The sequence below is a fragment of the Anolis sagrei genome, chromosome Y, assembly GCF_037176765.1.
Source record: "Anolis sagrei isolate rAnoSag1 chromosome Y, rAnoSag1.mat, whole genome shotgun sequence".
Lineage (NCBI taxonomy): Eukaryota > Metazoa > Chordata > Lepidosauria > Squamata > Dactyloidae > Anolis > Anolis sagrei.
Window position 1 is genome coordinate 4,231,356 of NC_090035.1, and position 126,636 is coordinate 4,357,991.

Consider the following 126,636-nt stretch of genomic DNA (forward strand, 5'->3'; position numbering starts at 1 on the left):
GCATACATATACACAAACATAAATACATATATACACATATGCACACATATGCATATACATATGTGTGCATATATACACATACACACAAACAAATACACATACAGGCACATATGTATATATGTACATATACATACATACACAAACATAAATACATACACATACAATAAATACATATGTACACATGTGTATATGTGTATACACATATATACACATACACACAAACACAAATATATACACACATATGCACACAAATACATATATACACATATGCACACATATACGCATATACATATGTGTATATATACATATACACACAATCACAAATACATACACGTATATACATATGTATATATGTACACATACACAAACACATAAATACATACACATACAATCAATACATATATACACACATATGTACACATGTTTATATGTGTATACACATATATACACATACACACAAACACAAATATATACACACATATGCACACAAATACATAAATAAATACATATATACACATATGCACACATATATGCATATACATATCTGTGTATATATACACATACACACAAACACATAAATATATGCACACATATACACACAAATACATAAATATATATATACATATATGTACACATATACGCATATACATATGTGTGTATATATACACATACACACAAACGCAAATACACATATACACACATGCACATATACACAGATACACAAACACATAGATACACACATACAATAACTACATATATACACACACATATACACATACGGACAAATATATACAACATATGCACACATATACACATACATATATATGTATATATACACATACACACAAACACAAATACACATATACACACATTGCACATATTTATATATGTGTGTATGTACATATACACACATGTACACATGTACACATACACAAACACATAAGTAAATACAAACACATACAATAAATACATATATACACATATGCACACATATATGCACATACAAACACACATATGCACACACATATACATATATGTGTATTATACACATACACACAAACACATAAATATATACACACATGTGCACTCGTACACACACACATACACATACATATACATGTGTGTGTATATACACATATACACACAAACACCTAACTACCCAGACAATATGCCAGGCTGGGAAATGGTTCAGAAACAAAGGAAACTTTGGGCCATTTCAACACGCTTTATATGGCTGGCCTGAGAAAAGACATTTCCCTATACCCATCCTCATGCTCAGGCATTCAAGGACAATACTACAAAACTGGGATTAAGAAGCTGCCATATTTGTATCTATTCCTTTCAGTATAACTTTCATCCTTTTATATAACGAGTCTATGTTATAGACTGTACTTTTATTCTACCTTATTCTTAAATGTACCAAATATAAGAAACTGTCCAAATTGCGTAACTCAAGCCAAAGAGCCAATACTCAGGAATGCATTCTCAGCCTCAGATGATAGACTTCCTGAAGACCCTCCTTTGTTTGCCTGGAAAAACCTGTTTGTTTGCTTCCAAAAGCAGAAGGCCTGGTATGTACTTCTTTTGTTGTTTTCGAAAACCCTGCCTTTGTTTAATATAAAACTGGATTAAGTTTGTGCTGGTACGGCTGTACCAGGAGCTCCAACTTCCTTTTCTTTCTTTGAGTATTTGCATGTATTCCAAAGTTCCATGCATTTTGCAATAAGGTGGCTTCCCTTGGTTTGCAGCCACCTGCCTATCATCGTTGGGTTTTTTTACTTCCGCCCCTTTCCCCAGGGTTCAGGAAGGAAAGAGAGCCATTTTAGCTCAGTCTTACAGTTAAAAGCTTAGCTACAGGACGTGAATCAGCTCCACCTGTACGGAAGCTTCGTTTCTTACGAAATTCCAGGGGAAAACAGTTCCAAAGGACTCCAGCTGGAGAATCTACAAAGCCTTGACTGGTAGGTCTACTTGGGACCCAAGAAGCAGTTTGGAGCCGGGAGTAGAGCCCACACCAGCAAAGTTTAGAAAGTAGATTGCGCAAGGAGGGGTTAAAAAGGGTTTTCCTCTTAAAGAAAAGAAACAGTTCACGAAGCCCATTGCCTGTCCCTTGTGGACAAGATTAAGAAAGCCACCAGTTGAGTCAAAGCCTTGAAGTATTATACAAACGACAAACTGATCAGCTTTGATGTGGTATCTCTATATACCATGGTCCCGGTAGCAGACACCATGGCACTCATCAACCAGAGGTTCCCAGAAGACATCACGGCTCTGTTTCACCATTGCCTTACCACCAGTTACTTTCAGTGGGACAATGAATTCTACGAACAGAAAGATGGAGTAGCTATGGGGAGCCCTCTCAGCCTGGTCATAGCTAACTTCTACATGGAACACTTCGAAGAACAAGCCCTGGAGACAGCAACCAAAAAGCCCACGATATGGTTCAGATATGTGGATGACACCTTCACCATTTGGAGCCATGGAGAAGAAGAACTCAACAGGTTCCTGGACCATCTTAACAGCATCCACCCAAACATCCAGTTCACCATGGAAAAAGAAAATGAAGGAAGACTGCCTTTTCTAGATGTCCTAGTCATCCGCAAACCAGATCAACAATTGGGTCACACCGTCTACAGAAAACCCACACACAGAGATGGATATCTACATAAAAACTCCAACCATCACCCAAGTAAAAAAAGAAGCACCATTAAAGCCTTGGCAGACCGTGCAAAAAGAATCTGTGAAGCCCACCTCCTCCAAGATGAACTGAACCACCTCAACTGGGCTCTCCAGGCCAATGGAGACTCCACCTCAGACATCAGAAGAGCTGCAAGACAACCGAGAAGAAGCCACGAGAGTCAAGATGAAGATCCACCCAGAGGAAAAGTGTTCCTGCCAGACATCAAGGGAACCACTGACTGCATAGGGAAGCTGATGAAGAAACACAACATACAAACAATCTACAAACCCACCAAGAAAATCCAACAAATGCTACGTTCAGCAAAGGACAAGAGGGATCCTCTCACCTCTGCAGGAGTCTACCGTGTACCATGCAGCTGTGGACAAGTCTACATAGGGACCACCAAACGCAGCATCGCCCAGACACGCATCAAGGAACATGAAAGGCACTGCAGACTACTTCAACCAGAGAAGTCAGCCATAGCAGAGCACCTGATGAACCAGCCTGGACACAGCATATTATTTGAGAACACAGAAATGCTGGACCACACCAACAGCCACCATGTCAGACTACACAGAGAAGCCATTGAAATCCACAAGCATGTGGACAATTTCAACAGAAAGTAAGAGACCATGAAAATGAACAAAATCTGGCTACCAGTATTAAAAAACTCTAAAATTATACCAGCTAAACAACAGAGAGGAAAAAACCAGGCACAGATTAACACCTCCCAGCAAGAGATTTTCCCAGGCTCAGGCAGGCCTTCAAATGCTAATGAAGGAGATCAGCTAAACATTCACACCTAACTGCAGCAGGGAAGAGCTCCTTGCCCCACCCCAGCCATTCCACAGATATATAAACCCATTTTTCCTACTTCCAACAGACCTCACAACCTCTGAGGATGCTTGCCATAGATGCAGGCGAAACGTCAGGAGAAATGCCTCTAGAACATGGCTCTATAGCCCGAAAAAACCCACAAGAACCTTGAAGTATTTGTTTGACCTGTTGAAGATCTGAGAAGTATTTGATTGTTTTGTTGAAGACCTAGGCAATAATAAAGGACTTTGTTAAACTTTTCAAGCTTCTAAAGACTCTGTATAAGAAAATCCTTAGGGCCTAGGAATCTCCAAACTTCCTGAGCCAATAATCCCCTAAGAAAGGACTTGACCAAAACCCATTTGCATGGACAATAAGTAATTGGCTCTTTTGTTCTGGACCTCTGGAGACTGATAGCCAGACCATTCAGAACAATGGAGTCTCTGGACATACTAAATCACTCAACACAAAGGACATCTCCCCATCTGTGGAACTGGGGATTTGTCACCGCCTCCCCTGCTGTGTCACATCCCAATCTCCGAAACCAATCTCAGCTTCAATAATGAAATCAATATCTCAGGACAGTAAAACAAAGGACCTGGCCTTTCGGGACTAGACAAAGATGTTAATTCAAAGATCAGGACAACAACCCTGACCAGGCTTGAGAGCCTAAAGCTACCACTTGATCGCTTAGCAAACATTTGTAATCCAGTCACCTAGACATTTCTTCATTGTTTCCCTATTTCCCGCCTCCCTCCCACCTCATTGGCTGAGTGGCCAAATCAGGGCCAAGGCCCTCATTGGATCTCCTCCCGGCTCGCTGACATCACAGCCAATCACAACGAAGCTGGCTCAGGGGGTGGGCACGGGGAAAATTGAATGAAAAACTATATATTCTGTATTTACCTGCCTAGCAAACATGTCGGCTTGTTTGGCAGAGAACTGCGGTCGTCATCCGTTCCAACTGGAATTAAATAAAACCTCGGTGGCTTTCCTTCAACTTGGTGAGACTTTATTGGGAAATGTAGGGAAAATCTTTCTTGTACTCTCTGTCTCGCCAGGTGTCCCGGATCCTCTTTTTGGGTCTGGCCGGTCTCTGCCTAAGCAGGGCCTCCCAAATTCGTGTTCAGCATCAATATAATCCTGGGAGTTGTAGTTTAACAAGGTCTTCCAGCCTTCTCTGCCAAAGAGTGGCTGGTCTGGTCCCTCACCAAACTGCAGAACCCAGGAATCCATAGCATTCAGTTAAAAGTTGTGCCAAACTGCATCAATTCGACAGTGTAGATCAACTTTGTTTGTGACCAGGGACCACTTGAACAGGGAGCACTTTCCGACATTAGTACCTGTTCTGTTGTGCGCTGGGCCTGTAAAGAATTTCTTTTAGAACAGGACGTGCAACCTTTGCCCAGCGGGAAGCCAGGGGGCCCAAAGAGAAGTTCTCAGGTTTTCCACCACAAATGATCTTCAGATAGCTTGTGAAGTATAACAAAGTCCTTTATTAATGAACAATCAAACAGAAACTTCTCTTGTCTTCAGTAAAGATAAACAAATGATTCCAGGCTTTTATGCAACTGGTGGCTTCCTAAACTTGCCCACGAAGGACAGGCAACTGTCTTCAATAACTTCTTCTTTACTTTAAAGGAAAACCCCCTTTTTAACTTCTCCCAGGCTGACTGTAATCTAACCCTTACTGATGTGGGCTCCGCTACCGGGTCGAACTGCGTTTCGAAGCACCGAGTGGACCTACCAGTAAAGGCTTAGATATTCTCCAGCTGGAGTTCTTGGGTCTTTCAAACTGTTCATCCTTCCGAAATTCCTTAAAGCTTTAGGACTGCTTCCCTGGAAATCTTTGGGTGTTCTTAAGACTGTTCTCCCCCGGAAGGTCTTAAGGGTTGAAGCTTTTGTACAGGGGAAGCTTGCACACGTCCTGTACACTAGCTTTCCTTGCTGAGACTAACTAAAAATGGCTCCCTTCCCTTCTCAATTGCCCTGAGCAAGGGGCAGAACCAAAACTTAACGATGATGGACAGGTGACTTGCCCTATGACTGCAACCAAAGGAAGCCACCTTCTGCAGAGTCCCTGAAACCTAGGACTGCAAGCAAACATTTAATACAAAGCAAATAAAGTTGGAGCTCCTGGTACAGCCGTACCAGCACAGTACCAAAAGGGTTATGAATCTGTTTTTGGTCAACTTTAGGTTCAGTTTGGTTATTCGGAGTGCCGATTCAGAAAATTGTATTGAATAGACCACACCAGCTCAAGTTTCTAATACAGAACACATGCCACCCAGTAGTCGTCATCTGCTCGCCCACAGAAAACTGTATTTAATCATCTAGAGCTGATGTGGTAGTAGTAATCTTTCGTGGGTGGTCAGCCTCTCCTTTCCCAACATCTCCTTTGCCTTGGCGCTATAAGAGGGTTTCGCGAGACCGGTTGCTCTTGTTGCCGTGTGGCTTCAAGGCAATGGTGTAGAAATGGTGAGGCCGCAGAACATATTATCGTTCTTGTGAACCACTGGTGGTCCACGGACCACAGGTTGGGAACCACTGGTGTGGATACACCCAATGAGTCCACATTCTTAACCCACAAAAGCAAGAATAAACACCGACACAACTCTGTTTTTCACAGGATAAAGCTTTATTGAGACTATGCTTTAGACTAAGTGGGAGAAAGTTATTTACAAGAGACAGCTCAAGCCATGCCTTCCTAACATTTTCCGTCCTTGACATGAAAATGCCTTTTTAAAAAAAAAACCCAGACTGCTTCCATTTCAGAAAACACATCAAAGATATTTCCGAAATCCTCCACTTGTCTCTCTTCGTATTCCAAGAGATGCTTGCGACTTCCGCCTTCCTTCTTTCTCTTTCTGTGCAAGTTGTCTTTGAAAATAGATAGCTTTAAGCTGCTCTGGTCTTCACTATGCTAGCAATCTTTGCAAAAGGCAGCTGCCTGGAGAGACTTTGTCCTTCAGCCTGAAAAGAGAAAAAAGTAACTTATTTAGGAGGCAAATGGTGGAACTAGATACAGGGTGAGTGTGCAATGGACAAAGGAGTTTGGAAATTACTTTTAATAAAAGGAATACATTCCCTTGTACTGAACTAGTTTCATTATTCATATTCTACCTCTTAGTCTCAATTTTTTTTCATGCCAGGAGCGATTTGAGAAACTGCAAGTCGCTTCTGGTGTGAGAGAATTGGCCGTCTGCAAGGATGTTGCCCAGGGAACATTGCACAGATGTTTTGATGTTTTGCCATCCTTGTGGGAGGCTTCTCTCATGTCCCCACATGGGGAGCTGGAGCTGACAGAGGGAGCTCATCCATGCTCTCCCCAGATTCGAACTTCCGACATGCCGGTTTAACCCATTGCGCCACCGAGGGCTCCATCTCAACTAAGATAAACTCATCAATGGATTGCTAAAAGCAAGGACAGAAACTCAGGCACCTACCAGCTGCCACTTCGGAGGGGTGAGATCTATTCCTCGGCGGATGATTTAGAGCTGGCAGATTTGGAGACCTGGATGATCTCCACCGAAGTGAAGGCTTTGCCAGCCGAGACGCGGTGGCGGGTGCGCAGCTTGTTCAGGGCCGACTCGGCCATCCCGGCTCTCTCCTCGGCATCGTCCAGCTCGTGCACAGTCTTCCGGTACCTCGCTATGCTTTGATTGGCCTGTTCCTCCTGCAGAGAATGAACCAATGAACACCATTCACATTCTATGTTTTTTACATTTTTACTTTACATATTCGTAACAAACAATGAAACCGATCTATAAACATGTGTGTGTGTGTGTGTGTACACTAGCTGTACCTGCCACGCGTTGCTGTGACCCACCTTCCCTACCTCTTTCTTTCTTTCTCTCCTTCCTTCCTTCTCTCGTTCCTTCCTTCCCCCTTTTCTTTCCCTCCCACTTTCTCTCCTTTCTTCCTTCTCTACCTCTTTCTTTCCTTCCTTCCTTCACTCTTTGGTTCCATCCTTCCTTCTCACTTTCCTTCCTTCTTTCCTTCTCTCCTTCCTTCCCTCCTTCTCTCCTTCCTTCCTTCCTTCCTCCTTCTTTCCTTCCCTCCTCCCTTCTTTTCTTCTTTCCCTCCTTCCTTCCTTCCCCCTTTCCGTGTGTGTATACACTAGCTGTACCCGCCACGCGTTACTGTGACCCACCTTTCCTCCCTCTTTCTCTCCTTCTTTCTTTCTCTCCTTCCTTCCCTCCTTCCTTCGTTCCTTCCTTCCACCTTTTCTTTCTCTCCTGCTTTCTCTCCTTTCTTCCTTCTCTACCTCTTTCTTTCCTTCCTTCCTTTGCTCTTTGGTTCCATCCTTCCTTCTCTCTTTCCTTCCTTCGCTCCCTCTTTCTGTCCTTCTTTCCTTCTCTCCTTCCTTACTTCCTTCTTTCCTTCTTTCCCTCCCTCCCTCCTTCCTTCCTTCCCCCTTTCCGTGTGTGTATACACTAGCTGTACCCGCCACGCATTGCTGTGACCCACCTTCCCTCCCACTTTCTCTCCTTTCTTTCTTTCTTTCTTTCTTTCTCTCCTTCCTTCCCTCCCTCTTTCCTTTCTTCCTCTTTTTCTTTCCCTCCCGCTTTCTCTCCTTTCTTCCTTCTCTACATCTTTCTTTCCTTCCTTCCTTCACTCTTTGGTTCCATCCTTCCTTCTCTCTTTCCTTCCTTCGCTCTCTCTTTCTCTCCTTCTTTCCTTCTCTCCTTTTTTCCCTCCTTCTCTCCTTCCTTCCTTCCTTCTTTCCTTCCCTCCTTCCTTCTTTCCTTCTTTCCCTCCCTCCCTCCTTCCTTCCCCCTTTCCGTGTGTGTATACACTAGCTGTACCCGCCATGCATTGCTGTGACCCACCTTCCCTCCCACTTTCTCTCCTTTCTTTCTTTCTTTCTTTCTTTCTTTCTTTCTTTCCCTCCCTCCCTCCCTCCCTCCCTCCCTCCCTCCCTCCCTCCCTCCCTCCTTCCCTCCTTCTTTCCTTCCCTCCCCTTTTTCTTTCCCTTTTTCTTCCTTCTCTACCTCTTTCCTTCCTTCCTTCCTTTGCTCTTTGGCTCCAACCTTCCTTCTCTCTTTCCTTCCTTCGCTCCCTCTTTCTCTCCTTCTTTCCTTCTCTCCTTCCTTACCTCCTTCTCTTTTTTCTTTCCTTCTCTCCTTCCTTCTCTACCTTTCTTTCTTTCCTTCCTTCCTTCTCTGCTTCCTTCCTTTCCTCTTTCCTTCCTTCCCTCCTTCCTTCTTTCCTTCTTTCCCTCCCTCCTTCCTTCCCCCTTTCCCTCATTCATTCCTTCCCTCTCGACATAGGCTGGGAAAGAGTTGGGCTCAAAGGCATTGTTTGAGAGAGGTGCGTCCTTGCTTTCTGTAAGTGCCCTCGCATTGCCCTTGGATCTCCCCATCGCTCCTTCCAACTGCTGCCATCGTTGAGGGCCGCAACCTTCCGATGTGACTGTAACACCGTCACATCGGACTGTGCGCAGGGCGGGGAAGTCGCTTTTGCACATGCGCTGCATTGTCATTTAGCTTTTTTTTGTTTTTAAGTCCTTTCCACTGCTTTTTTTTGGGGGGGGGGAGAGTTATGAGTGATGGCCACTTATTGGTCTGTTAGGGGTGTAGTGTCCAAATTTCGTGTCAATTCGTCCAGTTGTTTTTGAGTTATGTTAATCCCACAAATGAACATTTTTATTTATATAGATAACCAAGACCATGGTACTTAGCATCTATTTGGTTATGCCCTCTGCTTCTCCCACCCTGCCTATTATTATTGTTATTATAGTAGAGTCTCGTTTATCCGACCTCTGCTTATCCGATGCCCCCTTTTTCCTCCAGCATTTCAATTGAAGGAGCGCTCCCTAACTCTCTTCCCATTCCCAATCAGTGAAAAAGGCAAGACGAGGAGGAGGAGAAGGGGGGAAGAAAGGGGAAAAAGAGGCAGGATGGGAAGCGGAAGCATCCTCTGTCCTTCCCTCTGTGATTTCCACGCTCCTCTTCCACATCCAAGCACTTCCTGCTGGGCCCATCTAGCCCTGGAGCATTGCCTTTCTTTAACTCCTTGAGGTCCTGTTGTTAGTATTCTCGGTGTCTAGCACCATGTTGGACAGGTAACAATAGGAAACTCCATATTATCTGACATTTTTGTTTATCTGACATTCTGTCAACCTGTTTATGTCAGATAAGCAGGACTCTACTGTATGTTTATTTATATCCCACTAGCCTAACTTCTTCCAACTCTGTTTTTCTATGATTCATAGAATCATAGAATCAAAGAGTTGGAAGAGACCTCATGGGCCATCCAGTCCAACCCCATTCTGCCAAGAAGCAGGAATATTGCATTCAAATCACCCCTGACAGATGGCCATCCAGCCTCTGCTTAAAAGCTTCCAAAGAAGGAGCCTCCACCACACTCCGGGGCAGAGAGTTCCACTGCTGAACGGCTCTCACAGTCAGGAAGTTCTTCCTAATGTTCAGATGGAATCTCCTCTCTTGTAGTTTGAAGCCATTGTTCTGTGTCCTAGTCCCCAAGGAAGCAGAAAACAAGCTTGCTCCCTCCTCCTCCCTGTGGCTTCCTCTCACATATTTATACATGGCTATCATATCTCCTCTCAGCCTTCTCTTCTTCAGGCTAAACATGCCCAGTTCCCTAAGCCGCTCCTCATAGGGCTTGTTCTCCAGACCCTTGATCATTTTAGTCGCCCTCCTCTGGACACATTCCAGCTTGTCCATATCTCTCTTGAATTGTGGTGCCCAGAATTGGACACAATATTCCAGGTGTGGTCTAACCAAAGCAGAATAGAGGGGTAGCATTACTTCCTTAGGTCTAGACACTAGGCTCCTATTGATGCAGGCCAAAATCCCATTGGCTTTTTTTGCCGCCACATCACATTGTTGGCTCATGTTTAACTTGGTGTCCACGAGGACTCCAAGATCTTTTTCACACGTACTGCTCTCGAGCCAGGCATTGTCCCCCATTCTATGAAGGATTTCAAAGGATGGTTACGTACAGCCTCCTCGATTTGCCTCTTGTAGGTCTTCAGCTTGTTCTGGAGCTTCTCCACCAGCTCCTGCATGCGCTGGTTGGTCTTGTGGTCTTCTTCTGTTTGGAAGACCAGTTCCTTCAGGCGGCGCTCGTTCTTGTGCAGGACCTTCACCGTCTCCACGTGACGCTTCTGCTCTGTATCCAGCTCCGTCTCCAGCTCCTTAATCTGATGTTGAGGAAGAAACAGAGGACAAGGTGGATAAATACTCAAGGAAGTATGATGTTGATGATGATGATGGGGATGGGCAAGGAGTTCCTCCATTAGTTAGTAATCATTTGGGGGAGAATGTGAGCAATCCTATAATCACCAACATTATATCCCAATTTCATCATATCCTATTACAGTGGTTCAAAAACTGGCAATTCTGCAGCGCACCCAAATACCTGGGAGTCACTCTGGACTGTGGTCTTACCTACAAGAAGCACTGCCTGAACATCAAGCAAAAAGTGGGTGCTAGAAACAATATCATACGAAACTTGACTGGCACAACCTGGGGATCACAACCAGATACAGTGAAGACATCTGCCCTTGCGCTGTGCTACTCTGCTGCTGAGTATGCATGCCCAGTGTGGAACACATCTCACCACACTAAAGCAGTGGATGTGGCTCTTAATGAGACAGGCCGCATTATCACGGGGTGTCTGCGCCCTACACCACTGGAGAAGTTACACTGCTTAGCCGGTATTGCACCACCTGACATTCGCCGGGAAGTAGCAGCCAATAGTGAAAGGACCAAGGCAGAGACATCTCCAGCTCATCCCCTGTTTGGGTATCAGCCAGCACGTCAACGACTTAAATCTAGAAATAGTTTTCTAAGATCTACAGAGACACTCACTGGAACACCTCAGCAAGCGAGAGTCCAAAAGTGGCAGGCCCAAACCCAGAACCTGAACCAATGGCTGATACCAAATGAGAGACTCCCCCCTGGGCACACAGAGGACTGGGCGACCTGGAAGGCGCTGAACAGACTGTGCTCTGGCACCACGAGATACAGAGCCAACCTTCAGAAATGGGGCTACAAAGTGGAATCCTTGACATGCGAGTGTGGAGAAGAGCAAACCACTGACCACCTGCTGCAATGCACCCTGAGCCCTGCCACATGCACAAGGGAGGACCTTTTTGCAGCAACACCAGAAGCACTCCAAGGGGACAGATACTGGTCAAAGGACATTTAATCAACTCTCATACTCACAAATTCTGTAATCTGCTTGTTTGCTTTGTTTCTGTTAGAAATGTAATATAATTTGACTGGTTGTTCTGACACGACAAATAAAACAAATAAATTTGAAAGGGGAATTGTTTGTTTTTTGGAAGTTAGGATAGGCAATATCATATGTTACACAATGAATTAGGGGAAAAAAACCTGAGCCTTTTGTTTTTTTATTAATTATCTCACGAGAAAATGTATAAGGATGTGGGTGAACTACAATTTGCAAAAATCTTGGGCCAACCCTCCCAAAACTCCCCCAAGATTCATACTTGGCCATGTATTCTGTGTAATTCTGTGTAATGTAACTATATCAGTGGTTCTCAACCTTCCTAATGCCGTGACCCCTGAATACAGCCCCTCATGTGGTGGTGACCCCCAACCATAATATTGGTTTCGTTGCTACTTCATAACAGTCATTTTACTACTGTTATAAATCATAATGTAAATATCTGATATGCAGGGTGTATTTTCATTCACTGGATCAAACTGGGCACAAATACCCAATGCACCCAAATGTGAATGCTAGTAGGGTTGGGGGAGGATTGATTTTGTCATTTGGGAGTTGTAGTTGCTGGGATTTATAGTTCACTTATAATCAAAGAGCATTCCGAACTCCACCAGCAATGGATTTGGACCAATCTTGGCTCCCATGACCAATGGAAAACACTGGAAGTGTTTGATGGGCATTGACCTTGAGTTTGGGAGTTGTAGTTCACCTATATCCAGAGAGCACTGTGGGCTCATGCAGTGGTGGATCTGGACCAAACTTGGCATGAATACTCAATATGCCCAAATGTGAACAGTGGTGGAGTCCGGGGAAAATAGATCTTGACATTTGGGAGTTGTAGTTGCTGGGATTTATAGTTCACTTATAATCAAAGAGTATTCTGAACTCCACCAGCAATGGATTTGAACCAATCTTGGCTCCCATGACCAATGGAAAACACTGGAAGGGTTTGATGGGCATTGACCTTGAGTTTGGGAGTTGTAGTTCACCTATATCCAGAGAGCACTGTGGACTCATGCAGTGGTGGATCTGGACCAAACTTGGCATGAATACTCAATATGCCCAAATGTGAACACTGGTGGAGTCTGGGGAAAATAGTTGTAGTTGTAGTTGCTGGGATTTATAGTTCATTGCAATCAAAGAACATTCTGAACTCTACCAACGATAGAATTGGCTCAAACTTCCCCCATGGAATCCCCATGAGAAAATACTGTGTTTTCTTATGGTCTTTGGCGACCCCTCTGACACCCCCTCACGACCCCCTCGGGGGTCCCGACCCCCAGGTTGAGAAACACTGAACTATATGAATATAATATTGTAAGTAAACTTCTGATTTGTAAAGTAATTCTTTTATTCACCTCTATCTTCTACCTTTTATTTTTCAGTGAATGGGGTTTTTTGGGGGGGGGGGCAGGGGGGACCAAAATACTGTTTGCTTACATTTGAAAATTACCTAGGGCCGGCCCTGAGTTTACCAGCTCTTAGGATTTCTGGGAGTTGAAGGCCAAAACATCTGCCATTTTTTTTGGCAGAAAAAATGAAATGCAAAGATACAGAATGGGGGACTATGATGCCTGGCTCGAGAGCAGTACGTGTGAAAAAGATCTTGGAGTCCTCGTGGACAGGAAGTTAAACATGAGCCAGGAATGTGATGTGGCGGCAAAAAAAGCCAATGGGATTTTGGCCTGCATCAATAGGAGCCTAGTGTCTAGATCTAAGGAAGTCATGCTCCCCATGCTCTATTCTGCTTTGGTTAGACCACACCTGGAATATTGTGTCCAATTCTGGGCACCACAATTCAAGAGAGATATTGACAAGCTGGAATGTGTCCAGAGGAGGGTGACTAAAATGATCAAGGGTCTGGAAAACAAGCCCTATGAGGAGCGGCTTAGGGAACTGGGCATGTTTAGCCTGAAGAAGAGAAGGATGAGAGAAGGTATGATAGCCATGTATAACTATGTGAGAGGAAGCCAGAGAGAGGAGGGAGCAGATCAAGGGTCTGGAGAACAAGCCCTATGAGGAGCGGCTTAGGGAACGAGGCATGTTTAGCCTGAAGAAGAGAAGGCTGAGAGGAGATATGATAGCCATGTATAAATATGTGAGAGGAAGCCACAGGGAGGAGGAGGGAGCAAGCTTGTTTTCTGCTTCCTTGGAGACTAGGATGCAATGGAACAATGGCTTCCAACTACAAGAGAGGAGATTCCATCTGAACATGAGGAAGAACTTTCTGACTGTGAGAGCCGTTCAGCAGTGGAACTCTCTGCCCTGGAGGGAGTGTGGTGGAGGCTCCTTCTTTGGAAGCTTTTAAGCAGAGGCTGGATGGCCATCTGTCGGGGGTGATTTGAATGCAATATTCCTGCTTCTTGGCAGAATGGGGTTGGACTGGATGGCCCAGGAGGTCTCTTCCAACTCTTTGATTCTATGATTCTATCTGGGGACCCACAGGTTGATCTGTCCTATGATATCCTGGTAGGCTGTTAGGAATTGTGGGAGTTGAAGTCCAAAACACCTGGAGGGAGGGCCAAAAGTTGACCTGTGTCTGGTCTAGAGTCCACTCTCACAATCCCACCAATCGTAGACATGATGGGACGGAAAGAATGATCTTTCTTGAGGTTTTTGAAACCCATACAGGTCATACAAGCTTCGACCTGACCCATACAAGGCTATATAGCAATGGTTCTCAACCTTCCTCATGCTGTGACCCCTTAATACAATTCCACATGTTATGGTGACCCCCAACCATTGAATTATTTTTGTTGCTACTTCACAACTGTAATTTTGCTACTGTTATGAATCGTAATGTATATAATATAATATAATATTTTCATTCACTGGACCAAATTTGGCACAAATACCCAATACACCCAAATTTGAATACTGGAGGGGTTGGGGATTGATTTTGTCATTTGGGAATTGTAGTTGCTGGGATTTATAGTTCACCTGCAAACAAAGCGCATTCTGAACTCCACCAACGATGGATTTGGGACAAACATGGCACACAAAACTCCCATGACCAACAGAAATACTGGAGGGGTTTGGTGGGCATTGACCTTGAATTTTGGAGTTGTAGTTCACCTACATCCAGAGACCATTGTGGACTCAAACTATGATGGATCTGCACTAAACTTGGCACGAATACTCAAAATGCCCAAATGTGAATGCTGGTGCAGTTTGGGGAAAATAGTCCTTGATATTTTGGGAGTTGTAGTTGCTGGGATTTATAGTTCACCTACAATCAAAGCGCATTCTGAACTCCACCAACGATGGAATTGGGACAAACATGGCACACAAAACTCCCATGACCAACAGAAATACTGGAGGGGTTTGGTGGGCATTGACCTTGAATTTTGGAGTTGTAGTTCACCTACATCCAGAGACCATTGTGGACTCAAACTATGATGGATCTGCACTAAACTTGGCACGAATACTCAAAATGCCCAAATGTGAATGCTGGTGCAGTTTGGGGAAAATAGTCCTTGATATTTTGGGAGTTGTAGTTGCTGGAATTTATAGTTCACCTACAATCAAAGCGCATTCTGAACTCCACCAACGATGGAATTGGGACAAACATGGCACACAAAACTCCCATGACCAACAGAAATACTGGAGGGGTTTGGTGGGCATTGACCTTGAATTTTGGAGTTGTAGTTCACCTACATCCAGAGACCATTGTGGACTCAAACTATGATGGATCTGCACTAAACTTGGCACGGATACTCAATATGCCCAAATGTGAATGCTGGTGGAGTTTGGGAAAAATAGTCCTTGATATTTTGGGAGTTGTAGTTGCTGGGATTTATAGTTCACCTACAATCAAAGAGCATTCTGAACCCCACCAATGATAGAATTGGCCAAACTTCCCAACTAGAACCCCCATGACCAACAGAAAGTACTGTGTTTTCCGATTGTCCTTAGTGACCCCTCTGACACTCCCTCGTGACCCCTCCAGGGGTCCCGACCCCCAGGTTGAAAACCACTGCTATATAGGTCTCAACCTGCACTTTGCATGGGACCCAACTGGGTAGACAATTGGACAGTAGTGTTTTCTTCCTTACCCTGGTCTCCAGCTTCATGATGGTGCGCTTCCCTCCTTTAAGAGCCAGTTGCTCGGCTTCTTCCATCTTGACCTGCAGGTCTTTGATGGTGACCTCTTGGTTCTTCTTAATCTTCTCCAGGTGCATGGAGTGGTCTTGCTCTTGGCGCAGCTCTTCAGCCATGCGGGTCGCCTGGGAAGAAGCACAATGGTTTTTTAACCGAAAGCAACAGACGTTGAAGCTTTGTCACACTTTACGCACATTCACAACTCACATCAGCCACGGCTTTCTTGGCGCGCTCATCTGCGGTCCGGAACTCACTGATCAACTCCTCGTGATCGTTCGTGATGCGCACGAGGTCCGATTCCAGTTTGCGCTTGATCACCAGCAGGCTTTGGTTCTGGAAGGGAAAGGATTATATTTACTGCCTTGACCTTAATGAAAAGTGCGATAGAAAGGATCCAAAGGATGCAATGGAGCCATGACAGGAAAGGAGAACATGTCACCTGAACATTAGGAAGAACTTCCTGACTGTAAGAATGAAGGAGGCATAAGTATAAGAAGAATATTAATTTGCTACACTGTTCAGCTTACATAGGAAATTGGTTTGCGGTTAAGCGCGACACCGAAGTCTTCAAGTAGAGAACAAACTGTGGTTTTGACAGCCTAACACCTTGAGAACAACAGGAAGCCATACAAAGTGCACAAAACTATGTTCTGATCTATTGAACTACTGATAGGAGGGGGACTAAGAGGAGCAGAAGTGAAGACACCTGGTAACTTTCCATGACAAAAATACTCTTGTTTACCTGACTGTATAAAAAGCTTTGCTTTTGTCAAGGAGGTGTCGTGTGCCCTACACGACTGTCCAACTCCTTCATGATCATGAAAGAATAAACCTTTGCTTTTGATCTTCCTCCTGGGACTGCCGCTTTCCTTGTGCCTCGCATGGCCTGGACCTTACATTAAGACCCAAATTAGGGTCTCTAACAAGAAGAGCTGTTCAACAGTGGAACTCTCTGCCTCAGAGTTGGACTAGATGACCCATATGGTATTTTCCAACTCTATGATTCTAGGCGACAGATCAATAATAATCTCACCTGGACGCTGAGCTCGTTGTGCCTCTCGGAGACCTCCACCAGCTCTTGCTCAATGAGTTTGCGTGAGCGCTCGCTGCCCTCCAGGCCGGTCCGCACTTCCTCCAGCTCTGTCTGCAGAAGGCTGAGGCGCCGCTCCTGCAGGTTGTACTGTTCCCGCAGCTCCTCGTGTTGCCGGGCATCCTCGTCCATCTGGATCTGGAGGTCCTGAACACAAAAAGGCAGAAATACACTGATAGTATTGAAAATCCAGGCAAGATTAATTTCTGATACTGCAGTTGATTGTTCTGGGGATGCTTTACCTAATCATAGTGTGGTTGTCAATACCCAAAGTGTTTCTTGCTCAAGTTTTAATAATACTGAATTTAACTTGGTTTTTAACTATATAACAGCTAGTTCATATAGTATTTTATGTAGTACTACTTGTACCCTCCACATGTTGATGTGGCCAACCTTCCCTCCCTCTTTCTCTCCTTTTTTCTTTCTCTTCTTCCCTTTTTTATTTCCTTCTCTCCTTCCTTCCTTCTCGTCATCTTCTCTTCTTTCCTTCCCTTTTTTCTTTCCTTCTCTCCTTCCTTCCTTCCTTCCTTCTCTTCCTCTACTCTTCCTTCCCATTTTTCTTTTCCTTCTCTCCTTCCTTCCTTCTCTTCCATTTCCTTTCCTTCCTTTTTGCCTTCCTTCCTTCCTTTCCTCTTCTCTTCCTTCTTTTTCTTTCCTTCTCTCCTTCTCTCCTTCCTTCCTTCTCTTCCTTTTCTCTTCCTTCTTTTTCTTTCCTTCTCTCCTTCCTTCCTTCTTTTCCTCTTCCCTTCCTTCCCTTTTTTCTTTCCTTCTCTCCTTCCTTCTCTTTCTCTTTCCTTCCTTTCCTTTTTTCTTTCCTTCTCTCCTTCTCTCCTTCCTTCCTTCTCTTCCTCTTCCCTTCCCTTCCCTTTTTTCTTTCCTTCTCTCATAGAATCATAGAATCATAGAATCAAAGAGTTGGAAGAGACCTCATGGGCCATCCAGTCCAACCCCCTGCCAAGAAGCAGGAATATTGCATTCAAATCACCCCTGACAGATGGCCATCCAGCCTCTGCTTAAAAGCTTCCAAAGAAGGAGCCTCCACCACTCTCCTTCCTTCTCTTTCTCTTTCCTTCCTTTCCTTTTTTTCTTTCCTTCTCTACTTCCTTCCTTCTCTTCCTCTTCCTTTCCTTTTTTCTTTCCTTCTCTTCTTCTTACCTTCTCTTCCTCTTTCCTTCCTTCCCCTCCCTTTATCTTTCCCCTTTTTCTTCTCAGATTGACTTCTCAGTCATGTAATGCTCCCTGGCTGCTATATAAAAGGTGGGCCAGGTGTACTTTCTAATCTGAGCAGCTGGGAGAGTCTGTTTTCGGAAGATCCTCTCTCGTCCTCATCTGATCTCATCCTACTCTTTCATTGAAACAGAACCAGATGTGACACCTGTCAACAGCGCTTTGCCATCCTCTCGTACAAAGTAATTCCTGGTGAAATGAAGTCCAAATTGTGCAGGACTCCTTCTTCCAAACGTGGACTCTTGAAAGAAGAGGGAGCGAAAGCAAGATATGCAAGAGAATGCAATGGTCTCCCATTCACCAGCCTTTTGCCATCTCTGTTCGAAAGTGAGACCCTATTTGGAGGCAAAACCTGGGAATATTCTCTATCTATCTACCTACCTACCTACCTACCTATCCCCTAGAATGCCTCTAGGTACTGAGAGTTGTAACCCATGGTCCAAAATACCTGTATTGATGCAAGTCTCACGCGATCAAATCTAATGCGCACCTCCATGTTCAAAACGTGTTCGGACAGGTAAATAACTCCACACACACAAGGAAGTGAGCATTATATGTGAGTAAATACGGCAATTCCTTGTCCAAGCTCTGAATAATGGTGCCACAGCTTGTTGCTGGTGCTAAACCATATTTCGTCTTCCTTGTTGAAAGCTCAACCAACCCAAGCCTTCTTGCACCGAAGGCTTATCCCAGGCGAGCCTCATTCCCCAGGTGTTGCTTTGCCTTATGACCGACTCTTTCCCTCCCTCAAGTCAACCCGCACCTTGATCTGCTGCTGGAGCTTCTTCAGCGTCTTGACAAGCTCGCTGTTGTTCTTGTTGGCATGGTCCAGCTGGATCTCCATTTCGTTGAGGTCCGTCTCCATCTTCTTCTTCAGGCGGAGCGCCTCAGCCCGGCCTTTGGCCTCCAGCTCCAGGCTGGACTGCAAAGACTCGATGGCGCGCTGGTGGTTCTTCCTACCAAAGGGAAAGAAAAGGCAGATAAATGTTTTGATTTGGATTTTCCTGACTCCTCTAATTTCCCTTTTCTTTCTCTCTCTCCCTGCGTTCTTGCAATCTCTTGGTTTTCTTTCTGCAAGGACGATACTCTCTGGTTTGCCTCCTGGACACATTCATTTGCACTGTACCTGGTGGCTTCAAATTCCTCCTCCTTCTCATGGATTCTCCTGTCAATGTCCGCTTTCACCTGAGCCAGTTCCAGCTGAATGCGGATGAGTTTGCTCTCTTCCACCTGTTGGGGCGAAAAATAAACCCCATACACGGGAGTAAGACAGAATACAAGCAAAAGGCAATGCAAACAGCAGGGGAAGTTTGGAAACATGGTGATCTTTGGACAGAAATTATTCCTCACATCACCCGAGTCCCGCGGCTGGAGACTTTTGCAAACTGTGGTCCAAACAAGACAATGTTCCCAGTTTCCCCAGTCTTCATCTCAAATGAAGGTTACCTCGAGGGAAGACTCGGCTTCTTCCAGAGCTACTTGGAGTTCATCCTTCTCGAGCTCCAGCTTCTTCTTCATCTTCTGCAGCTCGTGCACACTCCGGCCACCTTCACCCAACTGGTCAACGAGATCCTTGATCTCCTCTGAGGAAGGGGAAACGCACAGAATTATTGGAAGGGAGTGTCCAGCCCTGCGGCCAAATTGATTGGCATCATTTGATCCTGGTGGCATTATCCAATGGACCTCAGCCACCATGCGCATAGAGAGAAGTGGAAGAAAGGGAGAAAGTACTGTTATGCTTGAAGGAACAGCCTCCCTCACTCATGTTCCTTCATGAGCCATTCAGCAGTGGAACTCTCTGCCCCGAAGTGTGGTGGAGGTTCCTTCTTTGGAAGCTTTTGAACAGGGGCTGGATGGCCATCTGTCAGGGGTGATTTAAATGCAATATTCCTGCTTCTTAGCAGGGGGTTGGACTGGATGGCCCATGAGGTCTCTTCCAACTCTATGATTCTATGATTCTATCCCTACCAAGATGCGGCCAAGAACTAACTAACTCTCTCTCACACATGTTTGGATCATGAATTTGAAACTCATATCTTGTGTTCACTATGCACTGGTTTTTTCATGTCAGGAGCTGTCATGTATTATGTTCTGCAGTTGATAGTGGTTGGTGGTGGTAGGTCTACCAGCTGGTGATGGAAGGGTTAATGTAAGTCTTAGTTCTAAAGGGTTGAGTAATCTGTAAGTAAGAGTTCATGGGTGAAAGCAATTAAGAGTGGAGCTACACAAGAGATGAGCTAGCCCTGGGACTGATCTTTGGGAGAAAAGTATTTGTCTTATCTTGGTGGTAGATGCTGCTGGTTTCCCCCCAGGTTTGTGGATTTTCAGTGTCCTGACCTGTCTGCTGAACCTTTGGGATCCTGGAACCTTGAATCTCTGGACTGGCTTCTGATTATGGTATAGACTCTTGATCCCTGGACTTGCTCATTGAACTCTCGGTGTTTGACCACTGGACTGGACCTTTTGACTATGGTGTTATCTTGGACCCACAACAGTATTTGCTGACAGTTTTGTTTTATTTTCTGTGGCTGAGTGCTATCTTTATGTTTTGGACTATTAAAACAGCCAGAAAGTAAGTCCTGGTTTAATGAAAATGTTTAACACAAACTGGGAGTTTGGTTCATCTCTTCCTAAATATTGGCAGAGCACTGGCAACGTGACAGGAGAGACTTGAGAAACTGCAAGTCTCTTCTGGTGTGAGAGAATTGGCCGTCTGCAAAGACATTACCCAGGGCATGCCTGGATGTTTTTTGATGTTTTACTATCCTTGTGGGAGGCTTCTCTCATGTCCCCACATGGGGAGCTGGAGCTGACAGAGGGAGCTCATCCACAATCTCCCCAATTCGAACTTTGCGACCTGTTGCTCTTCAGTCCTGCCGGCACAAGGAGTTAACCCATTGCATCACTGGGGGCTCCACTATACACTGTTACCTTGACTTAAGAGTTTAAGTCATTCTGTGACTGAGCTCTTAACTCAAAACTATACATTCAAATAGAACAAGAAAGAAAGATCAACTTTAAAATGATAGAAGCACAAAGTTGTGGCAAGGAAGGACAAAGCAGCAAGTGAAGAGGCAGAAGCATCCTTTTCTTCTTCCTTCTGTCCTCATTCCAGCTTCCCTCCCCTCTTGCTCTCTCTCTCTCTCTCTCTCTTCAAAAAGCTAAACATACCGGGAATAAAAAAACACACAAAATCTAGTAACCCAACGTTCCTCAAATTGGACAAAGGCACGAGGCTGAAGGTGGCTCCCTTGAAGCCTTAAAGCCCATGCTTTTCAGGCTGACGCCCCCTCTGGTACTTGCTCTTAACTCAAAACACTGCTCTTATGTCAAAGCAAAACCTGGATCGAGTGGTGACTCTTAATTCTGAATGCTCTTAAGTGGTGATTCCACTTTATATCTTTATTCTGTGTGTGTGTATATATATATAATGCTTTAATATGTTTATTTTATGTAATGTTTATGATTATATCTTTTTAGCTATGCTGTAACCCACTTCAAGCCACGAGGAGGGGTGGGTAAGAAATGAAATTATCTATCTATCTATCTATCTATCTATCTATCCATCTATCTATCTATCCGTCCATCCATCCATCCATCCATCCATCCGCCTACCCACCTACCCACCTATCTATCTATCTATCTATCTATCTATCTATCTATTGGTCTGTTTCCACTGTCTATAAACTGGAACCCAAATCTCCAGAAAGCCACTGCTAAAGAAGGGGAGAGCACCAAGGAAGAACTCCAGCTATGTCTATAGGATCTACTGAAAGCATCCCCATAGCTTAAGGTTTTAGTTTAAGATGTCAAGCCTAAATCCAATGATTGGTCCCAACTACAAGTTTGGATGTACTTGCCCTGGAGGGTCTTGTTCTCCTTCTTGACGGACTCCAGGTGCTCCAGGGACTCCTCGTAGGCAGTCTTGAGCTTGAAGTTCTCCGTCATGTACATGCGGCATTCCTTCTGGGAGCTGTCCACCTCCAGCTGCAGCTCCTCGCACTTCTGCTGCCACTCCGCCAGCATCTTGTCGAAGGCTCTCTGCTTCTTGTCCAAAGCCGCACAAGCTGCATTGGCCTGGAAGGAGGAAACCAAGGAAGCCATTCATTCACACCAGGCCTGGTTTGGGTCCCAAATCCCTAAGCCCAGTAGATGCAGAGGATTGACTTTGTTCCTTCCTCCTTGACTTAAAGTCTACTGCCTAAGCCAGCCTTCCTAACACAACACCCTCCAGATGTGTTTGTTGATCAAAATGTCATGAGTTCAAAGCCAGCCCAGGTTGGAGTAAGCTCCCAACCATTTATCTAGCTTGCTGTCGACCTTTGCAGCCTGAAAGACAGTTGCATCTGTCAAGTAGGAAATTTAGGTACTGCTTAGGTAGGGAGGCTAATTTAACTCATTTACGACACCATAAAATGCTCCATCAGTGTGCAAAAGAATGAGGAAATACTCCATTGATGACACAAGTGAATGGTGAAGCAACAGCTCCCCTGATGGCTGGAATATGAAGCATACCCTCATGGAGCTGGAAAGTTAAATAGCCTCTGTGGTACCACTTTTGCGAGGAGGCTAATTGAACTAATTTACAATGCCATAAAACTCTCCAGCAGCATGCAAAAGAATGAGGAAGTACTCCATTGATATCACAAGTGGATGGTGAAGCAACAGCTCCTCTGATGGCCGGAATTCAAAGTATACCCTCATGAAGCTGGAAAGTTAGATAGCCTCTGTGGTACTGCTTATGCAGGGAAACTAATTTAACTAATTTACGACACCATAAAACTTTCCAGCAGCGTGCAAAAGAATGAGGAAGTATCCCCTTCAATGTCACAAAAGGACAGTGAAGCAACAGCTCCCCTGATGGCCAGGATTCAAAGCATACCCTCATGGAGCTGGAAAGTTAAATAGCCTCTGTGGTACTGCTTATGCGGGGAGGCTAATTTAACTAATTTACGATACCATAAAACTCTCCAACAGTGTGCAAAAGAATGAGGAAGTATCTCCTTCAATGTCACAAATGGACAGTGAAGCAATAGCTCCCCCGATAGCTGGGATTCAAAGCATACCCTCATGGAGCTGGAAAATTAAATAGCCTCTGTGGTGCTGCTTCTGCGGGGAGGCTAATTTAACTAATTTACGACACCATAAAACTCTCCAGCAGTGTGCAAAAGAATGAGAAAGTACTCTATTGATGTCACAAGTGAACAGTGAAACGACAGCTCCTCCGGTGGCTGGAATTCGAAGCATACCCTCATGGAACTGGAAAATTACATAGCATCTGTGGTACCGCTTATGCGGGGAGGCTAATTTAACTAATTTACGATGCCATAAAACTCTCCAGCAGTGTGCAAAACAATGAGGAAGTACTCCATCGATGTCACAAGTGGATGGTGAAGCAACAGCTTCCCCGGTGGCTGGAATTCAAGCTGGAAAGTTAAATAGCCTCTGTGGTACTGCTTATGCGGGGAGGCTAATTTAATTAATTTATGATGCCATAAAACACTCCAGCAGCATGAAAAAGAATGAGGAAGTACTCCACTGATGTCGCAAGTGAACGGTGAAGTGACAGCTCCTCCGGTGGCCAGAATTTGAAGCATACCCTCATGGAACTGGAAAGTTACATAGCCTCTGTGGTACCGCTTATACGGGGAGGCTAATTTAACTAATTTGCGATGCCATAAAACTCCCAAGCAGTGTGCAAAACAATGAGGAAGTACTCCATCAATGTCATAAGTGGGTGGTGAAGCAACAGCTCCCCCAGTGGTCGGAATTCAAAGCTTACCCTTACGGAGTTGGAAATTTAAATAGCCTCTGTGGTACCGCTTATGCAGGGAGACTAATTTAACTAATTTACGATGCCATAAAACTCTCCAGCAGCACGTAAAAGAATGAGGAAGTACTCCATCAATGTCACAAGTGGACGGTGAAGCAACAGCTCCCCCAGTGGCCGGAATTCAAGCTGGAAAGTTAAATAGCCTCTGTGGTACCGCTTATGCGGGGAGGCTAATTTAACTAATTTACGATGCCATAAAACTCTCCAGCAGCATGTAAAAGAATGAGGAAGTACTCCATTGATGTCACAAGTGGGTGGTGAAGCAACAGCTCCCCCGGTGGCCGGAATTCAAGCTGGAAAGTTAAATAGCCTCTGTGGTACCGCTTATGCGAGGAGGCTAATTTAACTAATTTACAACACCATAAAACTCTCCAGCAGTGTGCAAAAGAATGAGGAAGTACTCCATTGATGTCACAAGTGGGTGGTGAAGCAACTGCTCCCCCAGTGGCCAGAATTTGAAGCACACTCTCAAGAAGCTGGAAAGTTAAATAGACTCTGTGTGTTCGTTTATATATGTTGTGTGTCTATGGCATTGAATGTTTGGCGTGTATATGTGCCTTGCGATCCTCCCTGAGTCCTCTGCGGAGTGAGAAGGGCGGAATATAAATACTGTAAATAAATAAATAGATGCTTCTAGAACATGGCCATACAGCCCCAAAAACCTACAACAACCCAATAATAACTTTATTTGACCCACCTCCATCTTCCCAAAGGTACTCAGGGTGGCTTACATATGGGACCAAATGGAACACCTTGCAACTACCAATCGCAGAGGTCCAGAAGCACTGTCCTCTGAGCAAGCTCACCTTCTCAAGGTCCAGCGTGAGATCCTCCACTTCCATCTGGAGCCTCTGCTTGTTCTTCTCCATGCTGGCCACCCGGGCTTGAGCCGATTCGGCCGTTTCCTCTGCCTCCTGGAGCCGGGCGGTCAGTTTCCTCCTGCGAAGAAAGAAGGCAAGAAAGGGAAGAACAAGTCAATGGAGCTGAAGAAGGCACTGCGCTGACCATCATAACCCTCCTTCACGGATGTATGGGAACGCCATACGACGGGCACGCGTGTTATGCACGCTCACTGAACATATTTTAATGTATACACTAAGAGTTTTGTATTCCATGGAATCGCTCTGAAGAATCGAATGATGCCTCTCTAGTCATTGTTAGATCCTCCAAAGCAATTGTATGGTGTGCTTCATCCAGAAGCTCAAGACATATTTCATCTCATGTTAATATTTATTTGTTTGTTTACAGTATTGATTTTCCGCCCTTCTCACCCCGCAGGGGACTCAGGGCGCATCACAATGCACATATACATGGCAAACATTCAATGCCATTGTGACGGCGCGAGTGGCGCTACCTATGTGTAGAACTTTTAGTTGCAAGATTTAAACTGTTGTATCATACTTAATCCTGTCTTCTTACCCTGCTTATGTATAGTTGGATTGATTGGTTATTTATAGCTGTCAATCAGTATTGTTTGGCTCCACCTCTTCCTTGAGGAGGGAAGTGCTTCCCTTTTTTCATTCTGCCATCAGAGTTTCTATCAGATGAACGTGAGTAAGAGACTTGGCTCTAAAAGCCCCTGCTTAAATTACCTCTCAACACCAATTCTAAGGTTTTTTACCCTTGGGACTCATGCTTTATGTCCAGATCACCCTGGACAACATTGAGGAGACCCAAGCGCCTTCAAACCAGTTCTTTTGGCACCAGAGGAAGGTCTTGTCCCTTCAACATAGGCCATTGGACTGGGGTTGTGTTTATTCCGATATTCACAGCCATTGAGGAAAGAGGAAACAGGAAAAGCTTCTCTGCTTCAAACTCCTTGGACTTCAGAAATTGTAAAGTATATTTCCTTTGTCCCCGTTGAAACATCAAGCTTATGCCTAAGAAAGATAACTCTTTGTGATCAATAAATCTTATTTTGAGTTATCTACAGTGTTTTGGGTCTTTTGGGAGTTCCAGTTTCCTATAGGAGGGCAAGAAGCAATCCCCTGGGGAAAGATGCCACGTCCATGCCTCTTTCACTAAGAGCTATAGCCCCCAGGCGTGACGGCACAGACATAGACACACAACATATATATAGAGATACACAGATGCTATTAAACTTTCCAGCTTCATGAGGGTATGTTTCAAATTCTGGCCACCGGGGGAGCTGTCGCTTCACCGTCCACTTGTGACACTGATGGAGTACTTTCTCATTATTTCGCATGCTGCTGGAAAGTTTTATGGCGCCGTTGTTTTGTTCATTTGTTCAGTCGTTTCCGACTCTTCGTGACTTCATGGACCAGCCCACGCCAGAGCTCCCTGTCGGCCGTCACCACCCCCAGCTCCTTCAAGGTCAATCCAGTCACTTATGTGACTTTCTCATTCTTTTGCATGCTGCTAGAAAGTTTTACGGTGCCATTGTTTTGTTCATTCGTCCAGTCGTTTCCGACTCTTCGTGATTGTTTCAATTTTCAATTTTAACTTTACATTTGGCCTTCCCACAGTTGTAATTGTGTGTTGTCTTATTGTTAATTGTTGCATATTTTATTGTCTATGTTTTTATTTTTTATTGCTTGTATTGTTGTTATTATTGCTTGTATTGTTGTGTTTGGGCTCGGCCTCATGTAAGCCGCACCGAGTCCCTTGGGGAGATGGTAGCGGGGTACAAATAAAGTATTATTATTATTATTATTATTATTATTATTATTATGGCGCCATAAATTATTTAAATTAACCTCCCCACATAAGCAGTACCCAAATTTCCTACTTAACAGATGCAACTGTCTTTCGGGCTGCAAAGGTCGACAGCAAGCTAGACAAAAGGTCGAGAACTTACTCCGACCCGGGCTTACTTTGAACTCATTACCTTTTGGCCAGTAGTGATTTTTAATGAAGCTGACTCCCAACCAACTGCGCCACAACCCAGTCCAATCAGTCAATCAATCAATCAATCAATCAATCAATCAATCAGGTTCCTATTATAATATATAGGAGTCCAAAACACCTGGAAGGAGGACCCAAGTTTGGCCATGACTGGTCTGTAAAAATAAGATGAGGAACCCCTATGGTCCTCCAGATGTTAGTAGGCCCCAGATCTCATTAGCACCAGCCAGGGATGAAAGTAGGGACCTATCAACATCTGGGGGGTCATAGAGGTTCTCCATCCACTCCTATGGAACTAAGCATTATCCTCTGGACTGAAATACGTTCCTCCCGCCTGCCCGAAGCCTTGCTCACTTTGTCTCTTCCAGCTCTTCTGTCCTCTGGATGGCGTCCGTTTCGTATTTGGTGCGCCACGTGGTGACTTCGGTGTTGAGCTTGGAGACCAGGCGTTGCAACTCGGCTTTGCCGGATTGCTCTTCCTCCAATTGCTCTTTGATCAAGTCCAGGTCGTGCTTGGTGTTGGCCAAGCTGACCACAGCAGCACTTCGAGCCTGTGGATATCCAAAGCATGGTCGGTCAACCCACTTCTCATCTACAGCAACACCTTGACTTAAGGGTTCAATCCGCCTTGTAACCGAGCTCTTAACTCAAAGCAAATCCCCATTGAAATGCTATTACTCTGTTCCGCTCCCCAATAAAACCCAATTTTTGTTAAGCGCTCTTAAATAAGAAAATATATATCTAATAATGTAGCAGATCCTACCTACTTCTCATCTACAGTAACACCTTGACTTAAGAGTTCAATCCGCCTTGTGACCGAGCTCTTAACTCAAAGCACATCTAATTGAAATGCTATTACTCTGTTCCGCTCCCTAACAAAACCCAACTTTTTGTTAAGTGCTCTTAAATAAGAAAATATATAACTAATAATGTAGGAGATCCTACCCACTTCTCATCTACAGTAACACCTTGACTTAAGAGTTTAATTCTCCTTGTGACCGAGCTCTTAACTCAAAGCAAATCTAATTGAAATGCTATTACTCTGTTCCGCTCCCCAATAAAACCCCAATGGTTCATCATTCATACGGCAGCGTTGGTGAAGAGGGCCCAGCAGAGACAGGACTATCTGAGACTCTTAAGGAACCAACAACTGAATGGAAAACTGCTGGTGACTGTGCTATAGACAGTGTCCTCACCTACTACATCTGTGCATGGTTTTGTACCTGCACAGTGGCAGATAGGACGGCGCTCCAAAGGGTCACCACTTCTGCACAGAGAAGCATTGGTTGCCCTCTTTCTCCCCTCTTTGGAAGAACTTTATAGGTCCCACAACCTTAAGAAAGCTCAGAACATCCTTAAGATTCCATCTCACCTGGTATATTCTTTTAAAAAAATTATTGCCATCTGGCAGACATTACAGGGTGACAAAGACAAGGACAAACAGCCTGAAGCTTTTATCCGAGAGCTGTGGCTACGTTGAATTCCATAACTTTGCATTGATGTGGTATTGGGGACTGTGTGGTGGTGTGGGGTGCGTATGTGTGTGGACGGATGGGTGTGTTGTTTTGTGGTGTGTGCAGGGGAAGGTATGTAATTTCGTTGTGCAATACCACAATGAAAAATAAAGCTATTCTAATTCTACTCTATTCTACTCTAATTCTGCTTTTAATGCTTTGAATCATTGAACTTAATGCCTATATATATATAAACTCTGATTTTAATGCTTTGTACTCCTGGTCTGTGACCATCACAATAAAATTCATTCAATTACAAAAAAAGAAAGATCAACTTAAAAATGGTAGAAGCACAAAGCAACACAAAGTAAAGAGGCAGAAGCATCTGTTTCTTCTCCATCCTGTCCTAATTCCAGCCTCCCTCCCTCCCTCCCTCTCTCTCTCTCTTTCCCTTCAAAAAGCTAAACATACCGGGAATAAAACCACACAAAATCAACTAACCCAAAGTTCCTCAAAGCGGAAAACAGCTTAAGGCATACACAAGGCCCAGAGGCTGCTCCCTTGAATCCGTAAAGCCCTGTCATCTGGCACTCACTCATAACTCAAAATGCTGCTCGTATGTCAAAGCGCAATGAGCAACAGCTCTTAACTCAAAATTATCGTGACTTGGGACACTCTTAAGTAGAGGTTCCACTGTATTTCACTTCCTCTGTTTGAAAACGCCAGCCCCATTTCTACAAAGCGAATGCACTCTAGGCTCAGTTTAAGGGGGTGTGTGTGTGTTACATGGGCTTCACTTTGGCACCCTTACCTTTGACTCTTCGTCCAGCTGCCGCTTGAAGTCGTCCACCTGGGAGGTGAGGGAAGTCTTGATGCGGAAAATTTGGTTCAGCCGCCCCTGGCTCTCCTCGTGCTCTCGGCTCAGTTCGCTATTCTCAGCTACGGCAAGAGAGAGGAGAGTTAAAGAAATACTTGAGAGAAGACGGATTCATGGCATGGCAACCTTGAGGACGTTAACTCCCAGTGACCAGACTGGCTGGACAAGTCTGGGAATTGTAGTCCAAAGAACTCACTTCTCTGTCTTAATATTTCCTTGAAGGAAAACAAAGCACAAGACCCTTGGAAGAAAGGCAGGGAGTGGTGTTTCTTGAGAAATTTCACTACAAGTCCCATCCTCCCTGGTGATCAATTGTCTGGTTGAGGTTGACATCAGTGCAATGTGTTTATCCTAGAGCTGTGCCTATGTTGAACTCCTTGGGTTCACATAATACTGTACTTGATGCTGACTATGTTTTAAGTTGTCTCCAAAAGGAAGACAAAGAAGCCATCCTAACTTAATCAAAACCGCATCAAGCTTCAGTGCAGTCCCGTCTACACTTAGAAACTGATCTGCTTCCTAACTATTCAATAGGCATGGATAGAGTCACTCGAATAACTCATAGCTCGTAATAATTTCGTTAAAACTACCTTTTTGAAGTGATATCAAAGCTTTTTTAAAAAACGGAAGTTCCTTTGTTCTTCCGAAGCTTTTTCTGCCATTTTTGATATGACTCAGGAAGTGAGCCGGAAATGATTTTCCCCACTTCTGGTCCTTGGCCTCGGATCAAGCCAGAGAAGCCAGTTTTAAACCGGAGAAGAAAGGAATTTCCTCCGCTTGCTTTTCCCCACTTCTGGTTCCTGGCCTCGGCTCAAGCCAGAGAAGCCAGTTTTAATCCAGAGAAGAAAGGAATTTCCTCCGCTTGCTTGTCCCCACTTCTGGTCCTTGGCCTTGGCTCAAGCCAGAGAAGCCAGTTTTAAACTAGAGAAAGAAGGAATTTCCTGGCCTCAGCTCAAGCCAGAGAAGCCAGTTTTAAAGCCAGAGAAGGAAGAAATTTCCTCTGCTTGCTTTTCCCCACTTCTGGTCCCTGGCCTCAGATCAAGCCAGAGATGCCAGTTTTAAATCAGAGAAGGGAGGATTTTCCTGGCCTCAGCTCAAGCCAGAGAAGCCAGTTTTAAACCAGAGAAGCCAGTTTTAAACCAGAGAAGGAAGTAATTTCCTGGCCTCAGCTCAAGCCAGAGAAGACAGTTTTAAGCCAGAGAAGCCAGTTTTAAACCAGAGAAGGAAGTAATTTCCTGGCCTCAGCTCAAGCCAGAGAAGACAGTTTTAAGCCAGAGAAGCCAGTCTTAAACCAGAGAAGGAAGGAATTTCCTTCGCTTGCTTTCCCCCTCTTCTGGTCCCTGGCCTCAGATCAAGCCAGAGATGCCAGTTTTAAACCAGAGAAGGAAGTAATTTCCTGGCCTCAGCTCAAGCCAGAGAAGCCAGTTTTAAACCAGAGAAGCCAGTTTTAAACCAGAGAAGGAAGTAATTTCCTGGCCTCAGCTCAAGCCAGAGAAGACAGTTTTAAGCCAGAGAAGCCAGTTTTAAACCAGAGAAGGAAGTAATTTCCTGGCCTCAGCTCAAGCCAGAGAAGACAGTTTTAAGCCAGAGAAGCCAGTCTTAAACCAGAGAAGGAAGGAATTTCCTTCGCTTGCTTTCCCCCTCTTCTGGTCCCTGGCCTCAGATCAAGCCAGAGAAGCCAGTTTTAAACCAGAGAAAGGAAGGAATTTCCTGGCCTCGGATCAAGCCAGAAAAGCCAGTTTTAAACCAGAGAAGGAAGGAATTTCCTCCGCTTGCTTTTCCCCACTTATGGAGTAAAACAACTACTTTCAAAGTAAAGACCACCCAATTAAACAGGAAATAACACTTTCAAACCATTAACGAAAGGCTTCAGAAGTCTCTGAAGTTTCGAAATGTTTTGAATTTTTTTTCTGTGAAAATCGGAATTGACTTTAGAATCGCACTGCCTACATCCAAAACAAGTTTTGAACCTTTTTTTGTGGATCAATCAAGTCTACTATTCAAATTTTGTATCTGTAATAGATGATTGGTGATATTCTGTATTGGCTCCTTAGTTACAAACATGTATCTATCTAAGCAATATTGTTGGTTTAACATCCCCAACCCAGCAGAACAAAGTTGGCTGGAGGTGATGGCAGTTGTACACCAATGGATTGGGTCAAAGAAATGTCTGAATCAACGGAGAATGAACTGACCTTGGAGGCGAGAGCGGATAGCATTGATCTCGGCTTGGTTCTTCTCCAGCTCAGACAGTCGGGCATTGGCTTCGGACAGGTTGTCTTCCAGTTTGCGGACGTGAGCCTCAGCGTTTAGCTGCAAAAGGCACAGAGCAGAGATTGTGACCGAGATAATGTACCTGGTGGTTGTGTCATCTGGTGCATTCTGGGATCTGTACTCTAACTGAGTCATCTTTCCAAGGTCTGCTCCCTCCTTGCAACTGTTTATGAAAAGAACTATCATATAAATAATTTTCCAAGCTCTGTTGACTTTGTCCAATGGGATACTGAAGGAGGGACCTTGGAGTGCATTGCTACTTTATTGCTTGCATTGCCACCCAAAATCTAGGACCCGTTGAGTCTGAAGCCTCATCTCCTTACAGAGAACCTTGAGAAATCCAATTCGCACTAGACAATTATAATACTACTAGCTGTACCCTGCCACGCGTTGCTGTGGCCTATAGTAAATCTTTTCAAAGTAGAGGTAGATATCTGGACTATTATGAAAGAGAGGTCCCTACCTATTCCTTCCCCCTTTTTCTCCCCCTTTCTCTCCTTTCTTCCTTCTCTACCTCTTTCTTTCTTTCTTTCCTTCTTTCGCTCCTTGGTTTCATCCTTCTCTCTTTCCTTCATTCCCTCCCCCTTTCTTCCTTTGCCTCCTTTCTTCCCTCCATGTTTCCTTCCTTCTTTCATTTTTTATTTCCTTTTCTCCTTCCTTCTTTACCTCTTTCCTGCCTTTCCTTCCTTTTATTTTTCTTTCCTTTCTACTTTCTCTTCTTCCTTCCTTCGGTACCTCTTTCTTTCCTGCCTTCCCTCCTTCCTTTTATTTATTTATTTATTTACTTTGCTTATATACCGCAATTCTCAGCCCTTTAGGGCGACTCATTGCGGTGCCTTTCTTCCTTCCCAATGCTTACCAAACCCTTCTCGTGCTTTCTGTTGGTCATGGGAGTCCTGTGTGCCATGTTTGGTTTAATTCTGTCGTTGGTGGAGTTCAGAATGCTTTGATTATAGGTAAACTATAAATCCCAGCAGCTTCAATGGAGGGGGGTGGGAGGAGGAGGAGTGCAGGGGCGGGGCGTCGGTGGGTGTGGGCGGGGCTTTGGCAGAGGAGGGAGGGAGGTGCGGAGGGTGCGTTGGCTGTTTGGCCATGTGCGTGCGCCGAGGACTTTGCGCCATTGCGCATGCTCAGTTATTTTGTCCTTTTGTGAGTGTGTTGTTGTGTTGTTTTATATTTTGATTCGATATGTTTGTACCTTGTGGGTTGAGGTATGTGCATGGGAATTTTGGTTAATTTTCGTTGGGTGGTTTTTGAGTTTTGCTGTCCCGTTGGATGCCCCTTACAGATTTATATATATAGATGATTCCAATTTGACTGCCATAATAATAATAATAATAACAACAACAACGATAGAAACAATAATAATAATTTTATTTCTTACCAACCTGTCCTCATGGCTCAAAGTGGATAAGAAATAACATTGTTGTTGTTATGCTTATTTATAGGGTCCTAACTGACCCTATAAATAATAATAATAACAGCAATAATAATAATTTTATTTCTTATCTGCCTCTACTCGTGGCTCGAGGTGAATGAGAAATAACATTGTTGTTGTTGTTTTACATTGTTGTTGTTGTTATTCTTCTTCTTTATAGGGTCCTTAGTTGCCCTATAAATAACAATAACAATAACAAGAATAACAATTTTATTTCTTATCTGCCTCTACTCAAGGCTCAAAGTGGATAAGAAATAACATTGTTGTTTTTGTTGTTGCTGTTGTTATTCTTATTTATAGGGTTTTAACTGGCCATATAAATAAAAACAACAACAACAACAATAACAACAATTTTATTTCTTACCCAACTCTCCTCTTTGCTTGAAGTGGATAAGAAATAACGTTGTTGTTGTTGTTGTTGTTGTTGTTGTTGGTTTTATTTATAGGGTTCTAACTGGCCCTATAAACAACAACAAAAACAATTTTATTTCTTACCCACCTCTCCACGTGGCTCAAGGTGGATAAGAAATAACATTATTGTTGTTGTTATTTATAGGATCCAAACTGGCCCTATAAATAACAACAACACCAACAACAATTTTATTTCTTACCCAACTCTCCTTGTGGCTCGAGGTGGGTTATGGCATAATTAAAACACATAAATATTTTAAACATTCTATTAATATACACTTTTTTTTGTCGTGTCAGGAGCAACTTGAGAAACTACAAGTCACTTCTGGTGTGAGAGAACTGGCCGTCCGCAATGACATTGCACATTTCTATATAAGATACATATTGCCGTTAAATATGAGCAAGCTGTATTGAGGGGTGAGGTCTCCAAGCTCCTTGTAGAACAGACACAGGGCAACTTTGGCCCTCCAGATGTTTTGGACTTCAACTCCCACCATTCCTGTTAGGAATGGTGGGAGTTGAAGTCCAAAACATTTGGAGGGCCAAAGTTGGCCCATGCCTGTTCTGAAACTTCCTCCTCCTCTTTGTTTTGGTACCTTGGATTTCTGGACGGTCTCCACGCTGGCACTGAGGTCCTCGATCTCCGCCTTGAGGACCTGCTTGTCCTTCTCCAGCTTGGACTTCACCCTCTGCAGGTTCTCCAGGTGCTCCGTCATCTCGGCCATGGCATCCGTGTGCTTCTTGCGCAGGGTGGAGGCGGTGGCCTCGCTCTGCAAGGCGGCTTCTTCCAATTCCCTCCGCAGCTTCAGGAGTTCAGCCTCGCGCTTGCGGTTCTGCTCGATCTGAAAGGCGGAACACAAAATCCAAAAGCATAACATTAATCCAAAGGCGTATCCATTAACATGAAGACAGGAACCTTTCCAGGGTAAATTCTCCAAAGATACATAAGCATAAATACGTAGGAACATGAAACAGGAACCGTGACAATACGAAAGACAAGAACTGGGAATCGTAAACAGGAGACCGATCTCCTTTAGCAACGTTGTCTCCTCTGAAAAGCCTGAAACAAAACACTTAATTTAAGCCTTCCAAGAGACCTCATCACACTAGAGAATGAATCCACTTTAAATCCAGTTGCTGCCTCCTGCAGAATCCTGGGATTTGTAGTTTAGGGAGGAGCCTTTAACAGCCTCACTAAACTACAAACCCCAGAATTTTGCAAGAGGCAGAAACCAGATTTAAAGTGGATTCATTCTCTAGTGCAATGGAGTAGCATGACACTCATGACATCATGACTAACACACCTGAACCTCAAGGTCTTATCTTGGTGAAAAGGGTGTTTCAGTGCTAAGGTGTAACAGTTCGGATGAAAACTGAGTTTTTCTAAACAGTGAGCAGATGGTACAGTTACACTCTGCTGACAACTGATAAGCACTCTGCTATGTATAGGTTTATTTTGACTTTCCCTGAGGCATTCACTCCAGTACGCAGCCTATCCAGGGAGAGCGTGATTGGGAAAAACTATAAATCACGCACCTATCCCACCTCAACAATCTTCACAATGGAGATAACAACCAACTAGATGGATGGGTGGATTGAGAAAAGAACTGGGAATCATAAACAGGAGACCGATCTCCTTTAGCAGCATTGTCTCCTCTGAAAGGCCTGAAGCAAAACACTTAATTTAAGCCTTCCAAGAGACCTCATCACACTAGAGCAGTGTTTCTCAACCTTCCTAATGTTGTGACCCCTTAATACAGTTCCTCATGTTGTGGTGACCCCCAACCAAAAAAAATATTTTCATTGTTGCTTCAGAACTGTAATTTTGATACTGTTATGAATCATAATGTAAATATCTGATATGCATGATCTATTTTCATTCACTGGACCAAAATTGACACAAATACCCAATACACACAAACTTGAATAATGGTGGGGTTGGGGGAGATTGATTTTGTCATTAGGGAGTTGTAATTGCTGGGATTTAAAGTTCAGCTACAATCAAAGAGCATTCCGAACTCCACCAACTATAGAATTGAACCAAACTTGTTGCATTAGCTGGAATCCTGCATCCAGCAGCAAGTTGGATTTGGTAGCTAATGAACTCCTTTCAAATGCTATGATTGTATGATTGTCAATTTTAAAATATCCATTGTAAAACTGACCTTGAGTTTTGGAGTTGTAGTTCACCTATATCCAAAGAGCACTGTGGACTCAAACAATTATGGATCATGACCAACTTGGCACAAATATTCAATATGCCCAAATGTAAACACTGGTGGAGTTTGGGGGAAAAAATAGACCTTGACTTTTGGGAGTTGTAGTTGGTGGGATGTATAGTTCACCTACAATCAAAGAGCATTCTGAATCCCAACAATGACATAATTGGGCCAAACTTTCCACACTGAAACCCCATGACCACTAGAAAATACTTTTCCGATGGTCTTTGGTGACCCCCCTGACACCCCCTTGCGACCCCTCCAGGGGTCCCGACCCCCAGGTTGAGAAACACTGCACTAGAGAATGAATCCACTTTAAATCAGGTTGCTGCCTCCTGCAGAATCCTGGGATTTGTAGTTTAGGGAGGAGACTTTAACAGCCTCACTAAACTACAAACCCCAGAATTCTGCAAGAAGCAGAAACCAGATTTAAAGTGGATTCATTCTCTAGTGCGATGGAGTAGTAACACACCCATGACATCATGACTAACACACCTGGACCTCAAGGTCTTATCTTGGTGAAAAGTGTATTTCAGTGCTAAGGTGTAACATTTCGGATGAAAACTGAATCAGAGTTTTTCTAAACAGTGAGCAGATGGTACAGTTACACTCTGCTGACAACTGATAAGCACTCTGCTATGTATAGGTTTATTTTGACTTTCCCTGAGGCATTCACTCCAGTATGCAGCCTATCCAGGGAGAGCGTGATTGGGAAAAACTATAAATCACGCACCTATCCCACCTCAAGAGTCTTCACAATGGAGATAACAACCTACTGGATGGATGGAGAAAAGAACTGGGAATCATAAACAGGAGATCGATCTCCTTTAGCAACGTTGTCTCCTCTGAAAGGCCTGAAACAAAACACTTAATTTAAGCCTTCCAAGAGACCTCATCACACTAGAGAATGAATCCACTTTAAATCCAGATGCTGCCTCCTGCAGAATCCTGGGATTTGTAGTTTAGGGAGGATCCTTTAACAGACTCACTAAACTACAAACCCCAGAATTCTGCAAGAAGCAGAAACCAGATTTAAAGTGGATTCATTCTCTAGTGCGATGGAGTAGCAAGACACCCATGACATCATGACTAACACACCTGGACCTCAAGGTCTTATCTTGGTGGAAAGGGTGTTTCAGTGCTAAGGTGTAACAGTTCGGATGAAAACTGAATCAGAGTTTTTCTAAACAGTGAGCAGATGGTACAGTTACACTCTGCTGACAACTCATAAGCACTCTGCTATGTATTGGTTTATTTTGACTTTCCCTGAGGCATTCACTCCAGTACGCAGCCTATCCGGGGAGAGCATGATTGGGAAAAACTATAAATCACGCACCTATCCCACCTCAACAGTTTTCACAATGGAGATAACAACCTACTGGATGGGTGGATGAAGACGTACCTGAGCAGTGGTGGCCCCGCCAGCCTCTTCCAGTCGGTCAGAAAGCTCTTCCAGTTCCCGGGAGATGTCACTGCGTTGTTTCTCCACCTGAAGGAGAATGAGAAAGTAAAATATGAACACCGCCATGCCCAAACCCTATTTGTATGGTTGCACTGGTTAAGGATGATGGGAATTGTAGTGTTCCTCTAGATCAGGCATGGGCCAACTTTGGCCCTCCAGATGTTTTGGACTTCCACAATTCCTAACAGCCTACTGGAGGAGCCCAAAACACCTGGAAGGTTGAAGTTGGCTCATACTGCTATAATACTAAGCAATTTTCCCCATGTTTTAATGATAGAGCCAATTAGGAAATGACATTTATAACTTAGGAACAAAAACCTCATTACATGGTGTAATTGCCCATTCAAGCTTCCTGCACGGCTTCCTTTTGTCTCTTTAATAAAGCATAATTTGGAGCATGTTAACCCTGGCCAACACACATTTGGTTTAGCTCTGTTTCTGGGTATCTTTGGTCTGCTGATTCCAAAAATGGCAGCGTTTTTTCCCTATCAGCACTAGTTTTCGAGATCCAGGACATTTGGAATTTATTTGGAATCTACCCATAGAAAACTACAATCACAATATCTAAGGAACTAAAGTTGATGCGTCTATCCAATGCCATAATTTGAACCTGTACTGAAGATACTTCAGCGTTAGTGGTCCAAATGTCCATGAAATAGTTAATTTGTGGAACATTATGAAGCATGTGTGGACAAGGAAGATGTTGCAGTAGACTAGGAGGCTGGGCACCGAATTAATGAGCTGATAATAGTGGGGTATAAATATAGCAGACGCCATTTGTTCTGTCTCTGTCTCTTCAATCGTGACCGTGCTAACGAGTAAGTGTCATTGCAATTAATTTATTTTTCCATGTCAGGAGTAACTTGAGAAACTGCAAGTCGCTTCTGGTGTGAGAGAATTGGCCGTCTGCAAGGACGTTGCTAAGGGGACACCCAGATGTTTCGATGTTTTACCATTCTTGTGGGAGGCTACTCTGATGTTCCCGCATGAGGAGCTGGAGCTGACAGAGGGAGCTCACTCATGCTCTCCCTGCATTCTAACCTCTGACCTGTTGGTCTTCAGTCCTGCCGGCACAAGGGTTTAACCCGTTGCGCCATTGGGGGCTCCTATATTGCAATGAATGAAATGTAAATAAAGATAAGAGCCGCTTGTCGAAGCAGAAACAACTGTCTGAAGTCATTTAATTGAATGATAAGAAGCACGTTGGCCAGCAAATTGCATTGATAGGCTTAACACTAAGGGACCTTGTAGATGTTTTGTAAAGACGAGGCATTGAAAAAAGCACTTCAAAACAACAATGCAGAGAGTCTCTTCCTTGACTTACCTTCGCCCTTATAGAACGTTCAGATTCAAGCTCTTCCTCCAGTTCTTCAATTCGGGCCTGTCAAAAATACACAAGCATGTGAGCAATATTTCTGCACATGGTAGCTGCACCTATCAGTTAATGATTGATAAAGGTTTGCTCAGGATGATTAGAATTTGATTCTCCAGACCCTTGATCATTTTAGTCACCCTCTTCCTCTGGACACATTCCAGCTTGCCAATATCTCTCTTGAATTGTGGTGCCCAGAATTGGACACAATATTCCAGATGTGGTCTAACCAAAGCAGAATAGAGCATGGGGAGCAGGACTTCCCTAGATCTAGACACTATGCTCCTATTGATGCAGACCAAAATGCCATTGGCTTTTTTTGCCGCCACATCACATTTCTGGCTCATGTTTAACTTGTTGTCCACGAGGACTCCAAGATCTTTTTCACACGTCCTGCTTTCGAGCCAGGCCTCATTGTCCCCCATTCTGTATCTTTGCATTTCGTTTTTTCTGCCTAAGTGGAGTATCCTGCATTTGTCCCTGTTGAACTTCATTTTCTTAGTTTTGGCCAATCATCTCTCTAATCTGTCAAGATTGTTTTGGATTCCATTCCTGTCTTATGGAGTATTGGCTCTCCCTCCCAATTTAGTGTCGTCTGCAAACTTGATGATCCTGCCTTCTAGCCCTTCATCTAAGTCATGAATGAAGATGTTGCCCAGGACAGAACCCTGCGGCACTCCACTTGTCACTTCTTTCCAGGATGAAGAGGAAGCCTTGGGGAGAATCACCCTCTGGGTTCGTCCATTTAACCAATTCCAGATCCACCTCACCGTAGTTTTGCCTCACCCACATTGGACTAGTTTCCTTGCCAGAAGGTCATGGGGGACCTTGTCAAAGAAGGCCTTCCTGAAATCCAGACACGCTACATCCACGGCATTCCCCGCATCTACCCAGCTTGTAACTCTATCGAATCCCTGCAAGATTGTTCCAGCAACAATACAGTACGACCCTATATCCATGCAACCGGTGCCCGTGGCTTCTAGGTCTTCCGGTGTAACTCTACGGCATTCTTGGGCCAGAAGTATTTCATTTCAATAGGGGTTCCAGTTAGCCATATCCATGCAAAGTCTGGGAATATATTGCCATGGATCAATGTCTGCTTCTGGAGCTGGCCAGATGGCCTCCCAGTGTCATACATCCTTAGCCTTAGCCGTAGAAATCCACTTTATCTAATTCTGAGAATTAACCAGAGTGTCATCTTCTAGCCCGATGACCTGAGAGGGATCAGCTGCCCTTGAATGGCTAGCCAAAGAGACTTAGAGGGGAAAGGGGGTCAATGCAATGGGGCGGCCTTTCCAGCTGTCCTCCCCTCCCTTCCTTCCTACCTGATGCTCCTTGAGTTTCCTCTGCAGCGTGGAGTTCAGGGCTTGCTCATCCTCCACTTTGGAGTTGACGGAATTGATCTCCATGTCGCGCCTGCAAAACAAAGGAGCCACAATTCAGGAATTGTGGGAGCTGAAGTCCAAAACACCTGGAGGAGAGCCGAAGTTTGCCCATGCTTGTGATAGACCACACAGATCCAGAGTAGGTCCCTACAGTAACTTATGGACCCATCACCAAGACTCTACTTCTGGAAGGCAATCATACTCTGCCATGAGGGATCACCGATGATGATGGACATCTTAACACACATATCCTTACGTCTCCATGGAGGATGGGTTTCCATACACACACACTTACTTCTTCACCACTTCTTCCAAGTCGAGCTTTGCTCTTTCCATTTCGTTGAGATTGTCGATGGTCATTTTCAAGTCGCCCTCCGCTTTGCGTCGGGCCTTCTCCACCTCGGCACGGATTTTCTTCTCTTGCTCCCAGTTGTCTTCCAACTGGTTCAGAGAATCCACAGAATGGACATTATCAGATGGAAGTCAATGAAACTATGGTTAGGCTGTCCTAGTCAATCCTAACCAGAGTCACATAATCTTGACAATGGAAGTTCTAACCCAGCTCCAAGATGATGTGACTCTAGTTGGGTCATCTAGCCTAGGAAGTCAATTAAACAATAGCTTGGCCATCCTAGTTAATCCCAACCAGAGTCACATAATCTTGACAGTGGAGGTTCTAACCCATCTCCAAGATGAGGTGACTCTAGTTGGGTCATCTAGCCCAGGAAGTCAATAAAACAATAGCTTGGCCGTCCTGGTTAATCCCAACCAGAGTCACATAATCTTGGCAATGGAAGTTCTAACCTATCTCCAAGATGATGTGACTCTAGTTGGGTCATCTAGCCCAGGAAGTCAATAAAACGATAGCTTGGCCGTCCTAGTTAATCCCAACCAGAGTCACATAATCTTAGCAATGGAAGTTCTAACCTATCTCCAAGATGATGTGACTCTAGTTGGGTCATCTAGCCCAGGAAGACAATAAAACAATAGCTTGGCCGTCCTAGTTAATCCCAACCAGAGTCACATAATCTTAGCAATGGAAGTTCTAACCTATCTCCAAGATGATGTGACTCTAGTTGGGTCATCTAGCCCAGGAAGACAATAAAACAATAGCTTGGCCGTCCTAGTTAATCCCAACCAGAGTCACATAATCTTGGCAATGGAAGTTCTAACCTATCTCCAAGATGATGTGACTCTAGTCGGGTCATCTAGCCCAGGAAGTCAATAAAACAATAGCTTGGCTGTCCTGGTTAATCCCAACCAGAGTCACATCATCTTGGCAATGGAAGTTCTAGCCCATTTCCAAGATGATGTGACTCTAGTTGGGTCATCTAGCCCAGGAAGACAATAAAACAATAGCTTGGCTGTCCTGGTTTATCCCAACCAGAGTCACATAATCTTAGCAATGGAAGTTCTAACCCATCTCCAAGATGATGTGACTCTAGTTGGGTCATCTAGCCCAGGAAGTCAATAAAACAATAGCTTGGCTGTCCTGGTAAATCCCAACCAGAGTCACATAATCTTGGCAATGGAAGTTCTAACCCATCTCCAAGATGATGTGACTCTAGTTGGGTCATCTAGCCCAGGAAGTCAATAAAACAATAGCTTGGCCGTCCTAGTTAATCCCAACCAGAGTCACATAATCTTAGCAATGGAAGTTCTAACCTATCTCCAAGATGATGTGACTCTAGTTGGGTCATCTAGCCCAGGAAGTCAATAAAACGATAGCTTGGCCGTCCTAGTTAATCCCAACCAGAGTCACATAATCTTAGCAATGGAAGTTCTAACCTATCTCCAAGATGATGTGACTCTAGTTGGGTCATCTAGCCCAGGAAGACAATAAAACAATAGCTTGGCCGTCCTAGTTAATCCCAACCAGAGTCACATAATCTTAGCAATGGAAGTTCTAACCTATCTCCAAGATGATGTGACTCTAGTTGGGTCATCTAGCCCAGGAAGACAATAAAACAATAGCTTGGCCGTCCTAGTTAATCCCAACCAGAGTCACATAATCTTAGCAATGGAAGTTCTAACCTATCTCCAAGATGATGTGACTCTAGTTGGGTCATCTAGCCCAGGAAGTCAATAAAACAATAGCTTGGCCGTCCTAGTTAATCCCAACCAGAGTCACATAATCTTAGCAATGGAAGTTCTAACCTATCTCCAAGATGATGTGACTCTAGTTGGGTCATCTAGGCCAGGAAGTCAATAAAACAATAGCTTGGCCGTCCTGGTTAATCCCAACCAGAGTCACATAATCTTGGCAATGGAAGTTCTAACCTATCTCCAAGATGATGTGACTCTAGTTGGGTCATCTAGCCCAGGAAGTCAATAAAACAATAGCTTGGCTGTCCTGGTTAATCCCAACCAGAGTCACATCATCTTGGCAATGGAAGTTCTAGCCCATTTCCAAGATGATGTGACTCTAGTTGGGTCATCTAGCCCAGGAAGACAATAAAACAATAGCTTGGCTGTCCTGGTTTATCCCAACCAGAGTCACATAATCTTAGCAATGGAAGTTCTAACCCATCTCCAAGATGATGTGACTCTAGTTGGGTCATCTAGCCCAGGAAGTCAATAAAACAATAGCTTGGCTGTCCTGGTAAATCCCAACCAGAGTCACATAATCTTGGCAATGGAAGTTCTAACCCATCTCCAAGATGATGTGACTCTAGTTGGGTCATCTAGCCCAGGAAGTCAATAAAACAATAGCTTGGCCGTCCTAGTTAATCCCAACCAGAGTCACATAATCTTAGCAATGGAAGTTCTAACCTATCTCCAAGATGATGTGACTCTAGTTGGGTCATCTAGCCCAGGAAGACAATAAAACAATAGCTTGGCCGTCCTAGTTAATCCCAACCAGAGTCACATAATCTTGGCAATGGAAGTTCTAACCTATCTCCAAGATGATGTGACTCTAGTTGGGTCATCTAGCCCAGGAAGACAATAAAACAATAGCTTGGCCGTCCTAGTTAATCCCAACCAGAGTCACATAATCTTGGCAATGGAAGTTCTAACCCATCTCCAAGATGATGTGACTCTAGTTGGGTCATCTAGCCCAGGAAGTCAATAAAACAATAGCTTGGCCGTCCTAGTTAATCCCAACCAGAGTCACATAATCTTAGCAATGGAAGTTCTAACCTATCTCCAAGATGATGTGACTCTAGTTGGGTCATCTAGCCCAGGAAGACAATAAAACAATAGCTTGGCCGTCCTAGTTAATCCCAACCAGAGTCACATAATCTTGGCAATGGAAGTTCTAACCTATCTCCAAGATGATGTGACTCTAGTCGGGTCATCTAGCCCAGGAAGTCAATAAAACAATAGCTTGGCTGTCCTGGTTAATCCCAACCAGAGTCACATCATCTTGGCAATGGAAGTTCTAGCCCATTTCCAAGATGATGTGACTCTAGTTGGGTCATCTAGCCCAGGAAGACAATAAAACAATAGCTTGGCTGTCCTGGTTTATCCCAACCAGAGTCACATAATCTTAGCAATGGAAGTTCTAACCCATCTCCAAGATGATGTGACTCTAGTTGGGTCATCTAGCCCAGGAAGTCAATAAAACAATAGCTTGGCTGTCCTGGTAAATCCCAACCAGAGTCACATAATCTTGGCAATGGAAGTTCTAACCCATCTCCAAGATGATGTGACTCTAGTTGGGTCATCTAGCCCAGGAAGTCAATAAAACAATAGCTTGGCCGTCCTAGTTAATCCCAACCAGAGTCACATAATCTTAGCAATGGAAGTTCTAACCTATCTCCAAGATGATGTGACTCTAGTTGGGTCATCTAGCCCAGGAAGTCAATAAAACGATAGCTTGGCCGTCCTAGTTAATCCCAACCAGAGTCACATAATCTTAGCAATGGAAGTTCTAACCTATCTCCAAGATGATGTGACTCTAGTTGGGTCATCTAGCCCAGGAAGACAATAAAACAATAGCTTGGCCGTCCTAGTTAATCCCAACCAGAGTCACATAATCTTAGCAATGGAAGTTCTAACCTATCTCCAAGATGATGTGACTCTAGTTGGGTCATCTAGCCCAGGAAGACAATAAAACAATAGCTTGGCCGTCCTAGTTAATCCCAACCAGAGTCACATAATCTTAGCAATGGAAGTTCTAACCTATCTCCAAGATGATGTGACTCTAGTTGGGTCATCTAGCCCAGGAAGTCAATAAAACAATAGCTTGGCCGTCCTAGTTAATCCCAACCAGAGTCACATAATCTTAGCAATGGAAGTTCTAACCTATCTCCAAGATGATGTGACTCTAGTTGGGTCATCTAGCCCAGGAAGACAATAAAACAATAGCTTGGCCGTCCTAGTTAATCCCAACCAGAGTCACATAATCTTAGCAATGGAAGTTCTAACCTATCTCCAAGATGATGTGACTCTAGTTGGGTCATCTAGCCCAGGAAGACAATAAAACAATAGCTTGGCCGTCCTAGTTAATCCCAACCAGAGTCACATAATCTTAGCAATGGAAGTTCTAACCTATCTCCAAGATGATGTGACTCTAGTTGGGTCATCTAGCCCAGGAAGTCAATAAAACAATAGCTTGGCCGTCCTAGTTAATCCCAACCAGAGTCACATAATCTTAGCAATGGAAGTTCTAACCTATCTCCAAGATGATGTGACTCTAGTTGGGTCATCTAGCCCAGGAAGACAATAAAACAATAGCTTGGCCGTCCTAGTTAATCCCAACCAGAGTCACATAATCTTAGCAATGGAAGTTCTAACCTATCTCCAAGATGATGTGACTCTAGTCGGGTCATCTAGCCCAGGAAGTCAATAAAACAATAGCTTGGCCGTCCTAGTTAATCCCAACCAGAGTCACATAATCTTAGCAATGGAAGTTCTAACCTATCTCCAAGATGATGTGACTCTAGTTGGGTTATCTAGCCCAGGAAGACAATAAAACAATAGCTTGGCTGTGCTGGATAATCCCAACCAGAGTCACATCATCTTAGCAATGGAAGTTGTAACCTATCTCCAAGATGATGTGACTCTAGTTGGGTCATCTAGCCCAGGAAGTCAATAAAACGATAGCTTGACTATCTTGGTTAATCCCAACCAGAGTCACATAATCTTGGCAATGGAAGTTCTAACCCATCTCCAAGATGATGTGACTCTAGTTGGGTCATCTAGACCAATCATTCTTGAACTACGACAGCCGGAATGGGAATGGGGTATTTATTATGGTTGGGCAAGCTTTGCACCCCACTCTTGATACTGGACAACCCATCAATGGAATATTCAACAAGTCAACGAGTATATGAATGTAATGTATATCCCACCTTCCACCCTACATGGAACCCTACATGGAACCCATTCAATGACCAATCAGTACTGACCTCGTGAATCTGGGTACTCAGTTTACTGTTGGTTTTGGTGAGGTGATTCACTTTGTCTTCTTCTGCTTGAAGGTCATCCAGTGTTTTCTAAGAAGAGATAAACAACGAGAGAAATGTGTCATGGAAACAAAAGAGTTGGAAAAAATACCCAACACTGGAGTTCCTCAGAACCTTGAGAGAAAAAGGGAAGTACACTAGATAAACTAGAAGAACAGCTTGTACTTCCCCCCAGATTAAAAACATAAATTGAGGAACTTCATTTCCCAAATATATAGTTTGATAGCTGGAATTGAAGATTTGGAATGTGCAAATTTGTTCTGTCCTCCGACACGATTCAATGGTGCATCCTGGTGGAAGCACACCATAGAATCACCTGGAGGACCTAGAACATTCCTCTAGAGCAGGGGTTCTCCAACGTTTTCAGCTGCGGAGCCCTTATTGAAGCAAATGTTTCTCGTGCAACCCCAAAAAATGTTATTATATCATACTAGCCATCCCCTGCCACACGTTGCTGTAGCCCAATCTGTGTATATGTGTTTTGTGTGTGTATATATGTGTTTATGTGAGTGTATGTATTTCTATATATGTGTATATATGTGTGTTTGTGTGTATATATGCGCACCTGTGTATATGTGTGTATATACTTGTGTATTTCTGTGATTATATGTGTACATGTATATTGTGTATATGTGTGTTCTTGTGTATGTGCATATATGAGTGTATATATGTGTGTATATATTTGTGTATATGTGTGTATATGTGTGTTTGTGTGTATATATGTGCCTGTGTGTATATATGTGTGTATAGGCATATATGTGTGTATATATTTATGTATGTGTATATATGTATGTTTGTGTGTATATATGTATGTGTTTACGTGTGTATATACTTGTCTATATCTGTGTTTATATGTGTATATGTATATTGTGTGTGCTTGTGTATATGCATATATGTGTGTATATATGTGTGTATATATTTCTGCATATGTGTATGTATGTGTGTTTGTGAGTATTTATGTGCCTTGTGTATATGTGTGTATACGTGTGTATATACCTGTATTTCTGTGTTTATATGTGTGTATGTATATTGTGTATATGTGTGTGCTTGTGTATATGCATATATGTGTGTATATATTTGTGTGTATGTGTATATATGTGTGTTTGTGTGTATATATATGTGTGTATACGTGTGTATATACATCTGTATTTCTGTGTTTATATGTGTACATGTATATTGTGTATATGTGTGTTTATATTGCTGCATATGTATATGTATATATGTATATTGTGTATATGTGTGTGCTTGTGTACATGCATATATGTGTGTATATATGTGTGTAGGTATGTGTATATGTGTGCAGGTGTATATATATGTGTGTGTATATGTGTATAGTTATGTGTGCTTGCTTATATATATGTATGTGTATGTGTGTGTATGTATATATAGTTTATTTTGGGGGTTTTTTAAAGCCAGTTCTGCTGGTTATTGTGTGTGTGTGTGTTTAGGGGTGATGGACACTTGATGGACTGTTAGGTGTATTTTGTTAAAATTTTGTGTCAATTCATCCAGTGGTTTCCGAGTTATGTTTCTCCCACAAAGGAACATTACATTTATATTATATTACATTATATATTATATTTATTATATATTATATTATATTATATTATATTATATTATATTTATTATATTATATTATATTATATTATATTATATATATAATATATATAATATATACTATATTTATTATATTATATTATATTATATTATATATCAGGCATGGGCCAGGCCAGTGGCAGATGGATGGAGAGTGTTTGTGTGAACTAATTCACACACATGCACACATGTATATGTACTTTACCAAACTCTACCATGTCCAAGGCCACTCAATGGGTTCCCATGGCCAAACAGAGCCCAGTCTTGCTGGGTCTTTCTCACCTGGTGCAACTCTTCCAGCGCCCTCTTCTCCTTCTGGAGTTTGGCGACCGTGTCATCCCGGGCTTGGAGGTCACCGGTCAGGGTGCGGACCCTGTGGTCCAAAGCCTGGAAAAAAGGGAAGCGCATAGAGTCAATCAATAGGCCTATTTTCTCCTAATTCCCTGTGGGATGAACGGGAGGACAACCAAAGGAGTCCATTCTCCTGCCTTGGGACTCTCAAAGGGCAAAATGGGTGACCCATAACCAGTGTTTCCCAACCTGGAAGCAGACAGGCTTTGAAGCTACAAGGGCATTCAGTGCAAATCAAGTTGACCAATTGCCGCTGTTGCATCCCAGATCAAGAAACGAGACCATAAGATTAAATCCACCACACTGGACTGTAGGAAAAACAATCCTTGTTTATTGATGAAAAATTGGTTACAAAAGAAAGGTAAATGCAAAGTCAAAAAGCCACAATAGAAACACAGCAGTCAGTAGAATCTCTGAACTTGAGCAAAATTCCAAAAGCCACAATACAAGAACCAGGAACCTGTTAGCCTCTCGCTAAACATGAACTTGAAAACTAGAAGCCTCTGGGATTACCGGCCATGGAACACAGGAATTCAGCCAAGGCACAGCCACAGTCCCAAACGTTGCTTTATCTCAAGAGACACCCGGCAGGAGGCCCCTTAAACCAAAGAAGATATTCTTTGAAACGCCCCTTGACTTTGAAACCTGGGCCTGTCTCTCCTGTAAACGATTTGACCTTCGTAGAAACTGTGAAACATTTCTGTCTCTAACTATCAGTTCTCTTTGGTCCTCATTAAAAAACCCAAGTGGAGAGATATCACAGCTAGCTTCCAAAACATTTTCCTTCAGCTGTTCAGTTTCACTTTCTTCGCCGCTGACCTCAGCATCAACAACAGATTCCACACTGTCAGGGAGAGCTTGCTCAGTTGGAAAAACTATCAGAGAATCCGGTTCACCCAGATCAGGATCAGGCTGAACCCCAACAGCCGCATTCACACCTGCCTCAAACAGATGAGTACTTTCTCCCACTCTGTGGACATTCCACAGATATATAAACCCCATTTTCTAGTTTCCAACAGACCTCACAACCCCTGAGTATGCCTGCTATAGATGTGGGTGAAAAATTCCCCCAGGCAGGAAGCAGCCAGGCTTTGAAGCTGCAAGGCTATTCAATGCTAATCAAGCTGCCCAATTGTCACATTCACACCTGCCTCAAACAAATGAGTTCTTTCTCCCACTCTGTGGACATTCCACAGATATATAAACCCCACTTAGTTTTCCAACAGACCTCACAACCTCTGAGGATGCCTGCCATAGATGTGGGTGAAAAATTCCCCCAGGCAGAAAGCAGCCAGGGTTTGAAGCTGCAAGGCTATTCAATGCTACTTGAGCTGTCCAATTGTCACATTCACACCTGCCTCAAACAAATGAGTTCATTCTCCTACTCTGTGGACACTCCACAGATATATAAACCCCACTTGCCTAGTTTTCCAACAGACCTTACAACCTCTGAGAATGCCTGCCATAGATGTGGGCGAAACGTCAGGATAGAATGCTTCTAGAACATGGCCAGACACCCTGGAAAACTCACAGCAAACCCAGTGATTCTGGGCATGAAAGTCTTCAACAACACATTTAATTCCTCATTGTTTCCTCCCCGAATACGATTGGTTAGCTTGGCCAACCAAACATTTTCCCAAACATGTTGTCCCAACCTAGAGGACCAACCTAAAGATCAGACTGGCGCGACGTACCTGCTTCTCCTTCTCTGTCTTGGCGAGGGTGGTCTCCAGGCCTTCGAGGTCCCTCTTGAGGTCGCTCAGCTCCCCTTCCAGCTTGCGCTTCTGGGCCCCCAGCGTTGCTGCTGAGCCCTCCTCCTCCTCCAAGCGCTCCTTCATATCTGAGATCTGGCTCTCCAGGTCCATCTTGGACTTCATCATCTGGGTCAAGCGCTCCTCAGCATCCGACAAGTTCTCTTGCTCCTGGAAATGGAAGGGGGAAAAGGGTCAGCACCAACCCAGAATCATAGAGTTGGAAGACACCACATGGGCCATCTAGTCTTGCCATGGAGGAAAAGCACAATCTAAGCATCCCTGATAGGTGGCCATCCAGCCTCTGTTGCAAAGCGTCCAAGGAAGGAGCATCCACCAATCTCCGAGACAGAGAATTCCACTGATGAACAGGAAGTTCTTCCTAACTTCAGCCGTCTCTCCAGGAATTTTGGACTTCAACTCCCACATCTTGCTATGAGGACATCTTGCTATGTCTTCTAGCATAGGCATGGGCCAACTTCAGCCCTCCCTCCAGGTATTTTGGACAATTGGTCCTGTCATTTGAACCCATGGCTCTGAGTCCTAGTTTCCAGGGAAGAGAAAACAAGCCTGTTCCCTCTTCCTTAGGACATCCTTTCACATATCTATACATGGCTATCATCATATCTCCTCTCAACCTTCTCTTCTGCAGGCTAAACCCAGTTCTTTAAGACGCTCCTCAGAGAGATTCATGGTCTCCAGACCTTTGATCATTTCAGTTGCCCTCCTCTGGACACCTTCCAGCTTAGAGTCAATATCTCTTTTGAGTTCTGACCAAAGCAGAAGAGAGAGGCACAATGACTTCGCTCGATCTGGACACTAAACTCCTTTGGATGCAGCCCAAAATCCCATTGGCTTTTTGAGATGCTGCATCACACTCTTGGCTCATATTCCACTTGTTCTCCATGAAGACTCCAAGATCTTTCTCACATGGACTGTTGTTGAATCAGGCATCATCCATTCTGTATCACTGAATATCGTTTCTTCTGCCTAAGTGAAGTATCTTACATTTCTCCTTGTTGACATGCATTTTGTTAGTTTTGGCCATTCAGCTCTCTAACCTGCTGAGGTCATCTTGGATCCTGACCTTCTCTCCTGGAGTATTAGCTCTCCCTCCCAATTTGGTGTCATCTGTAAACTTGATAAAGATGCCTTCTTAAACCTTCATCCAAGTCATTAAGTACTCGGAATGCAACCATATCACTCTTTTACCTATATGACAAAATATGTCCTCTCTTGGAGTGTTTCTAGGCCCTCCAGGGAATTCTATGGAATGCTTCCACCATAAATTGATCATGGAGCCATGCTATGTCTTCTAGCATAGGCATGGGCCAACTTCGGCCCTCCCTCCAGATGTTTTAGACTTCAACTCCCACAATTTCTAACAGATGGTAGGCTGTTAGGAATTGTGGGAGTTGAAGTCCAAAACACCTGGAGGGAGGGCTGAAGTTGGCCCATGACTATGCCTATGCTAGAAGACATAGCAAGATGTTGGCCCATGCCTATGCTAGAAGACATAGCAAGATGCCCTCATAGCAAGTTGTGGGGGTTGAAGTCCAAAACACCTGGAAGGAGGGCCGAAGTTGACCCATGCCTATGCTGGAAAACATAGCAAGATGTTCTCATAGCAAGTTGTGGGAGTTGAAATCCAAAATACCTGGAGGGAGGGCCGAAGTTGTTGCATGCCCATGCCCATGCTAGAAGACATAGCAAGATGTCCTCATAGCAAGATGTGGAAGTTGAAGTCCAAAACACCTGGAGAGAGGGCTGAAGTTGGTCCATGCCCATGTCTATGCTAGAAGACATAGCAAGATGTCCTCATAGCAAGATGTGGGAGTTCAAGTCCAAAATACCTAGAGGGAGGGCCAAAGTTGGCCCATGCCCATGCCCATGCCCATGCTAGAAGACCTAGCAAGTTGGCCCATGCCTATGCTAGAAAACATAGCAAGATGTCCTCATAGCCAAATGTGGGAGCTGAAGTCCAAAATACCTGGAGGGAGGGCTGGTTGGCCCATGCCTATGCTAGAAGACATAGCAAGATGTCCTCATAGCAAGATGTGGGAGTTGAAGTCCAAAACACCTGGAGGGAGGGCTGGTTGGCCCATGCCTATGCTAGAAGACATAGCAAGATGTCCTCATAGCAAGATGTGGGATTTAAAGTCCAAAACACCTGGAGTGAGGGCTGAAGTTGGCCCATGCCCATGCTAGAAGACATAGCATGTTGGCTCATGCTCATGCCTATGCTAGAAAACATAGCAAGATGTCCTTATAGCAAGATGTGGGAGTTGAAGTCCAAAACACCTGGAGGGAGGGCTGGTTGGCTCATGCCTATGCTAGAAGACATAGCAAGATGTCCTCATAGCAAGATGTGGAATTTGAAGTCCAAAACACCTGGAGTGAGGGTCGAAGTTGGCCCATGCCTGTGCTAGAAGACATAGCAAGATGTCCTCTATGAGATGGAGTTATTGTATAGAGACTGTAGCTTGTAAGTCATGGAATTGGAGGGACATAGTGGATTTTCCTACATTACTGTCCCATCTCTGTCTAGACCAGGCGTGGTCAAACTTGAGTCCTCCAGGTGTTTTAGACTTCAACACCTGGAGGGATGAAATTTGGCCATGCCTGGTCTAGATGTTCTCCACCACCATTGGTGGTACTGCAACACAACCACAGCGGTCATCCATTTATCAACTTGCAAAGGGACTCCCATCCAAGATGATACCATGACCTTACTTTTCATGCATCAGAGACAGATGTTCACCTGAAAATGGCTGCCCAACTATATCCCCAAGATCATGGTCAGACTGGAGCATTGCAGCCAATTCCTTGGAGATGTGACACACTCATAGTTTTCCTGTGTCCTCAGAGCTCCAATACATGAGCATTACAACGACCAGGCGCAACACATTTTTGGCAACTCACAGCCTGCAACTGGATGGTCAGGTCGTTCTTCTCCTGGCTGAGGGTGGCCAGCTTTTCTTCCAGCTCTTTGACGCGGTCCACCAGCTCCTGTGTCTTGGACATGGCACTCCTGAGCTCTTCCTCTTTGGCTTTCATCTCGTCCTCTTGGCGGGCGACATTCAGCAAAGGCTTCACCTGTGGGAGGCAGGTAAACAGGTGAGTAACAAGAGGCATCATCCCCGTCACCATGCAGGATGGAGTCAGCCTTTCAAGGCACAGCACCCACAACAATAACAAAATCTAATGATCCTCCGTCCACGCAGAGCGGAAATCCACGTGGAATGGATGGTCCATTCCCTCACCTTGTTGTACAGCTTCCACCAGCCCCAGAACCGCATCTGCAAGAATTTGCGGACGTTCCTCTGGATAAGTATCAAACCCAGCCTGGAATGAAAAGGAAAACGAGTGGTGAAACTCCCACCCAGAGAAACAACCACAATGGTAAGCTGTTATTGTTGTTGTTTGCTTTCTCAAAGGATCGAAGGGCAGGTACTAGATCAAGAGGGAGGACATCCAAAGGGAAATAAGTAATATAGCAAAAGAAAATAACAATGTATTAAGGGAAGCAAAAAGGAAAATGTTACAAAAATGGTACAGAACTCCTGCACAACTTTCACGTTTTGTACCAGGAATAAAGGATAGGTGTTGGCATGGTTGTGAACAAAGAGGGGTGTTTAATCATATGGGCCAATGTGGTCCCAATCTTCCATAAGGGAAAAAAGGATGACCCAAACAACTACCGTCCGGTCAGCCTCACGTCGATACCGGGCAAGATTCTTGAAAAGATTGTTAAGGAAGCGGTCTGCAAACACTTAGAAACAAATGCAGTCATCGCTAATAGTCAACATGGATTTATCAAGAACAAGTCATGCCAGACTAATCTGATCTCTTTCTTCGATAGAGCTACAAGCTGGGTAGATGCGGGGAATGATGCCGTGGATGTAGCGTACCTGGATTTCAGTAAGGCCTTCGACAAGGTCCCCCATGACCTTCTGGCAAGGAAACTAGTCCAATGTGGGCTAGGCAAAACTACGGTGAGGTGGATCTGGAATTGGTTAAGTGGACGAACACAGAGAGTGCTCACTAATGCTTCCTCTTCATCTTGGAAAGAAGTGACGAGCGGAGTGCCGCAGGGTTCTGTCCTGGGCCCGGTCCTGTTCAACATCTTTATTAATGACTTAGATGAAGGGCTAGAAGGCATGATCATCAAGTTTGCAGACGACACCAAATTGGGAGGGAGAGCCAATAGTCCAGAGGACAGGAGCAGAATTCAAAATGATCTTGACAGATTAGAGAGATGGGCCAAAACTAAAAAAATGAAATGCAAAGATACAGAATGGGGGACAATGCCTGGCTCGAGAGCACTACGTGTGAAAAAGATCTTGGAGTCCTCATGGACAACAAGTTAAACATGAGCCAGGAATGTGATGTGGTGGCAAAAAAGCCAATGGGATTTTGGCCTGCATCAAGAGGAGCATAGTGTCTAGATCTAGGGAAGTAATGCTACCCCTCTATTCTGCTTTGGTTAGACCACATCTGGAATATTGTGTCCAATTCTGGGCACCACAATTCAAGAGAGATATTGACAAGCTGGAATGTGTCCAGAGGAGGGCGACTAAAATGATCAAGGGTCTGGAGAACAAGCCCTAGGAGGAGCGGCTTAGGGAACTGGGCATGTTTAGCCTGAAGAAGAGAAGGCTGAGAGGAGATATGATAGCCATGTATAAATATGTGAGAGGAAGCCACAGGGAGGAGGGAGCAAGCTTGTTTTCTGCTTCCTTGGAGACTAGGACGCGGAACAATGGCTTCAAACTACAAGAGAGGAGATTCCATCTGAACATGAGGAAGAACTTCCTGACTGTGAGAGCCGTTCAGCAGTGGAACTCTCTGCCCCGGAGTGTGGTGGAGGCTCCTTCTTTGGAAGCTTTTAAGCAGAGGCTGAATGGCCATCTGTCAGGGGTGATTTGAATGCAACATTCCTGCTTCTTGGCAGAATGGGGTTGGACTGGATGGCCCATGAGGTCTCTTCCAACTCTTTGATTCTATGATTCTATGATTCTATATGGGAATGTGATCAACTGCAAGAATACTCGTAAATGATTGAAGGAGAAATCAATAGAATTGTTAAATTCACCAATAGTAATAGTTAATAGAAATGTAATACATGTATGGATAACAGGAGTGAAGAATATACAAAAGGGAAAATTGGTTGACAAATAAAAAGGGTGTGTACAAATTGTTTTAGTGAGGGGTTGGAAAGATAAATCCCTCTCCAATGCCAGAGATACAGCTTAATGGTGTAACATTAGAAAATGTTGACCATTTCTGCTCCCTTGACAGCCACCTCTCCACCAAAGTCAACATTGACACTGAAATACAACATCGCCTGAGCTCTGCGAGTGCAGCATTCTTCTGAATCAAGCAGAGAGTGTTTGAGGATCATCCGTAGGGAGACCAAGGTGCTTGTTTATAAAGCTGTTGTCCTCCCAACCCTGCTATATGCCTGCGAGATGTGGACTATCTACAGATGTCAACATTGACACTGAAATACAACACCATCCGAGTTCTGCGAGTGCAGCATTCTTCTGAATGAAGCAGAGAGCGTTTGAAGACCAGGACATCCGTAGGGATATCAAGGGGCTTTTTTATAAAGCTATTGCCGTCCCAACCCTGCTATATTCCTGCAAGACGTGGACTGTCTATAGATGCCACATGCAACTCCTGGAACGATTCCACCAGCGTTGCCTCTGGAAAATCCTGCAAATCTCTTGGGAAGACAAGCAGACAAATGTCAGCGTGCTGGAAGAAGAAGCAAAGACCACCAGCATTGAAGCGATGGTCCTCTGCCATCAACTCCGCTGCACTGGCCACATTGTCCGGATGCCCAATCACTGTCTCCCAAAGCAGTTGCTCTATTCCAAACTTAAGAATGGAAAACAGAATGTTGGTGGGCAGGAAGAGAGATTGAAAGATGGGCTCAAAGCCAACCTTAAAAACTGTGGCATAGACACCGAGAACTGGGAAGCCCTGGCTCTTGAGTGCTCCAGTTGGAGGTCAGCTCTGACCAGCAGTGCTGCAGAATTTGAAGAGGCACGAATGGAGGGCAAAAGAGAGAAACGTGCCAAGAGGAAGGCGCACCAAGCCAACCCCAACCGAGACCGCCTTCTGTCTAGAAACCGATGCCCTCACTGCAGGAGAACCTGCGGGTCAAGAATAGGGCTTGACAGACAGCTACAGACCCACCGCCAGGACACTACATTTGGAGGACCATCATCCTCGGACTACGAGAGATCGCCTAAGTAAGTAAGTAAGGAAAGATAAAACAAAATGGACACTGACTAATTGGTATAACTATATAGTTAATATCTTCAATGTGGAAATAACAAATTGCAAATGGAATAATATAGGCAAAATTGAAAAGGTCATCATAACTAAGAGGATGTGGGAACCAGTTAGGAATTATTTAGAGAATGTGCTAAGACGTGGAGTAGAAAAATTAAGACTGAGACTGATAATTCAAATGTAACTTCTGTAGTTTGATGTATAAATCGCATGTACAAGGAGGGGAGGGTGGGAGTGGGGGGAAAAAAACCCAATAAAACAATTAAAAGAAAAGAAGGGCAGGTATTAGATGTGAGCAATGGCACATACTTCCTGTCGAGCATCTTTTTATACTCGATTCTCATCAGGAAGCCCCGGCCGCGACACTGCAGCATCGTCATGATTTTGGCCAACCGTTCGTCTCGCATGTCTTCCAGCTTGGCTAAGACTCCGGCGCGGAAGAAGACCTGAGGGGGAAAAAGGGATCCATGTGGTGTTTGATCGACTGAGAGATAGCAAAACCACTCAGTGGGCCAACTTGGACCCTCCAGGTGCTTTGGACCGCAACTCCCACAATTCCTAACAGCCGGTAGACTGTTAGGAATTGTGGGAGTTGCAGTCCAAAGCACCTGGAGGGTCCAAGTTGGCCCATGCCTGATATATATGCTTCACTAGGATTGAGCTCCCAGTATATTGAATGTATTTGATTCCTGGAGCTATCCAAAGTGCTGAACCAGCTTTGGAGATAAGCTCCAGCACCTTGGATAGCTCCATAAGCATTTACACCAGGCATGGGCAAACTTGGGCCTTCCCTCCAAGTGTTTTGGACTTCAACTCCCACAATTCCTCACATCCTCAGGCCCCTTCTTGAATGCAATATTCCTGCTTCTTGGCAGGGGGTTGGACTGGATGGCCCATGAGGTCTCTTCCAACTCTTTGATTCTATGATTCTATGATTCGTTTTCCCCCTCAGCCAGAGGAAAGGGAAAAGGAAAAGGAAGGGGGCTGAGGCTGTTAGGAATGGTGGAAGTCCAAAACACCTGAAGGGAAGGCCCAAGTTTGCACATCTAGACTGTAGAATGAAAACAGTTTGAGACCACTTCAGCTGGCATGACCCAATGCAATGGAATCCTAGGAGTTCTAGTTTCATCAGGTCTTGAGGGCCTTCTCTGCTAAACAGCGATGATGGCTCACCAAACTATAACACCCAAATCTTCCAGCACACTTCTGGGAGTTTCTGCTATCAACACTGCAGAAGAATAGCAATTTGATGGCACTTTTGATGACTGCCATGCTACATAATTCTGGGATTCTGGAGAAATATTGATCATTAATAATTAATCATTGACAATTGATAATAATTAATAATCGATAATAATTTATAATTGATAATTAGTAATTACTAACTAAAATTAGTAAATGGTAATTCAAAGATTATGGAGAAAGATTGTTAATTGATCACTAATCATTGATAATTGATAATAATTAATGATTGATAATAATAATAATTGATAATTGATAATCAATAATTATCAATTATCAATTATTAATAACTAAACTTAGTAATTAGTAATTCTTGGATTCTGGAGAAGGATTGATCATTGATAATTATTGATTGGATTTCTCCGCCCATGAAGAGGAGATCAACACCTGATAATAATTGATAATAATTGATAATAATTGATAATTAATAATTGAGAATTAGTAATTAATATCTAAAAATTAGTAAATAGTAATTCTGGGATTCTGGAGAAGGATTGATCATTGATCATTGATCATTAATCAATAATTGATAATTGATCATAATTGAGAATAAGTAATTAATAACTAAAATTAGTAAATAGTAATTTTCAGTAATTTTCAGATTCTGGAGAAGGATTGATCATTGATCATTAATCAATAATTGATAATTGATAATAATTGAGAATAAGTAATTAATAACTAAAATTAGTAAATAGTAATTTTTGGATTCTGGAGAAGGATTGATCATTGATAATTAATGATCAGTAATTGATAATTGATAATAATTGATAATTAAGAATAATTGAGAATTATTAATTAATATCTAAAAATTAGTAATTGTGAATTCTGGGATTGATCATTGATCATTAATAATTAATAATTGATAACTGATAATAATTGAGAATTAATAATTCATAACTAAACTTAGTAATTAGTAATTCTGGGATTCTGGAGAAGGATTGGTCATTGATCATAAATCATTAATAATTGATAATTGATAATAATTGAGTATTAGTAGTTAATATCTAAAAATGAGTAAATAGTAATTCTGGTATTCTGGAGAAGGATTGATCATTGATCATTAATACATAATCATTACTAATTGATAACTATAATTGATAATAATTAATAATTTATAATGATTAATAATTAATCATTAAAAGGTAAAGGTTGTCCCCTGACATTAAGTCCAGTCATGTCTGACTCTGGGGTGTGGTGCTCATCTCCATTTCTAAGCTGAAGAGCCAGCGTTGTCCATAGACACCTCCAAGGTCATGTGGCCAGCATGACTGCATTAATCATTAGTTATTAACTATTGATCATTATTAATTATTACTATTAATTAACAATTAAGAATACTCTAGTGCTTCAGGCTAAGAGCAAATCTGAAGTATCTTTCTAAACAACAAACCCACGGATTCCATAGCGTGGAACCTTTGACAGTTGAAGCGGTATCAACCTGCTATAATTCTGTCGTGTGGATACACAACTGACGGAAATCGAATAGGAATCCCAGAAGGATACCTTGGTGTGTCCAATTTTGTATTCATTCTCTCCCAAATCAAGGGTTCCCAGCAGCAGTTCAGAGGCCTTCTTGTTGTCCACAAAGCCCGACGGGATGACATTGGGGTTCAGCACCTGGTACCTGGCGCGGATGAGAGGCAAACAACAGCGTTGGAGGGCTTTCAACAAGCAATAACCACCTTCAGAAATAACCACAGTAAAACTGTGCGACACTGGGTTACGCCTGCCTTCATTTGCTTTCAATACTAATATCAAATCGAGTCATAGCCTTTGCATCTCAATGGAGAGAAAAGTGGAACCTGAGCATCCTCATCAGAGCAACAACTAGCCACTGGGCTTCCTCGGGACTCTCCAGCACATGTTATTTTGAGAAATAAGGGGAGAAAGGCACCTCTGTTTGAATTCTGGGTATTGCAGTCTGTTGGGGAAGCCCTTCCTGCAAATACGGATGCCTTCGAGTACCCCGTTGCAGGCCAGCTGGTGCAGGATCAAGTGGGCGTCCACCACCCCTGAAAAACAACAACAAAACAGAACAACCATCAGCATTTCTCATCTCGCTTTGGCGAAGGCTTTCATGGCCAAAATCATTGGGTTGCTGTGAGTTTTCTGGACCCTCTGTCCATGTTCCAACAGCATTCTCTCCTGATGTTTCACCTGCATCTGTGGCTAATGGCATCTTCAGAGGATGTGTTGGCAGTGAGGCAAGTGGGGTGCATACATTGTCAGGATTTATTGAGGTATTATATGTATTATGTGTATGAGTTTTAAATGCAATTCTTGTGTAAATGTATTGTTGAAGGCTTTCATGGCTGGAATCACTAGGTTCTTGTGGGGTTTTTCGGGCTATAGGGCCATGTTCTAGAGGCATTTCTCCTGACGTTTCGCCTGCATCTATGGCAAGCATCCTCACCTCACTACCTCTGAGGATGCTTGCCATAGATGCAGGCGAAACGTCAGGAGAAATGCCTCTAGAACATGGCCATATAGCCCGAAAAAAACCCCACAAGAACCTAGTAATTCTTGTGTAGCAAATATGGATGCCACTGAGAATGGAAATGCTGTACTGAAATGTTTATGTTGAGGCTGTGATTAAGTGACCTTAAGATAAGCTCTCTTCTGCGGAGAACTTCTAGGGAGTTGCCACTTGGAGCAAGAAAGATTCACAGTGGCAAAGTTCTGTTTTGACTTTCGGTTTTCCTGTCTCTTCCTGTCTGTCGCTTGCTGTAGATGGATGTGTTTTTCTGTGCTTAGTAAACTGAGTTTTCTTTTGTAACCAAAGTCTCCAGAGTTCTTGATTTACAGACCTGTGTCTGGTGGATCTAGCATTTTGCTTCTGTCAAGTTGCACCTTAGCTGGACATATATATCTGTGGAATAAGAACCCAAGTCTGTTTGAATCAATTGTGAATGAGTAGCCATGCAGCTGCAAAGCCAATCAGTGAGGGTATCTGCCTGGCTATTGTTGCCTGGTGGCACCCTCTGCTTCAGAGGTATTAACTGGCCCTTGATTGTTTGCTATCTGGAGTTCCCTTGTTATTGAGTAGTTTTCTTTATATTTGTTCGTATGATGGGAAACTTCCCACCGGAGTGGAAATCATCTGTCAAATGGCAAGCTATTTAACCTCAGCAGACTGAAAGCCAAAAACAAGGTTACAACAACATCTGTTTTAGAACTCCAGTATGCTGATGACAACGTCATCTGTGCGCATTCAGAAGAAGACCTACAAGCCACTCTCAACACCTTCGCAGAAGCATACGAGGAGCTCGGCCTGTCATTGAACATTGAGAAAACCAAAGTGTTGTTCCAGCAGTCACCAGCCAATCCCTCTCCAATGCCAGAAATACAGCTTAATGGTGTAATATTAGAAAATGTGGACCATTTCCACTCCTCAGTAGCCACCTCTCCACAAAAGCCAACATTTGAGACTGAAATACAATACCGCCTGAGCTCTGCAAGTGCAGCATTTTTCCGAATGAAGCAGAGAGTGTTTGAGGACATCCGTAGGGATACCAAGGTGCTTGTTTCTAAAGCTATTGTCCTCCCAACCCTGCTATACACCTGTGAAACGTGGACTGTCTACAGACATGACATGCAACTCCTGGAACGCTTCCATCAGCGCTGCCTCTGGAAAATCCTGCAAATTTCTTGGGAAGACTAGCAGACAAATGTCAGCATGCTGGAAGAAGAGGCAAAGACCACCAGCATTGAAGCAATGATCCTCCACCATCAACTCTGCTGGACCAGCCAGGTTGTCCGGATGCCCGAACACCGTCTCCCAAAGCAGTTGCTCTACTCTGAACTTAAGAACGGAAATCGGAATGTTTGTGAGCAGGAAAGGAGAATCAAAGATGGGCTCAAAGCCAACCTTAAAAACTCTGGCATAGATACTGAGAACTGGGAAGCCCTGGCCCTTGAGCACTCCAGCTGGAGATCAGCTGTGACCAGAAGTGCTGTAGAATTTGAAGAGGCACGAATGGAGGGCGAAATGGAGAAGTGTGCCAAGAGGAAGGCGCGTCAAGCCAACCCCGACCGAGACCACATGGAAATCGATGCCCTTCCTGCGGGAGAAGATGCAGGACAAGAAGAATAGGGCTCCACAGCCACCTACGGACTCACAAGACATCTGATCCTGGAAGACTATCCTACTCGGCCAATGAGGGATCGCCTAAGTAAGTAAGAGGTAGCCTGGCTATTGTTGCCTGGTGACACCCTCTGTTTAGGAGACATTAACTGGCCCTTGATTGTTCCCTTGTTATTGAGTGGCTTTCCTTATATTTATTTGAATATACAAAACGTACGAATTAGATACGACTTAACGTACAAATTAGATAGGACTTATAATTTAAAAACAAAGATTTGCGCACTCCTATTAACAACCCTGGCTACATCCCATGGAATTCAGTGGCTTGAGGTTTGGTGGGGCATGAGAGTGCTTTGATTCTGGATTCTAGGTATACATACAAAAACTGCCAATCCCATGGATCCATGGTGTATTGTCATAGGAATTAGAGTGGAATCACGGTGCTGCTAATGTGGAAAGGCTCCGGCTGTTTCTGCAAGGATCTAGGATACCTCACAACCTCTGAGGATGCTTGCCATAGATGCAGGCGAAACGCCAGGAGAGAATGCTACTAGAACAGCGGTTCTCAACTTGGGGGTTGCGACCCCTCGAGGGGTCGCCTGGCCATTTCAGAGGGGTCGCGAGGTTGCCTCCTTTAGCCCCGCCCGCTCAGACTCCCAAAATAGCGGCCAGCCCCCAGGACCACCCTCTTCTCGCCCCCTTCAAGGCCTCCGCCGCTTGTGGAAGCCTCGAAAAACGGCAAGAAGAGCGTGGAGCAGCAGGAGCAGCGAGGAATGCCTTCACTCTTCTCTGGGCTCTTCTTCCTCCTCCTCTCCGTTTGGGGACCTCCAAATGGAGAGGAGGAGGGGGAAGACCCTGGAAGAGAAGGAGGGTGAGCCTCGCTACTTCTGCCACCCTGTGCCACCCTTTTCTTGCCCCCTTCGAGGCCTCTGTCGCTGGTGGAAGCCTCGAAAAGGGCGAGAGGAGTGTGGGGCAGCAGGAGCAGCGAGGCTTCCCCTCCCCCTTCTCTTCTGGGCTCTTCTTCCTCCTCCTCTCCGTTTGGGGACCTCCAGTATTTTTCGTTGGTCATGTGGGTTCTCTGTGCCAAGTTTGGTCCAATTCTGTAATTTTTTTGGGGGGGTCTCTGGAAGTAAGAGCTGAATCGGCTGAAGGTACTGCAAATCCCATCATCTATTATCCATACTCCCCCAAACTTTTTGTTTTTGTGATTAATCACTATGCTTTAATTAGGTTCAATTTGTAACAATTAAAATACATCCTCATATCAGATATTTACGTTATGATTTATAACAGTTGTGAAATTACAGTTCTAAAGAAGCAATGAAAATAATGAAAATAATTTTATGGTTGGAGGTCACCATAACATGAGGAACTATATTTAGGGGTCACGGCTTTAGAAAGGTTGAGAAGCACTGTACTAGAACATGGCCATATAGCCCGAAAAACCTACACCAACCCAGATCTAGAATACATTTGGCTCTCTGCAATTCAAAGCAAGTGTTGGGGTTCAGCCTGATCCTGATCTGTGTGAACCGGATTCTCTGATAGTTTTTCCAACTGAGCAAGCTCTCCCTGACAGTGTGGAATCTGTTGTTGATGCTGAGGTCAGCGGCGAGGAAAGTGAAACTGAACAGCTAGAGGAAAATGTTTTGGAAGCTAGCCGTGATATCTCTCCACCTGGGTTTTTTAATGAGGACCGAAGAGAACAGATAGTTAGAGACAGAAATGTTTCACAGTTTCTACGAAGGTCACATCGTTTACAGGAGAGACAGGCCCAGGCTTCAAAGTCAAGGGGCATTTCAAAGAATATCTTCTTTGGTTTAAGGGGCCTCCTGCCGGGTGTCTCTTGAGATCAAGCAACGTTTGGGACTGTGGCTGTGCCTTGGCAGAATTCCTGTGTTCCATGGCCGGTAATCCCAGAGGCTTCTAGTTTTCAAGTTCATGGTTAGCGAGAGGCTAACAGGTTCCTGGTTCTTGTATTGTGGCTTTTGTAATTTTGCTCAAGTTCAGAGATTCTACTGACTGCTGTGTTTCTATTGTGGCTTTTTGACTTTGCATTTACCTTTCTTTTGTAACCAATTTTTCATCAATAAACAAGGATTGTTTTTCCTACAGTCCAGTGTGGTGGATTTAATCTTATGGTCTCGTTTCTTGATCTGGGATGCAATAGCAAAAATACCTACCGGACTGCTTGAATTCGTTGGGGACGATGCAGCGCACGAAATGCGGGGCGGTGCTGTGCAAGGTGGCCATCAGTTTGTTCAGCTGCTCCTGAAAAAGTAGGAAGGCAAACATCAGAAGGACGTTGAGCAAAAAAGAGGACACTTCTGGGTATCTTGGACTATACTCGTGATAGAAAGGAAAGTGAAGAAGACAACAAGGGTTGTATTTGGGCATGGCAAGGTATGTGGATGGTCTGGTTTGATGTCAACTGCCTTTGAGTCCACTTCAATTCAAGGTTTGTGGCAAATGTGCATGTTGCTGTTGGCCATCTTGATTAGCATCGAATAGGTTTGCAGCTCCAAAGCCTGGCTGCTCCCTGCCTGGGGGAATCCTTTGTTGGGAGGTGTTCGCTGGCACTGATTGTTTCCTTTCTGGAATTTTCATGGTTTCCTCCTTTCTACAGAAATGCTGGTCCACTCTCACAACCACCATGCCAGGCTACACAGAGAGGCCGTTGAAATTCACAACAAGCACGTGGACAATTTCAACAGAAAGGAGGAAACCATGAAAATGAATAAAATCTGGCTACCAGTATTAAAAAACCCCCAAAAGCCCTCTTACCCTGTAGAAGTTGGAGACGGTCATAAATGAGGAGCCTCTCTTCTGCTTCTTGGTTCCTGCCGCTGAGGACAAAACAACAAAATACAAGTGGTTCAAGTTTTTGGTTGACATCAAGACAATTAAACATACACCTTCTCAAAAGGTTGGAAGTTTTAGATAGTTGGCTATTTGAAAGGTATGTTGATATTGACTCAGAGTCGGGCTTTAGCACAGCAGGTAACTCACCAGCAGCGATAAGATCTACCAACTGAAAGGTTGCCAGTTTGAAGCCCCAGGTTGGTGTGAGCTCCCGACTGTCAGCCCAGCTTACTGTTTACCTAAGCAGTTAATTGATTCTCCCCAAAGAAATGGGGCATTATTGTTTCCATTTGATGTTTTGTCTTATGTCTGTTATAACAGGCTGTACTTTTTATTTAATTTTAGTTTGTGAAGTTATAATTCCCCCGGTGGCTGGAATTCAAAAAAGCATACCCTCACGAAGCTAGAAAGTTAAATAGCCCCTGTGTATCTGTCTATATATGTTGTGTGTCTATGGCATTGAATGCTTGACATGTATATTTACATTGTGATCCACCCTGAGTCCCCTGCAGGGTGAGAAGGGTGGAATATAAATACTATAAATAAATAAATAAATAAATAAATAAATAATAATTATTATTACTAGCCGTCCCCTGCCATACATTGCTGTGGCCCAGTCGGTGTATATGTGCTGTGTGTGTATATATATATATATTTGTGTATATGTGTGTTTGTGTATATATGTTGTTTTGTGCATGTGCTGTAATATATATATATATATATATATATATTGCTTTTTAAGTCCATTCTGCTGTGTTTTTCAGTATTTTTATGAGTGATGGTCACTTGTTGGCCTGGTAGGTATGTTGCGTCCAAATTTGGTGTCAATTTGTCCAGTGGTTTTTGAGTTATTTTAATCCCACAAACGAACATTACGTTTTTATTTATATAGATTACTAGCCGTCCCCTGCCACGCGTTGCTGTGGCCCAGTCTAGCAATGGGAGCTCACCCTGCCTGGGGATTTGAACCACCAACCTTCTAGTCAACAGTTCAGCCAACCTTCCTGCATCTTGGGCAGAATAGGGTTGGACTGGATGGCCCATGAGGACTCTTGGTGATTCAGGTCAGCAGTTCAGCAGCACAAGGGTTTAACCCATTGCACCATCGCTTAACGGTTTGACTTGCTGCACGATGGCGGTCCCCGAAAACAAGATGCTGATAGGTATATGCACCAATGGAAATATTAAATAAGATGTTGCAAAGCTGAAACAACAATTAAAAATAATAAAAACAACAACAACCAACGTGATCTACATACTGGGCTCTTCTTCTTTAAAGAGAGTGCAAAGCAGGGGCATCCCCGACTTCTGGAACAAGCCCACCACCGTTTCGTTCAGGGGGTCCTTGTTCTTCTCCAGCCACCCGGTGATGTTGTAGCCCACCTGGAAGGAGAGACAGGGAGACAATGGTGTTACAACTAAGAGTCACTCCACTCAATGGTTTGTGGGCATCTATGAGGAGTAGAAGCTGGGTATGTGTTGCACTCTAGCCGTCTAATTAAGCTATCCTTCACTCCCTCTGTGCAGAGACCTAATCTGATATCATGGGAAAACTCCCCATCAGCAGAAGGCCGCTGATGGGGACACGTTTTCACCCCGCACCATACCAGTGTCCAGTAGTACTAACTACAACAGTTTATTAAGAAGAGCAGGTACAAGGGAGGGAAAGGGTATTTTCCAAAAAAGTAGTAGGAAAGGAGCTATAAAATACGAAAGAACAGTAGATCAAGAATGACAAAACACATGAAATCTAGGAAGTCAAGATCACAGGCATAAATCCATAAGCATGGAAGCAGAAAACTTTTCCCAATGCAAAACTCTTTCAGGAACATAGGCAAACACAGGAAACTTGAATCACGATCTCAAGAGCTGAAACAGGGATCTGGATCTTTTGGCAACGTTGTCTGCTCTGAGAGACATCAAGAAACATAATTTAAGCCCAAGCCAAACCACTTTTTCGAGTTACAGAGCCCTTAATTAACCAACATAAATGTAACAGTATTTCAGTGGAAGATCCTCGGGGCCATCCAGTCCAACTCCCTTTATTCTGCCAGGCAGAAAAAAAGCACAATCAAAGCACACCCAACAGATGAACACCCAGCCTGGAGGAGGAGGAGGAGGAGAAAGAGGAGGAGGAAGAAGAAAAGGAGAAGGAGGAGGAGGAGGAGGAGGAGGAGGAGGAGAAAGAGAAGGAGGAGGAGGAGGAGGTGGTAGTGGTGGAGGAGAAGAAGGTGGAGGAGGAGGAGGAGAAAGAAAAGGAGGAGGAGGAGGAGGAAGAGGAGGAGAAAGAAAAGGAGGAAGAGGAGGAGGAGGAGGAGAAGGAGGAGGAGGAGGAGGAAAATGAGAAGGAGAATGAGAAGTAAGAGAAGGAGGAGGAGGGGAATGAGAAGGAGAAGGAGGAGAATGAGAAGGAGGAGAAAGAGAAAGAGGAGGAGGAGAAAGAAAAGGAGAAGGAGAAAGAGAAGGAGGAGGAGAAAGAGAAGGGAGGAGGAGGAGAAAAAGGAGGAGAAGGAAGAAGAAAAGGAGGAGGAGGAGAAGGAGGAGGTGGTGGTGGAGGAGGAGGAGGTGGAGGAGAAGAGAAAGAAAAGGAGGAGGAGGAGGACAAGGAGGAGGAGGAGAAGGAGGAAGAAAAGGAGAAGGAGAAAGAGAAGGAGGAGAAAGAGAATGAGAAGGAGGAGAAGGAGAAGGAGGAGGAGAAAGAAAAGGAGAAGAAGAAAGAGAAGGAGGAGGAGGAGGAGGAGAAAAAGGAGGAGGAGAAGGAAGAAGAAAAGGAGGAGGAGGTGGTGGTGGAGGAGGAGAAGGTGGAGGAGGAGGAAGAGAAAGAAAAAGAGGAGGAGGAGGAGAAGGAGGAGGAGGACAAGGAGGAGGAGGAGGAGGAGAAGGAGGAAGGAGGAGGAGGAGGAGAAAGAGAAGGAGGAGAAAGAGAAGGAGAATGAGAAGGAGGAGAAGGAGGAGGAGGAGGAGAAAGAAAAGGAGCAGGAGAAAGAGAAGGAAGAAAAGGAGGAGGAGGAGGAGAATGAGGAGGAGGAGGAGGAGAAAGAGAAGGAGGAGAATGAGAAGGAGAATGAGAAGGAGGACAAGGAGGAGGAGGAGGAGAAAGAAAAGGAGAAGGAGAAAGAGAAGGAGAAGGAAGAAAAGAAGGAGGAGGAGGAGGAGGAGAAAGAAAAGGAAGAGGCGAAAGAGAAGGAGGAGGAGGAGAAAGAGAAGAAAAGGGAGGAGGAGGAAAAGAAGAAGGAGAAAGAACTCCAGAGGCCATCCAGTCCAACCCCCTTCTGTCAGGCAGGAAAAGCACAATCAAAGCACCCCAATGGATGGCCATTCAGCCTTTGTAGTAGTAGTAGTCGTGGTGGTGGTAGTAGTAGTAGTATTAGTAGTAGTAGTAGTAGTAGTAATAATAATAATAATAATAATAATAATAATAGGAATACCAGGGGTCATCCAGTCCAACCCCCTTTATTCTTCCATGCAGTTAAAGCACAATCAAGGCACCTCGTGAGCAGGGGGAGGGAAATAGGGAAGACAAAGTTGTCTAGTTTCCATTCCAGGAAATTCTGGAAACAAGGAACCCCAGGGGCTCCACGGAGCACACTTTGAGAACCGCTGTTCTACGGATTCCACCGTAAAAACCCCACAACAGGTTCATGGAAACATATATAATGTTGGAAATTTAAAATACATTGTTATATTTGGAAGGTAAAATGCTGGGTAAAGCGCTAAATCACAGCGACCAGGCATGGGGATGATGAAACCAGGATGGCAGGATTGCACCATGTGTGTGTGTATCAGCAGACTGTCAGTATATGTTGAAGTATGTAATGTGTTTTAAATGTCATTTCATGCAGTAGAAATATGGATGCCACAATATTGTATTACAGTGATGTATGTTTATGTTAGAGGCTGTGAGAAAGTAGCCCTGAGACACTCTCTGTCTGGAGTTGTGAGAAAATTAGGGAGTATCTGGTATCTGCCAAGCAGATGCAGAATTGTTTACACTTCTACTTCCTTTGTCCTGTGTACTTCCTGTCCGGTCGCTTACTGTAATTGATGTGTTTTGGAAGTGCTCTAAGTAAATTGAACTTGCTTTGCAACCAGACGTCTCCAGAATCCATGTTTTCTTCTAAGCCTGTGCAAAACTTCCGCTAACGCTAATACAGACTACTATCACATGGGAAATTGATGGATGGAGGGATGATGAATGGCTGGTGGACTGTTGGAGAGAGCTGTATGTTGCTATCAGCATCTGTACTATCTCTGCAACTGAAGAAGATAAAAGCCCTCCTTGAAGAATGAAGGCAGCTTCTGTGTCTGCTGTCGCAACCCTCCTGATCCAAACGCCTTCTACAAAGCACAGGGGAACATTTTTGCTGGGTTTTCAGCCCCCATACAAATTAGATTTGCTGCAGATGGTGTTGACTTCAAGTCACTTGCCCAGCAATATCCCAGGCAAAGCCAGAATGACCGACATGTACAGGGCAGAGCATCCCTCTGAAACCAAGCATTACCCCCCCCCCCCAACAAGGGATGGTGACTTATAGTTCTGCAAAGGACAAAGGTAGCAGACTGCACAATAGGGGTTAAGTCTTGGTCAATTTGCCAAGGCCTTAACAACAATGAGGACCCCATGAAACTTTGGGAATAGCTAGACCTTGGGGTCTCTGCCTCTCTCGGGAGCTGTAGTTCTCCAAGGACGGGGAGCAAAGCTTGTTTCCAGAGACACCAGGTCCATTTGGGCCACTCAAGAACTCCTGCCAGGACCCTTGTGCAACACCCTTGCGTTTTAGCCATCCCCTATGAACACTCTTTCCCCCCACATGGACAAACCTTATGAAATCTTGCCTTTTATGAACTTTAGATGTATGAAATGTGTTTTCTGATTTCTTTGTGTGGCAGAAGCCTTTCCCCTTTTCTTCTGACCTTTGTTTCCCCTATATATATATATGAAGAAGCTCCACCAAAGGGACTACAAAGCCCCAAACATTCCGGGATATTTTTATCCACAACTTCCTTTTGCATGAACAATAGCCTGGGCAGCTGGTGGCCCTCGGAGGAATTGCCCAGCCCTCAGCTTGTCCCTTTGGCAAAAATCTTAATCATATTTCCTCCTGAAGGACAAAAGGTCCTCGAAAAAAAAACCCTTTTGCCTTCGCTCTATTCATTCCACTCAAAACACAATAGATCAGGCTGGCCTTTGTCTCGCCGGCCGCATGGCATGGCACTTCCTTTCCCAGATTCCTTTGTGCTCCCTCATCCCGCCTCCATCTCTCCTGATTGGCTGTTGCCACCAGGTGGCAGAGGTCTCCCCATTGGTTCCTACGGACCACTGGAGCCCATCGCCCAATCATGGCAGGGAACAACAGGGAAGCCGGGGCGGGGAGTTTGAACTCTACAACTTTGAATTTGCTATAAATATGACTGCATTGGTGTATTCCCCTCATGCTTAGCTTGGCGAATGATTGCAGCTTTGCATCTGGTTTCAGCTGAATCGCATTAAACTTCGGTGGCCTTTCTTCAACTGGTGAGACTTTTCATTGGGAAATCAGGGAAAAATATGGGATGCTTCTCTGTCTCGCCAGGGAAAAAGAACTCTTTGAGGAGTCTAATTGGTCTCTGCCTCCTGGCAAAGACCCCTAAATTTTAGCTCTATAACACCTCCATGCTTCGTACTCACCGTCCCTGCATAATGCACCAGCTCGAAGTGAGCTTCCGCCCCTTTGCCCTTGCCGCCTTTGGGCTTCAGGAAGTTGGGGGACTTGCCCAGATGGTTGTCGTAGAGGGCGGCCTTGAAAGTCGCATCGGTGGCCTTGGGGAACACGCACTGCTCTTCCAGGATGGAGAAGATGCCCATGGGCTGAGGAAAGGAAAGGGCGAGAAGGACCAGTGAGAGGAAGACACAAACTCAACAGCACGCGATTTGAAGGAACGTCCACCATGCGGTTTCTACCCAATGAGCCGGAAATGAAAGGGGAAGCCTTGGCCTTTGTCTGTGCTTGTGTGATTGGGGGAGCAGGATTAGATGACTCTATGCTGCCATATAATTCAGTTCAAAGCAGATAATCTGGATTTTATATTGCAGTCTAGAAAGGGCCAGAGTTTGCTGCTTCTCTGTTGTCCTTCCAATCTGAAAGTACGCAGTACCCATTTTTGGCTATTTTTATAGTGACGCAATGGGTTAAACCCTTGTGCTGCTAAACTGCTGACCTGAAAGTTGGCAGTTCGAATCCGCGGGACAGAGTGAGCTCCCGCTGTTAGCCCTAGCTTCTGCCAATCTAGCAGTTCAAAAATGTGAGTAGATCAATAGGTACCACTTTGGTGGGAGTAGAGGCGCGATGGGTTAAACCCTTGTGCTGCTAAACTGCTGACCTGAAAGTTGGCAGTTCGAATCCGTGGGACAGAGTGAGCTCCCGCTGTTAGCCCTAGCTTCTGCCAATCTAGCAGTTCAAAAATGTGAGTAGATAAATAGGTACCGCTTTGGTGGGAGTAGAGGCTCAATGGGTTAAACCCTTGCGCTGCTAAACTGCTGACCTGAATGTTGGCAGTTCGAATCCGTGGGACAGACTGAGCTCCTGCTGTTAGCCCTAGCTTCTGCCAATCTAGCAGTTAAAAATGTGAGTAGATCAATAGGTACCGCTTTGGTGGGAAAAGACCAAACGAAGCTCCAAGCAGTTATGCCTGCCACACAGGCCCGTAGCCAGGATTTTGATTTGGGGGGGGGGGCTGAGTTTGATTCGGGGGGGGGCTGAGTTTGATTTGGGGGGATTGAGTGTGATTCTGGGGGCTGAGTTTGATTCTATCTATGGGTCATGTAGAGCCAACCTTAAAAATTCTGGCATAGACACTGAGAACTGGGAAGCCCTGGCCTTTGACCGCTCCAGCTGGAGGTCAGCTGTGACCAGCAGTGCTGCAGAATTTGAAGAGGCACGAATGGAGGGTGAAAGAGAGAAGCGTGCCAAGAGGAAGGCATGTCAAGCCAACCACAACAGAGACCGCCTTCCACCTGGAAACCAATGCCCTCACTGTGAAAGAAGATGCATATCAAGAACAGGGCTCTACAGTCATCTATGAACCCAACCCCAGGACACCAGACTTTGAGGACCATCATCCTCAAAAGGGATCGCCTAAGTAAAGCAAGTAAGTAAGTGGGTCACGTAGAGAGACAACATGGACCTGCGTCTTGAGTTCACACCACTACTCATCCTTGAAGCCAACTAGATGTCCTTGGGCTAATCTGTGTCTCTCTGACAAAGATGTGGTGAGGATGTAAACAAAGAGGAGGACCAATATGTGTTGGAGCAAATTGGAGGGACGGGCTATAAATCAAACAAAATGGTGGTAGTGATTGATGATGGTGGTGGTCACCTTTTCCAGGAGCTCAATGCAAGCCTGCAGATCCAGGCCAAAGTCAATGAACACCCAATCGATCCCTTCTCTCTTATACTCCTCTTGCTCCAGGACAAACATGTGGTGGTTGAAGAACTGCTGCAGCTTCTCGTTGGTGAAGTTGATGCACAGCTGCTCAAAGCTGTTGAACTGCAGAAGGAACAGAAGAGACACTGCTTTGAGCCGTGATAAAGACATTTAGGACTTTATCCCGCCCAGTAAAACCAGCGTTTCCACACATTTCAGAAATGGCAACCCACAATGCCCTTCATACGATGCAAGCTTCAACCATAAGGTTGAAGTGCTTTGCCATTTCTAAAGGTCATGAGTTCGAAGCCAGCTCAGGTCAGAGTGAGTTTTTGACCATTGTGTAGCTTGCTGTCGACCTCTGCAGCCCGAAAGACTGTTGTATCTGTCAAGTAGGAAATTTGGGTACCACTTATGCAGGGAGGCTAATTTAACTAATTACAATGCCATAAAATCTCCAGCAAGCATGCAAAAGAATGAGTGTGATGGCGCGAGTGGTGCCATCTGTGTGTAGAACTTTAAACTGTATAACATGCCCAAACTTGCCTAGTTTGTAAATGTATAGTTGGATTGATTGGTTATTGATAGCTGTCAATCAATGTTGTTTGCACCAGTTATATTGCTTCCTCAGCTCAATTGCTTGGCTCCACCTCTTCCTGGAGGAGGGCAGAGCTTTTCCTTTTCCATTCTACCATCAAACTTTCTATCAGATGGACGTGAGAAAGAGACTTGGCTCTAAAGCCCTTGATTAAGTTGCCTCTCATCACCAATTCTAAGGTTTTTACCCTTGGGTAAAAACTTCATGCCCAGATCGCCCTGGACAACGTTGAGGAGACCCAAGAGCCTTCAAACCGGTCCTTTGGCACCAGAGGAAGGCTTCGTGTCTTCAAATACAGGCAATTTGGATTGGGACTGTGAATGTTCAGGCATTTGCAGCCACTGAGAAAGAGGGGACCTTGAAAAGCTTCTCAGCTGCGAAATCTTCTTGGACCCAAGACAACCAGAGACTGTAATGTATATTTCCTTTACCCCTTTGAAACTTCCAGATTATTGCCTTAAAGGGATAACTCCTTGTGGACAATAAAACCTATTTTGAGTTATCTACAGTGTTTTGGTCCTTGGGAGTTCCAGTTCTTTAAAGGAAGGCAAGAAGCAATCCCCTGAGGGAAAGATATCACGTCTATGTCTCTTTCACTAAGAGTTATAGCCCCCAGGTGCGACAGCATAATGAGGAAGTACTCCATGACTATCACAAATGGGAAGCAACAGCTCCCCTGGTGGCCAGAATACCCCCATGAAGCTGGAATGTTAAATAGCCTCTGTGCTGTCTGTCTATATATGTTGTGTGTCTGTGGCATTGAATGTTTGCCATGTATATGTACATACATTGTAATCTGCCCTGAGTCCCCCGAGGGGTGAGAAGAGCAGAATATAAATACTGTAAATCTATATAAATAAAAATGTAATGTTTGTTTGTGGGATTAACATAACTCAAAAACTACTGGACGAATTGGCATGAGATTTGGACACTACACCCCTAACAGACCAACGAGTGACCATCACTCATAACCACCACTACCCCAAAAACAAAACAGTAGAAAGGTCTTAAAAACTCAAAAAAGCTAAATGACAATACAGAAAAAATGGAAGAGAGAGGGAAGGAAGGGGAGAAAGAAATAAAAAAGGAAGGAAGGAAGGAAGGAGAGAAAGAGGGTGGGAAAGAAAGAAGGAAAGAGAGAAGGAAGCATGGAAGCAAAGAGGTAAAGAAGGAAGAAAGGAGAGAAAGGGGAAGGAAAAGAAAAAGGGGGAAGGGAAGAAAGAGGTAGAGAAGGAAGGAAGGAAAGAACAAAATGGAAGGAAGGAAAGAGGGAGCGAAGGAAGGAGGGAAAGAAGGAAAGAGAGAAGGGTGGAAGCAAAAAGCAAAGGGAGGAAAGAAAGCTAGAGAAGGAAGAATGGAAAGAAAGAGGGAAGGAAAAGAAAAAATGGGAGAAGGAAAGAAAGAGGTAGAGAAGGAAGGAAGGAGAGAAAGAGGAAGTAAAAGAAAAAGGGGAAAGGGAAGAAAGAGGTAGAGAAGGAATGAAAGAACAAAAGGGAAGGAAGGAAAGAGGGAGTGAAGGAAGAAGGGAAAGAAGGAGAAAAAGAGGGAAGGAAGGAAAGAAGGAAAGAGGGAAGGAAGAATGGAAGCAAAAAGCGAAGGAAGGAAGGAAGAAAGGAAGGAAAGAAGTAGAGAAGGAAGAAAGGAGAGAAAGACAGAGGGAAGGAAAGACGGAAGGATGGAAGCAAAAAGTGAAGGAAGGAAAGAAAGATGGAGAAGGAAGAATGGAGAGAAAGAGAGAGAGAGAAGGAAAGAAAGGAAGACAGAAGGGTGGAAGCAAAAAGCGAAGGAAGGAAAGAAAGCTAGAGAAGGAAGAATGGAAAGAAAGAGGGAAGGGAAAGAAAAATGGGAGATGAAAGAAAGAGATAGAGAAGGAAGGAAGGAGAGAAAGAGGAAGGAAAAGAAAAGGGGGAAGGGAAGAAAGAGGTAGAGAAGGAAGAAAGGAAGGAAGGAAGGAAGGAAGGAAGGAAGGAAAGAACAAAAGGGAAAGAAGGAAAGAGGGAGCGAAGGAAGGAGGGAAAGAAGGAGAAAAAGAGGGAGGGAGGGAAAGAAGGAAAGAAAGAAGGAAGAATAGAAGCAAAAAGCGAAGGAAGGAAGGAAAGAGGTAGAGAAGGAAGAAAGGAGAGAAAGACAAAGAGAAGGAAAGACGGAAGGATGGAAGCAAAAAGCGAAGGAAGGAAAGAAAGATAGAGAAGGAAGAATGGAGAGAAAGAGAGAGAGAGAGAGAAGGAAAGAAGGAAAGACAGAAGAGTGGAAGCAAAAAGCGAAGGAAGGAAAGAAAGCTAGAGAAAGAAGAATGGAAAGAAAGAGGGAAGGAAAAGAAAAAATGGGAGAAGGAAAGAAAGAGGTAGAGAAGGAAGGAAGGAGAGAAAGACAGAGGGAAGGAAAGACGGAAGGATGGAAGCAAAAAGTGAAGGAAGGAAAGAAAGATAGAGAAGGAAGAATGGAGAGAAAGAGAGAGAGAGAAGGAAAGAAGGAAAGACAGAAGGGTGGAAGCAAAAAGCGAAGGAAGGAAAGAAAGCTAGAGAAGGAAGAATGGAAAGAAAGAAGGAAGGGAAAGAAAAAAGGGGAGAAGGAAAGAAAGAGGTAGAGAAGGAAGGAGAGAAGGAAAGAAAAAAGGAAAGGAAGGAAGGAGGGAGTGAAGGAAGGAGGGAAAGAAGGAGAGAAGGTTGGCTACAGCAACGTGTGGCGGGTACAGCTAGTAAATAAATAAAATAGTTTTCTCAACAATTCCTAAGCCAAACAAGGCATTGTGAAGATTAAGGGAAATCCAAGAGTTCCAAACGTTTTTCTTATCCCGTGAGATGAAGTCCATCGACAATGAAAACTATTGATTGGGTAGAAGGAAGTTCAGGGAATTCAGTCGAGGCTTTCTCTTGGACGTAGTGCCATCACCAAGAGAGAGCCTTCCTGGTGGTGGCTCCCAGAAGGGGGAACTGGCTCCAAGTGGAGGCCCACCAGCCCATCCATACCTCAAAGATCTCAAAGCCAGCGATATCCAGCACCCCGATGAAGAACTGCCTCTGCATCTTGGTGTCCAGGGTCTTGTTGATGCGGACCACCAGCCACTTGAACATTTTGTCGTAGATGGCTTTGCCCAGGGCGCCCACTGAGTTGTGGCACTGGTCCATGTTCTGCCCTTTCTGGACGAACTCGTTGCCCACTTTCACCCGGGGCCTGGTGATGCCCTTCTGGAGTTCCCCGGAGTTGAGGCTCATGAGGTGGGCGACTTTGTCAGCCACTGCCAACCAGAAGAACCAGAAGGAGAAGGTCAAAGAGACAAAAACCCAAATGCAGTCGGCTCTTCCCATTCACAAAATTCACAAAAATTGCAAATCTTGTGTTCCTTAATCTGTTTTCAGTGGGACAGAATACACCAGGCATTTTCAGAGAAAGAAGTACCGTATATACTCGAGTATAAACCAAACCAAATATAAGCTGAGGTTCCCAATTTTACCACAAAAAACTGGGAAAACGTTTTTATTGATATTATTATGTAGTGAATTTTTATCTATGTTTAAATGTTTTAGCTATTTTTATATTGTTAGGGGCATCAAATTGTGCCATTCTGTAAACCGCCATGAGTCGACCCCGGGCTGAGAATGGCGGTATAGCCTATATGTAGAACTGTAAGTTACAGGATTTGAACTGAATTTGCCTTTTTACCCTGTAAATGTATAGTTGGATTGATTTGTTATTTATAGCTGTCAATCAATGTTGCTTGCACCACTTGAATAGCCCCTCCTGCTCAACTGTTTGACCCCACCTCTTCCTAGAGAGCAGGACAGTGTTTCCTTTTCCATTCCACCATTAAACTTTCTATCAGATGGACGTGAGAGAGAGACTTGGCTCTGAAGCCCTTGATTAAGTTACCTCTCAGCACCAATTCTGAGGTTTTTACCCTTGAGACGTATGCTTCATGTTCAGATCAACCTGGACGACGTTGAGAAGTCTCAAGCGCCTTCAAACCAGTTCTTTGGCACCAGAGGAAGGCTTTGTGCCTTCAAAATATAGGCCATTGGAATTGGGGTTGTGATTATTCCAATATTCACAGCCATTGAGAAAGAGGGACTTGGAAAAGCTTCTCAGTTGCAAAACTCCTTGGACCCAAGACAACCAGAGACTGTAATGTATATTTTCCTTCACCCCTTTGAAACTTTCAGCTTATTGCCTTAAAGGGATAACTCTTTGTGAACAATAAAACCTATTTTGAGTTATCTACAGTGTTTTGGTCCTTGGGAGTTCCAGTTTTCCTAAAGGAGGGCAAGAAGCAATCCCCTGGGGAAACATGTCACGTCCATGCCTCTTTCACTAAGAGCTATAGCCCCCAGGCGCGATGGCACATACAGTAAATAATAATAATAATAATAATAATAATAATAATAATAATAATAAGCCGAGGGTGGGAAATGCAGCAGCTATGGGTCAATTTCAAAATAAAATTAGAAACCAATAAAATTACATTAATTGAGGCATCAGGAAGTTAAATGTTTTTGAATATTTACATAAAACTGTAATTTAAGATAAAACTGTCCAACTCTGATTAAGCCATTATTCTAACCTTCTTCAATGTAAATGTGCTTATGTGTCCTTCCAATAATAATAGAGAGTAAAATAATAAATGTAATAATAATATTTTTTGTGTCAGAGTACAATAATTGAAATGTAATAATAACAGTAATAATATCCTAAAATAATAAATAATAGAGTAAAATAATAAATGTAATAATAACAATAATAAATAGAGTAAAATAATAAATGTAATAACAATAATGAAGTAAAATAATAAATTTAATAATAATAGTAATAATAGATGTTTCTTTCATAAGAGAACAATAACGGAAATGTAATAACAATAGTAATAATATCATAAAATAATAAATGTAATAACAATAATAAATAGAGTAAAATAATAAATGGAATAATAATAAAGTAAAATAATAAATGTAATAATGATAATAAAATAATAAATGTAATAATAATAAAGTAAAATAATAAATGTAATAATAATAATAGATGTTTTGTTCATGTCGCAGTACAATAATGGAAATGTAATAATAGTAATAATATTGTAAAATAATAATAATAACAATAATAAATAGAGTAAAATAATAAATGTAATAATAATAGTAATAATAGATTTTTTATGTCGCAGTACAATAACGGAAATGTAATAACAATAGTAATAATATCATAAAATTATAAATGTAATAATAACAATAAATAGAGTAAAATAATAAATGTAATAATAATAAAGTAAAATAATAAATGTAATAATAATAATAGATGTTTTGTTCATGTCGTGGTAGAATAATGGAAATGTAATAATAGTAATAATATTGTAAAATAATAAATGTAATAATAATAATAAATAGAGTAAAATAATAAATGTAATAATAATAAAGTAAAATAATAAATGTAATAATAATAATAAATAGAGTAAAATAATAAATGTAATAATAGATTTTTTATGTCGCAGTACAATAACGGAAATGTAATAATAACAGTAATAATATCATAAAATACTAAATTTAATAATAACAATAAATAGAGTAAAATAATAAATGCAATAATAATAAAGTAAAATAATAAATGTAATAATAATAATAGATGTTTTGTTCATGTCGTGGTAGAATAATGGAAATATAACAATAGTAATAATATTGTAAAATAATAAATGTAATAATAACAATCAATAGAGTAAAATAATAAATGTAATAATAATAAAGGAAAATAATAAATGTAATAATAATAATAGATGTTTTGTTCATGTCGTGGTAGAATAATGGAAATGTTATAATAGTAATAATAAAGTAAATAATAAATGTAATAATAATAATAAATAGAGTAAAATAATAAATGTAATAATAGTAATAATAGATTTTTTATGTCGCAGTACAATAACGGAAATGTAATAATAACAGTAATAATATCATAAAATACTAAATGTAATAATAACAATAAATAGAGTAAAATAATAAATGTAATAATAGTAATAATAGATTTTTTATGTCGCAGTACAATAACGGAAATGTAATAATAACAGTAATAATATCATAAAATACTAAATGTAATAATAACAATAAATAGAGTAAAATAATAAGAAAACCATCACACAAGAAATAAGGGCAGAAAAATAACAATATTGGATCCTTGACATATTATTCCCCATCAATGAAAAGTCAGAATCCAAGCACAATCTGAGTGCAACGAGTGCATTGATGGGTCAAACAAGCCAAGACCCAAAGTTGTTTGCCATGATTCAACTTTCTCCACTTCATGGTATAAAGTCCCAGGTCTCCGCCCTCTCCGTCTTGGTCATTACCTTCGGTGGTGTCGACTTCTGCCTGTTCCTCTCTTGGCTTCTGCTTGAATTTCATATTGCCGAAATGCATGATGCCACCGGTGAGCTTGTAGACGCTGACCTTCTCTTCTTGAGTAAAGCCCAGGACATCAAAGGCAACCTGGAAGGAGATGGATGGAAGGGAATCATTTATGGTCTGACCCAGGTCTCCATATCTGTGATGTCACCAGAACCCTCATGGAATGATGGTTGCCCAACAGCACACAGCATAATCAGAACATGGGGAAGCTACTTTTTCTGGAGTACTGCTTTCAGAGTACTGCTTCCCAAGAAGAACTCTCAAACTGAATTCAGCCTTTGGGTGGAGGTCCCTAGCACGGTCAAAACAGTGAATATATGTCTGTACCAGTGGTTCTCAACCTGGCGTCCCCAGATGTTTTTGGCCTTCAACTCCCAGAAATCCTAACAGCTGGTCAACTGGCTGGGATTTCTGGGAGTTGTAGGCCAAAACACCTGGGGACCCACAGGTTGAGAACCACTGGTCTATACCAAACACACTGGATACGCAGACACACACACTCTTCTGTCCTTGCAGACTTACATCGGTGAGGAGCAATTCTTCTCCGTCATCCATGTTGTCAACCACAACCACCCCTTGGCTTGTCCAGTGGTATTCCTTTGGATCCGGCACACAAAGCAAGTTCTCTGTTGGAGTAACAAATGTGTAAGTTGTTGAAGTGTTTACAGGAGCAAATGGGTTCCCACCTGAGCCACAGATGAAGGGGGTGGAAGACGGACCTCACTACTAGAATGGGTTACACCTATAGGCTAAAATTAAATACACTAATACCTCGAGTTAAGAGTTTAATTTGTTTCGTGACTGAGCTCTTAACTCAAATCGCTCTTAAACAAAATTTCCCACTGAAATTAAATTAATCCATTTTGGGGGCCCAAGCTCCCCCCCCTTTTTTGTTACACCTATAGGCTAAAATTAAATACACTAATACCTCAAGTTAAGAGTTTAATTTGTTTCGTGACCGAGCTCTTAACTCAAATCACTCTTATACAAAATTTCCCACTGAAATTAAATTCATCTATTTAGGGCTCCCAAACTCCCCTCCCCCCATTTTTGTTTTTGAATAAGAAAGTGTATTTTATATATAAGAAATAATGTATAAGTAAACATTCACAGGAGACAATAAAGAAAGAAAGATCAACTTGGAAGAAGCACAAAGTTGTGGCAAGGAAGCACAAAGCAGGATCGAGTGAAGAAGAGGCAAAAGCATCCTTTTCTTCCTCATCCTGTCCTCATTCCAGCCTCCCTCCCTCTCTTGCTCCCTCTCCCTCTCTTTCCCTTCAAAAAGCTAAACAAACCGGGAATAAAACCTGCACAAAACCAACTAACTCAAAGTTCCTCAAAGTGGAGAAGAGCAAAGCGGACAGCAATCTCCCAAAGTGGACAAAAGCAAGAGGCACGGAGGTTGCTTCCTTGAAGCCTTAAAGCTGCATAATATTTTGGCTAAATAATGTATAAGTAAACATTCACAGGGGACAATACAGAAAGAAGGATCAACTTTAAAATGGAAGAAGAGCAAAGTTGTGGCAAGGAAGCACAAAGCAGGACCAAGTGAAGAAGAGGCAGAAGCATCCTTTCCTTCCTCATCCTGTCCTCATTCCAGCCTCCCTCCCTCTCTTGCTCCCTCTCCCTCTCTTTCCCTTCAAAAAGCTAAACAAACCGGGAATAAAACCCACACAAAACCAACTAACCCAAAGTTCCTCAAAGTGGAGAAGAGCAAAGTGGACATCAATCTCCCAAAGTGGACAAAAGCAAGAGGCACGGAGGTTGCTTCTTTGAAGCCTTAAAGCTCCATAATATTTTGGCTCTCACGCTTCCTCTCGCGCTAGCTCTTAATTCAATGCGCTGTTCTTATGTCAAAGCTAAATTGAGGGTAAGTGATGGCTCTTAACTCCATCAAACATGGCACTTTAATCCATCAAACAGAGACTGTTTGCCTTCTGTGAGCTGCCTTCCTACTCATATGTTTCGTGTTCCCCAAGTACCCTAAGCATACATTATGCTGGCTGGGCCTTTCCCCCCTCAGCCACTTAAGCCCTAGAAAGTGAGAGCTAACATCTGTCCGGGATGCTTTAATTGGGCTTGAATCCTCAATGCATAGTATGTGCACACCAAGCATGGACAACCTTGAGCCCTCTGGGTGTTTTGGACTTCAACTCCCACCATTCCTAACAGCCTCAGGCCCCTTCCTTTTCCCCCTCAGCCGCTTAAGCCCTAGAAAGTGAGAGCTAACATCTGTCCGGGATGCTTTAATTGGGCTTGAATCCTCACTCATGGTATGTGCTCACCAAGCATGGACAAACTTGAACCCTCTGGGTGTTTTGGACTTCAACTCCCACCATTCCTAACAGCCTCAGGCACCTTCATTTTCCCACTCAGCCGCTTAAGCCCTAGAAAGTGAGAGCTAACATCTGTCCGGGAAGCTTTAATTGGCCTTGGACCTTCCTCACTCATAGTACGTCTACACCAAGCATGGACAAACTTGGTCCCTCCAGGTATTTTGGACTCCAACTCCCACCATTCCTAACAGCCTCAGGCCCCTTCCTTTCCCCCTCAGCAACTTAAACCCTAGAAAGTGAGAGCTAACATCTGTCCGGGATGCTTGAATTGGGCTCGAACCCTCACTCATGGTAAGTGCACACCAAGCATGGACAAACTTGAGCCCTCTGGGTGTTTTGGACTTCAACTCCCACCATTCCTAACAGCCTCAGGCCCCTTCCTTTTCCCCCTCAGCCGCTTAAGCCCTAGAAAGTGAGAGCTAACATCTGTCCGGGATGCTTTAATTGGGCTTGAATCCTCACTCATGGTATGTGCTCACCAAGCATGGACAAACTTGAACCCTCTGGGTGTTTTGGACTTCAACTCCCACCATTCCTAACAGCCTCAGGCACCTTCATTTTCCCACTCAGCCGCTTAAGCCCTAGAAAGTGAGAGCTAACATCTGTCCGGGAAGCTTTAATTGGCCTTGGACCTTCCTCACTCATAGTACGTCTACACCAAGCATGGACAAACTTGGTCCCTCCAGGTATTTTGGACTCCAACTCCCACCATTCCTAACAGCCTCAGGCCCCTTCCTTTCCCCCTCAGCAACTTAAACCCTAGAAAGTGAGAGCTAACATCTGTCCGGGATGCTTGAATTGGGCTCGAACCCTCACTCATGGTAAGTGCACACCAAGCATGGACAAACTTGAGCCCTCTGGGTGTTTTGGACTTCAACTCCCACCATTCCTAACAGCCTCAGGCCCTTTCCTTTTCCCCCTCAGCCGCTTAAGCCCTAGAAAGTGAGAGCTAACGTCTGTCCGGGATGCTTTAATTGGCCTTGAATCCTCACTCATAGTATGTGTACACCAAGCATGGACAAACTTGAGCCCTCTGGGTGTTTTGGACTTCAACTCCCACCATTCCTAACAGACTCAGGCACCTTCCTTTTCCCCCTCAGCCGCTTAAGCCCTAGAAAGTGAGAGCTAACATCTGTCCGGGATGCTTTAATTGGCCTTGAATCCTCACTCATAGTATGTGTACACCAAGCATGGACAAACTTGAGCCCTCTGGGTGTTTTGGACTTCAACTCCCACCATTCCTAACAGCCTCAGGCCCCTTCCTTTCCCCCTCAGCCGCTTAAGCCCTAGAAAGTGAGAGCTAACATCTGTCCGGGATGCTTTAATTAGTCCTTGAATCCTCACTCATAGTATGTGTACACCAAGCATGGACAAACTTGAGCCCTCTGGGTGTTTTGGACTTCAACTCCCACCATTCCTAACAGCCTCAGGCCCCTTCCTTTCCCCCTCAGCCGCTTAAGCCCTAGAAAGAGAGATCTAACGTCTGTCCGGGATTCTTTAATTGGGTTTGAATCCTCACTCATGTTATGTGCACACCAAGCATGGACAAACCTGAACCCTCTGGGTGTTTTGGACTTCAACTCCCACCATTCCTAACAGCCTCGGGCCCTTTCCTTTTCCCCTTCAGCCTCTTAAGCCCTAGAAAGTGAGAGCTAACATCTGTCCGGGATGCTTTAATTGTCCTTGAACCTTCCTCACTCATAGTACGTCTACACCAAGCATGGGCCAACTTGGGCCCTTCATGTATTTTGGACTTCAACACCCACCATTCCTAACAATCTCAGGCCATTTCCTTTCCCCCCTCAGCCGCTTAAGGTAAACAGATCGTACCGACAAGTTCGGGCTTCTTGTTGGAGAGGAGCTGGTAGAAGATGTGATAGCCTCTTTCGGCCGGTTGCTGGGAAATGACCCGAGACTTCTCTAAGAGATCTGCAATGCAAAAGATTTCCATGAAACACAAGACAACACCCCAAAGTCGGGGAGAGCATTTGGGCTTTGCAATGCTTTCCTCTGAACACAATTTCAAATCCCATGAGTGTCCGGATTATTGAAGGTATGCATGTATGTTTTTTCAATGTGTTTCTATATGATTAAGAATGGTGTTCATATGTATTCAAGATGGATTCTGTTATGTTCAATTATGTATTGGAATTGTTGTAAGAGACAGAGAGGTAGAGAGAAGAGACCTTGGCAGAAGTTAGATAACGAGTTTCTCTGGCTGGGAAGAAATAGGGAGTATCCGGCTTACAGCCAGAGAGCGAGATAAGCAGATGTTCTGAAACTGTACTGATGTGGTGCTTTGTAGTTCCTGATTTTGCCCGCTTAGAAGTAGACATGTATTGAGATGTACTTAGTAAACTTTATGTTATTTTTGAAACTGGAAGACTGCAGTGTCCTGATTGGTGTCTGTGTGATCTAGTAACCTCATCTGCTGCGCATAGCCCCCCCGATTTTCACTCTGACATGGAAAACCAAAGAGTTCGAGGGCCCTTCCACACAGCTGTATAAAATCCCACATTGTAGACTCATATAATCCAGTTCAAAGCAGATCATGTGGATTATCCAGAGTATGGGGGACATGAGAGAAGCCTTACAGCGCAACCAAACACCTGGGAGTCACTCTGGACCATGCTCTAACCTACAAGAAGCACTGCCTGAACATCAAACAAAAAGTGGGTGCTAGAAACAATATCATACGAAAGCTGACTGGCACAACTTGGGGATCACAACCAGATACAGTGAAGACATCTGCCCTTGCGCTATGCTACTCTGCTGCTGAGTACGCATACCCAGTGTGGAACACATCTCACCACACTAAAACAGTGGATGTGGCTCTTAATGAGAGTTGCCGCATTATCACGGGATGTCTGTGCCCTACAACATTGGAGAAATTACAGTGCTTAGCCGGTATTGCACCACCTGACATCCGTCGGGAAGTAGCAGCCAATAGTGAAAGGACCAAGGCAGAGACATCTCCAGCTCATCCCCTGTTTGGGTATCAGCCAGCACGTCAATGACTTAAATCCAGACATAGTTTTCTAAGATCTACAGAGACACTCGCTGGAACACTTCAGCAAGCGAGAGTCCAAAAGTGGCAGGCCCAAACCCAGAACCTCAATCAATGGCTGATACCAAATGAGGGACTCCCGCCTGGCACAAAGAAGACTGGGCGACTTGGAAGGCTCTGAACAGACTGCGCTCTGGCACCACAAGATGCAGAGCCAATCTTAAGAAATGGGGCCACAAAGTGGAATCCACGACATGCGAGTGCGGAGAAGAGCAAACCGCAGACCACCTGCTGCAATGCAATCTGAGCCCTGCCACATGATGCACAATGGAGGACCTCCTTGCGGCAACACCAGAGGCACTCCAAATGGCCAGATACTGGTCAAAGGACATTTAATCAGATACAAAAACTCACACATTTTGTATTTTCTCTGTTTGTTTGCTTTGTTCTGTTAGAAATGTAATATGTTTGACTGGCTGCCCTGACACGAAAAATAAAATAAATAAATCCAGAGTATGTGGCAGTGTAGAAGGGTCCTTAGTGCTTCCCCAAACTACAAGTTCTAAGATGCCACAGGATGGACATACAGCAATTAAAGCGATCTCGACCAGCTATAATTGCGCAGTGTGGTCGCATCTTGTCGATGGGGAAGTTGACTCAACTGGGATACTTACAGCTCTCAATGTCAGCTCCAGCCAGTTTTCCTGTGCTGCCGAAATGAATTCTGATGAATTTGCCCTGGAAGCAAAAGGAAGAGAAATAATCCCCTCGGATCAAGACCGCAAGACGTTCGCACCAGTCTCATGGTTGCAATATTTTGAAAGCAGACAAAATAAGAACGGAATGATCCCTTTGGATGAGATGGGCATGTCAGTGGGAAATTCACAAAGGTATTATACTACTTTACTGAAGACGTAGATCCCTTAGAAATCTAACTGTGCTAAGACTAAAAAAGAGACATGCACAAGAAGTGGAAAAAGGGAGAAATCACCAAAGAAGAATAGTTTGAAGCCATTGTTCTGCATCCTAGTCTCCAGAGCAGTGGTTCTCAACCTGGGGTCCCCAGATGTTTTTGGCCTTCAACTCCCAGAAATCCTAACAGCTGGTAAACGAGCTGGTATTTCTGGGAGTTGTAGGCCAAAAACATCTGGGGACCCCAGGTTGACAACCACTGCTCGAGAGCAACAGAAAACAAGCTTGCTCCCTCCTCCCTATGACTTCCCCTCACATATTTATACATGGCTATCATCATGTCTCCTCTCAGCCTTCTCTTCTTCGGGCTAAACATGCGCAGCTGTTTACGCTGCTCCTCATAGGGCTTGTTCTCCAGACCCTTGATCCTTTGAGTCGCCCTCCTCTGGACACATTCCAGCTTAGAGTCAATTGTGGGTGTGTTCGAACCACCCTTCAATTGTGGGTGTGGTCGAACCAAGGCAGAATAGAGCATGGGGAGCATGACTTCCCTGGAATATTTACTGAATATCAAGCAAAAAGTGGACGCTAGAAACAATATCATACGAAAGCTGACTGGCACAACCTGGGGATCACAACCAGACACAATTAAGACACCTGCCCTTGTGCTTTGCTACTCTGCTGCTGAGTATGCGTGCCCAGTGTGGAACACATCTCACCACGCTAAAACAGTGGATGTGGCTCTTAATGAGACAAGCCGCATTATCACAGGATGCCTACGACCCTCGCTATTGGATAAATTATACTGTTTAGCTGGTATTGCACCACCTGACGTCCTCCGGGAAGTAGCAACCAGTAATGAAAGGATCAAGGCAGTGACATCTCCGTCCCATCCTCTTTTTGGATATCAGCCAGCATGCCAATGCCTTGAATGAAGAAACAGCTTCCTACCTACAGAGATATTCACACCTCAGCAAGCGAGAGTCCAAAAGTGGCAGGCTAAAACCCAGAAACTCATTCTATGGCTGATACCGGATGAGAGACTCCCTCCTGGGCACACAGAAGACTGGGCGACGTGGAAGGCGCTGAACAGACTGGGCTCTGGCACCACGAGATGCAGAACCAACCATAAGAAATGGGGCCACCAAGTGGAGTCCACGACATGCGAGTGTGGAGAAGAGCAAACCACAGACCCCCGACTACAATTTCAGCACCGGGTACTTACAAAACGAGAGGAATTGTTGTTCCTGGTTGTTTTGGCATTCCCAAATGCTTCCAGCACAGGGTTGGCCTGGATGATTTGATCCTCCAGGGAGCCCTAATCAACAAACAACAACAAAAACAACATCGACAACAAAAACATTTATTACGGTCCATAGACCCATTAGTAAACAGTCATTTATAAATTTTCTCATCCCAACAACAAGCGTCTTATCTGGGTTGCTGTGAGTTTTCCGGGCTGGATGGCCATGTTCCAGTAGCATTCTCTCCTGATGTTTCACCTGAATCTGTGGCTAATGGCATTCTCAGAGGTTCTGTTGCTAGTGAGGCCAAGTGGGGTGTGTATATACCTGTGGAATGATGTCCAGGGTGGGAGATAGCAAGTGTGAAGGTTGCAATCAGCAAGCTTGAATAGCATTGAGTAGCCTTGCAGCTGCAAAGTCAATCAGTAAGGGTATGTATGTATCTCTCTTTGTATGTGTGTGATTATCTCCCCTTGTGGAATGATGTTCAGAGTGAGAGAAAGAATTCTTGTCTGTTTGAAGCAAGTATGAAAGTTGCAATTAGCAAGCTTGAATAGCATTGAGTAGCCTTGCAGCTGCTGAATTAGCATTGTGAAGCTGCAAAGCCAATCAGTGAGGGTATGTGTGTATCTGTGTGTGTGTGTGTGAGAGAGAGAGACTACCCCCCTTGTAGAATGATGTCCAGAATGAGAGAAAGAACTCTTGTCTATTTGAAGCAAGTGTGAATGTTGCAATTAGCAAGCTTGAATTAGCATTGAGTAGCCTTGCAGCTGCAAAGCCAATCAGTGAGGGTATGTGTGTATATATCTCTGTGTGTGTGACTATCTCCCCTTGTGGAATGATGTCCAGGGTGGGAGAAAGAACTCTTGTCTATTTGAAGCAAGTGTGAATGTTGCAATTAGCAAGCTTGAATAGCATTGAGTAGCCTTGCAGCTGCAAAGCCAATCAGTGAGGGTATGTGTGTATATCTGTGTGTGTGTGTGTGTGAATGTTGCAATTAGCAAGCTTGAATTAGCATTGAGTAGCCTTGCAGCTGCAAAGTCAATCAGTAAGGGTATGTATGTATCTCTCTTTGTATGTGTGTGATTATCTCCCCTTGTGGAATGATGTTCAGAGTGAGAGAAAGAATTCTTGTCTGTTTGAAGCAAGTATGAAAGTTGCAATTAGCAAGCTTGAATTAGCATTGAGGAGCCTTGCAGCTGCAAAGTCAATCAGTGAGGGTATGTGTGTATCTCTGTGTGTGTGTGTGACTATCTCCTCTTGTGGAATGATGTCCAGAGTGAGAGAAAGAACTCTTGTCTATTTGAAGCAAGTGTGAATGTTGCAATTAGCAAGCTTGAATAGAATCGAGTAGCCTTGCAGCTGCAAAGCCACAGGTATATATGCACTCCATTTCGTTCACTACCTTTATGCAGAGACCCTCACTGATTGATTTTGCCATTGCAAGGTTACTCAATGCTATTCAAGCTTGCTAAGCGCAGCATTCACACTCGTTTCAAACAGACAAGGGTTCTTTCTCCCACTCTGGCCATTATTCCACAGGTATATAAGCACTCCACTTGCTATCTCTATGCAAAGACCCTCACTGATTGACGTTGAAGCTTCATGGCCACTCAATGCTACTCAAGCTTGCAAATTGCAACATTCACACTCACTTCAATCAGACAAGGGTTCTTTCTCCACAGGTATGTATGCTCTCCACTTGCTACCTCTATGTAGATACCCTCACTGATTGACTTTGCAGCTTCATGGACACTCAATGCTACTCAAGCTTGCAAATTGCAACATTCACACTCACTTCAATCAGACAAGGGTTCTTTCTTCACAGGTATATATGCTCTCCGCTTGCTACCTCTATGTAGATACCCTCACTGATTGACTTTGCAGCTTCATGGCTACTCAGTGCTATTCAAGCTTGCTAATTGCAGCACTCACACGTGCTTCAAACAGACAAGGGTTCTTTCTCCCAGGGATATATGTCCATAGATCTATAGACACACACCCCACTTGCCTCACCTTCAACAGACCTCTGAAGATGCCATCTACAGATGCAGGTGAAACATCAGGAGAGAATGCTGCTGGAGCATGGCCAGACATCCCAGAAAACTCACCTCAACCCAGTGATTCCGGCCATGAAAGCCTTTGACGACACACGAGTCTTATCTCTTCTGGGGATCCCAGTTTGAGTTGATTCCCATTCCACCCAGTCCATGATCCGCCTTACCTTCCCATCGGTAGAGGCTTTGCCCGTGCTGCCGATGTTCGCAAAGTACTGGATGACCTTTTTGGTGTTTTCAGTCTTGCCGGCTCCGGATTCTCCGCTAGACAAGAGGAAGGGGAGACGGAGAGAGGCATCACAACCACAACATTGGCCGAAATGTCTTACAGAAGGGGCAATGAGTAAGAGAACCAACGAAAGCACTTACGTAATCAGCATAGACTGGTTTTCACGCTCTGTGTTGGGAAGAAGAAGAGAAAAGGTAGGAGGTCAATACAAGATCTCTCAACTTGGCCTGCATCAAGAGGAGCCTAGTATCTAGATCTAAGGAAGTAATGCTCCCCATGCTCTATTCTGCTTTGGTTAGACTACATCTGGAATATTGTGTCCAATTCTGGGCACCACAATTCAAGAGATATCTTGACAAGCTGGAATGTGTCCAGAGGAGGGCGACTCAAATGATCAAGGGTCTGGGGAACAAGCCCTATGAGGAGCGCCTTAAGGAGCTGGGCATGTTTAGCCTGAAGAAGAGAAGGCTGAGAGGAGATATGATGAGGGCCATGGATAAATATATGTGAAAGGAAGCCACAGGGAGGAGGAGGGAGCAAGCTTGTTTTCTGCTTCCCTGGAGACTAGGACGCGGAACAATGGCTTCAAACTACAAGAGAGGAGATTCCATCTGAACATGAGGAAGAACTTCCTGACTGTGAGAGCCGTTCAGCAGTGGAACTCTCTGCCCCGGAGTGTGGTGGAGGCTCCTTCTTTGGAAGCTTTTAAGCAGAGGCTGGATGGCCATCTGTCAGGGGTGATTTGAATGCAATATTCCTGCTTCTTGGCAGAATGGGGTTGGACTGGATGACCCATGAGGTCTCTTCCAACTCTTTGATTCTATGATTCTATGACTCCCTCTGCTTCCATCTTGTAATTTAACTCCATATTTAATTTATATATCGTGCCAGGGGCATCCAGACCATTGTATCACATTTCTAACAGAACAAAACAAACAAACAGATTAAAAAAACACAAAGTTTGCAAGCTTGGTAGTTGATGAAATGTCCTTTGACCAGTCTCTGGCCCCTTGGAGTGCCTCTGGTGTTGCCGCAAGAAGGTCCTCCCTTGTGCATGTGGCAGGGCTCAGGTTGCATTGCAGCAGGTGGTCAGTGGTTTGCTCCTCTCCACACTCGCATGTCGTGGACTCCACTTGGTGGCCCCATTTCTTAAGGTTGGCTCTGCATCTCGTGCTGCCAGAGCACAGTCTGTTCAGCGCCTTCCGAGTCACCCAGTCTTCTGTGTGCGCAGGAGAGAGTCTCTCATTGATTGAGGTTTTGGATTTGAGCCTGCCACTTTTGGACTCTCGCTTGCTGGGGTGTTCCAGCGAGTGTCTCTGTAGATCTTAGAAAACTATTTCTTGATTTAAGTCGTTGACGTGCTGGCTGATACCCAAACAAGGGTATGAACTGGAGATGTCTCTGCCTTGGTCCTTTCATTATTGGCTGCTACTTCCCGGCGGATGTCAGGTGGTGCAATACCGGCTAAGCAGTGTAATTTCTCCAGTGGTGTAGGGCGCAGACAACCCGTAATAATGCGGCATGTCTCATTAAGTTTCAGGGTGGTGAGATGTGTTCCATACTGGGCATGCATACTCAGCAGCAGAGTAGCACAGCGCAAGGGCAGGTGTCTTCACTGTGTCCGGTTGTGATCCCAAGGTTGTGCCAGTCAGCTTTCGTATGATGTTGTTTCTAGCACCCACTTTTTGCTTGATGTTCAGGCAGTGCTTCTTGTAGGTCAGAGCACGGTCCAGAGTGACTCCCAGGGATTTGGGCGCGCTGCAATGCTCCAGGGGGATTCCTTCCCAGGTAATAATCCTCAGAGCTCGGGATGCTTCTCTGTTCTTGAGATGAAAAGCACATGTCTGTGTTTTAGATGGATTAGGAATAAGCTGGTTTTCCCTGTAATAGGCAGTAAAAAAGCATTTGAGAGCATCTGTTCAACCTTTTCAAAGCTCCCTGCTTGAGCTGTGATGGCACGATCATCAGCATAGGGCATTTCCTCAGAGCTCAGGATGCTTGTCTGTTCTTAAGGTGAAAAGCACATGTTTAGCCTGAAGAAGAGAAGGCTGAGAGGAGATATGATAGCCATGTATAAATATGTGAGAGGAAGCCACAGGGAGGAGGAGGGAGCAAGCTTGTTTACTGCTTCCCTGGAGACTAGGACGCAATGGAACAATGGCTTCAAACTACAAGAGAGGAGATTCCATCTGAACTTGAGGAAGAACTTCCTGACTGTGAGAGCCGTTCAGCAGTGGAACTCTCTGCCCCGGAGTGTGGTGGAGGCTCCTTCTTTGGAAGCTTTTAAACAGAGGCTGGATGGCCATCTGTCAGGGGTGATTTGAATGCAATATTCCTGCTTCTTGGCAGAATGGGGTTGGACTGGATGGCCCTTGAGGTCTCTTCCAACTCTTTGATTCTATGATTCTATGACATGTCTGTGTTTTAGATGGATTAGGGATTAGGTGGTTTCCCCTGTAACAGGCAGTAAAAGCCCTAGACCTTCGAAGAGCTTCTGTTCAACCATCCCAAAGCTCCCTGCTTGAGCAGTAATGGCACGATCATCAGCATAGATGAAGCTCTCTGTCCCTTCTGGCAGTGGCTGGTCATTTGTGTAGATGTTGAACATGGATGGAGCAAGCACGCTCCCCTGAGGCAGGCCGTTCTTCTGTTTCCGCCATCTGCTTCTCTGGCCCTGGAACTCAACAAAGAAGCTCCTGTTTGGTAGCAGGTTTCCTTGAGTGGTGATGGCACGATCATCTGCATAGATGAAACTCTCTGTCTCTTCTGGCAGTGGCTGGTCATTTGTGTCGATGTTGAACATGGATGGAGCAAGCACACTCCCCTGAGGCAGGCCGTTCTTCTGTTTCCGCCATCTGCTTCTTTGGCCCTGGAACTCAACAAAGAAGCTCCTGTTTGGTAGCAGGTTTCCTTGAGTGGTGATGGCACGATCATCTGCATAGATGAAACTCTCTGTCCCTTCTGGCAGTGGCTGAGCATTTGTGTCGATGTTGAACATGGATGGAGCAAGCACGCTCCCTTGAGGCAGGCCGTTCTTCTGTTTCCGCCCTCTGCTTCTCTGGCCCTGGAACTCAACAAAAAAGCTCCTGTTTTGTAGCAGGTTTCCTATGAGGCGGGTGAGACGGTCGTCCTTTGTGATACTATACATTTTTTTTAAATCAAGGGCTTTAATTTATTTTAGTTAAATAAGTAAATAAAGTGCACCTGAGAATGAAAAATTAAAAGAGTACGATACCCAGACATACACAAACATGGATGCAAATAGATATGCATTTCCCAATGACAATGGAGGAGGCGTAGGTCTACTCACCCATGAGCATGTCATGGTAGGCGTTGTCAGAGATGGAGAACAGGTGAGGGGGCACCTCCGTGCGTTTCCTGCCCTTGTACATGTTGGCCACGCGGGCACCGTAGATGGGAAGCCACTTGTAAGGGTTGATAGTGACACAGAACAAGCCGGAGTAAGTCTGCAAGAAACACAGAAAGTCATTGACGGTGGGTCAGAAGCCAATGACATGGCAGGATTATAGCGGGGTTGTTGTAGGTTCTTTTGGGCTATATGGCCATGGTCTAGAGCAGTGTTTCTCAACCTGGGGGTCGGGACCCCTGAGGGGGTCGCGAGGGGGTGTCAAAGGGGTCACCAAAGACTATCAGAAAACTGTTGGTCATGGGGATTCTGTGTGGGAAGTTTGACCCAATCCTATCGCTGGTTGAGTTCAGAATGCTCTTTGATTGTAGGTGAACTATAAATCCCAACAACTACAACTCCCGAATGTCAAGGTCTATTTTCATCAGATTAGCCAGAATCAACCAGAGGTCCAATGTTTATGTAGATCCGAAAGAATTCGTCAATTAAAGTCAAAGTCTGGAGGAAAGCGAAACCAGTTTTTGGGATTTAAGGTTTGTCTGTAGAAAATCCCGTCAGATCAGGCATCGTTTGGAAACCAAGTATAAGCTTCATGGAATCCCTGTTCAAGTGGTCTCATGGATTTTTCTATCTTTTTAAGGTGACTAGCAGCATCTGATACTAGATACTAGAGACAAAGTTGAAGTACTTTGGCCACATCATGAGGAGACAGGAAAGCCTAGAGAAGACAATGATGCTGGGGAAAGTGAAAGGCAAAAGGAAGAGGGGCCGACCAAGGGCAAGATGGATGGATGGCATCCTTGAAGTGACTGGACTGACCTTGAGGGAGCTGGGGGTGGTAACGGCCGACAGGGAGCTCTGGCGTGGGCTGGTCCATGAGGTCACGAAGAGTCGGAGACGACTGAACGAATGAACAACAAAAGCAGCATCTGGTCTGTTCTTGCTTCTTGTTTGATTCCTGTCTGGATATCATTGCCTTGGATTATAATTTCATGTTTTTTGGACATTGTTTTTGATTGCTATGTTTGGACACTGTTTTATCTGGCTGCCTTTAAATGCCTTATTGCTTTTTGGAACCTTATCTATCCTTAAGGTAAAGGTAAAGGTATTCCCCTGACATTAAGTCCAGTCATGTCTGACTCTGCGGTGTGGTGCTCATCTCCATTTCTAAGCCGAAGAGCCAGCGTTGTCCGTAGACACCTCCAAGGTCATGTGGCCAGCATGACTGCATGGAGCGCTGTTATCTATCCTTACAAACATTTATTTCTACTGGCTTTTTTGCTAAGCTTTAATAAAAAGGATTGTTCCTTTACTCAACGTGTGGTGTGTTTATAGTCAGAGGGACTAGTTCCTGTTCTGGAGTGCAACAAAGAACTGGAAAAGAAGGTATGGAGACCAGGAGACAACGGCCCCTTCCACGAAGATGTATAAAATCCACACTGAACTGGATTATATGGCAGTGAGGACTCAGATAACTCAGTTCAAAGCAGAAGTGGATTATATTTAATTAGCACGCTTCATTTGCTTTTGTGCCTTTGAACGGATGCTCAGAGGTCAATAAATCAACATTGGTTATGGGCGCAGCAGAAGTGTGCTTGGCCCATAACCAATGTTGATTTATTGACCTCTGTTACCTCAGTCAGCTCCAAAGCCCGGAGCAGCTCTTATCTTTTATTGCAATTTACACTATTTACAGGAGCAGAAAAAAATACATCCATTCCCTTAGCCATACATCACTGGAAACTGGAACCACATGACAATCTGATTTCTGTGGAATGTAAACACATTACCGGAACACTCCAAAGTTACGCTCTAGGAATCAAGCACAACTCTATGCATTTCATTCTTACATTGCATTGCTACACCACACAGTTTAAACTACAAACAATATTTCACTGACATTATCTGCCTTGATATTCTGTGTTATATGGCTCTATGAAGGGCCCTCGACGCTCTCCTCCAATCCGCACTGCAAAATGAGAGCATCTAAAGGCCACCTATGATCCAGAAAACACTGTTGGACTTACATAGATCCTCATCAATATGTAGCGCTGTCTGAGATTGTCTAAGACGCTGGCTTCGTTGAGGAAGGTCATGTTGGCCATGTCGTTGACCTGGTAGAACTTGGGTGGGTTCATCTGCTGGACGTCATCCTTCTTCACCGTGACCGTCTGCGAAGGAACAAACCATCAGTCAATACTTGATAACACTGGACATTGTCTATTTTCCCCCAAACTCCACCAGAGTTCACATTTGGGCATATTGAGTATTCGTGCCAAGTTTGGTCCAGATCCATCATTGCATGAATTCACAGCACTCCTCTGGATATAGGTGAACTACAACTCCTAAACTCAAGGTCAATGCCCACCAAACCCTTCCAGGGTTTTCTGTTGGTTATGGGAGTTCTGTGTGGGAAGTTTGGCCCAATTTGATCATTGGTGGGGTTCATAATGCTCTTTGATTGTAGGTGAACTATATATCCCAGTAACTATAACTCCCAAATGTCAAGGTCTATTTTCCCCAAACTCCACCAGACTTCACATTTGGGCATATTGAGTATTCGTGCCAAGTTTGGTCTAGATCCATCATTGAGACCACAGTGCTCTCTGGATGTAGGTGAACTACATCCCAAACTCAATGCCCACCAAACTCAATGCCCACCAAACCCTTCTAGTGTTTTCTGTTGGTCATGGGGGTTCTGTGTGGGAAGTTTGGTCCAATTTTATTGTTGGTGGGTTTCCGAAAGCTCATTGATTGTAGATGAACTATAAATCCCAGCAACCACAACTCCTAAATGACAACATTAATCCCTCTCACCAACCCCACCAGTATTAAAATGTGGGCGTATTGGTTGGAATTTTTAAGACTTGTAACCCAGACGTTTTTTAGATTTTTATTCTACGCAACCACAAGTTTTTTATGCCAGACTTTACTGAAACCATTAAGCATTTGTACCTGAATATTTCAAGCCTGTTCAATAAACGTTCTTGTTATTTTTATCAGCTTATACCAGCCTCAGTGTGAATACCTTTGTGGTCAAAGCATTATTCAAGTCAGTTTTCAGCAGCCTCTAAGAAAACTATAGTGACCCAGAGTGTGTTACTAAACAACCTCTCAATAATACCTCAGCCTGTTTATTATTAATATGGTTGCAGTGGAAATCTTTTAAAGAATCAAACAAAAATCAACTACAACTCCCAAATGCCAAATTTGGTCCAGTGGATGAAAATACATCCTGCATATCAGATATCTACATTATGACTTGTAACAGTAGCGAAGTTACAGTTATGAAGTAGCAACCAAAATAATGTTATGATTGGGGGTCACCAAAACATGAGGAACGGTATTAGGGGTCTAGGCATTAGGAAGGTTGAGAATCGCCCCTCTTGCAGATAGCTGATTCTCTCACACCAGAAGCGACTTGCAGTTTCTCAAGTCGCTCCTGGCATGAAAAATAAAAAAGTTCAATAGCATCAATTCTATGGTGTAGATGCGCTCACTGACATGCAATCTCCCATCCCATCCAATCACCTGCTTGGTCACGGTCAACACCGTGCTGTGGGTATCGGTCTCCGACTGGATCTCTCCAGCGACGAACCCTTCCTTGTCGTCTTTGACCCAACACGACTTCTTGATGTCGTAGGGCTTGCTGATGGCCTCGATCCTTTCCTTCTCGCTGGGAGCCAGGAACGGCATGGGATCCACGTCGTCCCCGCATTCTCCTTTGTAGCCCCCGGGCATCTTGGCTTGGGATCGGGCAGCCGGCAGAAAGGACACGCAAAGGCGGCGAGGTCAACACAACCCACAAAGGTTCCTGGAAGGATAGAGATGTGGAGAGTTGTCCAAAGATGGAGAGAGAAGCATCCCAACTGTAGAATCTATCTCTATCTATCTATCTATCTATCTATCTATCATCTATATCTATCTATCATCTATCTCTATCTATCTATCTATCTATCTATCTATCATCTATCATCTATCATCTATCTCTATCTATCTCTATCTATCTATCTATCTATCCATCTATCATCTCTATCTATCTATCTATCTATCATCTATCATCTATCTCTATCTCCATCTATCTATCATCTATCTATCTCTATCTATCTATCTCTCTATCTATCATCTATCTCTATCTATCTATCTATCTATCTATCTATCATCTATCTCTATCTATCTCTATCTATCTATCATCTATCTCTATCTATCTATCTATCTATCTATCTATCTATCTATCATCTATCATCTACCTCTATCTATCTATCATCTCTATCTATCTATCTATCTATTATTATTATTATTATTTATTATTTTTTGCATTTATTGACCGCCCCTCTCAGCCCGAAGGCGACTCGGGCGGTGAACAACAACAACAACAAAGAAGACAGTGTACAGCGGGTCTAGACATACAAACCAGACGAATACAACACAACATATACTTATATTAAAAATCCGCTTCGTCAAGTCCTGGGGTCATAGCCAAAATTCGTAGTCCTAAATCATTCCAGTGTCAATTAACTATGCTCAGTTGAAGGCCTGCTCAAAGAGCCATGTTTTTAGGCCCCTACGGAAGGCCATCAAGGAGGGCGCCTGTCTAACTTCAACAGGGAGAGTGTTCCACAGCCGGGGGGCCACCACCGAGAAGGCCCGCTCCCTCGTCCCCGCCAGACGTGCCTGTGAGGCGGGCGGGACCGAGAGAAGGGCCTCCCCGGATGATCTCAAGGCCCTCGTGGGCTCGTAGGCCGAGATGCGGTCTGCAAGGTATTTTGGGCCGGAACCATTTAGGGCTTTGTAGGATAGCACCAGCACCTTAAATTGGGCCCGGTAGCAGATCGGCAGCCAGTGGAGTTGGGACAGCAGAGGCGTTGTATGCTCTCTGCGTCCAGCTCCCGTTAACAACATGGCTGCCGCGCGCTGGACTAGCTGGAGCTTCCGGGCCGTCTTCAAGGGCAGCCCCACGTAGAGAGCGTTGCAGTAGTCGAGACGGGATGTGACCAAAGCGTGTACCACCGTGGCCAAGTCAGACTTCCCAAGATACGGGCGCAGCTGGCGCACGAGCCTGAGCTGTGCAAATGCTCCCCTGGTCACCGCTGAAACCTGGGGCTCCAGGCTCAGCGATGAGTCCAGGGTCACACCCAAGCTGCGAACCTGTGCCTTCAAGGGGAGTGCGACCCCGTCCAGCACAGGCTGTAACCCTATACCCTGTTCGGCCTTGCGACTGACCAGGAGTACCTCTGTCTTGTCTGGATTTAATTTCAGTTTGTTCGCCCTCATCCAGACCATTACAGCGGCCAGGCACCGGTTCAGGACTTCGACGGCCTCCTTAGTAGCAGGTGGGAAGGAGTGACAGAGTTGGACGTCATCTGCGTACAGGTGACACCGCACCCCGAAACTCCGGATGATCTCACCCAGCGGCTTCATGTAGATGTTAAACAACAAGGGGGACAAGATGGAGCCCTGAGGAACGCCACAGGTCAATGGCTGCGGCGTTGAACAGGAGTCCCCCAATAACACCTTCTGAGTACGACCCTCCAGGAATGACCGGAGCCACTGCAGAGCAGTGCCCCCAAGGCCCATCCCTGCAAGGCGTCCCAGAAGAATACCGTGGGCGACGGTATCGAAGGCCGCTGAGAGGTCCAGGAGCACCAACAGGGACACACTCCCCCTGTCTAGCTCCCGGCGCAGATCATCCACTAAGGCGACCAAGACCGTCTCGGTACCATGTCCCGGTCTGAAACCAGACTGTGCCGGATCCAGATAATCCGTGTCTCCCAAGAATACCTGGAGTTGTGAGGCCACCACGCTTTCCATGACTTTGCCCAAAAAGGGGAGATTGGAAACAGGCCGAAAGTTGTCCAATTTAGTGGGGTCAAGTGATGGTTTCTTCAACAGCGGCTTTATAATAGCCTGTTTTAGGCTCGCTGGAATCTTGCCCTCCCGAAGGGAGGCGTTAACCACCACCGTTACCCACTCGGCCAATCCCCCTCTGGCCTCCTTAAGAAGCCAGGATGGGCAGGGGTCTAGGATGGACGTGGTGGGCCTCATTCCTCCAAGTATCTTGTCCACATCCTCGGGTTTCACAAACTGAAAAGAATCCAACAAAATCTGACAAGCAGGTGCTTGTGTCACATCCACAGAGACTGCATCTAATGTGGCGTCCAGCCCAGCGCGGATCAAAGCGACTTTGTCTGCGAAGAACCGAGCAAATGCCTCACAGCGCGCTGCCGAGTTGTCAGGGCTCCCACCCGTAGGGGGAGTTAAAAGACCTCTAACAACCCGGAACAGCTCCGCCGGACGGTTTTTTGCAGACGCAATAGTAGCCGCGAAGAAAATTTTCTTTGCGGCTTTTATTGCCGCGGCATATGCCCTCAAAAAGGACACAAACCGTGTTCGGTTTGACTCGCTTGGATCCGATCGCCACACGCTCTCTAGAACCCTCTTCTTTCGCTTCATCGCTGCCAGCTCCTCAGTGAACCAAGGGGCTGGTTTAGCTCGGTTACTCGAGAGGGGACGTTCCGGAGCGATCTTGTCAATAGCCCTGGTCATCTCCCCATTCCAGAGAGCGACCAAGGCCTCGACACTATCACCTACCATGGTGGCGGGAAACTCCCCAAGAGCCGTCAGGAATCCATTCGGATCCATAAGCCTCCTGGGGCGGACCATCTTAATGGGTCCTCCACCCTTGCGGAGGTTAGGTGCCGCAGCGAGCCTAAATCTAATCAGGAAGTGGTCGGTCCACGGCAACGGAGAGGTGGACAACTCCTCCACACCGCCACCCTGCTCCCATCCCTGGCAGAAAACCAAGTCCAATGTGTGTCCAGCGCAGTGGGTGGGGCCAGTTATTTGCTGGGACAGCCCCATGGTTGCCATGGCTGACATGAAGTCCTGAGCCGCACCTGTGAGGGTTGCCTCGGCATGGATGTTGAAGTCCCCCAGCACAAGGAGCCGCTGGGACTCCACCGCCAGGCTCGAGACAACCCCCGCTAGCTCAGGTAGGGAGACTGTAGTGCAGCGAGGTGGACGGTACACTAACAGAATCCCTATTCTGTCCCGGTCACCCACCCTCAGGTGGACGCATTCAAAATTTGTGGTCTGCGGGATGGGGCTCCTGGTTAGATGGATGGAATCTCTATAGACCACTGCGACCCCGCCTCCCCGTCCACCGGCTCTGGGTTGGTGTTGCACGGAGAACCCTGGAGGACAAAGCTGGGAGAGGTTTACGCCCCCCGCTTCATCCAGCCAGGTCTCCGTGATGCACGCCAGATCTGCCCGCTCCTCCAGGATTAAGTCCTGAATCCAAGTTGTTTTACCGTTGACAGATCTGGCGTTCAACAACACCACCTTCAAGCCAGAGGGCCCGCTCACCTGGTTACACCAAATTACCTTAGGAGACCTATTTGGAATAGTTAATTTGGGCAAGCGGTCCGAATTAGGCCGAATTCGGGGTCTCCTTCTCCCGCATCTCCTCCTTCCCACCACGACCTCTATGGGGGCCCCTCGGCTAATGGAACATCTCCCCCCCTCCATGCCGCAGTTGTGGGTCGTAAGAGTGTTTTCTCCTATGCTTGTTGTTAAGCTTGTTAGTTCATGCCAGCATCCCCCTTTCCCCTCCTCCCCCCTCCCCGCCACCCTCTTAATCCCAGGCTCCGGGCCACCTCCTCCTCCGCCCCCTCCACCGCACCAGAGCAGCGTAAATAATATCCAAAGGGGGGCAGGGGACCACATGGGTAGTGGCGATTCGGATGATGGTCTCAATCTAGCCAGTTCTTGAGGTGCAAATATCGCCAGATTTTAAAGTGCCAGTTCTTAAGGTCCTTAAAGTGCAAGAGTTTCGGGAGCAGTCCGTCAATGAGCAAGGGTGATCGAAATTACTTAGCAGCAACACACATTCAAGGCACATGAACAAGTGCTAGGTCTAAAGTGCTCTACTTAGCAGTATAAAGTGCGGCACAGAGGGAGAGGGTAGAGGTGAAAGTGCTGAAGCAATCTAGCAGCAGATGGCAGGCGCCTAAGTGCAATAAATCGTTCTTATTACAATGATGACACTGACAACAAGGACTACCGGATGGTGCTAGTTGATATTATACGGATTACTCGTATACGCTAATGGAGGTAGCTAACTAATATTGCTATGACCCCAATGAGACTTTAGACGGTTGGTAACCAGCGGATAGGCTTCCGGAGTTGATAACTCGGGGGTGGGGCAGCATAGATGGTTAGTCACACTTTGCTCAGTAGATGACAGCGAAATAACAGCGCGGAAGCCAGCTTAAAGACCTCCACACAAAACCACCGGCGAATGGCTGGTAAAGGTCCACACAATTATCTGCATAGGCGCAGCTCCCAGTAAAAGCGGGCTCGCCCAGAGATGGAAAGGCTCAGCGGCCCAACAGCGGCCCAGCAACCCAGTGGGGCCCAGCAGCGATGGCTCTCCCACCAGCGGTTGCGGAGGTCAAGAGCCTCAAGTCTCCAAGCGGCCTTCGATGGTCAGCAGAGGCCTGGTGAAGGGTGGCAGCAGGCGATCCTCTGTGCTGGCGGGCAGACTCACCCAAAGATGGAAGGTGGGTGGGTTTCAGTCGCCGCAGGAAAAGCTCGCTGTAGGCTCGTCTTAAGATGGAAAGTGGAGATGGTCTCGCCTGTTGGCCGAGCAGGCCAGCGATCCAGCCGCCCAGCTGCGGCCCAGCAGCCCAGCAGCAGCGGTGGCTCTCCACCGGCCGCGGCTGCGGGGGCTAGGGAGCGCCCAGCCCCCCACCCGGCGGCCGGCGGCGGCGGCGGTGGTCCGTAGCGGCTGCTCGGCGGTCCAGCAGCTCAGCGGCGGCGGCGGCGGCGGTAATTCGGCGGCCCAGCGGCAGCGGCAGCGGTGATTCGGCGGCCCGCTCGGCGGCGGCGGCGGCGGTGGTTCAGTGGCCCAGCGGCGGCAGCAAGCGGGTCCGAGCTCCCTAGTTCTCTCCTCAGCTGCTCCCGTCCTCGCCGGGAGCCGGGGAGCCTGTCCTGGCGGCGCGGCGGATGATGGTGGCGGCCGCAGCAGCGGAGGCCCGGCGGAGCGGAGCGCAGCAACGGAGGCCCAGCGGAGGCTCGGTGGGGACCCGCCACCGCACTGGGGAGTCAGCAGCTTCGTTCGGCCCGCGATGGCCCGCGATGGCGGCTCCAGCGGCCTGGCGGTGGCCACGGGCGGCAGCGTCCCAACGGGCAAGAGTCCCTGAGGGTGGAGGCCTCCCCGGCGATGATTTGGCCTCCTCGGCCTCCACGCGGCGTCCGCCCTCAGCGCCCGGCCTCCCTGCGGTGGCAATGGCGGCCTGGCAGAAGGAGCGGCGATGGCTTGGCCTCCTCGGCCCACTGGACGGCAGCAGCGGACCAGTCTGGCGGTGGCCCCGGCTTGAGGTCTTGGAAGCAAGCGGCAGAGCCCAGCCGGCAGCCAGTCGGCGGAGAGGTAGAGTGGCCGCGATGAAATGGCGGCGGGCGTTTTTCTTCTCCTCTCCTTCTCCGCCTTTCCTCCACCTCCTCTTCTAGGCCTTCCTGGTTCTTTCCCGGCTCTTCCCGGTTCTTTCCCGGCTCTTCACCCCTCTATCGAGAGCCTGAGGATTGGGGGTCCTCTCTCTCCTTAATTTGGGGTGGTAGGCGAGGGGGAGGCTCAGGATTCCTCCAGATTGGAAATTCGCTAAGGAGCGCAGCGTTTTTTGCTGCCACCCGCCATACCGGAACCGGAAGCAATCTATCTATCTATCTATCATCTATCTCTATCTATCTATCTATCTATCATCTATATCTATCTATCTATCTATCTATCTATCATCTATCTCTATCTATCTATCTATCTATCTCTATCTATCTATCTATCTATCTATCTATCATCTATCTCTATCTATCTATCATCTATCATCTCTCTCTATCTATCTCTATCTATCTATCTATCTATCTATCTATCTATCATCTATCTCTATCTATCTATCTATCTATCATCTATATCTATCTATCTATCATCTATCATCTATCTATCTCTATCTATCTATCTATCATCTATCTCTATCTATCTATCATCTATCATCTATCTCTATCTATCTCTATCTATCTATCTATCTATCTATCTATCATCTATCTCTATCTATCTATCTATCTATCTATCTATCTATCTATCATCTATCTCTATCTATCTATCATCTATCATCTATCTATCTCTATCTATCTATCTATCTATCTATCTATCATCTATCTCTATCTATCATCTATCATCTATCTCTATCTATCTCTATCTATCTATCTATCTATCTATCTATCTATCTATCATCTATCTCTATCTATCTATCTATCTATCTATCATCTATCATCTATCATCTATCATCTATCTCTATCTATCTCTATCTATCATCTATCACCTATCTCTATCTATCTATCTATCATCTATCATCTAGGGGCCACCACTGAGAAGGCTCTGTCTCTCATCCCCGCCAGTCATGCTTGTGACGAGGGCAGGATTGAGAGCAGGGCCTCCTTATCTACAGACCCGCTAAGAAAATCCAACCAATGCTCTGTTCAGCAAAGGACAAGAGGGACCTTCTCATCTCTGCAGGAGACTCCCGTATCCCATGCAACCGTGGACAAGTCTACAGAGGAACCACCAAACACAGCAGCCTTGCCCAGACACGAATCAAGGAACACGAAAGGCACTGCAGACTACTTCAACCAGAGAAGTCAGCCATAGCACAGCATCTGATGAAGCAACCTGGACACAGCAGATTATTGGAGAACACAGAAATGCTGGACTACACCAACAACCACCATAGAATCATAGAATCCAAGAGTTGGAAGAGACCTGGTGGGACATCCAGTCCAACCCCATTCTGCCAAGAAGCAGGAATATTGCATTCAAATCACCCCTGACAGATGGCCATCCAGCCTCTGTTTAAAAGCTTCCAAAGAAGGAGCCTCCACCACACTCTGGGGCAGAGAGTTCCACTGTTGAACAGCTCTCACAGTCAGGAAGTTCTTCCTCATGTTCAGATGGAATCTCCTCTCTTGTAGTTTGAAGCCGTTGTGTCCTAGTATCCAGGGACACAACGGCTTGCTCCCTCCTCCCTGTGACTTCCTCTCACATATTTATACATGTCTATCATGTCTCCTCTCAGCCTTCTCTTCTTCAGGCTAAACATGCACAGCTCTTTAAGCTGCTCCTCATAGGGCTTGTTCTCCAGACCCTTGATCGTTTTAGTCGCCCTCCTCTGGACACATTCCAGCTTAGAGGCAATATCTCTCTTCAGTTGTGGTGGCCAGAATTCCTCAGTCTTCTCTTCTTCAGGCTAAACATGCCCAGCTCTTTAAGCCGCTCCTCATAGGGCTTGTTCTCCAGACCCTTGATCATTTTAGTCGCCCTCCTCTGGACACATTCCAGCTTGGAGGCAATATCTCTCTTCAATTGTGGTGCCCATGTCAAACTACACAGAGAAGTTGCTCAAATCCACAAGAAGCATGTGAACAATCTCAACAGAAGGGAGGAAACCATGAAAATGAACACGATCTGGATACCAATATTTTAAAAAACTCTAAAATTATAACAGTAAATAAAACAAAACAAAACTCAAACACAGGGGAACTCCAGACAATAAATAATCAGGGACAACTAATCACCTCTCAACAAGGGAATTTCCCAGGTAGGAAGAAACCACACCTAAAAACTGCTAGGCCATCAAAGGCTAATCAAGGTGGCCAATTGAAACATTCACACTTGCTTCCAACAGACAAGAATGTGGAATGTGTCCAGAGGAGGGCAACTAAAATGATCAAGGGTCTGGAGAACAAGCCCTATGAGGAGCGGCTTAAGAAGCTGGGCATGTTTAGCCTGAAGAAGAGAAGGCTGAGAGGGGATATGATAGCCATGTATCAATATGTGAGAGGAAGCCACAGGGAGGAGGGAGGGAGCTTGTTTTCTGCTTCCCTGGAGACTAGGACGCAAGGGAACAATGGCTTCAAACTACAAGAGAGGAGATTCCATCTGAACCTGAGGAAGAACTTCCAGACTGAGAGCTGTTCAGCAGTGGAACTCTCTGCTCCCGAGTGTGGTGGAGGCTCCTTCTTTGGAAGCTTTGAAACAGAGGCTGGATGGCCATCTGTCAGGGGTGATTTGAATGCAATATTCCTGCTTCTTGGCAGAATGGGGTTGGACTGGATGGCCCAGAAGGTCTCTTCCAACTCTTTGATTCTATGATTCTATGATTCTAAGAGTTCTTTCTTCCACCTTGGACATTATTCCACAGGTATCTACCTAAGACAAGAGTTCTTTCTTCCACCCTGGATATTATTCTACAGATATATAAACCCAATTTTCCTAGTTTCCAACAGACCTCCCAACCTCTGAGGATGCCTGCAACATATGCAGGTGAAACATCAGGAGAGAATGCTTCTGGAGCATGTCCAGACAGCCCGGAAAACCTACAACAACCCAAAAGATGCGTACCTACCAGAGAGACAAGAACGTCCGAGAGACACCCCTTGTTTGCAAGAGACTGGCCCCTGCCTTTTATACCCGTGCCATAGACGCCTGGGGCGGTCACTTTGGCTCGGGAAGAGCGCACAGGTTGGTCTAAGAAAAGCCGACTGGCCCCGGGTCAAGTCCCTCAGGCCAGATCGAGTGATGCGCCACTTTCTTGGGGATTTCTTCCTCCTTTTCTTCTCCTTGTAGGGCATCTGAAGAACCCGGCTTTAGTACTCCAGGGAGAAGGAGAAGAACGGGCTGAAATAGAAGCCTCCGCCTTGCACATTTCTCTTCTCAAGGCATGGCTTTAGCCTAAGCTCAATTACACCAGGTGAAAAGAAAAATGACTTCTCTTTCTCCTTGTTCTCTAGATCTCTCTCCTCCTTCTCCTTCTTTTCTTCTTCTCCCTTTCTTCTTCTTCTTTTTTCCTCCCTCTCCTTCTCCCCTCCTCTTCTCTTTCCCCCCTTTCCTTCCTTTCTTCTCCTTTTCTCCTTCTCTCCTTCTCCTTCTTCTTCTCTCTCCTCCACATTCTTTTCTTCTCCTTTTCTTCCTCCCTATCCCCACCTCATTCTTTTCTCCTTCTCTCTTTCTTCTCCCCCCTCCGACGGCTTCTCTTCCCTTTCTCCTCTTCTTCCTGCTTTGCTCCTCCTCTACCTCCTTCTCCTCTTCTTTGCTCCTCCTCTACCTCCTCCTGTCCTCCAACTTCTTCTCTTTTCTTCTTCCTCCCTCTCCTCCATCTTCTTCTCTTTTCTTCTTCCTCCCTCTCCTCTGCCTTGTACTTCTTTTCATCCTCCCTCTCCTCCAACTTCTTCTCTTTTCTTCTTTCTCCCTCTCTCCTTCCTCCCTCTCCTCCGCCTTGTACTTCTCTTCTTCCTCCCTCTCCTCCAACTTCTTCTCTTTTCTTCTTTTCCCCTCTCTTCTTCCTCCCTCTCCTCCGCCTTGTACTTCTCTTCTTCCTCCCTCTCCTCCAACTTCTTCTCTTTTCTTCTTTCTCTCTCTCTTCTTCCTCCCTCTCCTCCGCCTTGTACTTCTCTTCTTCCTCCCTCTCCTCCAACTTCTTCTCTTTTCTTCTTTCTCTCTCTCTTCTTCCTCCCTCTCCTCCGCCTTGTACTTCTCTTCTTCCTCCCTCTCCTCCAACTTCTTCTCTTTTCTTCTTTCTCCCTCTCTTCTTCCTCCCTCTCCTCCGCCTTGTACTTCTCTTCTTCCTCCCTCTCCTCCAACTTCTGCTCTTTTCTTCTTTCTCCCTCTCTTCTTCCTCCCTCTCCTCCGCCTTGTACTTCTCTTCTTCCTCCCTCTCCACCAACTTCTTCTCTTTTCTTCTTTCTCCCTCTCTTCTTCCTCCCTCTCCTCCGCCTTGTACTTCTCTTCTTCCTCCCTCTCCTCCAACTTCTTCTCTTTTCTTCTTTCTCCCTCTCTTCTTCCTCCCTCTCCTCCGCCTTGTACTTCTCTTCTTCCTCCCTCTCCTCCAACTTCTTCTCTTTTCTTCTTTCTCACTCTCTTCTTCCTCCCTCTCCTCCGCCTTGTACTTCTCTTCTTCCTCCCTCTCCACCAACTTCTTCTCTTTTCTTCTTTCTCCCTCTCTTCTTCCTCCCTCTCCTCCGCCTTGTACTTCTCTTCTTCCTCCCTCTCCTCCAACTTCTTCTCTTTTCTTCTTTCTCACTCTCTTCTTCCTCCCTCTCCTCCGCCTTGTACTTCTCTTCTTCCTCTCTCTCCTCCAACTTCTTCTCTTTTCTTCTTTCTCACTCTCTTCTTCCTCCCTCTCCTCCGCCTTGTACTTCTCTTCTTCCTCCCTCTCCTCCGCCTTGTACTTCTCTTCTTCCTCCCTCTCCTCCAACTTCTTCTCCTTTCTTCTTTCTCCCTCTCTTCTTCCTCCCTCTCCTCCGCCTTGTACTTCTCTTCTTCCTCCCTCTCCTCCAACTTATTCTCTTTTCTTCTTTCTCTCTCTCTTCTTCCTCCCTCTCCTCCGCCTTGTGCTTCTCTTCTTCCTCCCTCTCCTCCAACTTCTTCTCTTTTCTTCTTTCTCCCTCTCTTCTTCCTCCCTCTCCTCCGCCTTGTGCTTCTCTTCTTCCTCCCTCTCCTCCAACTTCTTCTCTTCTTGTTCTCTTCTTCTTTAGGTGCTCTCACTACCTATTACAGGGAAAACAAACTTTCACCATCAATGTTTCACATTTACACAAATGACCAGCCACTGCCAGAAGGGACAGAGAGTTTCATCTACCCCGATGATCATGGCATCACCACCCACGCAGGGAGCTTTGAAATGGTTGAACAGAAGCTCTCCGAAGCTTTAGATGCTCTTATTGTCTATTACAGGGAAAACAAGCTTTCATGTTTAACATTTACACAAATGACCAACCACTGCTGGAAGGGACAGAGAGTTTCATCTATGCTAACGATCAAGCCATCACCGCCCAAGCAGGGAGCTTTGAGATGGTTGAACAGAAGCTCTCTGGAGCTTCAGGTGCTCTTACTGCCTATTACAGGGAAAACAAGCTTGCACCATCAATGTTTAACATCTACACAAATGACCAGCCACTGCCAGAAGGGACAGAGAGTTTCATCTGTGCTGACGATCGTGCCATCACCGCTCAAGCAGAGAGCTTTGAAATGGTTAAACAGAAGCTCTCCAAAGATTGAGGTGCTCTTACTGCCTATTACAGAGAAAACCAGCTTATTCCTAATCCATCTAAAATACAGGCGTGTGCTTTTCACTTTCAGAACAGACAAGTATCTTGAGCTCTGAGGATGACCTGGGAAGGAATCCCACTGGAGCATTGCAGCGCACCCACATAACTGGGAGTCACTCTGGACCATGCTCTGGCATACAAGAAGCACTGCCTGAACATCAAGCAAAAAGTGGGTGCTAGAAACCATACCATACAAAAGCTGACTGGCACAATCTGGGGATCACAACCAGACACAGTGAAGACATCTGCCCTTGCGCTATGCTACTCTGCTGCTGAGTATGCATGCCCAGTGTGGAATACATCTCACCACGCTAAAACAGTGGATGTGGCTCTTAATGAGACATGCCGCATTATCACGGGGTGTCTGCGCCCTACACCACTGGAGAAATTACACTGCTTAGCCAGTATTGCACCACCTGACATCCACCGGGAAGTAGCAGCCAATAGTGAAAGGACCAAGGCAGAGACGTCTCCAGCTCATCCCTTGTTCAGGCATCAGCCAGCACGTCAACGACTTAAATCAAGAAATAGTTTTCTTAGATCTACAGAGACACTCACTGGAACACCTCAGCAAGCAAGAGTCCAAAAGTGGCAGGCCCAAACCCAGAACCTCAACCAATGGCTGATACCAAACGAGAGATTCCCCCCTGGGCACACAGAGGACTGGGTGACTTGGAAGGCACTGAACAGACTGCGCTCTGGCACCACGAGATGCAGAGCCAACCTTCAGGAATGGGGCCACAAAGAGGAGTCCACGACATGCGAGTGTGGAGAAGAGCAAACCACTGACCACCTGCTGCAATGCAACCTGAGCCCTGCCACATGCACAAGGGAGGACCTTCTCACAGCAACACCAGAGTCACTCCAAGGGGCCAGATAGTGGTCAAAGGACATTGAATACTATACCAAACTTTCAACTTTGTTTGTGGTTCTTCTATACATTATAACTGTATTCTCAATTCACATCTGACACTATAAATAAATAAATAAATCGTGTATATATTGTCGAAGACTTTCATGGCCGGAATCACTAGGTTGTTTTAAGTTTTCCGGGATGTCTGCCTATGTTTCAGAAGCATTCTCTCCTGACGTTTTGCCTGCATCTATGGCAGGCATCATCAGAGCTTGTAAAGTCATATATATATATATATAGAGAGAGAGAGAGAGAGAGAGAGAGAGAGACAGTTTGCAATGGAAGCAGACTTATTTTGCATTTTTGTTTTGTAATGCTTCGCTGGCTGAGCTTATTATTGTCATCGGTTGGCTCTTCAGTCATGTATCATAGTGAGGTTGAATCCAGAACTCCATGCTTTCAAGCTGATCTGACTGCAGCAGGGAGTTCCTCAGTTCTCTATTGCTCCGCTTGGTCCAACCTCCAAGAATGTGGCCGCAGCAGCAGCTGCAACCAAGAAGCCTCCTTATTGTTTCACTTTCTTCCCCTTCCTAACATTGTAACAAATCCAACAATAAAGTATCAATTAATTGTAACTTTTCCCTCTCTATAGTGTTACTTTGTGTCCTTTACTGCCTCCAAACTCTTCTCTGCATGAACCTTTCCTCTCCCAGGCTGCAGATGGCTGCTGGCCTGTCCGGGATGCGATTTTCAGGTTCCCGTATCCGCGAGTCAATGGATCACTTCGAAACCGGTGCCATTCTTCTCCGGGGAGATTTCTAAGACTAATGGCTATCTCAGTTTTGCTCTGCTAACCCCTCCAACTCAGGAATGACCATTTTTGCATCTGAGATCTCAAAATGGAGCCCAGCTGACTCCCCTAAGACACTGCCTCATTGCCACCATTTTATGGATGCCCAGGGAGCTGTTGCAATCCAGAGCAGGGAACGAGGCCCTAAGATAACTATCCACCACACTTGACTGTGAAAAAACAATCCCTTTTTATTGAAGAAAAATGGTTACAAAATAAAGGAAAAATGCAAAGTCAAAAGCCACAGCAAAATCAGCAAACATGAATGTCCATGAACAAGATCAAAACCCAAAGCCACACTGTAAAATACTGGAACCTGTTAGCAATCCACTAACCGTACTTGGTGTCCTAGAAATCTTTCAAGACGATGGCCAGGGAAACCGGGAGAACTGCCAAGGTCTTCATCAATCTAAAACGATGCCTGAACTGAGAAAGTCAGCCCGGCGGAAGGCACTTAAAGCCGAAGAATTGGTTTCGTGAAACACCTCCCTGCTTTGAAGCCGTTGTTTGTATTTCTTTTAATCTGGAAGACCTTCGCAAGCTGAGTGATTGACTCCTGTCTTGCCAGATCTGGCCCCTTCTATTCTCATTAAGGTTCCCAGGTGCAGAAGGGAGTGAAAGGTCATGGCTTCCCTCTGAAACATTCTCATGAACACTGGTACTTTCATTTTCCAAATCTACAGAAGTTTCTTCCTCACTAATTTCAGGAGCATTGACATCAAGAAGTACATTTTCATTAGCATCAGGAAGTACATTTTCATTAGCATCAGGAGGTACAAACAGAGAATCAGGTTCAAACTCAGGCTGAACCCCAACAGGAGCCTGCTGATCCGGGGAAACTGTTGTGGTTACCCCATAAAATCCCCAAGATGTCGGCAGGCCACCTCGGCCCTTGGTGAGAAGGGATCTGTAGTTCTCTCCATGGATCTTGATCTCCAGCGCTGGCAGTCATTTCATTAGAGTTCTATGGACTCTGGGACCCCTTCCCCAACTTACCCCCATGGATTTTACAACTTTTTATCAACTTTTGCCAACTTTTAAGAACTTTTTAAAACTTTCTGGAACTCTTTTCCCCAAACTCTATGGACTCTCCTTTATGATTTTGGGGCCATATGGTTTCACAACATTGGACTTTTTATGAACTCTGGTGGGTGGGATGGGTTTATATGAATTTCTTTTTTCCCTTTTCTCCCTGTGCATGCCTTATGAACCTCATGTATGTGTGTATGTATAAAATATGAGACGCTACCGTTTCATGACCCCAGCATGACAAACCCTTGGGAAATTCCTTCCTATTTCCTGAGATGAATTCCGCATTGACCTAAGGCAGTGGTTCTCAACCTGGGGTCTCCAGATGTTTTTAGCCTTCAACTCCCAGAAATCCTAACAGCTGATAAACTAGGTTCTTGTTGGTTTTTCCGGGCTATAGAGCCATGTTCTAGAGGCATTTCTCCTGATGTTTCACCTGCATCTATGGCAAGCATCCTCAGAGGTAGTGAGGTCTGTTGGAATTAGGATAAACTGGCTGGGATTTCTGGGAGATGTAGGCTAAAAACATCTGGGGACCCCAGGTTGAGAACCACTGACCTAAGGACTCCTACAAAGACTTATTGCATGAAAATAACAATGGTGAGTCTTGGTTCTTGGAGCATGGCCACCCAGGAAGGCACCCCATGGTGAACCCGGTCACTCATCGACAATGGGGCATCCTGCTTTCTAGGAAGATCTGGATGTCCCATCCGCCTCATCCATTGTCTTTGATCCCCTTTGGCTGAAACCAACACACTGATAACATCAATTGATCCCATATCCAAGACTGTAGGTTATCAAGGCTGGGCAACCGCGCCAGCCATTTTTGCATATTTTCCCCTTCAAGACAATAACCAGCCAGCTTGAGGAATCTTCAGATTATCGCCAGCCATCGGACAAGCCATTTAGGCACATTTAATCCACTCATTATTCCTCTCATTTCTTTGTTTCCCGCTTGTACCGCCTCTTCGATTCCCATTGACTCAGAAGCCAAAGCGGCGCTGGCGCTCTGATTGGCTGAGCTGGGCGAGCCTCTCCTCTAGCTGTTAACACCAGCCAATCATCTCCAAGCCGGCTAGGGAGGCGGAAGCAGGAAATTCCCGCCCCGTTTTTACTCTATAAAAATGTTCTGCAATGTATTGAATGTATGTCTTCCTGATGAATTATTGCGGTTTATGGAGCCCCCATTGGAGCAGTGGGTTAAACCCCTGTGCCACCAGGACTGAAGACCGACAGGTCGCAGGTTCAAATCCAGAGAGAGGCGGATGAGCTCCCTCTGTCAGCTCCAGCTCCACATGCGGGGACATGAGAGAAGCCTCCCGCAAGGATGATAAAAACATCAAATCATCCAGGCATCCCCTGGGCAACGTCCTTGCAGACGGCCAATTCTCTCACACCAGAAGCGAATTGCAGTTTCTCAAGTCGCTCCTGACACGACAAAAAAAAAAAAAATGCGGTTTGACATCCGTACCAGCTGGGATGCAATAAAACAACTCGGTGGCTTTTCTTCAGCTTTGGTGAGCTTTATTTGGGAAAAATCAGGGGAAATTCATTTGGATCTCTCTCTTCGCTCGCCAGAGTACCGGACTCTCATTGGTGGGTCTGTGGGCTCCCCTCTCCTGGGTGGGAGCCTCCAAATTCTAGCTCAATATCAATAGTGTTGGTTTAGTGCAGAGATGTTTTGCTTCCTTTGTTTACTTTATTTATTTATTTACAGCTTTTATATTCCGTCCTTCTCACCCCGCAGGGGACTCAGGGCGGATCACAGTGTATTTATTATTTATTTATTTATTTACTTTACTTGTATACCGCAGTTTCTCAGCCTAACAGGCAACTCAACGCGGTTTACAACAAAGGTACAACAGTCAACAATATACAATTTTAAACCATAAAAGCATAATACACAATATTGACACAACAATAACAACCCAATGCATCTCATGACTAAAATCGTGATCCAGTTTCGTCGTCCATATTACCATTCCTGTAATCATCACATTCATTGCACTGAATTAACCAAATGCCTGTTCGAACATCCAGGTTTTTAATCTTCTTTAGAACACCATCAGTGAGGGGGCTGATCTTACCTCCATGGGAAGGGCGTTCCATAGCCGAGGGGCCACCACAGAAAAGGCCCTGTCTCTCGTCCCCGCCAGCCGCACCTGTGAAGCAGGCGGGATAGAGAGCAAGGCCTCCCCAGAAGATCTTAGGGTCCTGGTGGGCTGATAGGCCGAGATACGTTCGGATAGGTAAGTTGGGCCAGAACCGTTTAGGGCTTTAAAGGCCAATGCCAGCACTTTGAATTGAGCCCGGTAGCAAATCGGCAGCCAGTGGAGCTGGTGCAGCAGAGGAGTTGTATGCTCCCTGTGCTCCGCTACTGTTCGTATCATGGCTGCCGAGCGTTGGACTAGTTGGAGCTTCCGAGCCGTCTTCAAAGGCAACCCCACGTAGAGAGCGTTGCAGTAGTCTAAACAGGATGTAACCAGAGCGTGGACTACCGTGGCCAAGTCAGACTTCCCAAGGTACGGGCGCAGTGTACACATATATGGCAAACATTCAATGCCAATTTTTGACATACAAACATATACAGACATACACAGAGGCTATTTAACTTTTTCTGGCCACCAGGGGAGCTGTCGCTTTCATCGTCCACCTGCAACGCTGATGAAGCACTTCCGCATTCCCCACAGGCTTCTCCGCTGGAATACTTTGCTGGAGTCTTCTTTATGGCCCCATGTTTTTAAGTTGGTTGTTTACAAACTAATTGACAAGCAAATAAAGGAAGCAAAACATCTCTGCACTAAACCAACACTATGATAAATGACTGAAGAGCCAACCAATGATGATACTAAGCTCAGCCATGCATTACAAAACAAAAACGCAAAAAAAAAAAGTCTGCTCCCATCACAAACCTCTAAGGATGCCTGCCATAGATGCAGTCAAAATGTCAGGAGAGAATGCTTCTGGAACATGGCTGTTAGGAATAGTGGGAGTTGGAGTCCAAAACACCTGGAGGGTTACATTTTGCCCATGCCTGATCTACACAGTTGAAACAATCCAGTTTGACACAAAGTTCATGAGTTCGAAGCCAGCGCGGGCCGGAGTGAGCTTCCGGCCAATTTGTGTAGCTTGTTGTCGACCTTTGCAACTCGAAAGACAGTTGCATCTGTCAAGTAGGAAATGTCGGTAGTGATGGGGGTTCAGCCTGAGTTTGAACCTGATTCTCTGTTTGTTCCTCCTGATGCTAATGAAAATATGTTTACTGATGCTAATGAAAATGTACTTCCTGATGCTAATGAAAATGTACTTCTTGATGTCAATGATCCTGAAATTAGTGAGGAAGCAACTTCTGTAGATTTGGAAAATGAAAGTACCAGTGTTCATGAGAATGTTTCAGAGGGAAGCCATGACCTTTCACTCCCTTCTGCACCTGGGAACCTTAATGAGAATAGAAGGGGCCAGATCTGGCAAGACAGGAGTCAATCACTCAGCTTGCGAAGGTCTTCCCGATTAAAAGAAATACAAACAACGGCTTCAAAGCAGGGAGGCGTTTCACGAAACCAATTCCTCGGCTTTAAGTGCCTTCTGTTAGGCTGACTTTCTCAGTTCAGGCATCGTTTTAGATTGATGAAGACCTTGGCAGTTCTCCCGGTTTCCCTGGCCATCGTCTTGAAAGATTTCTAGGACACCAAGTACGGTTAGTGGATTGCTAACAGGTTCCAGCATTTTACAGTGTGGCTTTGGGTTTTGATCTTGTTCATAGAAATTCATGTTTGCTGATTTTGCTGTGGCTTTTGACTTTGCATTATTCCTTTATTTTGTAACCATTTTTCTTCAATAAAAAAGGATTGGAGACTAGGATGCGGAACAATGGCTTCAAACTACAAGAGAGGAGATTCCATCTGAACATTAGGAAGAACTTCCTGACTGTGAGAGCCGTTCAGCAGTGGAACTCTCTGCCCCGGAGTGTGGTGGAGGCTCCTTCTTTGGAAGCTTTTAAGCAGAGGCTGGATGGCCATTTGTCAGGGGTGATTTGAATGCAATATTCCTGCTTCTTACCAGAATGGGGTTGGACTGGATGGCCCAGGAGGTCTCTTCCAACTCTTTGATTCTATGATTCTATGATTCTATGATTCTATGATTGTTTTTTCACAGTCAAGTGTGGTGGATAGTTATCTTATTTTTTATTTTATTTATTTATTTCACAGTTTTCTATACCGAGCTTCTCAACCTCATTGAGGGACTCAGCCAGGTTTCCAGCCATAAAAAACATATACACTCATTAAAATATCATATATCACAATTACAAAAACAACTTTAAAAACACTCTATATAAAACTACAGTGGTCAGTCGTCCTATTAAGATGGATCTACATCAACTTCCATCCAGGGTCCTATGGTGTTGTCTCATTCATCAAAGGCCTGACTCCACAGCCACGTCTTCACCCGTTTCCTCCAGAGGGAGAGAGTTCCAGAGTCGCGGGGCCACCAACGAGAAGGCCCTGTCCCTCGTCCCCACCAGGCGCGCTTGCGAGGCCGGTGGGACCGAGAGCAGGGCCCCTCCAGATGATCTTAATAATCTTGATGGTTGATAGGGGAGAATACGAACTTAGGGCCTCGTTTCCTGCTCTGGATTACAACAGTAGCTTGTTGTCAATCTGTGCAACCTGAAAGATAGTTGCATCTGTCAAGTAGGAAATTTAGGTACCACCTATGTGTGGGGAGGCTAATTTAACTAATTTATGAGGCCAAAAATAATCTCCAGCAAAAGCATGCGGGGAATGTGGAAAGTACTTCATCAGTGTTGCAGATGGACAGTGAAGCGACAGCTCCCCCGGTGGCCAGAATTCAAAACATTCCCTCATGAAGCTGGAATGTTAAATAGCCTCTGTGTGTCTGTCTATATGTGTTGTGTGCCTATGGCATTGAATGTTGGCCATGTATGTGTACATTGTAATCCGCCCTGAGTCACCTGCGGGGTGAGAAGGGCGGAATATAAATACTGTAAACAAATAGATAAACAAATAAATAATGATGAGAGTTATAGTTTTATTAGGCCTTTAGCTTTCTACAGCTCCTGGGATTCCATACGTTTGACCCATGGCAGTGAAAGTGAGGTCAAACTGTATTCGTTCTGCATTGTAGATGCACGCTTAAGCCTTTGATTCTTCCCACTGCTGCGCAGCAAACAGCCGTTCCCTGCCTGGAAGAAGAGCTTCCTTCCTGTCAAGACGAATTAGGCTCGCAATTAGCAGCCCAAATTGACAGGAAAAAAATGGCCTTCTGGACTTAACGGGGAGGACAAGGAACAGAAGAGCCTCTTGCAGTTATTATACTGAGTGATCTCCCAATTGCAAGAAGGGGAAGGCTCAGGGTTTTGCTGGACGTGTGTTTCTTATTAGTCACTCACTAAAGCGATGCCCCAAAACGCTGACGCTTCCCTTTCGGGGCTCTGCTCCATTCCCAGCTGTTGCAAAACAGAATTGCTGTATTCCCACTTGGCACAGGATGGGCTGCCTGCCCCAAAGAAGGGCATGGCATTCGTGTCTATTTCCAGAGAGGGAGAAATGCAAGGTCCCAAAAGTCTAGAAGTAAATAAAAGGTCTGGGGTTCTCTAGGCCAGCATATCTCAACCTGGGGGTCAAAACCCCTGGAGGGAGGGCGCGAGGGGGTGTCAGGGGAATCACCAAAGACCACCAGAAAATACAGTATTTTCTGTTGGTCATGGGAATTCTGTGTGGCAAGTTTGGTTCAATTCCATCGTTGGTGGAGTTCAGAATGCTCTTTGATTGTAGGTGAACTATAAATCCCAGCATCTACAACTCCCAAATTTCAAGGTCTATTTTCCCCAAACTCCACCAGTGTTCACATTTGGGCACATTGAGGATTCGTGCCAAGTTTGGTCCAGATCCATCGTTGTTTGAGTCCACAGTGCTCTCTGGATGGAGGTGAACTACAACTCCCAAACTCAAGGTCAATGCCCACCAAACCCTTCCAGTATTTTCTGTTGGTCAAGGGAGTTCTGTGTGCAGAGTTTGGTTCAATTCCATCGTTGGTGGAGTTCAGAATGCTCTGATTGTAGGTGAACTATAAATCCCAGCAACTACAACTCCCAAATGTCAAGGTCTATTTTTCCCAAACTCCACCTGTGTTCTCATTTGGATATATTGAGCATTCGTGCCAATTTAGGCCCAGCTCCATCATTGTTTGAGTCCACAGTGCTCTCTGGATGTAGGTGAACTGCAACTCCCAAACTCAAGGTCAATGCCGACCAAACCCTTCCAGTATTTTCTGTTGGTCATGGGAGTTCTGTGTGCAGAGTTTGGTTCAATTCCATGGTTGGTGGAGTTCAGAATGCTCTTTGATTGTACGTGAACTCTAAATCCCAACAACTACAACTCCCAAATGTAAAGGTCTATTTTCCCCAAACTCCACCAGTGTTCACATTTGGGCACATTGAGGATTTGTGTCAAGTTTGGTCCAGATCCATCATTGTTTGAGTCCACAGTGCTCTCTATTTAAGGGGCCTCCTGTTCTTGGATCAGCCTGTCCATAGACAGAACTATAACTCCGAAATGTCAAGGTCTATTTCCCTCAAACTCTGCTGGTGTTCACATTTGGATATATTGAATATTCGTGCCAAGTTTGGTCCAGATCTATCATTGTTTGAGTCCACAGTGCTCTCTGGATGGAGGTGAACTACAACTCCCAAACTCAAGGGTTTGGTGGGCATTGACCTTGAGTTTCGGAGTTGTAGTTCACCTCCATCTAGAGAGCACTGTGGATTCAAACAATGATGGATCTGGACCAAACTTTGCATGAATACTCAATATGCCCAAATGCGAACACCGGTGGAGTTTGGGGAAAATAGACCTTTACATTTGGGAGTTGTAATTGCTGGGATTTATAGTTTACCTACAATCAGAGAGTATTCAGATTGATAGGGGATGGACAATGGATGGATGATGGATAAATAGATAGATGATTAGATAGATAGATATATAGATAGACAGACAGACAGACAGATAGATGATATTTAGATATATAGATAAATGATACATAGAGAGAGAGAGAGAGAGAGAGAGAAATTGATACATGATGGTGGATGGATGGATGATAGATGGGTGGATTGATGGATGATGGATGGATAGATGGATAGATGGATAGATAGATAGATAGATAGATAGATAGATGGACTGATAGATGGTGAAGGATAGATGGAGGATGGATGGATGGATGGATGGATGATGGATGGACGATGAATGGAGGATTGATGATGAATGATGGATGGATGGATGGATGGATGAATGGATGGATGATGGATGATGGATGGATAGATGGATGATGGGTGGATGGATGAGGGATGGATGGACGAAGAATGGACGAAAGATTGATGATGGATGATGGATGGATGGATGGATGGATGGATAGATGGATAGATAGATAGATAGATAGATAGATAAATAGATAGATAGATAGATAGATGGACTGATAGATGGTGAAGGATAGATGGAGGATGGGTGGATGGATGAGGGATGGATGGATGAGGGATGGATGGATGGACGAAGGATGGACGAAAGATTGATGATGGATGGATAGATAGATAGATAGATAGATAGATAGACAGACAGACTGACAGATGGTGAAGGATAGATGGATGATGGGTGGATGGATGAGGGATGGATGGACGAAGGATGGACAAAAGATTGATGATGGATGATGGATAGATAGATAGATAGATAGATAGATAGATAGATAGACAGACAGACAGACTGACAGATGGTGAAGGATAGATGGATGATGGGTGGATGGATGAGGGATGGATGGATGGATGGATGGATGAAGGATGGATGAAAGATTGATTATGGATGATGGATGGATGGATGGATGGATGGATGGATAGATAGATAGATAGATAGACAGACAGACAGACTGACAGATAGTGAAGGATAGATGGATGGATGGATAACTGAATGATTTTTCAAGGTGTGTATGATGGAACCCACATGTGCAGAATCAATGGATATGGAGGACCAACTGTACATCTTCTCCCTGTCTCCTCTGCCCATAACAAATGAGAATGGTATTATGAGAGCTATATTCCAAAACTTCTGCTGCTAGAAATGATCCTGCGGGGTGGAAAGGCTTGGATTTCTCTTCTTCCAATGTGTCAACAAAAATGACTCAGAATGAACATTATCCATAGAGCAACCTGAGCATTCAGTGAACATCACACAAGCCCTGAACCTTCAAGGTTTTCTTCCAAGGGGAATAAGACCAATGATGGGGAGTCAAACGAGTGCTCTGATGATCCTGGCTGACCGAACAGATCAGGCTGCCTGAGGCTAAAGAGTCAATGAAAACCTTGCCTTTGCAAAGTTCAGTTGCACTGCAGCCAAAGCCGGCCCAGTTATTTCAGGACGTGGAGCGTGAAACCCAGGAGCGCTTCTCCAAAACGTGGCAGTCGAAACACGTCAATCAATATGGGATGAACTTCATGCTCTTTCATGGTGCTGCGGATACATCTCCGGAGGTGGGTGGTCCACTCTGTCGAAGTTTGTGCATTTGAGGTGGAACTGTCAGGTATGACTTGTTTCGTTCAACCCTTGGAAAGTTTTGGCGTTTGATTCTGAGCTTGGAAAACAGGTACTGGCAACTGTGTTTGGGGATTGCCATGCAGAAAATAAGATTAGTTGTGTTTCAGCTATTTGTCTTTAAGTCCTTTCCAACTTAGGGTGCATCTACACTGTAAGATGAATGCAGATTGACACCACTTTCAATGCTATAGCATCCCGGGAGTTGCAGTTTTATAAGGTATTTAGTCTTCTCTGCCTCACCAAACCACAAACCCCAGGATTATGGGCTTTAGCGCAGCTGGTAAATCACCAGCAATGATAAGATCTACCAACCGAAAGGTTGCCAGTTTGAAGCCTCAGGTCTGCCTGAGCTCCTGACTGTCAGCCCAGCTTACTGTTGACCTAAGCAGTTTAACACCATATTGAGCTGTAAGTAGAGAAATTAGGTACTGGGTTGTTGTAGGTTTTTCTGGGCCATATGGCCATGGTCTAGAGGCATTTTCTCCTGATGTTTCGCCTGCATCTATGGCAAGCATCCTCAGAGGTAGTGAGGTCTGTTGGAAGTAGGAAAATGGGTTTATATATCTGTGGAATGACCAGGGTGGGACAAAGGACTCTTGTCTGCTTGAGCTAGGTACTGCTAAAATGGTGTTTCTCAACCTTGAAGTCGGGACCCCTGAGGGGGGTCACGAGGGGATTTCAGAGGGGTCAAGAAAACAGAGTATTATCTGTTGGTCATGGTGGTTCTATGTGGGAAGTTTGGCCCAATTCTATCATTGGTGGAGTTCAGAATGCTCTTTGATTGTGAGTGAGCTACAAATCCCAGCAACTACAACTCCCAAATGTCACGGTCTATTTCCCCCCAAACTCCACCAGTGTTCAAATTTGGGCATATTGACTATTCGTGCCAAATTTGGTCCAGCTCCATCGTTGTTTGAGTCCACAGTGCTCTCTGGATGTAGGTGAACTACAACTCCCAAACTCAAGGTCAATGCCCACCAAACCCTTGGTGGGCAGGTGAACTATAAATCCCAGCAACTACAACTCCCAAACACTCTCTGCTTCATTCGGAAAAATGCTGCTCTCGCAGAGCTCAGGCGGTGTTGTGTTTCAGTGTCCATTTGTCAATGGGCACTTTGGTTCTCCATTCACATTATTGATTTGAAAATGATTTCCGTGCTTTATTGGCACGGATGCCTTTCAGATGTATGGCTCAGCCCTTCTTGGTCTCCGAATGCACCTGCGGCTTTTATTTGCCGCCTGCCAGCCAAGCGTGTGCTGATCGAAGCCTGCCCTGTATGCAAGCCACAGTTTCCCTCTGGCTTATTCCAACCCTTCTCCCCATCTTCCCATGGATGCAATCGGCTCCAGGACCGTCTCAGCGGATCTTCTGCTATGTTGAGTAAAGCCACCGCTCAGCAAACAGATGTCGGAGTCGCTCGCTGCTCAGGCTGACAATATCGAAGGTGAAAACAAAGCGGGATGGGAAAATCATATGGTGCAAGGAAACAAGACATCGAGGGAGATCAACATGGCAGGCTGCATGCGAAGCAAGGGTGCATCCGCACTGTAGAATTAATGCAGTTTGGCGTAACTTGAAGTGCCATGGCTCAGTTCTGGGAGTTGTAGTTCTACAAGGATTTTCTCAGGCAAATGGTGCTTCTACACTGTAGAATTAATGCAGTTTGGCACAACTTGAAGTGCCATGGTTCAGTTGTGTAAGTTGCAGTTTTACAAGGACTTTCTCAGGAAAAGGATGGATCTACACTGTAGAATTAATTCAGTTTGGCGCTGAAGTCAGACTAGACTTTATGGGGGTAAACTCCAAGGGGAGATGACCCTTAGTTCCCACCAAAGAGGGAACGCTACCTTGGCAAGCCTTCAGAGAAGCCTGATTCCAGCAATTTTATTAATATTAATAATTGAAATGAGACTCTTGCCAAGGCGAAGAAGTGGCATCGAGGTTTATTGTGCGATTCAGCTGAGTCGGATGCAAATGCGGGGATAGCTCACCCACAAGCATACCAGTACATTGATCAGAGGCATATTTATAGCAAATTCAAAGTTGCAGAGTTCAAACTCCCCGCCCCGGCTTCCCTGTTGTTCCCTGCCATGATTGGGTGATGGGCAAGCAGTTGGGAGGCATTATTACATTAATAGTAATATTACATTAATAGTAATAATAATAGAGTAAAATAATAAATGTCATAAAATAAAAATAGAGTAAAATAATGGAAATGTAAGAATAACAGTAATAATAGAGTAAAATAACAAATGTAATAACAACAATAATAGTAATAATAATAGAGTAAAATAATAAATGTAATAAAATAATAATGGAGTAATATAATGTAAATATAATAATAATAGAATAAAATGATACATGTAATAATAGAGTACAATAAAAATGGAATAAAACAATAAATAGAGAAAATAAATGTAATAATAATAATAAATAGAGTAAAATAATAAATGTATTAATGATAATAATACAGTAAGATAATGTAAATGTAATAATAATAAAAAAGAGTAAAATATTAAATAATAAATAATACTAATAACAGAGTAAAATAATAAATAATCTTGACTCAAGTATAAGTCGAGATGGGCTTTTTCAGCCTTAAAAAGGGGCTGAAAAACTAGGCTTATACTCTAGTATATACAGCATATACAGTGTTTGATATAGTATCTTCCACACTATGAGGTTTGTAGAAGTGCTCTTTCGAAAGCAGCGTGAGGAGCCAGCGCTGTCAATTCCGCCTGGATTCAGCAGGCGATGATTTGAACCGAAGCGTTCTCCGGGGCGATGATGCATAATCCAGCGGCACATCATCTTGATTCCAGCTTCCAGTTCAATAAATCAGCCGGTTCGGGGAACTAGGTCACTTCTTTGCCTTTAGAGAAATCGTAACGTCGTGTGCTACACACTGCTATGTGTACCCGCTTCGCTACGGATAGTCACAACCTCAGCTGGCCTTTTCTCTCCCGAGTCAGCAGTGATCATAGGATAGAGAACATGGGGCTTTGCCAACTGTTGTTGGACTTGTCAGAGTAGCGTTAGTATAGTAACCTGCAAAATGTCTCAGCCCCTTTTACTCTCAGTGTGATAAAAACTAAAACAAAAATACACATAAATCTGTTGCTTTAAGTAGATGCAAAAATATAGTTCCTGTTGCATCCCAGTTCAAGAAACGAGACCATAAGATTAAATCCACCACACTGGACTGTAGGAAAAGCAATCCTTGTTTATTGATTAAAAATTGGTTACAAAAGAAAGGTAAATGCAAAGTCAAAAAGCCACAGAAAAACACAGCAGTCAGTAGAATCTCTGAACTTGAGCAAAATTTCAAAAGCCACAATACAAGAACCAGGAATCTGTTAGCCTTTTACTAATCATGAACTTGATAGCTAAGCCTCTGGGATTACTGGCCATGAAACACAGGAATTCTGCCAAGGCACAGCCACAGTCCCAAACGTTGCTTGATCTAAAGAGGCACCCGGCAGGAGGCCTCTTAAACCAAAGAAGCTATTATTTGAAACGCCCCTTGACTTTGACATCTGGGCCTGTCTCTCCTGTAACCGATGTGACCTTCGTAGAAATTGGGAAACATTTCTGTCTCTAACTATCTGTTCTCTTCGGTCCTCATTAAAAACCCCAGGTGGAGAGATATCACGGCTAGTGATATCACGGCTAACTTCCAAAACAATTTCCTCCAGCTGTTGAGTTTCGTTTTCATCACTGCTGAACTCTGCATCAACAACAGATTCCACACTGTCAGGGTCAGGGAGAGCTTGCTCAGTTGGAAAAACTGTCAGAGAATCCGGTTCACACAGATCAGGATCAGGCTGAACCCCAACAGTTCCATTCACTGTAGATCAAAAACACAAAGCAAAACAGAAGAATTGTTCTCACCAATATACAACAAACAATATCTCCAGTGAATCTTCTTCTTTACATGATGATATGCAAATATATAGCAATATAATACAGTCTCTCTACTTAGTTATCAGTAGAATGTCCTTATCGTGCCATAAACAAGCAGTTTCTCTGGCACTCCAAACTGCTTCAGCTTCAGGTTGCTGCATAACCACTCCCAGCAACAGCCAAAGGTTTCTTCAGCTCAAAACAAGCAATCAAGCTAAGCCAAGATGCAAAGCTCAAAACTTGCAAGCCTAGTGCTTTGTTATACTTACTTACTTACTTAGGCGAACCCTCGTTGGCCGAATAGGATAGTCTTCCAGGATCAGTATTCTGGTGGGTCCGTAGGTGACTGTGGAGCCCTAATCTTGATCTGCATCTTCTCCCGCAGTAAGAGCATTGGTTTCCAGGTGGGAGGTGGTCTTGGTCGGGGTTGGCTTGATGCGCCTTCCTCTTGGCACGTTTCTTTCTTTCACCCTCCATTCGTGCCTCCTCAAATTCTACAGCACTGATGGTCACAGCGGACCTCCAACTGGAGTGCTCAAGGGCCAGGGCTTCCCAGTTCTCGGTGTCCATGCCAGAGTTTTTAAGGTTGGCTTTGAGCCCATCTTTCAATCTCTTTTCCTGTCCACCAATGTTACGTTCCCCATTCTTGAGTTTGGAATAGAGCAGCTGCTTTGGGAGACGGTGGTCGGGCATCCGGACAATGTGGCCGATCCAGTGGAGTTGATGGCAGAGGACCATTGCTTCAATGCTGGTGGTCTTTGCTTCTTCTAGCAAGTTGACGTTTGTCTGCTTGTCTTCCCAAGAGATTTGCAGGATTTTCCGGAGGCAGCACTGATGGAATTGTTCCAGGAGTTGCATGTGATGTCTGTAGACAGTCCACATCTCGCAGGCGTATAGCAGGGTTGGGAGGACCATAGCTTTGTAAACAAGCACCTTGGTATCCCTACAGATGTCCCGATCCTCAAACATGTCAAGCTAAGGCGCAACTTGACAGAAGCAAATGCTAGATACACCAGATACAGCTCTGTAAAATCATGGATTCTGGAGACGTCAGGTTACAAGGAAAACTCAGTTTACTAAGCACATCTAAAACACGTCCATCTACAGCGAGCGACACACAGGAAACCACAAGGAAAACTGAAAACCAAAACAGTTCTTTGCAGCTGCTTAGCTCTGCTGCTCCAAATGGTTAACTCCCTAAATTTTCTCAGCAGCAGAGAGCTTATCTTAAGGTCACTCAATCACAGCCTCAACATAAATATTTCAGCATAGCATTACATTCTAAATGGCATCCATATTGGCAATACAAGAATTATATTTAAAACACACAATATACCTCAACATATTCTGACAAAACACTCTCTGCTTCATTTGGAAGAATGCTGCACTCGCAGAGCTCAGGTGGTGTTGTATTTCAGAGTCAATGTTGACTTTGGTGGAGAGGTGGCTGCCAAGGGAGTGGAAATGGTCAACATTTTCTAATGTTACACCATTAAGCTGTATTTCTGGCATTGGAGAGGGATTGGCTGGTTGGTTACTTACTTAGTTAGGCGATCCCTCGTAACTCGAGGATGATTGTCTTCCAGATGTGGTGTCTTGGTGGTGTGTCCGTAGGTGGCTGTGGAGCCCTATTCTTAATCTGCATGTTCTCCCGCAGTGAGGACATCAGTTTCCAGACGGAAGATGGTCCCAGTCAGGGTTGGCTTGATACGCCTTCTTCCCCTTGTCACGTTTCTCCCTTCTGCCCTCCGTTCGTGCCTATTTGAATTCTGCAGCACTGCTAGTCACAGCTGACTTCCAGTTAAAGCACTCAAGGGCCAGGGCTTCCCAGTTCTCTCTCGTTGTCTCTGCCAGAGTTTTTAAGGTTGGTTTTAAGCCGATCTTTAAATCTCTTTTCATGTCCACCGAGATGAAAAGAGTTCGGAGTAGAGTAACGGTGATCCTTGAGCATTGGGAGAATGTGACCAGTCCAGTGGAGTTGATGACTTATAGTAGGGGGGAAACCCAAAACAATTTCCATAGCGAAAGACTGGTCTTCTCTTTGAGAAAGTCCAGCAGAACCAGTTCCTCACTTGCTGCAATTAGTGAAAACACAAACATCACACATATGTTCTTGTCTGATCCCACGTGTTACTCAATATTTAACATTATGAGGGTCAGGGTGCATCTGCACTGTAGAAGCAATGTTGTTTGACACCACTTTTGCTTCATTGCTGTGAAATCAAAAGAGAGCTGTAGTTTTACAATGTCTTTCTCTATCTTTGTCCAATACTTCAGTGCTATGAAATCAGGAGAGAGCTGTAGTTTTACAACGTCTTTCACCTTCTTTGTCCAAAAATTTCAGTGCTGTGAAATCAGGAGAGAGATGTAGTTTTACAAGGTCTTTCACCTTCTTTACCCAAGATTTTAGTGCTGTGAAATCAGGAGAGAGCTGTAGTTTTACAAGGTCTTTCGCCTTCTTTGTCCAAAATTTCATTGCTGTGAAATCAGGAGAGAGCTGTAGTTTTACAAGGTCTTTGTGCATCTTTGTCCAATATTTCAGTGCTGTGAAATCAGGGGAGAACTGTAGTTTTACAAGCTCTTTGTCCATCTTTGTCCAATATTTCAGTGCTGTGAAATCAGGAGAGAGATGTAGTTTTACAAGGTCTTTCGCCTTCTGTGTCCAATATTTCAGTGTTGTGAAATCAGGAGAGAGATGTAGTTTTACAAGGTCTTTTGCCTCCTCTGTCCAATATTTCAGTGCTGTGAAATCAGGGGAGAGCTATCGTTTTACAAGGTCTTTTGCCTCTTCTGTCCAAGATTTCAACGCTGTGAAATAAGTAAATAAAGATCAGGAAATAAGGATGAAAATTAATAAAAATTATAAATAAAAATAAATTAATAAATAAGTAAATAAAGATCAGGAAATAAGGATGGAAATTAATCAAATAATAAATAAAAATAAATTATAAAATACATAAGTAAATAAAGATCAGGAAATAAGGATGGAAATTAATAAAAATTATAAATAAAATAAATTATTAAATAAATAAGTAAATAAAGATCAGGAAATAAGGATGGAAATTAATCAAATAATAAATAAAAATAAATTATAAAATACATAAGTAAAGATCAGGAAATAAGGATGGAAATTAATAAAAAATAAAAATAAAAATAAATTATTAAATAAATAAGTAAATAAAGATCAGGAAATAAGGATGGAAATTAATAAAATTATGACTAAAATAAATTATAAAATACATAAGTAAATAAAGATCAGGAAATAAGGATGGAAATTAATAAAAATCATAAATAAAAATAAATCATTAAATAAATAAGTAAACAAAAATCAGGAAATAAGGATGGAAATTAATAAAAATAAATTATAAAATACATAAGTAAATAACGATCAGGAAATAAGGATGGAAATTAATAAAATTTATAAATAAAAATAAATTATTAAGTAAATAAGTAAATAAAGATCAGGAAATAAGGAAATAAATAAATAATAATAAATTATTAAATACATAATAAAATAAAGATCAGGAAATAAGGGTGGAAATTAATAAAAATTATAAATAAAAATAAATTATTAAATGAAAAAGTAAATAAAGATCAGGAAATAAGGATGGAAATTAATAAAAATAAATTATAAAATACGTAAGTAAATAAAGATCAGGAAATAAGGATGGAAATAAATAAAAATAATTTATTAAATAAATAAGTAAATAAAGATCAGGAAATAAGGATAGAAATAAATAGAAATAAATTGTTAAATAAATAAGTAAATAAAGATCAGGAAATAAGGATGGAAATAAATAGAAATAAATTGTTAAATAAATAAGTAAATAAAGATGAGGAAATAAGGATGGAAATTAATAAAAATAAGTTATTAAATAAATAAGTAAATAAAGATCAGGAAATAAGGATAGAAATAAATAGAAATAAATTGTTAAATAAATAAGTAAATAAAGATGAGGAAATAAGGATGGAAATAAATAAAAATAAATAATTAAATAAATAAGTAAATATAGAAGAGGAAATAAGGATGGAAATAAATAAAAATAAATTATTAAATAAATAAGTAAATATAGATGAGGAAATAAGGATGGAAATAAATAAAATAAATTATTAAATAAATAAGTAAATAAAGATGAGGAAATAAGGCTGGAAATAAATAAAAATAAATTATTAAATAAATAAGTAAATAAAGATCAGCAAATAAGGATAGAAATAAATAAAAATAAATTATTAAATAAATAAGTAATTAAAGATTAGGAAATAAGGATGGAAATAAATAGAAATAAATTATAAAATAAATAAGTAAATAAAGATCAGGAAATAAGGATGGAAATAAATAAAAATAAATTATTAAATACATAATAAAATAAAGATCAGGAAATAAGGACGGAAATTAATAAAAATAAATTATAAAATAAATAAGTAAATAAATAAGTAAATAAAGATGAGTAAATAAGGATAGAAATAAATAGAACTAAATTATAGAATAAATAAGTAAACAAAGATCAGGAAATAAGGATAGAAATAAATAGAAATAAATTGTTAAATACATAAGCAAATAAAGATCAGGAAATAAGGATGGAAATTAATAAAAATTATAAATAAAAAATAAATTATTGATTGAATAAATAAATAAATAAAGATCAGGAAATAAGGATGGAAATTAATAAAAATTATAAATAAAAAATAAATTATTGATTGAATAAATAAATAAATAAAGATCAGGAAATAAGGATGGAAATTAATAAAAATCATAAATAAAATTGCAGGCCTGGGCCAACTTGGGCCCTCCCTCCCTCCCTCCAGGTGTTTTGGACTCCAACTCCCACAATTCCTAACAGCCTACCGGCTGTTAGGAATTGTGGGAGTTGTAGTCCAAAACACCTGGAGGGAGGGAGGGAGGGCCCAAGTTGGCCCAGGCCTGCGTCCTATGGCGGCGACCTCCCCAAGATGGCGGCGAGAGGCGAGCTGTGACGCACGCACGGGGTGGTGACGCCACGCGTTGGTTGCGTCAGAGGGGAGGGGAAAGCGAGGGGCGGCGCGAGGCGTTTCCCGCGCAGGCGCAGTGGGCGTCCGGCGGGGCGGGCGTCGAGCTCGGTGAGGCGGCGCCGCCTCCGCCGCCGCTGCTGCTTCTCTTGTTTGTGAGGAGAGGGAAAGGAAGCGAGAAGGAGAGGGAGGAGAAGGGGCCCGGATGGAGGGCGCCCCGGCCTGCGCCTTCCTCCCTTCCTCCGCTCGGCCCTCCGCCTGAAGGGACAACCATGTCGAACGCGGGAAGCCGGCGGAGCGGGTCCAGCATCAAAATCCGCCTCACAGGTAGGTAGGCCCGGCGCCTCCTCAACACCACCACCAACACTCGGGCTGTGGGTGTGTGTGTCTATCTAACACGGAGTTG

General features: G+C 44.4%; 2 protein-coding genes across 3 annotated transcripts in view; one reads left to right on the plus strand and one right to left on the minus strand.

Annotated features, from left to right (window-relative positions):
• Positions 1 to 6,113: 6,113 nt before the first annotated feature.
• On the minus strand, positions 6,114 to 103,414 carry LOC132780008 (myosin-16). The gene is made up of 44 exons (XM_067462275.1): positions 103,311 to 103,414; positions 94,390 to 94,672; positions 92,886 to 93,029; positions 90,802 to 90,958; positions 87,632 to 87,659; positions 87,430 to 87,526; positions 85,187 to 85,279; positions 83,724 to 83,787; positions 81,873 to 81,971; positions 78,229 to 78,332; positions 77,649 to 77,787; positions 74,296 to 74,564; positions 70,681 to 70,851; positions 68,993 to 69,172; positions 64,584 to 64,707; positions 63,247 to 63,308; positions 62,646 to 62,733; positions 58,273 to 58,390; positions 57,882 to 58,002; positions 55,446 to 55,582; positions 52,097 to 52,178; positions 51,756 to 51,929; positions 48,777 to 49,004; positions 47,014 to 47,118; positions 45,079 to 45,165; positions 40,020 to 40,165; positions 39,665 to 39,755; positions 38,292 to 38,348; positions 36,908 to 36,994; positions 33,883 to 34,128; positions 31,359 to 31,476; positions 29,098 to 29,225; positions 27,187 to 27,383; positions 24,774 to 24,906; positions 21,995 to 22,211; positions 19,581 to 19,717; positions 19,261 to 19,364; positions 18,898 to 19,090; positions 16,851 to 17,054; positions 16,025 to 16,150; positions 15,772 to 15,942; positions 10,464 to 10,664; positions 6,943 to 7,172; positions 6,114 to 6,469 (listed from the first exon to the last, which is right to left on the minus strand). The coding sequence occupies exons 2-43, from the start codon at positions 94,597 to 94,599 to the stop codon at positions 6,969 to 6,971; spliced, it is 5,841 nt and encodes a 1,946-aa protein (XP_067318376.1). The 5' UTR covers positions 94,600 to 94,672; positions 103,311 to 103,414; the 3' UTR covers positions 6,114 to 6,469; positions 6,943 to 6,968.
• Positions 103,415 to 126,311: 22,897 nt separating this feature from the next.
• LOC132780009 (E3 ubiquitin-protein ligase SMURF1) overlaps positions 126,312 to 126,636 on the plus strand; it is a 107,570-nt gene continuing 107,245 nt past the window's right edge. For both annotated transcript variants that reach the window (XM_067462223.1, XM_067462224.1), the window contains exon 1: positions 126,312 to 126,557. In XM_067462223.1, the coding sequence (XP_067318324.1) occupies positions 126,503 to 126,557 (55 nt within the window). In that variant the 5' untranslated portion in view covers positions 126,312 to 126,502. The remainder of the gene's footprint in view (positions 126,558 to 126,636) is intronic.

What these genes read in the sequence shown, in the direction of transcription:
- LOC132780008 (XM_067462275.1), bottom strand. Translation starts at nt 94,599, where the DNA reads ATGCCCGGGGGCTACAAAGGAGAATGCGGGGACGACGTGGATCCCATG. An exon ending in ACATATTGATGAGGATCTAT is followed by an intron (nt 90,959 to 92,885) that starts GTAAGTCCAACA and finishes TGTTTCTTGCAG; the next exon opens with ACTTACTCCGGCTTGTTCTG. An exon ending in GCGGGGCCACCACTGCTCAG is followed by an intron (nt 34,129 to 36,907) that starts GTACGTCTTCAT and finishes TCCGCCTTTCAG; the next exon opens with ATCGAGCAGAACCGCAAGCG.